This window comes from Manihot esculenta, chromosome 8, assembly GCF_001659605.2.
Source record: "Manihot esculenta cultivar AM560-2 chromosome 8, M.esculenta_v8, whole genome shotgun sequence".
NCBI lineage: Eukaryota > Viridiplantae > Streptophyta > Magnoliopsida > Malpighiales > Euphorbiaceae > Manihot > Manihot esculenta.
In genome coordinates this window covers 36,798,077-36,920,223 of record NC_035168.2, presented here as the reverse complement: position 1 = coordinate 36,920,223, position 122,147 = coordinate 36,798,077, and the positions used below count along the sequence as shown (strand labels likewise).

Genomic DNA, 122,147 nt, shown 5'->3' with positions numbered 1-122,147 from the left:
GTTGATCGAGTAAGATGGCAGAGTCACTTTTTACTCTATGGAGAATTTTGTAATTCATAGAAATGTTATCAATAAAATTATAATGTATTTTCAAGCCTTTTATTGTTTAAATTAGAATTATTAGAAACGACTGATTGATGAAAGCATGGGGATAAGAAAAATCACCACGAGGCGGGCATCCGCCAGGCGAGCTACAAGGTGGGCAACCGCCAGGCACTTAACTAGGTGTTAGTCCTACTAATAAAATTATTGAAGGCATTTTATATCAAAACTACGAGGCGGGTATCCACTAGGTACAATGACTGGGTATTAGTCCCATTTTTATAAGGCATTTTATGCTCAGGCCACAAGGCGGCTCAATGATCGGGTGTTAGTCTCATTTTATGAATATTTTTCTAAGGCATTTTATGCTTAGGCGGGTATCCTCTAGACTTACAATCGAGTGTCAATTCCGATTAATAAAATCTTTAAGTCATTATTATGACCGGGTATTAAGTCCCGTTAACAAGTCTATTTAAGTTATTTTATTACAAAAGGCAGAACCAATCCATACGTTTCACGTACCTAAGATCATAAAGATAACTGTAATCTTCGAATCTAAAGAATTGAAGACCATCAAAGGAACTTATGATATAATATAAGAATCGCTTAAAGCAAGTCATAAGCTGTCACTATAAGACGGAGCCACGTGATAAGAGTCTGATAAGCTGATATACAGTCCTATCCATGGAAAGGAAGATCCGGACACCATAGTCCTCGATTCTTCGCCAAGACTCGCACTCTCTTCGGCAAGACGAGACTTAATGGAAAGTTACCGTTAGATGACACAATCTAGCAGGTCCCTGTTAGACTTATAATCGTGGAATCTCATATCTACTAGTCGGTATTAGTCGGATTCCCAGGAGATTTGATAACCAACTCCATCTTCCTACGATATAAAAGTTGATGAATGCAGAAATCAAGATATGTATTATTACACAACTGCTCTTGAGTTCAAAATAGTTCATTCTATTCACCTTTTTCTTCAAATTACTTGCTTGAATGTCAAAATAGTTGCCATAAGCGCCAGTCACCTCGCTTTGTTTTGTACAGATTGACTAATCGCAATATAATTTTATTTCAGTCACATAAAATATTATTTTTTTATAAATATAAAGGATTAAATTATGTATTCAATTCTTTTACATGATAATTTATATCTTATTTATGTTATATATTTAATATACACTAAATCATAATAATGTTTTAAATAATTTATACATTGATGATTTTGATTTAGTCCGTTATTAAAAAAGGCGTAAAACTCACTTGATGAATTCAGAATATCTCGTGTTCCAATCCCTTATTGACAAAAAAAAAAAGCGTTTTTATTAATATTACGATAAAGCAAACTCAATAATGAATAATTCAAGTCGGTTATTGTGACACGTCATATGATCATACATTGATCATTAAAAATTTTCCTTATGTCAAATAATGATTTTCTTATTTTAAAATAGAATTAATAATTATAGATTAATAATTTAAATATTATTCAATTAAAAAGCTGAATACAAGTTTGATTTTAATTTTTAAGTTCAGCTGAATACAAGTTTTTGTTAAGAAATACGTTAAAAATACACATAATAAGGGCCACATGGGTGGCTTGCATGTTGTGGTCGTTTTACATGTTATATTCATTAAAGATGTATTAGGATATATTAATATTTAATAAAATAAACATAAGTAAGATTATATACAAAATTTATTACAATATCACCTAAAAATAATTTTTTAAAAAATATTTTTTTTATATAAAATCAACAAATTAAAAATTGAATTTAAAAATTCTCGTACTCATAGACATAATTTGATAGTAAATGTATTAGAGTGAACTTGAAAAATCTCATGTTTCAATCTTTTTTCAATCTTTTATTTTAAGGTGAGCGATATTCAGTTTAAATTAAAAAAATTGATCGTGACGACCGTCGGGCTTCCTCTACTCTGGGTGAGGCCAGGCCCAAGAGGAGAACAATGACCCAAAACCCATCAAGCCCTCCTTAAGCAAGACCGATCCAGCCTCTCAAGCCTCGATCCGGTTGCGCAGGGTAGGCTGGGATCACTATGAGGCCGGGTCCACCATGAGCCCGGGTTTAATGAGAAGAAATCCAGCCCAGTGAGATGATGTGAGAAAGAATAGCCAGCCCAGTCACTTTGCAACCAGGTCTGCGTGCGTGTCAGGGGTAGGTAAAAAGGACAGGGGATCTTCTTCCCTGGGGGCTCTCTCTTCTTCCTGCTCCATCCTAGACACCATTTTTATTTTTCTCTCTGCAACTCTTGCCTAAATATACTACTCTAATTCATAAAATCTGACTTGAACATTGAAGGGTCTCCACCGGGGCATCCCCGGTAGACCCCTGACCGTTTTTCCTTATTTTGCAGGTCCTTTCATCGAATAGAACATTGAGAGACCCATTTGATGGACCCATATGATGGACCAAAAAGAAATCAGATCCATATAATATGGGGTGAGAGAAAGCCAGATCTATCAAATATGGAGCATGGGGAGATTTAGATTTATCAATTGGCGCCGTCTGTGGGAATCGAAAGAGATTTTACTATCTCTAAAGTTTCCAGATCCACCCATTGAGATCCACATAAGGTATGAAAGTTTGAGCGAATAACCCAGCTAAAAAGAAAGGTTCATTGTGTTAAAGAATATTTTGATAGTATTTCATATAGTTTGCTTTAATATTTATTAGATTTTATTACGGCTGATTTTTTCTTTGAAACCTGGTGAAGCAAAATTTTAGATTAGAGTACTTGTCTATTAGTATAAATTTTAATATTTTCTGTAAAAGGAAAAAACAATGAGTAATATATATATTTGTTGAATCTGTGAGGTCGGCCATATATATATTGTAAAGGTTAAAAAAAACAAAAAAAAAAGAGCAATAGTGGAAAGAGCTCGAGCTGCCAAAGACGCGCCGACTTGATGAGGAAGTCGCTGGTCTGGTCGAGCTCCAACAAGTGAGGTCGGCGCGACACTGAAATGGGCCAGATAGGAAGACATGATGGAGCCAACACCACATCTACAAATGAAGAAACCACAACCTTCAAGAATTAAAGCAGACACCACCAGATGATAAACTTTTGAGTGAGAAGGCTCCAGCAGATCAAGCTCAACAGGTCGGAAGAAGTAGTCGGTCTCGCATTTCTAGTCGAATGGCCAGACAGCCCTCAAGATTCGAATACATACACCTCCTCTTCCTCTTCTTCGATGTTCCCTCTGAAGCACGTGACCAAATCAAACTTTGATTCCGCACTCTCCGAGCTGAAAAACCATGTCGGTGCTGCCGATTTCGTCGCCATCGATCTTGAGATGACCGATGTCACCAGCGCTCCATGGCTTGAGTCCTCCGAATTCGACCGATTCGATGTCCAGTACCTCAAGGCCAAAGACCCCGTCGAGAAGTTCGCCATCATTCGGTTCGGCGTCTGTCCTTTCCGCTGGGATGACCACCGCCACTCCTTCATTGCTCATCCGCACAATTTCTTCATATTTCCTTGCCGAGATCTAGCAGCTTGTTCGCAACACCTAGTCGTATATATGGACTCCAAGAATGATAGGGAGTTACTTATGAAAGAAGGGAAGGATAATTACCTTAAAGAGGCAGAGATGAAAATCAGAGCTGCAATTGGGTTTCGCCATGTCATTGACCTTCTTTCTTCTGCACAAAAGTTGATTGTGGGTCACAATTGCTTTTTGGATATTCCAATAACATGCGCCTTCCAAGGATGAAGAAATCAAGCACATCACTCTCTTCAATGTTTTCTTCACTCTGTCCGCAAATTGCTGTGAATTCCAATAAGAATTATGATTTGACACTTCGTCCGTGTATGAGTATGGAGGTTCAAGTGGATGATACAAGTCTCCTTTTCTGTTCCGTTTATTCCTTCTGTCCCTTCATTGAGTGAGTTGGGGAAAACAGGTCAGTCGGCCGGTCGGAATAGCGAGACTGAAAGGAGCTCGGTCCTGGTGGCCAGCTTGAAAGTGAGTGCAAGTCTCAAGCTTGGGTTTAGTGGAGCACGACGGCCGATTGAGCAGGTTGGCCAAATTGACAGTTAGCAAATCTGGGAACAACTCTATCTCGACAAACAGTCTTAAGCTTGCTGAGGATCAACGTTAGGGTGGACGCTGAGTTCTGATGTTGTCCACAAGACATGCAAGGTTACATGTCAAACTTAATGACCGCAAGAAAGGGTATCACAAGGAGCTGGCGACACGAGTTATTTTAATGCATACAAAGTCTGCTAAATGGGTCTCGGCCATTGGAAGGTAAGCCTCCGTACTCTTCAAATAGTAATAATAATGATAATGTTGATAATAATAACAATAACTGTCGCATCAGTATTATCCTGAATGCCCTCTCATCAATGCTTGAGTTTCCTATTATTAAGGAAAACTGAATTACTATTTTAGTTTTTAAATTAATAATGTTTAGTTAAAAATAAAATAAGATAAATGAAAAATAATTAATACATTACTGGGTAAATAAATAAATAAAATTAACTAGCCCATATTTTAAGTAACAGTTATACACTCAATTAAGTTATATATTTTTTATAATTAGCAAGCGTCAGATGTTATCAGTAACGTCAGGCTTCTAATTATTATTATTATTTTAAATACAAATATCTTAGAATATCATGTCTAATTATAAAGTTTAAATCTTAGAATAAAATTTTCATGAGTACACAAGTATATGCCCAATAGCATACTAGCTCAGTGGGAAAGTTTTCGCTGCTAGTTAAGAGTAGCATGAATATTCTAATGAAAGGGATTATGTATTTAAACATATTACTTTTGTAAAGTAAAATTTTGAGAAATTTACACATGCAAATATTATTTATTGAATCTCTAAATTGCATGAGCTAATATTGTTAGTTAGAGCTAATATTTACATTCATCCGAAATATGAAACTAAGTGACATGTGCGACATATTATTGATTGATGAATATTATTGAATTAACAACGAGCATCCTCGTTATATACGCTCTATGCAAGTTCTTATTTTGCAGAAAAATCATGAATCTTGCGCAAAACCTCAGGAAGATACAAGACCTCCCGGCGCCATAAAGCCGAATTGAGATGACAAGGCCCTAGAAAGCCAGAAGACCGGGATCCCCAAGATCTCCCAGCACCAGAAGACCGGGATCCCCAAGATCTCCCGGCACCAGAAGACCGGGATCCCCAAGATCTCCCGGCACCAGAAGACCGGGATCCCCAAGATCTCCCGGCACCACAAGACCGGGATCCCCAAGATCTCCCGGCACCACAAGACCGGGATCCCCAAGATCTCCCGGCACCACAAGACCGGGATCCCCAAGATCTCCCGGCACCAGAAGATCGGGATCCCCAAGATCTCCCGGCACCAAAAAACCGAGCTGAGAAGACAAAGGCAACGTAAAGCCAAAGGTGCCGACCTGAGACACGCAAATATAAGCCTGGAAAAGCAAGCAAGAAAAGGGCCGAGCTCAGAAAGCTCAAGGGCAAACCGAAGCTATAGGCTCACACAAAAGGTTGGGGCACTGGACCATAAACGAAAAGCTAAACTCCGACCTCCCAAAGGAGCTTGGGTCATAAGGTAAAGAGATTCCGATCTCACACAACAGCCAAAGCGCCATGCTGACCTCAAGAGGGTGCTGAAACAGAAATAGAAAGTCTAAATTCGAACTCGGATTACAGACTAATAAGACCTCGATCTCGCAAAATAGCCAGCATATAACGAAATTAAACTAAGGCATTCCAACGCTTGTATCATGTAGCAATATGACCCACTAAAGGTCAATGCAAGGCTCACGGCGACGAAGCGCCAAAGCACGATGCCGATCTCAAGAAAATGAGCTCAGTACTGGTAAATCCAATAAGCAGACTAAAATAAGGTGAGGCGAATCCTAAGCAAAATGCATACCAAGATAGAGAACCAAACAAAGAATCAGAGGTAATCATAAGGGGCACCAACCTCGAGAATTAACTGCTGGCACTAAACCAGCTCAGCTGGCCTAGAGAGAGGTCTAGGCAGCAAAGAGCCCACAAAATGCTCGAGAGCAGACAGCCCATAAAACACTCAGGGGCAAGAGGAAGCCCTGACTCATTAGGATACAAAAGAATCGAACCGCAGTATGGTCAAGTCCAAAACAGATAGTCCGACCTCTTCAATCCAAGGTCGATCTCCCCAGAAGCTTGGAGGGGCTCTATGTCTGCACCGACAAGGCTATAAGCCTATAAAAGAAAAAGTTAAAGCCGAACAAACAAGCAGTCAGACTGAAACACAGCCCGTATAAGGCTCGACAAGAAAACAAGAAATAAAGTCTGACTTCACAAAAGAGCTCGGGGCACCAAAGTGCGGAAGGCCAAATTCCGAACTCCTGAGCCCGTAGCACAGGCAGCATCACAAGTTATAGGCGTAAAAGCCTAAGCAAAGAACAAAAATCCGAGCTCCTTAATCCGCAGTATGGATGGACTCACGACAAGTAAACAGCCAAGCTGAATAAAGCTGAGTATAGAAGACATACCAGAGAGCCGAGCTCCCTACATGAAAAGGCCTGCAAATGCAGAAAAATACAAAAGGATAAACGAAAGCGAGAGACCCTACTCACAGCTCGGATTAACTCACAGTAAACAAACACTTAGCAAAGATGACCCTGGGAGAGGAAAATGACAAAAGGCCGAGCTCCCTATCCCAGTGGAGCACATAGCTCAGACCGCACCGACTGCCAGAAGGTCACATCAAGAGGGACCAGATATATGAGCTCATAACAAGAACGAGAGTTAAAATCGTCTAATACGGGTCACTCTTGCAAATAAGATATTTCTATAGGTATTATACATCCAAGCTCGCAGTACTGACAAGGTCATGAGCCAAAGACAGAAATGTCCTCATAAAAATAAGAAAAACTCTTAAGTCAGAAGCTTAGCTAGACGCCGAGCTCTTAGCTCGGGTCAGTTCGACTGGCAAATCTCAGTAGAGACAGCCTGGTCCATCAATTAAGTAAAATCGACAACATAGCAAGGCAGTCCGAGTAAAAAATAATAATGAGGTACAGGCCGAGGTGAAATATCATTCATCATTAAATACACCTCTCCAGATCGCCATATATTCAAACATCAAAGCAAGAAGACAAAGAAATAAAAAGGCAAGAAAATGACATTTTTTACAAGAGCAATTCTCGGGCCGCGTGGTCACAAATAAAGTCTAGGAATTTACCCCCTCACCACTCATGTAATAAATGCTGAGGAGGTAAAGGGGCAATTGATGACCGTCGGGCTTCCTCTACTCTGGGCGAGGCCAGGCCCAAGAGGAGAACCATGACCCAAAACCCATCAAGCCCTCCTTAAGCAAGACCGATCCAGCCTCTCAAGTCTCGATCTGGATGTGCAGGGTAGGCTGGGATCACTATGAGGCCGGATCCACCATGAGCCTGGGTTCAATGAGAAGAAATCTAGCCCAGTGAAATGATGTGAGAAATAATAGCCGGCCTAGTCACTTTGCAACGGGTCCGCGTGCGTGTCAGGGGTAGGTAAAAAGGACAGGGGATCTTCTTCCTAGGGGCTCTCTCTTCTTCCTGCTCCATCCTAGACACCATTTTTATTTTTCTCTCTGCAACTCTTGCCTAAATATACTACTCTAATTCATAAAATCTGACTTGAACATCGGAGGGTCTCCACCGGGGCATCCCCGGTAGATCCCTGACCGTTTTTCCTTATTTTGCAGGTCCTTTCATCGAATAAAACATTGAGAGACCCATTTGATGGATCCATATGATGGACCAAAAAGAAATCAGATCCATATAATATGGGGCGAGAGAAAGCCAGATCTATCAAATATGAAGCATGGGGAGATTTAGATTTATCTGATCGAATCAAATTAATTTGAAAATTTGGTTTAGTTTTTTATTTATTTTGATTCGATTCGGTTTTTAATTTTAAAATTTTAATTATTTCGATTTGGTTCGATTTTGATAAAAAAATCAAAAAAATCAAAGCGAACCGATTAGTGATAATAGTATATTATTTTCAATAATATAAATAAATTAGATCATATTAAAATTAAAATATTTTAATTAAATTTAATTAAATTCACTTGCTGCAAAGCTATTTTTATGAAGGCAAATAAATGAATTTCATTAAAAAGAAAAAAAAAAAGAAAAAGAAAAAAGCTTTCCAAAAAAACCTTTAAATTCTATTAAAAAGTGGATAAATTATAAAATGAGAACGTTTTATATTTATTTTCATTTTTATTAAGATAAAACTCTTCCTATGTCAATAAAAATGTATAACCAATGACTAAAAATAAATAAAAGACTTAATTTACTCTTAATTATTTAATGGGTGAAAAATAATAAATTTTATTTTTTATCTAAATTTATTTTTAAATAATAAAATCAAATAAAACAATCGATTGTCAAGGTATTATATTGCGATTATATTATATTTAGTTTATTTAATTTTATTTTTAATGGTAATTTAGAAATATATTTAAATAAAAAGTAAAATTTGTTATTTTTAAATTTAACTTTTCTATGAAAAAAATTATCCTTATCAATAAAGGCGGAGGAAATCCAGCAGCCAATGAAATTAAACTTGAGTTCAAATAAAACTTAATTTATTTAAACCATAGAAAAAAATAGTAAATTTGAAAATAAAATACACGAACTAAAAACAGAAAACCGTTATTTTGCATTTATTCGTTTTGGTTTGTATTTTATCTCATTCCGTATATAGGGCAGGGTACTAATTTAAACAGTTTCATGCGCGTGTTTAACACGCTTCAAGAAAATATAAACCATGTAAATTTTTTAATTTTTTAATTATAATTTAATTTATATTAAAACAGTACTCGTAATATTTTTCATTAATAAATAGTAAATTTTTTTTAACACTATTAGAAAGATTAATATAAAAAATTATATAAAAAATATTAATTTGGTATTAATTGAAATATACATTTTAAAATAAAAAATTAAAATTATATAATATTTTTTATAATTAATAATTATATTTTATTTATAATTACATGTGAATTTCTGATATTTGGACTGAGATCGAATCTTAAAAAAAGTCTCCAAAATTTAATAAATTTCATTGAGCATGACGATTTATTATCGCGCCATTCAATTCGTGATTAAAGCAGGCCGGATTGACTCTAAACTTCAATTCATTAGCGACTCTATCAGTATGTACACCGAAAATAAATTAAATAGCTGCCTGATAAAGATGAATACATTGATACATATATATGAGTATGTGTGAAAAGAGTATGGATAAAAAAAGAGAATAAAGAAAAATACATTTTAAAAATAAAATTTACATACATTCTTATAAATTTTATTTTTTTTATATTAAAATACCAATTTATTATATTATTATATTTTAACTGTATTAAAAAATTATTATTATTTATTAATAGTATAATATTATAAATATTATTTTAATATAAATTAATGAATAAAATTAGAAGATTTTTTATTTTTTACTTTTCTCTTAAAATTTCCACAGCAAACTTTAAATGAACTTGCATTCCGAGACTTAGCCTGGTAGAAAGTGCATCCTTGTAACCTTGTGAAGTCTAAGATTTGACTCCTCCAACTCCCTATTTCAAAAAAAAAAAAAAAAAAAACTTTAAATGAACTTAATTACTAAAATGCATTGCGTTAAAATTTATTTATTAAATTATGTTATTTTTTAATTAGTTATAATTTAAATTTACATTTAAAATGTGCTTTTATTCACAGATCTGCGAATGATGTCGCTTATATTCTAGCAATATCGGCTTATTCTGAGTCAGGTCAAGGAGTTTGGATTCATGTTCCTCCTCCTCATATAATTTTCTTGATCGCTTTGAATTAATAATATTTCTTTTATTTTCAAAAAAAAAACTATGTTTTATTAAAAAATAGAATTATAATTAAAATTAAATATTTTTAATAAATCAGTGCAATACAGATATAAAAAGTGGATATCAAAAAACAAAGCAATAACACTGAATTTTTTACTGAATTATCTGCGAAAAGATTATTAAATAATTTCATGAGTAAATTTATATTGGACACGCTAAATTTATTTATTAAAATTTTTATCTAATAAATCAGTAAAAAATAATTTAATTTAAATTATTATTTATATTAAAATAATTTAATAAATTATTTTAAATTATATATTTAATTTTTTTAATTAACTGCAGTTTACTGGCAATTTTTTTTGAAAGCAAGTTTAATCGCAATTTGATTTATTTTTTTTAATAGAAAAAAATATTAGATACAATTCTTAATTTTGACTGATTTTTTTTTTGAAGTGGAGATTAATTTTGACCGACTTAAAAGCATTATATTTTGAAAAATAAATTTCAATTCACCACTTTTTGATAATTAAGTTTTCTAATTAAATAATTTAAAATTACTAATTCTGTAAAATTTAAAATGGAAAATATTTTTTTAAAACTCAATTTAATTAATAAATAATCGCCATTAAATACTAAATAGCCGTTTTACCTACACATTTTGTGCAGATTCTTTTTTTTTCTTAAATAATATTACAAAAATTTATTAGTAAAAAATTTTAATAGATTATAATTGTATTTAAGAATTATTTTTATAAATTTCAAAAGTAATTAATATAAAATTTTAATTGAATAAATTGATTAATTAAATATTTTATATTATTTAAATTCATCTATATTTCTATCATCATTCATCCATTTCTATTATCTCCCATCACTAATGCTAAATATAAAAAATAATTTAAAAGATGGTATGATTAATATTCCTCGTTGTAGAAATAGGAAACCCTTATATTTTTTTATGTAAATTCAAAATTCAATTTCAAAAGAAAATATATTCCAACAAAAACTAATTATTGAAATTGTGAAATATTTGTTAGATTTATTGATTTTGATTTTCATGCTTGAGATGAGAATATTCAGACAAATATTGATGATGATTTTTATTTTTGTTTTTTCATTTTTAAATTGTGTTTCATTTATGCTATTATTATGTTTTCTTTTTAAGAAAAATCAAATAGATTTTGGGATCAGAAAAAAAGAATAGAGAGATAAAGAGCGTAAACAGAGAATGATTATTATGTATTTTTTTTTTATAAACTTTAGTAAATTAAATAATATTAAATGTTACAAAAATTCAAATTTTATTTTTGCACTAATTAATCCATTTTTGTTTGTTATAAACTTTCTTGAATGATTTGATTCTTGAAAATCTGATTGTGTACCAGAACTGCTGAGCCTCTTGATTTGTCTTGTTTTAGAATTAATAACTCATTTGTAAAAAATTACCAGATAATGATGTCATAATTATCCAACTGTGATCTCTTCTGTCAAAAATCATTGCTTTAGGCAATTAGATAATTAATTGCCAAATTGGGCAATTTGCAGAATTTAGTGCTCAACCTGCTTGTCATCCTTGTCTTAGGATAATGATAATTATAATTGATTAGGACACCATCTTAGCTGGAAAATCATATGGTCTGAAACGCCATTTTTGTCCTGATTGGGATTATCACATTAGCAAATGGCCAAGAAAGCGAGGTGGAACTTGAAGTGAGTGTTCTCTATTGATTAATCTCAAAGACATGACTGAACACTCCCTAGTTGTAGATGCATGGATACGAGAAGCACAAGAAGTCTCGGTGTTGGTGGAGGACATAGAAAACAGGATCAAGAACAAGGACCTTGCACAAGGACACAGGCTTAGAGACAATGCTCAATCCAAACTTTTGGAGGTTGGAGTCAAGCTTGATCGCCTTGAATCACTCCTCCATAACCCTCCTTCAAAGCCCATCTTGTATGTTCTTTATCTCACTTCCTGCTCTTCTGGGTTTTGCTTGTTTGTTAGAATGCCGCAGTGAGATTCAAATATGTGATGGGATAGGAAGGAATTAGTTTGCTTAATTTCGTCTCATTTTTTTCTGGGTTCTGATTTGTCTGTTTGTTCTGTTCTTTTATTATTATTATTATTATCTTCCGTTCCCTTCTCAACGTTCAATGAATTGTGTTGTTTGATGAGTAGATCATGAATTTTCGCTTCAATTAGATTGGGGAATTTCAGTTTTTCTTTGCACCCAAACATGGTTAAGATGGGTTGGTACTTGGATGATGTTATGTTTGTGCAGGCAGTAAAAACTGCCTGAATCAAACCAAGATAAAGAAAAAGGAGATCAGCAAATCAATTGTAGATTAAGCTTTAGAAATTTTGCCCTGCATAATTTGTTATTATCTGAAATGTCAAGAAGTTATAATAGTAAAGAAGAGAACTCAGTTAGCTTGCATAAGTAATATTTAGCTGCAGAATATTTGCAGAACCAAAGACGATATGAAATTCCGATGGGAAATGCTAGCAGACTTCCGGCTAAGAACAAGAGTGCTGGTCGTCAGTCTTTACACATCACCATCTTCAAAGAGGTATGGCTGTTCTTTTGTTCTTGTTACTTTTGAATGTTAGCTTAACCACCAGTTTTCAATTCTAAGTGTGGTGGAATTAGAAAAACAGGCTTTTTGTAGTGGACTTGGATGTTGTGGTTAGAAATCTAAATTGTAAGATCATACAGAAAAGGCAAAGTAATGTAATGGGAGGTGAGGTCTCAAAACCTGTATGTACTCCTTCAATAACCTTCCTCCCAAACGAAGTGATTATTTTGAAAACTATAACTTACGCCCAAAACCTCCTTCCAAACACAGTATAAATTGCAATAATAGAAATGGATGTTTACTGATAATTCCTTCAAATATAATTGGGTTTAATTCTTGATCATGTTTGATTGGATGATCTTTTGGTTAGTACCAATTTTGTGCTTGCATCTCTTACTCCTCTACAGGGCAGGAAGGGTAACTGTTTCAAATGCCAAAGAGACCTGTAAACTCACTGAAAGCGGACACCAAGGTACAATTCCATACATTTAGGTTATAGCACACAAGTATCCTATTGATTGATGATGATACTTTAGTTAGAATCATCTTACGAGAAAGGGGGCAGGGCAGTGGAATGTTTAGAGTCAAGTCATTGCTTTGTTAGTAAGCACATGATCACCAATGCATTGTAGTGATTGGCCAACCTCTTCACTTTCTTTTCTATTCAGAGAATAGTTGATTGGTGTAATGTAAGAGTAGAAATGAATTAGAGTGGCAACTCCTACTGGATACAGAGGGAAAAATAGGTAAAGATTATACTGGATCTCACCTATCTAGTGGCTATCAAGACCCCTTAAACTTACTCTTGCAAATATTTAATTAGGCTAATGTGGATTTGGTGTCAAACTGAGTTGAATGGTGACAAAGTATCCATATAACTGGCCCCAGCTAGTTTGGGATTTAATCTTAGTTGTAATCGTTGTATATATTTATGAAGCCTTTGATCAAATCTGTGTATGTGATATAATATGCAAAATCATGATAAGGCAACTAAGATAAACCAATGGTCAACGGGCAAATCATTCAAGCAAAATCATTACTTTTCCTTCTTCAGTAACATTCAATCTTGGACAACATTATCTCTACAAACATGAACTTGGCAATATTCTGGTCCTTGGAATAGCCGACTTTGATGTTTCAAGATACAGTCCATACTCTTGCTTAACTCTTCTTTATATTATGATGCAGATCATATGATGCCCTTCTTATCCGAAGATGACCCAGAGATGCTCAAACCTCTTATTGTACATATCATTTCTTCATGCATACTCTAGTTCTTAATCTTCTACATCTTACCTTCTGACAATAGTTTCTGCTTCTTCATGCAGTCAGAGGATGCATCCCAAAGTCATATGCAGGTACATTCTTTGAATAAGAAAGCTCTTATTTTTCATTTTATTTTATTAATTCTCCTTTATTTTCCAAATTAAATGCTGAATATTTTTGTTGATAAGTAGATGAAGCGTTCTGGTTCTTGCATTCCAATGAGTCTACTCAAGAAGGTGTGTTGGATCATCTGCTTGATTATTGGAGCAGCTGCACTTCTTTTCTTGCTGTTTATCTTCTGTGCAGCTATATAATGTGTAGTCCACCTAGATTTTCCAAGTGGGGTTATATTAGGATCGCTTCTTCGCGAATTCAGAGGTGTGCTGTTCCTGTTTACTCAGAAAAGTAGCTAATGTTTTACTGGTTTTCTATAAATTCGTTAAACTTGCTTCATGATCAATGGGGCAGCAATATCTTCATTCAAGTTCTCAAGGACTGGACTTCACCTTCCTATTTGTTGAGTATTGAGACCTGCAGAAAATCTTGGAATAAGTTGGCAATAGCTGTTAGTTTTCTAAAATTTGAATTCAGCTGTAACAGTTCATTTTTTAAGCAAAAGTTTGTGAGAAATTCTGTATATATAAATATACAATTCATTTTATGACAATTTCCTTTTCATATTTTTGCATAATTAATTAATAAATTTATTTCATTACATGATTAATAATTTATTTCACATGCATATTTCCTTTGAATGCCAGAGAGAGGTAATAATTGCCCAGGAAGAGGAGGCAGCCGAGAAATCTTCAATAACATTTTAGGAGATATAGCATCAGTAATAATTTTCTAATATTTTACAAAATCGATGTATTTATAGAATCGATTTCGATAATAGTTACTCTTTTATTTCGATAATTATTGATTATCTGGGCATGGTTCCGTGGTTAAAACTGGTCATGGATTAATTTTGATTAGCTTTTGGAGTTGAATTTTTGTGTGATGATCAAATGTTTTAAGGAAACTTGAAATTGATTTCTAAGGGTTTTCTAATTTTCAGTGCAGAGAGGAAAATTTAGAAAGAAAATAAAAACATTTTCCCAACTATTGTGTTTGGATTGAAGGAAACATAAAGGTAGAAAATAATAAATTAAAATTACTCTTTATAAATAGAAAATGAATGTAATTATTTTTTTTTATTTCTATAATAATTTATTTTTATTACAACTATAAAAAGATAAAATAGTTATTTTATTATTTAAAAAGTTACTTTCTTTCGTATTTTTTTTTTCTTAACATCTACACGAAAGGAGATTGGAGGAAAGTAAGTTTTATTTTACTTCCTTAATTTATACTCTCTATTTTCCTTTTTATTCCTAGAAAGTTAAATTGATTTTAATTAAATCTATTTTTATTTTTATTATTTTTAAGGAATTCAATATTAGTTTTAACCAATCCAATTTTAGATTTAATTTACGACGTAGCTTTTCTACATTCTAATGTATGTGAAAAAAAAGAAAAAGAAAAAAGTTCATGAAAAGAGAGTGTACGTGGTCCATTTCCTTCCTATGGAGAAAAAATGGAGAAGATAAGGCGCACTTTCTGTTAAACACGACATCGAAGTGAGTTTGTGACGACACCCCATTTTCATCAAACGACATCAAAGGCTCGATCCAAAACAAAGGCTCTGTTTTTCTCTAATTCTGTTGCTCTATTATAATATTATCGTTGTTAGTGGCAGAGCCACCCAACCCATCAAGGTGAAACACTCCTTGCAAACCGCAATAGCCTCCAAAAAACACCACCCAGAGAATCTTCAAAAATACCAAACAGCTCGTCTTAGTTACCTGACAAATTTCTCATACCGTAGCATCTTCTCTACTCGATTTCTAAAGATACCCTCTTCTTATCTCTCTATGAATCTTTGTCTGTTATGTGCCTAGAACTTCTTGCGAAAGTGGATCGTTTTAAAATTGAAACTTTATTGGTACAAGGCAGGGAGGAGTCCAATTTTCTTGTTTTCTACTTCCCATCTCTTCCTCTGTTGGAAGTATCTGTGGTCTAACTATTACACGCAGAGAGCTAGAGACAGTGGAGAGAAGAAGAGGGAACTGAAAATTTTGTTGATTTTAGTTTTGAACTTATGGCTTCTTCTATTCTTTTTCCGGCAAATTCTGTTACTGGAACCAGAAGCAAGACTCCTGGGTTCGTGCTCTCTGGGGGTGGCCGGTCGGTGGCCCAGATGGTGAGGACTCCAAGGTTGTCCTTTGTTCGGTCTTCTTTGGATTCTTTGGAGACAAACGTGTCTGATATGAGTGTTAATGGTAATTCACTTGTATTTTATTTGCTTTAATCGTGTTCTTTCTTCTACCAAGCGTTATTATTGTGCATATCTGATTTCGGGATGTTCTTTAGTTTTTGATCATGGAGTGGAGATAGTGCTGTTTCTAGATAGTATTGATGGATGAAATATTTAATTGTGGTGAATTTGAGGCTTTTACATTTCATTATGAGTTTGTTTTTTGAGAGGGAGTTAGTGGGTGAGAAGGTGTGTATATTTGCTATTAAGTTTTGCTAGATATTAACAGCAAATGAGCTTTTGGGATGTCGGCAATTCACTTGATCTTTAGTGGCAATGTGCTTAATAAGGTAGCTATTGGGATTAATTTTCCCTTGTGAAACAAGCAGAAAGAAATCGCTATAAATGGATTCTTATAGTGTGCCAATTCATAAAACTCAAATGTTAGCGACATTTAGTTGATGCGATTCCTGATATGAGTTTTTAGCTCCAATCTCATAGTTTTGAATTTGATATGAGAATATCAATAAGATTTCTTTATGTTCGCCATTTATTTTGTAAAGTATGCTAGTGTGGATTATTCTTCCTTCTTACCATACAATGGTATGCATGCCAGCTCCAAAGGGGTTGTTTCCGCCAGAACCTGAACGTTATAGAGGACCGAAGCTGAAGGTGGCTATTATTGGGTCTGGGCTTGCAGGGATGTCAACTGCAGTGGAGTTATTGGATCAAGGTCATGAGGTGTTGCTATTCTTACTCCTACTGATGCTACGGATGATCTTTTAAATGTTTTCTGCAACAAATTTTCTTTCTATACCATTTTGTTTACGTTATTTATATCCAAAAGAAATGAGATTAAATCACAGATCTACCAAACTACATACCATGTCTTTTGATATTTCTCAGTTCTCAAAAGCAAACATTTTTCTCTATTTGTACAAGTCCGTTCCGTTTAAGTTGGTCAATTTCATTGATTGAACATGAATTTATTATATTTTATTTTTCAGGTCGATATATATGAATCAAGAACTTTCATTGGTGGTAAAGTGGGCTCTTTTGTTGATAGAGGTGGAAATCACATTGAAATGGGACTTCATGTTTTCTTTGGTTGCTATAACAATCTTTTCCGTTTGATGAAGAAGGTGAGGCATGTTTAACTGCACTATGATATGTCATAATTAATTTCTTTATCCACACTAGTCAACAAATTCAAACCTGAAGCTAAGTTTATTGACTTTGCATGCTGTTGTTTCTCCTGATGACAGCTGATGTTAGTGCCCTTTTATCATGAAGTAAAGTCAGTTCTTTTAAGTATTTAAAATAAGAAGTCCATGGCTTTATTATCTGCATTGGCTGGCTAAGACTAGAAATAAAGGCAGTTATTAGATTCCCAATGGTGCTCATTGACCTCTTCATGAAGTATTGTGTTATAAATAATGTGTAATGCGATAACTCCTTGCTGCATGAATACATGCAATCATGAATCTAATAATACTTCATGGACATTGTCATGCTTGAGTATTTTGTGTGAATGATAATGTTTCAAAGACCACTGAATAACTGCTGTCCCCCTTTTTTCTAAAAAAAAAAAAGCAAAAAATCTGTTCAATTTTTGTGGCATATGGTCTATTTATTCTTCTCTGTTGACAAAGTGCTTATTTCTGTCTATAAACGGTTGATGTGCTGAATCAGGATTGGGCTCTGTTATCTCCTCATCATATTCTCTTAAAGTGTACAATGTCAATGATCTCTTTTACTTTCCTCAACTCTCTGCTTGGACGTAGGTAGGTGCAGATAAGAATCTACTTGTGAAGGATCATACTCACACATTTGTAAACAAGGGGGGTGAAATTGGTGGTACGCTTTAATGCTCAATCTTCTATTATCAAATGTTAAATTAGTATAGTTATATGTCATGGTTCAATATTACCTTACTGGTCAAAGCGTTCTTCTTCTTCTTCTTTTAATTCTTTTTTTTTATGATGGGGTGGGGTGTGAAGCGAGGGTTGTACTCTGTCTTGTGTGTGGTATCATTATATCTCTTGATAAGTTTGACTTGGATTATGGATTGCAGAGCTTGATTTTCGGTTTCCAATTGGAGCTCCCTTACATGGGATTCGTGCTTTTCTGTCAACAAATCAGCTTGAGGTAATAGTTACTAGTGTTAGGTTCATTCTGAATTTTATCTGTATGTCTATTTCTTAGTGTGACACCAACTGGATTGGGATTGATGGTGAATTGTTGATTATCCATTTCTTAGTGTGGTTATATTAATGCTCTATATGATGCCATGTGGCACTAAACTTCAGCTCCGATATTACTGAATAAAAGTACCAACTTATATCACATGGGCATAAACATCAACTTGTTGACTAGTAGCAGCAAAATGACTGCTCATTTGGAAGAATTGGTTTTACAAATCTATTGCTCTACATTAACTTCACCATTTTTTATGTCACTTCTTGCTTCCATTGGCAACCATGCCGCTGTAGCTTTCTGATTTTAAGTGATATGCTCACACAAAACTTTGAAGCGTCAAGTCATAATTTTGATATTCAACTTTGCATCAATAGGGGAAAGTTCAGAAGAGAACTTTAGGAGTTTATTTGTCTTCTAATTATAGGCTTCAACTAATGCCTGATTTCTTGCTTTATGGCATTTCTAATGATGCATTTTCTCCTGAATGTTGTTCAACTGCAGACATATGATAAAGCAAGAAATGCTTTGGCCCTTGCCTTAAGTCCAGTCGTGAAGGCCCTTGTTGATCCAGATGGAGCAATGAAGGACATAAGAAATTTAGATAGTGTAGGCAATATATACTGTTCTATTCAAGTTTTGATTAGTTATCTCTTAACAATGGTCTTTACTTGAGAGTGCATTTTCTTATTCCAGATCAGCTTCTCTGATTGGTTTTTGTCTAAAGGAGGCACACGCATGAGCATCCAAAGAATGTGGGATCCTGTTGCCTATGCCCTTGGGTTTATTGACTGTGATAACATCAGTGCCCGTTGTATGCTCACTATATTCTCATTGTTTGCCACTAAGACGGAGGCTTCCTTACTACGTATGCTCAAGGGTTCTCCAGATGTTTACTTGAGTGGTCCCATTAGAAAGTATATTGAAGATAAAGGGGGCAGGTATAAGTTAGTACCTGTTGGATTGTGATTCTTTTTTTTTTCCCTCTCGTTTCAATGGCCCTATGAAATTTGTTTTTCTTCTTGGGCAGGTTCCATTTAAGGTGGGGGTGCAGACAGATAATGTATGATAAGTCTACTGAAGGAGAAACATATGTCACAGGACTTGCCATGACAAGAGTAAATGGCTTCTCAATGTTACTTTTCTTTACAAGATCCTATATAAATTGATGCAGTGTTGATTTAGTTTGTGTATTACTTGTTTGAAGTTCCTTCAAAAGCACTCAGATTGCTCTGATTTAAAAATAAAAAATTAGTTGTGTGCCAGTTTTATATCCAGGGAGATTCTGTGGTCGAACTTCTTTTTGCCAATGTTTATACAAGTTTTTAATGGTGAAAAGTTTCATTTTATTGCAGGCTACTAACAAGAAAGTTGTGAAAGCTGATGCTTATGTAGCAGGTTATTCAAATACTCACCCATTCCCTTTTCTTTTATGATATGGTCATGCTCTTTCTTTTCATTTTAGTGGGATATTTTGTGCTTATTTACTGTTCTATTTGATGGCAGCATGTGATGTTCCTGGAATTAAAAAATTACTTCCATCCCAGTGGAGGGAATCAAAATTTTTCGATAATATCTATGAGCTAGTTGGAGTCCCTGTTGTAACCGTGCAACTTAGATATAATGGTTGGGTCACAGAGTTGCAGGATCTTGAACGATCAAGGTGAATCTCTCTTTTACACTGATATTCCTTTGTTTGGAAGGCTTTTAAGGACCAAGTCTATTATATACTTTTGTTTTATTTCTTGAGATTCTTGGATAAATAGTCCTTGAATTCCTTCATGAGCCCGTATTCTTTTGATTGGTAGGCAATTGAGGCAAGCTGTTGGTTTAGATAACCTTCTGTACACTCCAGATGCTGATTTTTCTTGTTTTGCGGACCTAGCACTCACTTCTCCTGAAGATTACTATATTGAAGGACAAGGGTCATTGCTCCAGTAAGGAGAAAAATGTTAATGTTGGCAATTATTACTTTCTGCTTTACCCTCTGTGGCGAAGAAATCTATTTTGTATATCACCAGTGGCTGAATAGTTGAAATGTTCATGGTCACTGCTGCAGCGTTCTATTTGTGAATGATTCAATACTATATGCTTGTCCATTTTTAGTTCTTATCCTTCTAGGAATATAGCTTTTTTATGGCACTAGAAATTTAATTCGTTAGAAGCTGAGATGTACACATAGATGTGAAGTAACCTGTGATACTTCAGATAAATCAAATTTTCCCCTACAATTAAAATGAACGAGGGTAGAAATTAGCGTTCGAAAAATAATAAGGAAGTATCCATTCATTGAAGAGTAAACCAGCATGCATTACATTACTATGCTTCAAGCCCAATCATTTGGTTGTTGGTTTGTGTGCCATGTGCTGATCTTTATCTAATTGATGCAGTTGATATTTTGTTGTGCTAAATAACCATGCTACTGTTTTACTATTTGATTGGCTTGGTTTAGAATTGAAGTAATAGTGAGGACCTTCTATTTTGTGGTGAAGCTTTATTAATATAGTCCTTGAACATGACATACTTAGGGGGTCCAATTTTTTCTTTTTCCCAGCATTGTGAATGTATGGAATCCAAATGAGTAGTTTTTTCTTTTACCTTTTCTTGTTTTTCCGGGGGTCCCCATAGGCTCCAAACTACAAGGTTATGATGTTTTACATTCACCTCTGAGCTTATTTTTATATTCTCATGCAAATACTCCTGTTCTTTCTTTATATTTAGATATCATATACAGTCATATTTGCTAAAACTGTTTTCTTTTTCTTTTTTTTTTTCCCAGGTGTGTTCTTACACCAGGTGATCCGTACATGCCTTTGCCAAATGATGAAATCATAAAGAGAGTCTCAAAGCAGGTTGGTAGCTTCTATAACACCCCATGTTACTGTGTATCAGGGTCGTTTTTCTCCCTTAAATCTAAGCTTCATTACATGCTAGAAAGTTATAAATAGCATTGAAACTCCGAGGCCCTCGATTTTTGGTTTGGTTTGGTTTGGTTTTGTTGTGTTGAACTTTACATGGCCCTTAATTTTTCTTCTCTTGCCTTTGTGGGGCAAGTCACATGTTGAGACCTGGTTGGTATTGCATTGGGTGGTTCATCTACTTGAGTCTGGCATCTTCTGGCTCTGCCCTTTGGATCTAGCATGCTGGGCTAGCCCATGGATCCACCGAGTGTATCTTGTTTAGCTCAGCTCATGGGTTTGGCTGGCTGCAGCTTGGATCCTGTATCTATAATTCTATGGTTGGGTCTCACTGTGCAAATAAATGTTGAAATTATTGGCCCCGGAGAGTTGGATCATAAAACAGGCATACCGCTGGAATTGGGCAGAACTTGGACACCTCCACCAAGTTTTATATGGACACTTAAGATCTGCCAATTTTATGTTTGACATGGTGGATGCATTGTCTACCTGATTATGTGTGGAAAAAAAAATTCTCTGTTTTCGATCTATTAACATAGAGATCTGCTGGTTTCCCAGAATTCGGAAACGATTTTTGATGCAATTTGTGGCAGTCACTGCTTTGACACAAGTCTTTCATCTATAATTGCCAACCTGTAATTGCCCTTCTGCTTGATGTGAGCTCTTGGAAGTTGGTAGTCCAAATTTCAAAACCAAGTTGGAGCTGGGGGGGTACGTCACAGTTGTTAAAGGCACACCAGAGGCACAAGGCGCAGGGGGTGCACAGCCCAGTGACTCACCCAGGCGCCCTTATTTAAAGGGTCTACTTAAGCTCTAAAATTTATTTGTGGTGAATTCATTATAAAGCATGATGAAGAAATTTCTGTTGTTATTACCTTTTGACAGTGATGATGGTCACTTTGTTTCTAACATGTGTATCAGATCACAATGTTGCCCAATCATGATTCTGCATTATTGTAATTATCTTTTTTTCCCCAACAAATCAGGTTTTGACTTTATTTCCATCATCCCAAGGCTTAGAAGTTATCTGGTCATCTGTAGTAAAATTTGGGCAATCCTTATATCGTGAGGGACCTGGCAAAGATCCCTTCAGACCAGATCAAAAGACACCTGTGAAGAACTTCTTCCTTGCTGGCTCTTATACAAAACAGGTAACTTTGCATTTTCCAAAGTAGTAGCATGTTTGCCATCGAAATTTTTTGGGAAAGGCTCATCAGAGAGTGAATGCAAAAGGCATAATAATCAGAAGTTGAAGTTAGGGTAAATTACAGAAGCTGTATAATTAGTCTTATAATTATACATTTTGTAGATTTATGCTTCACTTTGGAACATAATTTGGGCAAAGCTAGAATCGTTCTCCTTTCAAAATCTTAAAGCCTCCATTGAAATGATTCATTTTGTAAGAAAAGACTTCAAATGATTTTTTGCAAAATCATACATGAAAATTTTTTAAGTCGAAAAAGAAATGAACTTTTTCCATTCTAAACAAGAATTTGATTGAAAAAAAATGAATTGAATTGAATTATTGTGAAATCTTTGATTTCAAATAAGGGGAAAAGCCCTATTTACATAGCCAATGAAACATTTTACATACTGCAAGAAACAGGGTTCCTATTGTCCACACCACTGGGTACTTTTTTACAGTAAGTGTGGGAATAAGGAGTTGTGATTCTATGTTGAACAGGACTACATAGACAGCATGGAAGGAGCAACTTTATCTGGCAGACAAGCTTCAGCATATATATGTGAAGCTGGTGAAGAGTTGTTAGCATTGAGGAAGAAGCTCACTGCCACTGAATCTCCAGAAACCACAGAGTCTGCTCCTGTTACTGATGAGCTAAGTCTTGTATGATATATTGGTGACTCAAAGTCTTTTTTCTTATTTATGTAATTCAAATGAAATTATATTACCAATATAAAAGGCTCATTTCATCCTATGAGGCAGTCCTTTTTCATTGTTCCACTTTTCTAATAGATGGGTGTGATAAAAAAAAAAAAGATAATTGGATTAAATTAAGAATTATTTTACTACGATCTAAATGATTTAATTATTTTATTAATTGATATGCACCTGTAAACCTGATGGTAAGTATATATGAGTAAATTTAAAAAATTTTAAATTCTACTCTCTCAATTTTCATTTGAAAAAAAAAAAAAAATTCTTAAATCACATGTAAAAGGAGTTATATATCCCCTCATTTACTAGAGATTTCAGCATTTCCTAGAATTGAAATTCCCAATCTCATGGTGGCTTAAATAGGGAAATCATATTTACAATTAAACTATATATAAAAAAAATTAAACATGAAATAAATAGTTAAATTATTTTATTTAATCAACCCACATGTCTGATACTTTAAGCTTAAATCTATAGCTTACGTCATTAAATCCCTAGAATCTCGGGGTTTTAAGTATATTTCTTTAGATTAATTATTAGATTATTAATTTATTATCATTTTAATTTTCATATCTTTTTTAAAATGTGATATTTATTAAGATATGAAATTTAACGATATATTATGAATTGAGGATTATTTTATATTTTTATATTTATTTTAAAAATTCAAAGAGATATAAAAAAATTTTAGTCACTATAAATATAGCGAAATTAGTTAATCATGTATTAATTTTTTTTAGTATTTATTTTTTTTGAATGGTGTAATTTATTTATTAATAAGCTTATAGTTTATTTATAATTTTTTTTATTTAGTGATTCAATAATAAATGCAAGTTTCTTTTAATAAATGTTAGGATTTATTGTGCTTTCATAAGATAATTCAAGTTTAATATTAAGATAATATATTATTAAGATGGATAATTGTGAATCCTAAAAATATTAATCTTTTATATATTATAAAATAAATATAAAAAGATAATTTCTAAAAAAAAACAAATTTTGATAGAAGTAAATGTAAGGTACTAACATGGCTCTATTTGATAATTTTAATTATTTTAACAATTAATTATTTTAATAGTAAATAATTAATTTGATAATAGTTAATTAAAATAAATAATTTTTTATATTAATATTAAACATTAATATTTTAATAAAATTAAAATATGAAATATTACTTTCAAAAGTATTGATTAAAATAATAATTTATTTGTATAGTTTTATTGCATGAATAAAATATCATGAAATAAATTAAAAAATTGATCACAAGTTACCAAAGATTAAAGTTTGATTAAAATATAATACATGTCTTAATCTCAAATATTATTAATGTTATTATTATTTACCATGAAAAATATGCTTTTATTTTTTTTTTCTTTGTATATTTTTGACCTTAATCGAAGCTAGCCGTACAGAATCAACTACAACTAGTCAAAGGAGAAAATTATTGTGGACTCATTATTATTTTTAAATATTTAAATAAGTCAAACCAGGAAAATCGAGTATTCTTTGTTCCTCTTCTGCCCATCATTCATAAAAACTTTAATTTCCATATATAATAATGGTTAAAAATTGATTAACCAATTTCAACGCAATCATCATCTTTATTTTTCTAGAAAAAAAGAATAAAGGTTTTCACTTTCGTGTATGCTTATTTAATTTTTTTAAAAATAAATTAATGAAATTTAGTAATGCCAAAGCAGTTTGCAAAAAGAGTATATAACTAAATAAATTAGTGATATTCCAATACGTAACGTACCTTAAAAGGAAATTAAGGAGGAAAAATCAAATATATGAGTCTCGATAATGATGAGATCCGATGAGGCGTGCAAATGAGGATACTTAGGTAGATGTTTAATTCGCTGAATTTATCATTGTTCTGTAATCGATCCGTTAAATTTCTCTATACTTACTTTAAGAAATGTGATCTATAAAATGAAGAAGACAGTCAGGGGTCTACTGGAAAAGTTTTCGGTGGAGACCCTTTAATGCTCAAGTCAGATCTGAGAATGATAATGGTGAGATTCGACGAGCCGTCCAGATGAGGACACTTAGATAGAGAACTGAAACAGTCAGGGGACCACCGGGGAAGTTCCCAATAGAGATCTTCCGACGATCAAGTTAGATTTGAAAACTTCATGAAATTAATGGAAGTAAAATAGAGAAGAGAAGAGAAGATGATAGTGGTTCTGGATTCTCCCTGTGTGACCGCTAGAGAGATCTCTTTTTTTTAGGGTTAGTCTGGTGCATAAATACATTTGAATAAAACCAATAGAGATCTTTCGACGCTCAAGTTAGATTTGAAAACTTCATGAAATTAAGGGAAGTAAAATAGAGAAGAGAAGAGAAGAGAAGAGAAGAGGATAGTGGTTCTGGATTCTCCCTGTGTGACCGCTAGAGAGATCTCTTTTTTTTAGGGTTAGTCCGGTGCATAAATACATTTGAATAAAACCAATAGAGATCTTCCGACGCTCAAGTTAGATTTGAAAACTTCATGAAATTAAGGGAAGTAAAATAGAGAAGAGAAGAGAAGAGAAGAGGATAGTGGTTCTGGATTCTCCCTGTGTGACCGCTAGAGAGATCTCTTTTTTTTAGGGTTAGTCCGGTGCATTAATACATTTGAATAAAATTGATTCGTATCCTCTACATGTGCACTTATGATCTTTGTGCTTAACTAAGAAGGCGATCAGCTCATAGGAGGTCGGCATCTTTACCCTGACTTCAACAGGTCATGTCGGGCTCATCCGACCTACATAGAAATGAGCTCCTTCCGATTACTGAGGTCGGCCACATCGGCGTTCAAAGTCTTGTTATAGTACGGGTCTTTGAGGAGATCAATTTGTTCGTTCCGAGCTTGGATAAACTCAAGAGTGTTACTGGTGTGATTCTTTATACTCAATAGGTCAGGCTTCTTACTGTCCGGTCCAAACAGATGGAAGGATTTTGGATTCACCTATACATGTGTCACAATCTTGAGGGATCCTATTATTTATACGTTATTAGTTGCCCTTTCACTTCTCCAATGGTTATTTATGATCGTTGAAGAAGGAAATTTGTCCTGTTAATTCGATGCCACATGTTCATTTGGTTGACGCTGATAAATTTTGAAGGGAAGTGCGATCAATGAAATTAGTTAACTTAACATAGATCAAACTGAGAGAGTAAATTTTATCCCTTTGGGAGATTTGATCTTGGTGGTCTTTTTTATGGAAAGTCATTTTGGTAATTTTTTTCTTTTGGAAGGTCCGACTTGAGTGCTCTGCCCTTCTAACCTTGCCTTTCCAACTTGACATTAATGGTCTGCCCCTTTTGGGTCTTCTTCTGAGCATTTTACTCTGAGGCGTCTTTCGGGCTTTAAGTCCTGGATCTTTTAATAGGCGTTTCAGTTTATTGATTTTATGAACGATTTGGCTCTTTGCTAGACTCTCTAGCCCTGAACATTCATCCAAACTCTTTGGTTTTCTATATCATTCTAGATTCTTTAGTTCTAACTATTTTTACGAGTATTTTAGCTCTTCTCTGAGCTCTTTAGCCTTAATTTTTCGCCCGACTTTAGTTTTTTAGCACTAAGTCTTTCTTTTGAGCTCTTTGGCTCTTTATAATTTCTAGACATTTTTTTCTCTCAAACGCTTTCTAGGCTATTTTCACCTCACTTTCTGTGCTATTTGCTCTCAAGTTTTTTCCGAGCGTTTTTTCTCCTCCGGCTATCTGCCCTTAAGCATTTTTCGGCTCAAAGTTCTGATTCTCCATTCCGAGTTCCTTGCTCGTTGCGTTCTTTATCTAAACCCTTTTGTTCTTTCGGCCTCTTAACCTTGACTCCTTTCTTTGAGCCTTTCGCTTTTTTGTGTCTTCTACATACTCAGTCCTAAATACGTTTTCGGGCTTTTTTGCCCTTAGTCCTCTTATGAGCATTTCTATTTTTTTTGCATATTTCGTGCTCATATCCTTAATTTTTCTATTCGAGCTCTTCTTACTTTTGTCGCGTTCCGAGCTCTTCCAGTCCTAGACCATAATTCGAGCACTTTTGCTCTATATTCTCTTTTGGGTTTTCAGCCCGAGTCTTCGTCCAAGCTGTTTAGCTTTTAGTCCTTTCGGACTCTTTACCACTGACTCGTTATCCGAGCACTTTTACTTTGTCATCTTTTAGGCTCTCTGCCCTTAAATACTTTTCGGGTCATTTGCCCTCAGGCGTCTTCTAAGCGTTTTAGCTCTTTGATGCTCCTGGTGCTAGGGGTGAGCAGTATTCAAACCGAAAAAACCGACCGAACCGAACCGATTTAAAATTTTGGTTCGGTTTTTTATACATTTCGGTTCGGTTCAGTTTTTAATTTCAGAAATTTCGATTATTTCGGTTCAGTTCGGTTTTGATCAGAAAAAACCGAAAAAACCGAACCGAACCGATTAGTGATAATAATATATTTTTTCAATAATATAGAGAAATTAAATCATATTAAGATTAAAATATTTTAATTAAATTTTAAAATATTAAAAATAAAGTGTAAAAAATAAAAAAATTATTAAAAATCGAAACCGATCAAACCGAACCGAATCAAACCGAATCAGACCGGTTCAGTTCGATTCGGTTTCTGACCAAAATCGATTCGGTTCGATTTTCATAAACACTAAAATTTCGATTTTCGGTTTATTCAGTTCGGTTCGGTTTTGAACCGAACCGACCAAATGCTCACCCCTACCTGGTGCCATGCTCCCTTCTGATGGGACAAAGATACTTTTGTGTAGGTGTGTCAGACAGTACATTAATGATGGACTATAGGATAATAAATGCAGAAATAGCCGGTTCATACTCTCTACATGTAGCTTATGATCCTTGTGTTGAACCAAGGAGGCGACCAGCTCATAGGAGGTCGACATCTTTATCCTGACTTCATCAAGTCATCTCGGACTCATCCAACTTATATAAAAATGAGCTTCTTCTGATTACCGAGATAGATCACGTCGACGTTCAAACCTTTATTGTAGTATGGATTTTTGAGGAGATCAGTCTATCCATTCCGGACTTGGATAAATTCATAAGTGTTGCTAGTCTGATTCTTTATACTCAATAAGTTAGATTTCTTACTGTTCGGTCCGACCATATGGAAAGACTTTCGATTCACTGTACACGTGCCATAATCTTCGATCTAGTTTTTATAGGTTATGAAATCTCAAATAGCATACTTGATATTACTTTTTGGGCTTTTTTTATAAAAAAAAGTATTATTTTCAAATATTTATTTAGAAGCATTAAAATAATTTAAAATATTAAATTAATAAATATTTATCATTACAACACTAAAACAACTTAATAATGTTTTTTTTATTTTTTCAACTTCATTTAAAATATTTTGTTTTAAAAAAAAAGAGTTTAATCATTAAACCACAATTCAACATAAATACAAATACTTCTTGAGGATCCATTTGATGCATCGTAATAGAAAATAAACCAACTAAAATTTTTATCGAAATTTAATAAAAAATTATAATTATATTAATTTGCAATACGATATAGTAAAGATAAAATAAAACCATAGGAATAAAAATTCTCCTGAGAGATGAAACTACTTAGCAAGTTTAATGAATGTCGCAGTTCGCAGGGCTTGCACTCGTTGATGGGCGGAGTGCCGCTGATAATCAAACTGATCGCCTGCCTACCTGTAGAAGGTTCTCCAAGAAAAGGGGATTTTCTAGGTCATGATTCTCATGAGTGGGATAAAGCGTTGATAGGGCTTTGCCCTTAGTTGAAAATACTTAGTCATTATCTTATTTAGAATGAAGTTATTCAAATTTTTTTATTTAAAAAATTTTCAAGAATTTATTTAGATTTTTTCTTATAAAATCAATACGTTAAGTACATGGCAAGTTGTTCATGTACCCACGCAAACAACTCTTCCACAAAATGTCTTAAAAGTGTTGAGCTTTAGATTAAGACCAAACAGCATCGGGAGATTTGTGCATGTGAGTTCAAACCCATGGTGTCATCACTGTGCCCTAACCTCCACACTTGACACGTGGCTGATACTGAAACTGCTGGTTTGTAGAGTTTTACATTCGAACCGCTTTTGGTTTGGAATGACTTGGATATAAAAAAGTTTTGGTTCTAGTTTAAAATTTTTCGAAACCGCAACAAGACTAATATTTTATATATTAGAGTATATGAAATCATAAGATTTATATTTATAATACATTATTTATTTAATTTATAAAAGTAAATAAATTAAAGTGACATAAATTTATTTTTAAAAAATTCAATTGCACCTATTTCAATTTAAATTAAATAATTTTAGACTATAATTTTGATTTTAATTCAAGTGAAGAAGACTCATAATCAGCCTTTGATAAATTGTCTAATCACGGTTCTTATCTGATTAATGATTTTAATCAAGCCGATCGAATTAATAGCTTTAATCGAGCCGTGACTATGCATAGCTATGGGAACAAGTTCACAATTTTTGGTCTATCCTAAGCTTTTTAATATTCTTTGTACAATTCAAAACAACAACCTCAAGCAAATAGGTCCATTCATTTGAAGCTATTAAGCCTTTATTGAAAAAACTATTTAAAAAGAAAATTGAATTCTCATATAGTGATATATAATTTTTATTTTTTAAATGAGAATTTAAACTTTTGATTTCAAATATGAGAATAATAAAAATATAATTAAATTTAATTTTACTGTTGTGAACTTTTTTTTAAGAAGCCTATAAATTTAATTTTGAGATAAAAATAAATAAAAATTGTACTATTTTTTCCCATATACATTTTCTTCATTTTACATAGATGGGTATCTAAGAGGTTGATTGAAAATTAATATAGCTTACCATATTAGGTTAATAATTATTTATAAAATATTCAATTATATAATTATTAGTTAATTCATTTTCCTTTTTTAGCTAAAAATCAAATGTATCCAATCCACGGTGTGAAATGTTGAATTTGACCAATTCCATAACTCCAAAACTTTTTTCTTTTTTTTTTATTTACTATATTTCCATGAACTGGACTCTACATATATGATGGAATTTATTTTATTTATATTAGAAATTAGGCTAATTGAAGTGATTGTGACAATCAACCCATCTGCTGCCATTAGTGTAATTTAAAACGGTGTTAATATATATAAAACTCAATTTGATAAATACTTAATGATCTGACATAAAAAAGGTAAGGTTAGGTTATATGTTTAAATTTGGTATGAAGGGTTCACACTTTTTTTTTTAATTTTTTTTTCTTAGCACGTGTAACCGCCACTCTATTATAATACTACATGTCTGTTATTATGCAGAACCGTATGTATGGACATATTGCAACTTTCTCCATCGTCAAGCAGGTATTTAATTTCTTTCGGTGTCCGTGCTAAAATAGTTCTCGATGTAGAGATATATGTTTCCCTACTAATTCATCAAGTCAGGTGAGCTGAATTTTTCTTTGTTGAGTCTGAATTCTATTCTTTCTGATCTGTTCGAGTGTGGTTTGGATTGCAGTTAGAGAATAGCCTTGCGTGTTGGGTTGGGTTCTGATGGAGTTACGGCCTAACTTTTCTATGTGAGTTTTGGCTGCTGCTCATGTAGCAGACAGGCTTGTGTATTGGGTTCTAATGAAGTTACGGCCTAACTTTCCTACATAGGTTTTATATGCAGCTCGAGTAGTAAACATACTTGCGTATTGAACTTTTATAAAGTTACTGTCTAACTTTTTTATGTGGATTTCGACTGCGGTTTGAGTAGTTGAGACTTAACGGTTACTAAATACTAAATTTAAATTATGATACATTGAATAATTTAATTTTATGTGTAAAAAATTAATTTTAGATGTCAATTTTAAATAATTAAGTTAAAATTACATTCAGTTGAAACTATTGGAACAACAAATTCAAAATCATAGAAATACAAAAGCATGTAGAACTTTAATCTTATGTCCAATTTACCTAATAATTAATATTTTGAAGAAAAAAAAAAAAGGGATTTCATAATTTTGAAGCTAAATGAAGTTTCTACAACTTTACCATATAAGTCCTATTTCCTTGTCTATATCATTACCTACCTCAAGAAGTCTTTGATTTTTGTGAAAAAATGTATATAAAAAAAATAATATAGAAAATATAAAGACAATAAATTAAATGCTTAATTTTCTAGATACACCCATTTAGTATGCAATCTATGAGGGTAAAGGGTTTCCATGTTTGCTTAAATATGGATATACCAGCATTATTTGAGTCTCAATTTTAAAAAAATAATTAGGTATTAAAATAAATTATCAAAATATTTTTCTAAAAAAATAATTTGGAATAATTTGCTGCATTACTTTTTGTAGAAAAAAAATATTTTACTTTTTTAACTTTATTTTCATAATATTTTACTCTTTTAATTTTTAAAATAAGAACAATTTAATTCATATAATATTATAGTATAAAAGAGAATACATGTTATTCTTTTTATTTTTAATTGTGGTATAATGTAATCGTAGTAGCTGAATATGACGTGTTAATAGTAAAAAATAAGTTATTTTATAGTTTAAAAATTGAATAAGAAAATTGAATGAATACAAAATTGAAAAATCAAAGTGACTTTTTATATATAAAAAAAAGGAGTAAATTATAAATTCTACTTGCTTATTTTTATTGAATTTTATATCGGTTTGAAATAGAATATTGTGTTTCTTATAAAAGTTATAGATATTCTTTTTTTAAGTTACCTTAAACTAGTTTTTAGAGTAAATTAGATCTGATATAAATTTAATATGGTGATGATCGTCGGGCCTCTGCTACTCAAGCCACAACCGAATCTACGTAGGAGAGTCAAGTCGTAATCTATCAGAGTCTAATACGCAAATCTGTCCTCTGACACGCAGCCTAAACCATGCTCAAGCAGGCTGGATAGAACGGGGTTCGATCTCAACAGAGAATGATCCAACTTACCTGACTTGATGGGTCAGTGGGGGAGCAGATCCCTCCACATTTAAAATCATGTCAGTACGGACGGTATCAAAAAGAATTAAATAGCCGTCTGACAATGGAGAAAGGTACATTCATATGTATAGTTCTGTATAATAGCGACATGTGACATTATAATAAAACAGTGGTTATAAATCACTAAAGAACAAAAAGAAAAAAGAGAATAAAGAAAAAAGAGAATAAAGGAAAATGGCATAAACCATTCAGATTAAATTTACACACATATATCTAAAATCTTATAATTTTTTAGATCTCAAATCATTGCATGGTATCAGAAAGTTTTATAAATACGTGGGTGTGTTGGATTTCACACGACTTAAAATAGGAATATTGTGGAATTAATTTTCATATGACTTTTTGTGCACTCCACATTTTAAGGCATCATTTGTTCAATGGAACATGAAAAGAGTTTTAGCATTTTAGCATATTAGAAGATTGAAAAGCAATGCCCTATGATTAAGCTTTTGAAATTTTGAAACTTAAATCTTTCAATAGATGGGAATGAGAGATCCATCTCTATCCTATTATAAATTATAATTTTTATTTTTAAAGTCATATCATAAATATATTTACATTTTTAATAAATAATTTTAATCTTGATTTATACCTCTAATTGAATTAAAGAAATTAATTTAATATAAAACATCAAATAATTTTAATAATTTCTTAATATAAATAAATAAATAAGAAGAATTAAATTCAAGAATATAAAAGAATTCACCAACCTCATGGAAGAAAAATTACTCACACCAAACTGATTCCTGTTCTGTTTCTACCTAACATAGATTTTATAATTTTTATTTTATATATATTAAAAAATAAAATTTTTTAATTAATTTTATAATTATATTTATCTTAAATATATGCGAATATGTAAAAGTTTCCAAGAATTCTTTTCATGCATTAGAATTTAATGAACAGTAACTGTTATTTATTATTAATAATAAAAAATATGATCCATATTCCATTTACGTTTGAGCATCAAACTGGAGTGGGTCCTAGTTTGTGAATTAGCTTTTGTATTTTGAAGAAAATTGCAGGCCTTCTTCAAAGGCTTGTTACAGGAGAGGAGAGGAAATGGCCCACCGCCCTCTTGAGTCTCAGAATTTGTCATCTTCCTTCATGGGGTGGGTGGCTCTGCCTGAGGATTCTCTCTTAAAATGTGGCAAACTGATGCAAAACTTTGTCCTATAACGTACACATACACTATCTCTTCTCTTCTCTTTCAGAAAGAAGGCCGTAGAGACGTTTTTTTTTACAAAGAAATCGTCTTTTTGTTGCATTTCTTACTCTGACTCTTAGAAAGGAGAGAAATTGTACAAGGGGGAATCTAAATTTGTTATAAAAGAAGGAAGCTGCCACCCAATATACACAAAAAGCTTTGGAGAATGAATGGTCTCTCACATCTTGAGCCTGATTATTCTGAGTTTGTTGAAGTTGATCCAACTGGAAGATATGGAAGGGTATAAAATTCACCTCTCTCTCTGTTTCTCTTTTCTTGAGCTTTGAGTTGATTTTGGAGTGTCAATTTTTTCTTTTTGCAGTATAATGAAATTCTTGGCAAAGGAGCTTCAAAGACAGTGTATGCTTCCAAATTCTTCTCTTTCATTTAATTGCTTGGATTCCATTTCAGATTCTTCCTCCCTTTTTTGTTTTTCCCTTCCTTTTTTTTTGTTGGTTCTCTTTTTTGAATTTGACGCATGCCCTTTTGATATTTTTGCAAGATTTGGCCTTTTTCGGATCTTTATATGAGTTTTGACAAATGGTTTAGTCATTGATTGCAAGTTATTTGATGCTGGATTGATGCAGTTATAGAGCATTTGATGAGTTTGAAGGGATTGAAGTTGCTTGGAATCAGGTCAAGCTCTATGATTTCCTGCAAAGCCCTGAAGATCTTGAAAGACTCTACTGTGAGATTCATCTTCTTAAGACATTGAAGCATAAGAACATCATGAAATTTTATACTTCTTGGGTTGATACGGCAAATAGGAACATCAACTTTGTGACTGAAATGTTCACTTCTGGGACTTTAAGACAGTAAGTATTGTCAAAAATCTAATGTTTCCTTTTGTTTTTGCTCTTCTAATCATTTTAGTTTATGGGTGTTCTCTTGCTTTTGTGGCCTTCCACAGGTACCGGTTAAAGCACAAGAGAGTTAACATTAGAGCAGTGAAGCATTGGTGTAGGCAGATCTTGAGAGGGCTTCTCTATCTCCATAGCCATGACCCTCCTGTGATCCATAGAGATCTGAAATGTGATAACATTTTTGTCAACGGAAACCAAGGGGAAGTGAAGATTGGAGATCTTGGCCTCGCCGCGATTCTTCGAAAATCTCATGCTGCTCACTGTGTTGGTATGCTTAATTGATTCAAGTCCTGTGATAGCTGAAAGAAGAGAACATCTGTTCTCAAGTAATATTTACGTTATTCATTTTTTTTTCTTCTCTTTTATGAGCCTTTTCTTTCTTCAGGGACACCAGAGTTTATGGCCCCGGAAGTGTATGCAGAGGCATATAATGAATTGGTGGATATTTATTCTTTTGGGATGTGCATTTTGGAAATGGTCACTTTTGAATATCCATACAGTGAATGCACTCATCCAGCTCAAATCTATAAGAAAGTTATATCTGTAAGACCTCTTTCTCTCTCTCTCCCCTTTTTCAAAAATGATAGATTTGATTCACCTACTTTGTCATTTTAGGGCAGAAAACCTGATGCTTTTTATAAAGTGAAAGATCCAGAAGTAAGACAATTTGTGGAAAAATGCTTGGCAACTGTGTCACTTAGGCTCTCAGCTAGGGAATTGTTGAATGACCCATTTCTCCAAATTGATGACTGTGAATCTGATTTTAGACCTGAAGATTATGGGCCGGAAATCGGTGACATGGGTCCTCTCATGAGGCAACCTTACCTTGAATTTCATGACAATACTTATCATTGCAGTAATGGATATTCAAATGGCTACAGTTATGATGCTCAAAATGAATTGGAATATCATCCAGTTGAATTTGAGCAGAGTGGAATTGAACTTTTTGAGTATCATGATGATGAACATTCTGCCAATGTTGACATAAGTATAAAGGGGAAGAGGCGAGATGACGGTGGAATCTTTTTAAGGCTTCGAATTACAGATAAAGATGGTTAGTGAGCTTCCTATCTTCTTTTCTCCTGTTATTCTTGTAAATTATAAACTTTCCTGCCTTCATTTGGTGAATGTTCAACCTGATACTTTATTATCTCCTTGCAGGTCACATTAGAAACATATATTTCCCATTTGATGTTGAAATGGATACAGCCTTAAGTGTTGCTACTGAAATGGTTGCAGAACTTGATATTATGGATCAAGATGTGACCAAAATTGCAAATATGATTGATGGGGAGATTGCTTCCTTGGTTCCAGGATGGAGGCCAGGGCCAGGAATAGAGGAATCATTTGACTTTGCAGATCAAGCTTTCTGTCACAATTGTGCTTCCAATCGTACATCTAATGGTTCACTTATAGATTTTATATCAAATAATTCATGTTGTAGGAATGGATGTGCTTCCACACATGGCCGATTTGAAGAGATAACATTCCAGGCTGATGAAACTGAGCATCATTTGACAGAAGGTGCTCCAAATGTACTCAGCCATTCGGACCGCTTACACCATCGAGAAACTTGGGGTCAACATGAAAGCCGTGAACTTACTCCGGTGGGCTCTGGAAGAAGCCATTCAGATGAAGAATATGAAAATCTTGATCAGTCAATCTCAAGGAAGGATGATAACAATGTAAAGATGGAAAATGAAATTCATTTGGGTGAAGGGAAGTCAATTCTTCACTTGAGAAGTTTTGATACTCTTAGCAGACTTTCTTCGTTGTACAGTGATCTCTCGGACAGTAAAGAGGGCAAAATCCAGCAAGAATTAAGATGGCTTAAAGCAAAATACCAAATTGAACTGGGAAAACTTAGAGATCAACAGTTAGGAATTGGATCAAAAGCTTCAACTTCTAGCAGTAGAGATTGCAATGCAACTAATGGGGTTTTGTCATCTGCAGCAATGAATTCATTTCAAGAAAGTACAAATGGAGATCTCTTCAAATCTTTAGATCATGAGAAGCTTTATGGTCCCAGTTTAAGTACTGATCTCAAAAAAAGCTGCCCCAATTCGGATACTCGAGGGGCTCGAAATTGCAGGTTGATGAATGAACCCCCAAGAACAGGTGACATGGTCACTGCCAAGAGTTTCTACAGCAGGCCATTGCTTCCACATTCACTTCACAGGACAACATCCCTCCCAGTTGATGCTGTTGATGCATAACACATCTGAGCCACTTTTATTCTTCTGTTTATTCTTTACAAGTTCCTCACTATAGAGGCTCTATTTTGATCCAATCCACCCTCAATGTGCTCATGTCCAACTAGTCAGCTGCCAGCCTATCATGGACTTGTTTGTGGTGACATGGCATATGTAATTATGATGAGAGATGCAAAGTTCTGACCATGTAGAATCTCAAAATTGAGATATGATTTTATGTATATTATCCATTTGCCCCCAAAAAGTAAAATAGTCCACACAAGGTGATGTTGGAATTGAAGAGTGTAGAAGAAATATGATTTTGAGGCTTGTATAACATCTTCAGATAAAGTGCATTGGTTGTGCATTACCAACTAGATTTTTTTTTGAACTGCCATCAATCATTGAAGCTCTCCAGGTGCAATGACTCAGCTGAACTGGAGTCCCAATGTGCAATTTTATTCATTCATCTTAAATCTCTCAAGACCAGAGAACCCATTGCCTTTTTTTAATTTTTATGGACCGAAACTACTAAATTTAAGTTAAAATTATCTCTACTGATGAGAGTCTGATGGTATATAAGTTTACATACAATCATTCACAATTAATATAGAATTGCGAAGAATTTCAATCCAAAATTCATACCACAATACACACATATGATTCGAGTTAAAATATATTCGAATCGCGATCATTAAATTCAAATCAAAACTACAATAATTTTGACAAGATTCATCGGGGATATATAAGTAACTCATTCTTTTATTGTTAAGTGAATGACTTGGAATGCAGGTTGCAGCTGACCAATAAGAGGTATTCTTGAGGACTTGTGCTGTTTCTGGTAGAGCCCACACAAAGGCAACCATAGAGAGAAACTTGCAGGTGAATGTGGCCCACAAAAGCATTACATTATATGCAAGCTGATCTACTCACATCATGGGTTGCCCACATGACCAGTATGGCTCCTTTTAATAAATGGGTGGTCCTCAAACTGGCCGACTTTGATGTTGACATGAAATAATAGTAAACACTCCATGCATAATCCGTCGCCGTATTATATTGGTGGTACAAAATTGTACCCTAGTACTGGTGTACGTGGTCAAAGCTATAGTTAATGTTGATAACAAAGTCATGGCCTCATGGGTTGATTAAATGGTCAACTCTGCATCAAGAAACTTGTGTTCTTAGGTGAGCTTGCGAGGAAATGAAGTATTAGTTAAAATCATAATAGATTTTTTAATTAAATTTAAATGAATAAAAATGGCCAATCATGTGGGAGAAGATGGATGAACAATGAAAGATTAGCTGTTGCTGTTGCCGTTTCAAAGTTTGAACGTAGAAGATGGGAGTTTTTAGTATTGAAGAGTCAAAACCAACCACAAATATTAAATTCAAGTAATTGGAGAAATGAGCACATTCTTGAAAACTGAAGCTAACACGAAACCATGATGTGAGCCCATTTGACAAGCTCACAAGAAACAAGCAAAAACGAAATAACCAAACACAAGACAAGCATGCTTCTTGCTTCTTGCTTCTTGATTAAATACGTGAGAATTGAAGCCAGTTATGTCGTAAGAGATAAGCATTACTATTAAGTAATATGGCATCTAGAAGCTGCTTTTCTCTGCAGTTTAAGATCAGTTTATTTCGAATCAAAATTTCTGAGTTTTTGTTCTGTTGTTGTCTTAAAGAGTTTGGTATTTGAGGCGATGTTAGGTTTTCTGGCTTGTGCTGGTGTTTTTAAAAAATCTCATTGATTCTACATCCTTCCAAACGTTACCGAACATTTGAAGTTTCCTTTTTAGTTAAGCTTTTCTCTGAATTTATTTTAAATAATCTCTGATTTTTTCCTTCCTTTTTTTCAAAGAAAAGAAGAAGTTAGTGGCTTCTAATGATACTTGTAATATGGAATGCAATTTAAATGGCTAATGGGTGAATGAAGAGTTGGTTTAGAGAGAGAGAGAGAAAGAGATGTTAAATGATTGAGAAACTTTCCTTGTGTATTGCTTTCTAATATCAATGATGTGATGATGATGAGGATTGAGAAATTATGAATTTTATATATATTTTTTTCATAATTTTTGTGAATACAACCAAAGCAACGTACACTTAGTGGAACAATATGGATCTTAGAAAGGTGATTTCCCTTTAATAAAGTGGTGATTTTATGTAGATAAAGATAAGCACATTCCCCATCAGCAACTACCTTTTTTGTAAAGAGGATGGTTTGAAAGATCACCATTCCCATGTTAAATTCAAGACTTTAAAAAACCCAGAAAGCAAAAAAGAAAGAGAAATTCTACTGCCATAGATAAATGATAATACCATTCTTTAACATTTATATATCTATGGGTAAACCCTATTCCTCCTTTTTTCTTAAATTTGCTTAAATTTGTTTGTGGTTTGTTCTTCCAGCAAAGTCCTCTGCAGTTTGGACGATAAAAGATTAATACTTCATCCTGTTCTTTGTTAGCTATTCTAGATTTTAAAGTATGTGAAAAATAAGGATGCCTGGTTTGATTCAAAACCCCAAAACCCCAAGAATCGCACATGTGAAAAATAAGGGTACACAAAAATAAATAATGGAAGAAAGCAAAAAGCTTGCTATGGAGTTGGTGTTCAACATCTAAGCATGTTGAGAAGCAGCATGGATCATAAAAAAAAACAGAGTTAATCTTCAGTATGTCATTTAGTAGTGGTGTTTTTAAAAAAGATGTAGGTATCTACAGTTCAAACCTACTATTTCTGCTTCCAAGAAACTCTTAATGCAAACAAAAACTTTTAGGAGACCTTGCTACTGCTAATGGCAATTCCACTCAGAATCAAACAAAAAAAAATAATTAACATTACTGATTGCAATGGGATTTACCGTCATCCAAGAAAGTGATAATGTTAGGCCTAAGTCCATTATTAGGTGATAATGACAACACTTCAAAAGTTGGAAGTCAACCCCTTATCACTTTCTTGTCATATTCCCAACTACATGTATCCACCAGGCCACTCCATTGGCAAAAATGGCAGAAGCTGTCCTATACAGTCCAGGACAGGAATATATTTATAATATGTAAGATTTGATAAAGATAACTATGGTCCCAAAATGCTTACGCATCTTCTAGAATATGAAAAATTGAAAACCTACCAAATAGGAGTTGAAAAGCTAGCTAGATACCTTCCACATGGATTTCAAGAATCAATGTATGTTTAATGGATACTGTGAACGAATTTGATTTGGATAAGGATAGCGAACAATCTAGAGAAATGAGCACTAACTAGAATATTGGGAATGTTAGAAGATGGAACCAAACAGTAATCTTACTCCATACTCAAGAAACAGGATCACAATTTCCCTTATTGTTGTGACCGGTAGAATCAGGCAAAAACTTCACTGTTCCAGTATGAATTAAGTTCTAAACTCTCTTTCCTGACAGAAGAAAGGAAACAACTTCAGAATTAAAACCTTGAGATTAAAGTGGAAAGCACATATAAGAATAACAAGGAAATATAATTAAGGAATTTTCTAATTTTTTTAATACATTATACATTGTCTCATAAATTGATGAATTAATCAATCACTGCTGCCACAAAAAGAGAAACTATCTAGAACCCCCCCCCATAAAAGTTGTGGAATGAAGAGCCCTTGTATAGACATGGCTTATATTCTATTCAAGAGATAGGTATGCTTCTGATCCCATGGATAACCTTATTCTATACAAATGCCCCTTGCAATTTTTCATATCAGGACATCCAAGTTGATGCTATACAGTTCTTATAGAGGCCTCAAAAGTGGATAATCTTCCAGTAGTTCCTGCTCTGTTAGTGTATCATTTTCGTTTTGAGGGGTCCATAACACCTCAACTGCCTGCATGATAATCAAAATAGATTCAAGTCACTGGATCTATATATTGTACAAGTCACCATTCAGATAATATTGCAACACTTACAAGTATTTTGCTGGTGGGAATGGAACCTAGTTTTTGCAATGCTGCCTTCAAGTCTCCACTACCATTGATGGTTGGCAGTTTGTGCACTCCTTCAGCAGCCACCAAGATTGTTATCTGAACAAAACATGAGTGATGTAACATTAACGGATGACTTAATAAACCTCCACATTTGATGCAGCAGACATCTAAGAACATCAGTAAATTTTCTCATGGGAGCATGATAATTTACAGCAACAAATCTCATGACAATGAAGAAATGGGCTTTGAGTACAAATCTGGATTTCCAGTCTTCATAACAGATTGTTCGCGTTCCACAGTTGATGCTGCTAATAGATCAAATAAGAAGGCCACATAGTTTTCCATTCATTGTTCACACATCATTTATTAGTATACTAATATAGCAGAAGCATAGTCCAAAAAGATTCCATCACAAGTCATGACCCACAGGAAGAATATCCTGAACTTTCATTGGCTTCATTCATTCTTTTTTTTCATATATCTACTTGTTATCAAGAGGAAAATGACCATTTGTAAGTTGTAACATTAACATGGAGTTAGCAGCAAACTGTAGTACCACAATGATAGGCTTCAAAACAAGGGATAACCAGCAGCTGAGGGCAAATGAATTTTTTTCCAAAGGATCTAGCTGCCCCTTGCATTTAGAAATCAAAGAAAGTAAGAAACAAATCCAAGTTTTCATAAATGGCAGCATCTTTAACTATCAAAAAACACGGAAGTTTTTCAAATACAGTAATATCTCTTTTGGATGCCATTCAGATTATATATTGGTTTTCAAAGCTCAGATATATCCAAATCCAAGTCCAGAAGCTCAAGAATGAAACATATAAACTACTACATCGTGCTACAAAACGTCTTTCACTCCATTATTGGATGTTAACTCTAGGACAATGGCAACTTCAGAGATGAAACCTGACCACTATATATTCATTGTTAAATCCATTAGCTCTTTGGCTTGTTGTGCTTTGCTTTTTTACGCTGTTCACATTAACCAGGGTTTCTTCATCAAATTTCCCCCTTTCTTCAATAGATAGTTGATTAAAACGTTTTTCACCATCCTCAATGCTTTGCTTCACATCCGCCTGAAATACACATGCAAACCTATAGTATTTAGAGAGCGCACTTAAGTCCCAATTTGGACAAATGTATTCCAGGAGAAAGCTGTTGGCTTACGTATGAATAGCCAGAGATGCAATAATCAGGATACCGAAGCAAAGCTAGTGACGTCTCTGCAACCAAAACAAATGCAGTACGAACTATTATTTGATAAACAATAAAAGAATTTCTTCATTTATTCTTTAACATAACCATTATCATTCTCTGTATGAATTACACTTTAGCAAATCATGTTTCATGCAAAATTGCTATGAGAATGACACAATAAAATCATGCAGTATCTGAGAAAAAAAGGCATCTTTTAGCAATGTTCATTAAGTGCGATCATTTAATTGGGTTCTGAGATGGGAAGATTGAAATCAACTTGGCAGAATACTAATTTACACGCAGTTTTCAGTTAAGACCAAAGACCAAACTGAACTAAGCTAATCCTGTTTCTCAGTTTAATTTTTTTGTTTTATCAGTCGGTTATTACTATTAAGGAAAATCGACTTTTCGATTCCGTTAATTTAGTCTAAATAACCGAACCGATCAAATCTACCTTCTTCTTCTTCTTCTTCATGCTGCTGCAATGTACTGCAGCCATCCCTTCACAAATACATCACTTCCCTTCAAATCTCATTTGCACCCAATCTCTCTACTCTGCAATCGTCAAACCAGCAGAAAAAGAATCAAGAAGCTCATACCCATGTGGATCACTATTCACTGACTGGTGCTCGATCACAGCAAACAAATCCAGACCCATGCCATGTTATCAGCATTGTAGCTGTTGCCATGCTTTCTTTGCTGTCCATATAAGGGGGATGGGTTTACTTTTCCTTTGATTTTAAGGGCATATGGTATAGGAATTTCTATTTTCAGCAAAATAGTTCATGGGCATGCCAGGTTTGGTGAATTGAATCTATGTTTCTTTCCGAATTGGATTGAATTGTTTCTGATGTTGTGAATGGAATTGTTTGATGGAATTGGTTTGGTGAAGCTTGAATTGTTATTGTCAATGAATAGCAAATTGGTTTAGGGAGGGGGACTAGTGAATGGGGAAGAAAGCAGCGACCTTGCAGTATCATTTAATTGATAAAGAAAGAGTCTTGGGCATTACACAAAACTGATGTTTCAAGCCGAACTAAACTAATTCAGTTCAGTTCAATTTAGTTTCTCTCTTCATTCATTTCAACTAACATTTTACATGAACTTTGATTTTTTGCTTTTTGGTTTTGGAGCTCTCCCCTAATTTTCAACTTATGGTCCTTAGATGAAACCATCCTTGGCTTTGGAAAGGCTCGAGAAGCCTTAAGGATCAGCCATTATGGTGGCTATAACAGTATAACTCCAAGCACATGCTGATACCAACTGTGTAAGTGAAAAGTTTCAAACATAAATTTAATGCTCTTGCTCTAAATATTTTATTTAAGAAAAGATAGAAATAACCAGCAATCAGCAAAAGTGAACCTGATCCAGAATAATTACCAGTTAAAACACTGTAGAAGTCCAATAAAAGAGGAATATCCAAGAAGGCACTTGAGGAATGAGTCTGACAGTAGATTTCATCCCATTAGGAGAAAGACAGGACCCAAGCAATCATTCTTTCTTTTAGTTATTGAATCTTACTTTGATTGATTGACATTTGATGTAAACAAACTTCTAAAGAAGTCTACTTTAGTCTGCTAGTAAGATGCCTCTAACCCATCAAAAGGACACCATTCTATTCCTGCAAACCATTTTTCAAGCCAGACCACAACCCCCCCCCCCCCCCAAATCAGTGAATGAATTTCTCATGTTAAAATTACAACAAACTCAGCCAACTTAAATCACCTAGCTAAATAAGAAATAAGATACTACTTTTCCCTCACCCATCAACAGAAATTTATATCACCCTCAAACACTTCTTAGAGGCAACCTAGCCTCACCAAACCAAATTGTCACCCCAAATCAAATCCAAATTTAGGACCATGAATAACACTGTACGGCTTTCAAGAACTTACAATAGCCAGGTTGTGCTGATATAGTGTTTTTCCAACTTAAAAGGAGATGATGGTTAAAGAAGCATGCTATAACAAAAAAGGTTCCTCGGAGTTAGAGGCTTCTCTAATGCATTATTAATCTGTTTTAGTCTCTATTCTCTTTTAATTTTTCACATTGTCTTTCTTCCTAAGATTCTTTCCAAACATGTTTTTCCAAAAAACAAAAAAAAACCTTTCCAAACTTGCTATATGATTCCTCTAGTCACTTATAATTTTTCACATTGTATTTCTTTCTAAGATCCTTCCAAACTTTTTCTTTTTCAAAAGAACTTACTGTATGCTTGCTTTAATAGTTTTAGGATGTAAGCCTTCCTCATAGGAATTGCTAACAAACTCAGCACAGCATAGAAGAGACCAACATTAAGATAACTAGAAATACATTTACTAAGGGTAAAAATATATCATATTTTTCATTGTATTCTTATAATCCATTCACATGCAAAAGACATTCCACCATTGCTGCATTTTTAGAGTAAGGTAAAAAGTAGTTACAATACTTTTTTAAAAATAAAGAAAAGAACAAAAGGGAGAGAGTGGAAAATAAGAAATTAACATTGAATAAGACAGTAGTAAAATAAATAAATAAATAAAGGAAGCTATACCTGTCAATACGTAGCTCAGACCGTCCGATGAAGAAGTATCTGCAATTTCTGCAATTCGATTGAGATCCCTCTGAAGAGACCTCCCCATGCCCAACAACCCAACCTAAGAAAAGGAAACAGTAATGGAATTTATCATTAACCTTTCTTAACACTGTGTTTCAAGGGAGTGAAGGGAGATTTTATAAAGTAAGGTAATGGGGTAAAATATCAAAACATCCTAACCTACCAATTTGATAGATTGAAAAAGTGAAGTTTTTGCATGTTCTGAAATTGAAACCTCCAAAAACCTTATCTTGATTAAAAAAAAAAAAAAACTCCCGTCAAAACATAAACATTACTCTAAACACCTCTTTACCTCTAAAACCTATCTCCCAAGCGTAAATGACTAAGAATCATTGGGACCCCAAGGCCTAAGCATAAAATCAACAAATGATAAAAAAAATAAGCTTTCTTGCAATCACAAACTACAATTTGTAGCAAAATTGATAACAATCCACTGCAAACAGGTATGCATCTAGAGCAAAACGTATATTGCTTTTCACCTCAGTTATCAATGTATTTTTTTCTTAGGGCTCATATCTAATAATGATCCACCTAGATTGCACCCCTACAAATTCTTCAATCAAAGTGGTAATACTACAAATGCAGTCACCATGATCAGAATATTGTACACAGATAAAAGAGATAAAACCCGTTAGTCCCGCACCTCAGCCATCAAAATCATAAAAGAACAAGATGCTTCATCCAGTCACAAATAACCTTGCATAATTTGCCATAAACGAATTTGAAATTTCAATGTTCTACTGAAAAAGCAAGATGCAACGATCGCAAATTTAATTTATAATACTTTAAGTATATGGCACAACTATGCATGCACAACTTAATCACTGCATAAACTAAATTAAGAATCTCTGGAACCTTACAAAAAAGAAAATCAACAGGCAGTACCTGAAGCTTAAGAACACTATTCTTCTCTGTAGCAGTGAGCACTCCATCCCCATTCCTATCGGAAAGGAACCCTGAAACCAACATAAACGCCGTGAAACCTGCCAATATAAAAAATAAAGTAGACCCAGCATCCACACCGAATCCCACTGCGGAACCAACGTAAATGCCGCCACCACCGCCACCGAATGGCGACGGCGCGTGGTAGGGCACGGAGTATGATAACCCCGGACTGGACGTTGGAGGAACTGAATAGCTACTAGACGATGATGAAGATGACCGGGAAAAAGACCTCCCACCCATTCTGCCACCGGAGGCAGCAAATGCAGAACTATTGTCACAAAGCAATAAAAGCCCCACTAGAATCAGTGCAATTGCAGGTTTTTTGAGCGCTTCAAGAGATTTTATGATCGTATTATAAATGATCCCAAAAGGGTTAGTTGATACAGATCTGCCAAGGGATGTAGGATTTGAATTCGAAGTCGAACTTGGTGCATTATTATCCGAGTTCGTTAAGTGTTTATCCATGCAAGAGCACTTAACTATCAATTTAGCAAAGCTGTGACCTTTAATTCTCAAATTATTGCCCAATTTAGCAGGTATGAGATGGAGGGGATAAGGGGCAGGGGGAAGAGGACGAGACGGGCATAACCGGACCGGGAGGCTCCGCGGCCATTTCAATTGGCTCGATTCGAGCAAAGAAGCGGTTGCCATGAAATTGAAGACAGATTAAATGGAGTCCTTTGTTAAGGCTTAAAGCTGGAATTTTTGAGGAATTATGCAGAAATTGCGAGAAACTGTACAAGGGGATGATGAAAAGTCGGTGTTTTCCTGAACAAATCAACGAGGCGTCAAGACGTGGCTTTCAATGCGAACCTTGGTCATGCAAAGCAAAAAATATGTTATTATTTTATACGTAAGGTAAATTTTTATTGAATTAAATTTTATAAATTTAAGTAAATTAATAGTTATTCTTATAAAATATTTATTTTATAAAAATTTTATTAAATTAATAAAAAATTTAAATATATAAATATTTTCTTTAATGGAATTGAAGATCTAAGATATATATATTTTGAAAGTGATAACAAAAATAATATTGCACTCCCAGACTTAGCCTGATGGTAAGTGCATCCGGTTAAACCTGATAGATCTCAAGTTCGAATCCTCCATCCCCCATTTTAAAAAAAAAAACAAAAATAATATTGAATTATTAATATTATTATTAATTTAAAATAGTATTATACTCTATTATTTATATAAATATATTATTATCTTCATATTTTAAAAGTGTTAATAGTTTTTATAAGTTTATAAAAGAACATAAACATTATATATTTTTATTTTTTTTAAAGAAATTATGTTTATATATCTTTCATATTATTATAATTTTTGCTAGTATAATATATTTTTATAGTATGATTTATTATGAAAAATATTTTATTTAATAATATTTTATCTATAGTGGGAGACAATGCTTTACGCTTAGCAGCATACTGCTTTTAAACGGATATGAAACCGGATCAACTCCTCCATTCGGGTTTTTTCCATTATGGAGGGAGAAATTCCAGTTTCCAAGGCACATGATTAAATCCGTATATATGGGCCTACGTAGCCCATTCTAATTGGCCCAATAAAGGGTGAATCTCTCTAGGCATCGTCCATTTGAGAAAGAATAAAAGTCAAATCAGCTCCGACTCTTTCACCAAAGTTCAACAATGCCCATTTCAATCTTTTGTTCTTCAAATCCAAACTCTACTCTTTTTTTTTTTTTTTTTTTTCAAATCTAAATAAATAATTAATATTATTTTTAATAATATTTTAATATAAAATAATTTATTAATAAACTTTTACAATATCATATTATTTTTTGTAATTTTAAATATTAGAATCATTTATTATTTTTATTCTTATATATTTTTAATTAAATATAATAAAAAACCATTTATGTATTTTAAAATTTTAAAAAATGATATCTTATTATTAAAAAGTAATATTTTTATTAGACCAGCATTTATTTGAACGTGCTGACAAAATTTAGTTTTATTTGATTAAATGGTCGAACTGGATTTAGTTGAACTCTGGTGAAAAACTGAGGGAGTGATTTGAACTTTTTACCAGAAAACCCTAAATTAAATATAAAAGCTAGGGTTTTGCCTCTTCATCTCTTCCTGAGCTGCTGCCGTGTCCGCTGCTTTCTTTTCCGCAGAGATATCACTGCTAGGGTTTTGTTATCTTCTTTCCCTAAAGCAATGGCGGACAAGGCAGTCACTATCCGTACCAGGAAGTTCATGACTAACCGGCTCCTTTCCAGAAAGCAATTCGTAAGCTCGCTCTCTCTGTTTTTCTTTTTCTCATACGTTTTTTTAGTTTAAGTTCCTTCACTTTCTTAGTGGCCAAACGTCCTGTTTGCAAAACTAATCAGTTTTATGGTTCTGTTGTTATACGGATTCTAAACTAATAATGAATGGAGAAAATGTTTGTATATTTTTGTATTTTATGAATATTAATTTATTGCATATTTTGCTGTTGTTTTTGCATTTGCTCTTTTTCTTGATAGTGAAAGATTGCTTATTGGTGTTAAAGCTCAGCTGTGTGTCACATCTTAGGTGGGACTTCAAACGATGATAATGTACAATAGTGATACATTCATTTTCTCTGCAAATACACTATTTCTGATATGGTGATTTTAGTGGGGCTCAGTTCTGTATTTTGTTTGTTTCTGTTTGTGGCATTAGATGTTCTTTTTTGATGTGAGAAAATATTTGCTACACTTGATGGGTTTTATGGAACCCGCATGATGATTCCTATCCACCAAGATCTCTGAGGCAACCTTTTAATTTTTATTCCATAATTAGTTAATCAGTGACTTTGTTTAACTTTTATTCTTGGTGTTCATTCTATGCACACTGTTAGATATAAATATTGACTTTTGATCAATTGAGCTTTAGAGCCCTGGCAGTGGCATTATGTTATTTTTTGGATGATGATAGTTCAGTTTATGAGAACTCCGATGCTTGTGAGTTTTCAGATAGAGGATTCTGATGACATCATCTTCTTTTTTTTTTTTATATATAAATCTTTTTTTTTTTCAATTGATTTATGCAGATTATTGATGTTCTTCATCCTGGAAGACCCAATGTTTCCAAGGTATATATTTATGATTTAGACTTTTCCATCCGTGTTGTCCATTTATTTTAGTAGAGTAATTAAATTAGAAACCAATTTAGAATATCTTATTTTATCATTAATTTTCCTGACTAAGTGTGAAGTTTTGAAGCAACTAACCATTACTAGTCAGATGGTTATGCTATATATATGAATAGAGAATTAAATCCTAACTTCTTATTGAAATTTCTAAGTAGAGCATCTCTTTATTAATTGACATGTTTTTAGTTTTATCTGTTCAAATCCTTATTCACCTGGTTTTGTTGTTTTGTTTACATTCTTCCTGTTACGAAGGCGGAACTGAAGGAGAAGCTAGCAAGCTTGTATGAGGTGAAGGACCCAAATGCAATTTTTGTGTTTAAATTCAGGACTCATTTTGGAGGTGGGAAATCCTCTGGGTTTGGGCTGATTTATGATTCAGTTGAGAATGCAAAGAAATATGAGCCCAAGTACAGACTCATCAGGGTAGGTTTTCCACATTTGTCTTCAGAATAGAAGCTTGCATTATTTGTCTTACATTTTGTTTGGTTGACTCTTATTTTTTTTTCCCTTCTTTATGTTATTGTATTTTACAATAGCACAAGGTGAGAAAAAGCTATATGGCTGAATCATTAACTAATGTATTCGATATTGGCGTTAACTCCAAGTGACGCTAAAATTTCTGTCCTAGCTGCATTTGGAGTCTTGGCTTTCGTTCACCTCACTGCTAAACTAGCTCCTTTTTTTCTGTCTTAAAGCTTTGTAGATTACGGTGGTATTTACATTCATATGATGCCATTAGCTGATTGGCGCTGCTGTTTGCCTTATCTTTTGTTTTTTAAATAAAAAATTTAATTTTTGAGTGATATGCAAGGTTGTGTAAATGTGTGTAACATTCATAATAGAAATAATCATTCAATTTGGGCTATGGTCATTTGTGCAATTGATGGTTGTAAGACATTATGTTGATATGTGGTGTCTTGATAAAATTTTGTATTAAGTTCTATAATCTTCCAATATATCTAATGCATATCTGTTGTTGTGTCGTAATAAAATTGTGTATTAAGTTCTATAATCTTCCAATATATCTAATGCATATCTGATGGTTAGTGACTTAATAATCCTTCTTGTCAATCTATGCCTAGTGAATACATGCTTTCTTATTTATATTGGGTTGTGATTGGTCTCTAGGATGTCATGTTCTTTGCCTCAATTTTTTTCCTCTTTTTTGTTTTTTTGCAGAATGGACTTGACACTAAAGTAGAGAAGTCAAGGAAGCAAATGAAAGAGAGAAAGAACAGGACCAAGAAGGTCCGTGGCATAAAGAAGGTAAGATCATTGGATTCATTTGTGTTGGTTTGTTGATGTTGGCCTACTAGCTTCCATGCTCTTCTTAAAATTTCCAGTTGGAAGTCATTGCTTAACATTAATCTTTCTTATGCAGACAAAGGCTAGTGATGCTGCCAAGGCAGGAAAGAAGAAGTGATTTTTCAAGGATTGTACTATTATCTATATAATTGCTCATATCCATCAATTTGAATTTTTTAACAGTACTGTAGCTTTTAGGTAACTTTGAGTGGAACCTTTTGTTGTCGATGAGGATGTTGATATCATCTGATATACAATTTTGAGCACTTTGCAGAGGACAAATTTTGAAATATCTATTTGCTGCTATTTTCATTCACTAACCTGTTTAGAAATAATGCTTTTGCTGTTTTCTTCAATTCATAACTAGGTTTCAATTTCCTAAAATTTTGACAAGGGATATCTTGTTTTCTAGGGAAATGATGGTTGATGAGAGAAAAATGTTTAAAGGACTAAATTCTATAGGTCTCATTCTATCTTCTGCAATCATATTTGATACAAGGGTGTCTATTTTACAAGATTCTAAGGATAGGCTAGCAAGATATAACTGTGCTTAGCGGTTTCCCTGTTCAAGCTCAACATATTGATGTTCGTCAAAGTAAAATTTTAAATAAAATAAAATTAATATCCTCTTAGTTTAAGGTATATTTTTGCATTTATATGTTAATTTTGTTATTTATAAAATAAATTTTATTTTCTGATAAATATTACTGGTTGAATTGTTAACAATGTAAGTTAAAATAGTAAATATAAAATAATGAAATTAGTTTTAGTAATAATTTTGACAACATTTACTTTTAATTCAAAATCAATTCTCATAAAAATTTAAGAGAATTGAATTCGTGTATAGTATTAATTTTACTCAATATAAAAAATTGAGAAAAAAAAATAATTTCTTTTGAATTATTTTAAAATTTAACATTCCAAAGAAGAGTTTAAAAAAATAGTAAAACTGATTGTATAAAATATTATCAAATTAAAATTTTAGTCTATTCAAATAATTTATATAAAAATAAATAAACATTATTTAAAAAATAAAATAATATTTATTCTAAATTAAGTATTAGAGACTTTGAACAATTAGCTTATTAAATGTATTATATTAATGATTATGATAATTTTAATATTTTATTTTTTAAAAAATATAACATTCATGTCTATTTGCTTTTAAAAAAAAAGAACATTCATGTCTATTATATATAACCATATAACAGCCACGAGCACTAACGATCAAATTATTAAATTTAAATTATTATAATTTATTATACTAATAATTAGAATAATTTTAATTTATTCGTTCTCTATAAAAATATAATTTTTATATATTCATTATATATAAAAAATTCATCTGCACAATTTTCACAATTATTTTGAAATGATTCATATTTTAAATTTTTTTAATTATTTTCTCGACATGTAATATAGAATGCATAACTACACGACTCCTGTCACAAGTTGAATCAAAATTTTAAAACTCTTTAAATCAAATGGTTATTTAATCAATAATTTTTATATTATTTTAAATTTTAAAAAAATAAAAAATTTAAAATTAAAAATCTACAGATAAAAAAAATATTTTGCTCCTCTTATAGTAAATTTATATAAAAAATATATAATTTTATAAAATAATTTTATATAATTTTACAAAATAATATTACATTATTTTATATAATAATAATAATATAAAATATTTTAATATCCACAAAATATTCAGAAAAACGACTAATTATTGATAACTCTTAGAATGAGTCTTACATCAACCCATACACGTGTTTAATAAAATGTAGGTCCTTAATTCTAATATTTTGGAGAGAATGATAATATTATTTTATAATTTTAAATATTCTTATCATAACTTTTTTATTATCGATATTTATAATATTTTTATATATTAAAAATAATAAAATATAATAATTATATATTAATATACTTATAACTGATAGTATTTTTAATTATAATGTTATAATTTTAATATATTAAAATATTTATTATTTTAAAATATTTATTAAATTAATATAATATAAATATATTATTTAAAAATGGCAAAAGTCCCATAATAATAATAATATGGAAAGCAATATCTCTGAAAATATTTGCATAAATGAAATCCCAAGGAAGATTCGGCAGTATTGAATCCAAAACCAAAAGCAAATTGGAATTTGGAAAAAAAACAAAAACTAATAAATCAAACTTCAAGCCTTTCAAAAACTAAAGCATTCACTTTTATCTCTCACCTTCACATCCTCTTTCCTTTTCATTCTCTCTCTCTCTCTCTCTCTCTCCCCATTAAATACTTTGAATAGGTGGCATTGATTATCTTCTCCACTTTCACAACCTCTTTTTTCCTCCTTTTTCCACCCTATCTCTTTGAAATCTTCTTCTCTTTGACCATGGAAGATGCCAAGGGTCAGTTGCTTTGCGTTGATGGCGCCTTATGATTTTAATTTTCAGATTTGACAGACCATTTTCTTGATTATTTCTTGTCTTGTCTTTGTTAGATTCAGATGATAATTGCATGGTTTTATGAGTTTTTCTGCTCTTTTTCTTTTTGGCTTGTGATGTTGAACTGCTCAAACAGCCCATAAAAACATCTACTAATTGCTAGATCTAATAAATTTTATCTATTTAAAGCCCATCCTTGACCATCACATTCTTTATGGTGCTAAATTTTGATGGCTTGGTTAATGTGGTGTTGTATTTTAAAAGCTCCAGAAGAAACATAGCTTTGTTTAAATCTCTCATAAAACTGAAACTGCAACTGTATTTGGTATTGGAAGAACTGAATCTTGGCGTCTTCCTTCTGATTAGTTGATTTAGTCCGTCTTCTGTTTACAACTGAATTCTTATTTTATTTTTGTTCTCTAACAGTGGCGGAAGTTAAAGAAGGAACTATCTCTCTGGCATCTGCATTTGCTGGTCATCAAGAAGGTAAAAAATGCCAGCCAGTTTAGTTATTTACTATAAATTTCTGTTTATGGATTTTAGTAGTGTTGTTGAACAATGATACCTGTTGATCGTCGAAGCAGCTGTTCAGGATAGAGATCACAAATTCTTAACAAAAGCAGTAGAAGAAGCATACAAAGGTGTTGAATGTGGACATGGAGGACCATTCGGTGCTGTTGTTGTTAGAAATGATGAAATAGTTGTAAGCTGCCACAACATGGTTCTGCAGAGCAACGACCCAACTGCTCATGCTGAAGTTACAGCTGTTAGAGAGGTCTAAGTTTCTGTAAAGCTATGCAAATTTTTTGGCACCCATTGAGGATCTTCTTCTTTTCTATATCTTAAAATGAATTTTTCCCCCAGGCATGCAAGAAGCTTAACCGAATCGAGCTCTCAGATTGTGAAATATATGCTTCCTGTGAGCCATGTCCGATGTGCTTTGGTGCTATCCATCTTTCAAGAATTAAGGTATGAGAATTTTTATGTTGGTCAGATTTCTTTTTAGGTTTCTAATGTTTTAGGGTTTTGCTATTTTTGCAACAGAGGCTGGTTTATGGAGCCAAAGCTGAAGCAGCTATAGCAATTGGATTTGATGATTTCATTGCTGATGCTATAAGAGGTACTGGGTATTATCAGAAGGCTCATCTGGAGATAAAGAAAGCTGATGGAAGTGGTGCTGCTATTGCAGAACAGGTATTTGAGAAGACCAAGTCCAAGTTTACCATGTACTGACTCTTGATTGTATGGAAATTCAACAATGTATTTACCAATTTGGTCATCTCCTTTATCACAAAATGCCAACAAGTGTGCATCAGTCCCTACCTTCTATCAAATATTCGACAATTTCTTGGGTTTCAGTTACCATAAAGAGATGGAAAACCAAAGATTGGAAATTCGTGGAAGGTGAAACGAAAGTTGAGCTAGCGATTGAGCAGGGCATCATCTGGGAAATGCCAAACATGCTTAAGAGTGTTTTTCTATATAATTCAGCCTGTTCTGCATGCCAAGAACATAAGCTAATTAACTGGAGGGAACAGTGAAAAAGGACATTTCTTTTTTACCTAATTGGAGAACGTAGAACAACTTCACTCATGTTAAAGATTAACAGAAATATAAAGCTGGGGTTAAATCATTTAGGACAACATGAAGCTGTTCTTAATCCATCCTATGGAGTTCCATTCAAATTGCTAAGCTAATATACACATTAAACTAAATGCGTATAAAATTACAACAAATATCATTTTACCTTTTATTCCCCTCATTGTGGGGAGTCTCAAGTGATTTTCTCCCTCAAACCCCTGGTATAGATACCATATCAACAAGTATAGCCAACAAGGAAACAAGGTCGTCCGGTGTACAAATTCTTACAGTAGTATGAAAGCAAGAGAAGAGAAAAAAAAAAAATGCAAGTGAGGATGAGGAAGAGAAACAATAAAGCAAAGAGCAAAGAAGAGTCGGACATTGAAAGCTTTGTATCTTATTACACCATTTAACGCTGTGCACATAGAATGATATTAACAAACTCTCTTGGCAAAATTTGTTCTCTACAAATAAATACTGGGTGTTGCTGTCTCCAGAGATCATATTCAAGCATAGAACTCTTTGTTCTTTCTTTCTTTTTTTTTTTTTTTAAATCCAGTTCTGTCATAGCCAGAAGCCACTCAAAACTTGTAGACTCGGCTGAAGCAGCACAAAAAATTACGAAGACATTTTCATTTGAATTTGCCGATGGACATGCACCAGAAACTCAACATAAGAAAGACCACCAGTTGGAACTTTGTCCTCGATCAAATATGAGAAGAATAACAATCCTGAATACAGAAGTGACAGCCAAACTTCATCAATTCAATCAACATCACACCCTTGATGAGAATTATGTACATACTATGAAAAGCAGTATGATTCAGCATAATGTTCTCGTGATATAAAATTTTTCAAGCTTACTTTAACTACTTTAACTACATTAACTACATTAACTACATGTTAGAATTAAATATGTGAAGGTATTTTCCCTTTTTTTATTGGTGGTAGTGATGTGGTTAGGTTGTTGCCAAATCATTTTTCTGATTTGCACGTTTGTGCACAGGTATTCCAACGTGACCAGTTGGAGGAAAAGAAGCCAACTTCAGTTCAAGACTATTATCGTATTCACAGATAAAGTATGTTAAAATGCGATGGCCCAATGAAGCCTCTTCCTCACGGACAATAATTCTTTTTAAACGACATCAACATAAATAAGAAATGCATAAAACAGCTGGTTGTACTTGTATCTGAAATAATAGTGTGGAAGGTCCAACAGTGAAAGCCACAGCTTATTAAATGGATGTTCAGTTACTTTGGCTAGGCTACTTGACAATGCAAATAATGTAATAAATAATTCCCTTTTTTTGAGATGTATTGATGTAATAATGTGGACGAGGGAAAGAATGAAAATGATTATGTTAGTCATGTGAAGGGGAATGATCTGATTTATTTTGGTTCATTCTAACATTAGACAATTGTCTACTCTAGCATAATAATCATTCCCTAATGTATTCAAGGGTAGTTCCAAGAAACTTACCTGATGGATCTCCTTTCTTGCACAATTTTAAGCTGCAGGAGAACAATTAATTAAATCAAGCATGATATATCTAACAAGTATTAATAAAAAATGATATGATAATATATTTCTCAAAGAAGAGATATTAAAATATCTGTCATACCGCAGGTAAGAACATCTTCTGCGTCGTATCTCATTTATGACATCATTCAACTTCTTTGATAATGGATTGTCATATTGCTGCAGGACAAACTGGAGAAATAAAAAGAAAAAGAAGGAAAGAAAGAAAGAAAGCTTAGTAGCAAAATAAAGAAAGAAAAAAATTGAATGGAAGCTATCTTGAACAAACTGCTTACTGCTAACAGGGCCCTGTAAATGGAAACTCATACTAGAATACATCCACAGTTAAATATATTTGGCAGTATCACTATGCATCTTGTAACACATAATAGAAGCTAAATCCCTAAAGTAATACTGCACTAATCAAGCATTACGTATGAAGCATGGATACAGCACTTTCCAACATACAACTAACAATAATAACTTCAAAAAGGACAAATTAGATTACTTGAGTCTGGATTTCATCAATGGAGGAAATGCCAAATAGCTGTTGCAAGATACTTGAATCCACAGAGCTCCCAATGTATATTAAACCTTCTTGACCATTCTCAAGGAGAAAAATTCCATCATCACTCACGTGTTCACTGGAAAGCGGGATTGCAGGGGGAAGAGATTCATTTCCCTCCTGTCAGGCAGTAGAAAGACACCATCTGATTTAGGGCCAAATTTAATGTAGTATTCACAAAGCAAAATAAGATAAATCATGCCTGTGTATCAAGGTCATGGATAGAAATCATCCTTGGGTGCACTAGTGGAATTGCCAAAGGGGTAGAAGCTGAGGAAACATAACCAATCCAAAAGGACCTATCATCTATTCTCCCATCAATTCGCAGTCCAGTGCTTTTAACCAGTGCTGAAAAAAAAGGAAACAATTTTATTAACAGCAAAAAACCAGCCACCAAAATGATAAAATACAAAATAGCTTCAAAATTTAATTATAACAGCCTTAACTGAAAACTGGAAATATAATAAATAGTAGTAGTAATTTCTCCAAACAAATTTAGTTGGCCAAAATGCCTCCGTTTTGAACATATGATTTCTATTTGATTTTTTAAACTTGCATATTTATCTTAAAAGTACATAAACTTTTTGCCCATACACCATATTAAACAGATGAAACAGTTACACAGCATGAAAGAGCAAGTGCATAATAAATATCTGTAGGTAAGTATTTACCAAGGGTGTATAGAGGTAGAAGTTTAAGTGCTTCCGGAAGAATAAGCTGTCCAGATGATGATACTGTCGCACAAAATTTACGATATGAAAGCAGAATGTTTATACAAAAGTTCGTAATATGCTCTCGGACATTCATAGGCGGGGTAGAAGGAATTTCACTTGCCGCTACAAATGAATTGCATGAAAGAAAAGTCAGTCTTCTTCAAATAAAAGAAATAAGAACAGTGATAACATTAACTCTAAAGACTTTGAGATAAAGAACAGCACAACTATAATGGAGATAGCCATAATAACATAAAAATGCAGAAGGCCAGCCTGTGATTGAAAGCATATCCTATTCGCATTTATATGCATTTAGATGTGAATGAGATAAATGATTGGAGAAACTCAGTGATTGAAAAATATGCAAAACAGAACCACTAGCGGTGAAACCAAGACAAATAAAAATAAGTGTTACATACCTTGCTTCAAGAAGCATACAAATTGAGTGTCCAAGTCAGCCATGCGGAACAAATTACTTAAATTATTTGTGCACGGCAATGATAAAGTTGTGACGCGAATTCTTCTCTGGCCATACACCGTGGTGTAAAGAAGTGCACACTGAGCAATGAAACAAACAGTATAAACAGAAGGTTACAAGGATTTATCTTCTCTACAATATATTATAGGACAAATCACATCATCATCCCCCCCCCCAAAAATTTCATAATTGTAGCAGAACTTTGATATTCTAATTGCAACAATTAAAAACTTAATCTTGCATTTGCAATGCAATGTTGGTTGACTGTCAATTGATGCTTAATTGAGTGGGACAAAAATCATGTGAACAGCATAACATTGCAACCATTGCAATTAGAGAATCAGTGTTCTAGTTTGACAAAAGAGGGTCAATGAGTAAACAGGCCATACAAGGATTAAAATCATATCAGATACAAGAAGTATGATAAACCTGAAAGGCACACTCTGCACCATCCTGCAATTTATCATCATGTTTCAACGTCACCATTATAGTTTTATCACAATCAATCTGCAAGAAAGAAAGGATTATTTACAGGCAGAACAAATTAGAAAGTATTCACTAGAGGAGGCCCACAAGAGAAAAACAACAATAGAACTATGGTAAAATAGCATATATGCAACTAATCAGCTTCCAAGAGATCAGCAAAAAAATGTGTCCAAAATTATTCTTCATTCACCCAATAGATTGCACAGAGAAGAAGTTTCTGGCCACTTTTCAGGTTTAAGAACATTCCGTTGTGAATAAGATTTTAATTGTAGTTTGAATCCCCAAATTTAAAGTACAAAGCAATTATGAGATCTCAACAGATTATTAATTAAGAAAGCTTTACAACTCAATACTATCAAGTTAAACATCAATTAGTAACACAATAAAATCATTTATTTTGTGAAATGGAAATATAATACAAACCCCAGGTAGATCAACATCTGTTGGAATGCGCTTACAAAAGTTTCCATAGTATTGTTGAACTTGAATACCCTGTAGGAAAAGAAACCTAATCAACTCCAGAGTATCATGCAATTTTTTACAATTATAAACCCAAAAATTCTGGAAGAAATCATATATTATGGGAACGAAAAAGGATTACCTGACTGCATCTTACACGCATCACTGCCTCAAAACCTTGAGGCCTTGTGACATTCCATCTAAGATCATTGTAAAGCTTTGCGGGATCAGAAAGGGCTGAGAAGGGATAATAATAATAAACCTGGAAGAGTATAAGACATTTAAAGTTTGAACTTCAAATAAACCAACAGCCCAAAGAAAAAAACTATAACCTGCATGGCAAAAAGGACGCAATCATTAAGTCCAAATTTAATATGTCATATTTTAAGCAATTATACATCAACGAGAAAGATAAACTAGTAATGTTATTTATAAATATGCAACTAGTAATAAAGCTCTATCTTGAGAAACTAGCAAAAAGGATTTGCATTGTGACTATCATTCAGATGTCTGAAGCATCAGGCACTCGAGGTTGCAAAATTAAGAACAATATGTTTTAAAGTTCCTGGCTGCTATTGATTGACAACCTGCAACCTTTTTAATATCCCAAATGTTAGTTTTTCAACTTTACACATCCAGAAGCAACTCAGCACAATTGGCACTTATCCCCAAAGTGCTTGCCACTTCTAATGAGGATAGCAAAAAGATACTCTAATTCCCATTTTATTTTCATTGCAGAGGTTACTTTTCAGGGCTATTAAGATATAGGAATGGCACTTGGGGGAGGGGGGGCTAATGGTGGACCAATTCCCAGTGAACACTTAAAAGTCAAATATTTAATTACCTGTCCTCCAGTTGTCTTTGGGATGACAGAGATAGATGCAATGTCCACATATGTCTGGGTAGTGATAAATAAATCAACACAGACCTGGAACACATACCACAAAGAGCTAGAAAGTAAGGCTCAAATAAATCAGGCAAACAAGCTATAATGCCTTTCATATGTCTGCTAATCATGGTTTCAAATCGCAGTTGCGGCTACAAATAACGGAAACAAGCCTGTAATGGTCATATCGTAACCGCAGCGAACGCAAACTTTTTTAAAAAATTTGCAAAGTTGATGACATTAGCAAATATTTAAAGATATTATCAAAAGTAATTTATACAATTTAATAATAAGTACCAATATATCTAATAAGCACAAAACCTATAGTTTTTAAACATCGTACATAATAACTAACCTCAATTACCCCTAGAATGAGGGTTTAGTATTTACATTGTGCAAAATAATTTAAAATATTTGAAGGAACTACATTTTAATTTGAAGTCAAGTTCTTTTTTATACTTACTTCCTACTTTTCATAAATTTTTAATCTTGTAAATTTTATATTTATATTTTATACTTAATACTTAGTTATCATTTGTTATAACTTATAAGAGTATAAAACTCATTTAATAATTAGTATTAATGATATTAGATTATAATTCTAAACTTCTATATTTCTAATCTAACATTCTATCTTCTAATTAATTTTAGTTAAGCATTCACTAAAAAATTATTAAAAATATCTAAAAACTTGTTGGAAAAATAATAAAAACTTATGTTATGAATTTCTTACATAAATTATCTACCATTCTAATTTCTAATTGTTTTTATTTATGAAATCACTAAAAATGATTTAAAATATCTAATAAAAAAATTGTTGAGAAATAATAAGAACTAACTTTTTGCTCAATAGCACTTCAAAACCACTTAGTATCTTGGATGATTTGTGCTCTTCAACACAAGAATTTCTAGAGAAGTTGACTAATAGCACTTGAAGATTCTTAAAGTTGAAAATTTTTTTTGAGAAACTTGAGAGATAAAAAAAAGGTAAATTTTGGCTTGGGAGGAAGTGGAAAGCTTCAAATGTGAAGAAAAAAGTGTCTTCTACCTTAAATAATTCATACACTACATTAAGTGGTCTTTTACAGCAATTCTAAAGATTTCTACCCATCAAATGAAGGTAATAGCCTTTGTGGCCATTATATAACAGCCGTAACGGCCATTACCAACACAATTTTTTATCACCGTGAAAAAATAGCCTTAACGGTAATAATTCCTTGGAAAACCTTGAAATAACGACCGTTACGTAACATAACGGCCGTTATTTAAAACCATGCTACTGATCTAGATTATGATCACTAAAAAGAGGGAAAATTAATTAATGCGGTCACCTGATACTCAGCAAATTCAATTGCCATTTCCTTCAAAGTTTTGTCAGCTGGTTGAAGCAATTTGTGGGCCTCCTAAACAACAAAACAGTTGATGCCAATACTATAAGATTAGTCTTCCATTGAGATTCCTTCTTCAATAATCCAGTTCACATTTGGGAAAATATAAATAACAAATAAACCTAAAGAACTTGGAAATTCATAGTAATCACATATGGAATGTTATTGAAGGGAATATTTTGAGAGTTGGATAAATTTTCGTTATCTAACTCCTTCACATGCACAAAGAAGATAGTATATATTAGCTCTCATCTGAAAAATGCTATCTCAATTTGGACTACTAGAACACAAGATCTTTCATAACCAAGAGCAGAATGCAGATTATATATTTCACACCTTCTCCCCAGCAGAACTGTTACTTCTTCCCTCCGCCTCTCTAGCAGAAAGAGCTCCAATGCCAACTGATGGCAACACTGAAGAGAAAGCAAACTCATCAGCATGCTATGCTAGATTCACTCCCATTTCCAGCGGTTATATAGGTTTCAAAGTAAAATTAGAGAACCACAAACGGTAATACCAAGCAAAATGTTCAAATTGCTATCATGGGGGAAAAAAAAAACAATTCATACAGGACAAAAGATGCACAAAATGAATACTTGCAATTTTCAGACATGATTAAAGTTAGATGTTTATAATTTTTTTACTTCGCATCTTTCATCCTGATATCTTTGACCTAACCCTGAGCATTGCTTATGGGCAGTAAGGAAAGAACCAACAAGCAACAGTCAGGTTGTTTGCAATAACCACAAATAGAATTCAGTTTTGATGTTCACATAACATGCCACTATTTCTTGTATACATCCAAGTAACCAAACTTACAAGTATAAAACAAAACGTAAAAGCATCAGAAGGATCATAAATCAAGTAAAAAAGCATTGTTGTCTTTAAATTTGGAATTTTGGAAATATATACATATATGTATATATACACATAATAATAGAGTGCCTACAAAGCAATGATATATGATTGTTATACATTCCAATATGAACAAGCCAAGCAAAAATCATACATTTAAATAGGCCAACGCCAAATTAGAAATGAGTTCTTCAAATTACCTGATTGAAATACCAAAAGCTTCCCTCCAGAGCTCTTCATTGCCAAAAAAACTGCCTGGATAGTGAATAACAATTGCATAAGCAGACATTTGAATTTTTAGAAGTCGATTTCCATGAAGGAGGGTACAAATATGACATTGTGAAATGCACAAAACTAGAATTCCCCAGGCTAACATCTATACACCAGAACAGCAGTGTAAGAACACAGAGGAGGTGCATCCACTTCACCAAGCCTTTGCTTTTTCAATAGAGCTTCATATGCAAAATGTCATGTACCTTATATAGTTGTCACTTTGATTCATTCATGTTTTTACTCCCAAAGCAGAAACATATCAAAAATCACATCCTCAAATACATCAATATAGTACATGAACTGTTGACAAACAAATTTATCTCAACAATCATCAGTTTACCCTTTCACTTATCAGAATATGTAGCAACATATAAAAATTTACATGAATGTGTGAGCAAATATGCATGGCATGATAACAGCCTATTCTGAAAGGACATCAGATCAGAATGATTCTTTGTTCTCACTTTAAGACTCTACTCCAAGAATGAGACAATTCACAGAGATCCATGCTCAGTCTTTTCTACACAAGCCATGCTAATGCCACACATTAATTAAAAAAATCTCCGAGATTTGTCTTTCAGATTATGAGCATCTTTGCATTCAGTTCCAAGTTAAGCATTGAGAAAATATGATCACTAAATATTCAAGGCCTTATTTATACTTCATGGAAGAAGAAGATAATTTATTAGATTGAACAAACATTTCCAATTAATATAACTTTTTCTTTAATTAAAATATGTATTTTGCTTTCCTTTTCTACCTTTTCCCTTTACTCAGCCATAAGCTATTAAACTAATCCAAATTCAAAAAAATGAGGGTAACCTAATGGACCACAAACTAGATTAAAACCATCATCACCATGTGACTGCATGCATGTGTGTGCTGTGTGCATGCATTACACAAACTTCACATGAAAGGTCAAGTATAGAAACAAAATTTCAAACCTATTATTTGGAAGAGAAGAGTTATGGTTTCCTTCTGCTAAGCATAAGAGAAACATAAAATATCATGATCCAAAGGCAAAGCTGAGGTCCAGCAGGCATATCTTTCTGTACTTGACATTCCATGTGCCTTTATTACTTTGACAATCCACTTGCTTTTAACTTTAAAATAGTGCATCATGTGTAGCGTTTACGTTTTATAAAAAGAGCATACCTTTATTGCAGCACCAAATGCAGATTCAGCTGTTTTACTATTCTGGAACATGCTTGGAATACTTTCTAGTAATAGCTCTAAATGTTGACGACACTATAGCCACATAAAAACAACGATCATTTGTTAAAAAATTGTGCAGTCCTCACAACCTTTTAATCTATAACTCCCACCAACACTGAAAGATTTATTATAAAAATGAGACAACTAACCTCTGAAAGCGGAACAATAACATCAGTTTGCAGAGGAGTATAGACATCTTGTATATCAGGAACAATAAGCATCAATGGCTGTAAAAATGCGCCAAAAGTCAAATTAACTTCAATTTTTTCCTAGTTCATCACTGAAAGATTTTTAGTTCTTGCATTTATACGAATATAAATGTGTACATGTGCGTGTACGTATGCACATAAACAAAAAAATCTAGCAAGAGGAGAAGCATTCACAGTGTAACCACATTAGGAACAGAACATGTCAACAACTCACTTTCAAGATATTGGCATAATGGTTGCATGATAATCAACATCCAACTCTATGGAAATGTTATCTCCATATGAATGGTAATTATGACTACTTTTTTATGTAGCAATTGTCATGGACACTAGATGGCAATTTGAACATTACGACAAATTCATCTATAAGTTGTTTGAGGCATCATGATTCATGAAAAAACAGTATATAAGATGGACTTCCATAATTCTCCTTGATTATTACTTTACAGACATGCACATATACACAATAACAAAATAAAAATGACATTGATCAACCAACTGATATAAAATTCTGAAATCTGAAGAAGGAAGAATACCTGCTGTAATGCACGTTTCAAATTGTAAAAATGAATTGTAGAATCAAATGTACCAATTCCCACCATTGTCCTGGGTCCTTCCTGCAAACACAAATTCATTGATAATCAATATATAAAACAGTCTTCTGCTTTCTAAGTCTATATAAACCTATAAATAGGAGCAAAATTAGATGCAACCAATTAGCCCATCAAAAAAATGCCAGGAAAAACAGTCCAATAGACAGTTCTGAATTACACGCTACAAAATAAAATAAAAATGGACATAAAACTCACTGGAAGATCAGCAATAACTTGATTGATTGAACTGCAAGCTGCAGCAGTAGCACCAGTTTGTATTGCATTCATGGATACATCAATAAGGAAGAAATACACAGCTGGCATGGGATCACGCACCTTGGATAAGATAAATGTAGGAAAGAAGCATAAGCACAGTAAACCATACAAGAAAATAATATGAGAATAAGCAACATAAACTGGAATTCCTCATAGAATCCAATTAAGACATAGAGAGATAAAGATACATTAATCGAAAAAAATGTCCTTTTATAACACAACATATTTTTGTATGAGGTAACAGACCATGTACTCTTTAGTGGCAACAAATTCAACTGTTCCCCTGCATAGCTCAGGTCTTTCATCAGCATCTCTGCGTCTACCATCAGGTCCCAGATTGCAGTGATAATCACGGGGAGTCTCATCAGTAAATCCTGAAAAAATAAAAGGAAAAAGCTGTCAAGTCACTTTTCTTGCTAACATAATTTGGGAATGTAGTACAATAAACTGGCAATCCTTGCATATGTGCCAAGAAGCAACATATGTCATCAGAAGATCAAGATCTATAACAGAAGATTTATGTCAATTTGTCAAACCATAGCATAGATGAAGTGTGGAGCAACACTCTTCAAAAGTCTGTTTAACTAGGAAACCTAACTGTAAAACATATAATATGCAACTATTTTTATGATATCACGCAATGAAGCAAAGGGCCACAAAGGTGACAAGCCTAATAGTTTACTGCACCTTATTCCATCCAATTATAATTATCCAGAACTGCAAGTGAAATTCAAATGAACACAATAATAAACTATAATCCATGCTCACCGCACAAATTACAGATGAACCGCCTTCCTTGATCAATGAACTTCATGAAAGGATTTATGTAGCCTTTGCAACGAGAACAGCGAACAGGACCACTTTCTCCAAAATCCACAAGCTACAACCACAAAATCATAATCAGAATCTCTTAATTGCAAGAGCACTCAAAAAGCAAATGCAGTTACTTGGGTTTTTCCTGAAGTAATCAAGTAATGGTTCAAAAACTAAATGGAAAAGTTTCCAATTGACAATCATATAGGAAATGTGATCCAAAAATTGTGAAAAGATGGGATAGTTAATTATTTTGCGGAGAGATGAAGCTTCAAATCAATTAGAAATAAACCAACCCCCTGCCCCCACTCTTCAAGGCACACGCAGGCTCACACTCAAACACACAGACACTAGTTAAACAACAAAACTTGAATTACCTGAATAGGCTCTTCAGATGGATGAGGAAGGGCCAAAGGTTGGACCAACAAAGCCAGTTGCATGCTGGAAGTTGTCAGAAGATCAACAGTACATGGGATCTGAAAATTTGGCGAAGAAATTGATCAATACTTAAAATTTATATAAAAAAATAAATTAAAAAATTCTCTTATGTGGGAAAACATCTAATAGTTTATAATTAACCGCAAAAGCTGCTGACAATCTAGGCAATTTAAATGTTTGCTGCAACCTGATTGATTGTGCACCTCATGTAGCGTGGACTGCAATTCCCAGTGTCTCTAACAATGTAATCACTTGTAGCAGGCTTTACACACAAACATTTAAAAAGGGAAATGATAAATAATTATTCAGATAAATAACTTTGCAGCAATATGTAAAACTGCAAGTGAATTTGAGGAAGAAAAGACAACAACCAATCACGCAGAGTTAAATACCGGAGGCGGGTTAGCTTGGTTTCCCTGACGAGTATCATGCAGGACGACAGAGGAACCTGGCACAGGTCGGGGAATTTGATTGGGATCAATCTTAGATGATCCTGCCAATGAACCTCCTGATTGTCCAACAACAGGAGATATAGCTGTCATTTGATTTGGTAGTAGCGGCGGTGGTGGCATTCCAAACATTGGAGGAGATTGTGCAGAACCAGGAATTGGAGGTGGGGCCACCTAAAGGAATCCAAAATTTTAGAATCTAGAATCTTCATTTGGAAAGAGAAGAAATACATATCATGCAAGAATTATTTAGAAATATTCATATGAGATTAACAACTTTTCTACTATTGGTCCAAAGCAAAGAGCAGCCTTATGTTGCATCTGAATTAATATAATCTCCATAAAAGATCACACTCTCATTCCATGCATTGATTTCAATCTACCATATCCCAAAAGAAACCTTTTATTCAAACATTCAAGCAAGTAGAAAACAATAAAATATCAAACTAGCTTCAAACAGGTTACAGAACATAATTTCAATCCATGCGAAACTTACTTGCTGGGTTTGCATCTGTTGTCCAAAAGGAAAACCAACTGGTGGTGACGTCCCTTGAGGTGGTGCAGAGAATGATGGCATCCCTTGCGGTGGTGCAGAGAATGATGGCATCCCTTGCGATGGTGCAGAGAATGATGGCATCCCTTGCGGTGGTGCAGAGAATGATGGCATCCCTTGCGGTGGTGCTGAAGATGATGGTGGCCCTTGAGGTGCCGCTGAAAATGGAGATCGTTGTTGAGCACTGATCCCAGAACTCCCCATTAAGGGACGCATGCTTGAAGCTTGAGGAGGCACCCGAGCTGCCCCAATTGGAGGACCCACCAGTGGTTGTTGTGGTGCATTGCCAGATGGAGGAAACCTTGGCCCTCCAAGGAAAGGTGGCCCATTACTGACTAAACCACCCGATGAGACTGAAGGGGGTACTGAAGAAGGTGCAGTGGAAGAAGGAATAGGACTTGGGTGAGCACCAAGCCGTGGTGCAAGTGATCCATGAGATGGTGCCCCAGAGGAAGGGCCCATAACCAAACCACTGCCTGCAGAAGGCAATGACGCAGGAGGTGGTCTGGACCCAAAAGGTGAAGGCTGACTAAAAGGCGGTCCAGCGGATCTGGCTGGACCCACATTTGGTGGCAATGTAGGAGGTGGGGACCCAGAGGGAGGCACTGAGGGTCCAGGGAATGCACCGGGAGGCGGTGGGCCTGGGCGGGACAATGGTGGAGAAGGAGCTGAGGAATGAGACGATGGGGGTTGAAATGGTGATGGTCTAGGAGCTGAATTGGGCATCGAAGGGGGCCGATTAAGGTTCAGATTTTGCAAATTATCAGATAATGGATTGGGATTCTGCTGATAACTAGGATTATAATTAGGTGGTTGTTGCCTAGGTGCCCCTGGAGGCACAGGAGCTGCCATTTTTCAATTAACCAAGCCAACCAAGATCTCAACTCACTTAATCTCCAGTAATCAAGCCCAGAATATATATTTCTTGAAAAAAATCCGATGAACAGGATCAACTCTAAATCTAGACATCAATAAACAACAAGTACGTTAAATTGAAAGCAATTAAACCGAAATTCACATACTCGCAAAATGTACATGTCCAACCCGAATTACGAGATAGATGAACCAATCAACAAAAATCCTGCACAGAGGGAAGAAGAAGCAGTACCAGGGATCAGAAAAGACTGGATCTCTGAGCGAGTGTTTGACCGCGGAACTGGATCTAAGAGAACTTTGATAAGGGTTTTAGAGATAGAATTAAGAGTGATTACAAATGAGGGTTTGGGATCAGAGTAAAGATACAAGGAGGGTCTGAGAGAGAGAGCGAGAGAGAGTTGGGAAGAAGGCGGGTCTTTTAACTCCGATCTGTGAAAATTTTCTTTTAATTCGGCAAAATTGCGTATTTTTTTATATAACGAGGGGTTTGCTCTGCGTAGTTACGGTGGATGTCCGACTATAATATAAATAGCCACATCAGCATTTCTGGAGAGGTAGTGTTGTCTTTTCCATTCAGAATTTGCCAGCTCAGCATTTCTAAACACGTCAACACTATTTTTTATGAAAAATTTGATAAACTTATATTCAATTTTGATACATAAATAATTAATTTTAATTTTATTTATATAATGTTATAAATTCATATTTTAATAATATTATTAATAAATTTAAAATTTGAATACTTTTATATAATATTTAATTATTTGTAATTTTTAATAAATATTTATGTTATTACATATCTATTTATATTAATATTAATTTCAATTGTAAAGATGTAAATAGAATAAAATGATGAATGTTACAATTTAATCAAGTATAATTACCTATTTTTCCAAATCTATTTTCAATTTTGTGTTTATCTAACGTTATATGTATAAACGTTAAATATTATTTATTAATTATTATAAAATTTATTATAATAAATTATTGTAATATATTTATTATATATTTAATAAATGTATCATAAAATTTTTTTTGCATAAAACTGTTGCGGGTATTATTCTACTCGCATAAAATCGAAGTGTGAGAATCATTTATCTGAACAGTTTGGTAGATAAAACTGTCATTATTAATCATAATTTTGTTTTTTTTTTTTTTTTTCTGAAACCTTTTCCGATCAATTAGTATGTAATTGATTATTCATCTGAGTCAGATAAGATAATAAATTAAAACAATTTAATTAATTTAAAAGAGGAGCTGGACGAAATCCAAGCCCAAGACCGTAGCCCGAGCCCATTAGCCCATTAACATAGTTGATATTGTAAAATTGGCGCCTCCCCCACCTTATCCACCTCCCTCTCAAAACAGCAAATGTCCTTTCATGGATGATGGATTCCAATCATTTCTCCTCCACCCAGAAGCTCATCACCACAAACAGCTGCTATAGCTCATAAAAAGAAGCCATTAAATACTAACCCCACTGATGGCTTCTGCAACTACAAGACCCACTTTCTCCTTCCACCTTTACCAAGTCTCTCCTCCAAAACCCACTGCTCATTTCTGCAAATTATCATTCATCTCTCTCTGTAAACCCCAAAGGACCTGTTTTATTATTCGCTCAGTTGATGTTTCTAAAGAAGACAAACCTCCCACTTCAAATCAACCAAGTAATCCACCAGCATCAGCACCAGCACCATCAGCAGCAGAATCATCTTCTCCTGCAGAATCACCCCCTCAAGAGTTGGAACAAAAATTTGACCAGCGGAGGTTGGAAGAGAAGTTTGCTGTGTTGAATACTGGGATCTATGAGTGTAGGTCTTGTGGGTACAAATATGATGAGGCTGTTGGTGACCCATCATACCCAATTCCACCAGGATTGCAGTTTGACAAGTTGCCTGAGGACTGGAGGTGTCCTACTTGTGGGGCTGCAAAGAGTTTCTTTGAGAGCAAGAGTGTGGAGATCGCTGGTTTTGCACAGAACCAGCAATTTGGACTTGGAGGCAACTCACTCACTTCTGGGCAAAAGGCTATTTTGATATATGGGAGCCTATTGTTGTTTTTTGTTTTGTTCTTGTCAGGGTACTTCCTGCAATGATGGATGGCAATTGAGAAGATACTTTTGGTTTTATGTTTATGCATGTGTGTGGTTTACTTGTGATACTTGCAGAGTAATATTTATTAGAAATGGATGAATGGGGCTATAGAATACTATTTTGTTAATAGATCTCTTCAATTTAGATGATGATTTATTAATTATTTTGATGACGCATGTTGGACAAATACTTGAGGCATGCTTCACAGCGCGAAACCAGCCTTTGCTTCCCTAACCCTAGCGTGAAGAACTTAATAGTTTAACTCTTCACATAGTTTGCATCTGAAACAAATCCTTACCTTGAAAACAGAATAATCATATCACTGAAGCAATCTGGAGTGTAAATACATCATATCCAAGACTAATACGCCGTTTCCTCCCTACACCCTATTGGAGGTAATAATTCCTATGACCCAAAACCCAATTACAACAATCGTGTTTTTGTCGTACAACCCAGCAAATATACAAGAAAATCTAAACAATGAACGCTGCAAGGAAATCCTCATAATTGGTATGCTAGCTCTCCTGACTCCAAAGTTTTCTCACAGAGCTGTTCCTGCCCCAGATATGCACATTTCCATGCCTAAAAAAAATCCGACAATGCAAGGCCAGGTCACCATATGCACTGCAGGGGTAGCTTTTCTATTGGTACCTCCAGCTGGTGTGTTTTAAAATGCCTTCGCGGTTGAATGGAGAGATCTCTTCTCCTATACAGGGACAATGCTGAAGGATACCGTTAGAGGTTCAACCACATTCACAATGTTATTGCAGATTCAAGTCGGCTATTTCTTGAGCAACAGGATTTGATGTTTCCTGAGCTGCCCGACTCTTGACCTGATAAACCTGCTTCATCTGCTTCTCAACTGCACCCCTTTCTTGTCTAAAATACATCTCGGTATCTCCTGCTGCCTTGAGAATCCAATTGGTAGGCGGTGAAGGAAGTGGACCTATGTTCTGCTCAACCTGGTGACGCATATTTGAATTATTCCCTGTATTTGGCATGCGCTGCAGCATTACTACAGGTGGTCTGGTTCTGACATTTTCTTCTACAGTCAAAGCAGATACCCCAGTTCTTATGTCATGGTACTGCTCAGGGTATTGTACTCTGTCCTGAGTCTTAAAGTTGTGCCGATTGGCTGGCATGCCATTTGATATTGGAGGAAATCCGGGATTACTGGTGGCTTGCTGATTATTGTAGTGCCCATAATAGTAGTTTGGGTCCTCATTGTAGCCCCTTTCATGACCAGAGGGTCCAGCTGGCCTGGGTCTATTGACCGTAGGATTACCTGAGATATTACGATATGGAGTTTGCTCAAAATATCTAGAAGATGACCCATTTGGTCTGATATTAAGCGTGTTCTTGACAAGTCGGTGAGCAGCTTCACCCAATAAAGTGCCCGCTATCCCTCTAGGTACTTGTGGCCTGGAAAAAATATATCCATGCATTTAAGAAGATTCAAAAGCTAAGCTTCAAATTACAACTACTCATGAACCACTTGAACTGAACTCATAACTTATTTACATTCAACTCTACTTTAAGAGAAAAAAACCAGGTAGAGCTGTGCAATATCATATGCTTGAGTCAAGCAACTTCTGTGCCTTTATAAATATCTACCTTTTCATGTAATATATTATACATGTAAATAATACTTCGTGATTTTCGTCATTTTACCCCAAGTACATAATAAGAAAACCATAAATAAACAAATAAAAGTTTATTGAAGTTCTTTCAAAATCAATAAAAAAAAATCTTCAAAATGATCAAGTAGCTCAGATATCACAAATATTCTATCAACTCTGCGAAAAATATAATCTTGATCAATTTCAGACAGGGCCTTGAGAAAAGTCCACATCAGCCGGTGACATTTACTTGATTCAATTTTAGTAACTCTAATACCACTGATTCCTCCAATGAGGGAAATTTCTCTTATAAATGGGGGAAGAAAGGAAAGCAAGGGGAAGTAAATATACACAAAAGCTATAATTGAAAAAATAAGGTAACACACATTCTTACCTTTCTCTGCCTTGCTGGCGCCGACCATTATCTTCATGCCATAGTGTGGGGAATGGTTTAATATCAATAGGTTTTAAAATCTGCAAATGACACATCACAAAGAAAAACATGAACATTTGCTAAATTCACACTGAAAAATTTTAAAGGCAAGAAGACCATTATGAAAACAACACGAGAACACCCTTGCACTTCCTTATGGTACTTGTACCCCATATGCAGCGAGTAAGGAGAACTCTTGAACACAAAGCTTAATTCCAACGCCATTTTAGAAGAATGCAGTTACAGCTTAACAAGATTGTTTTAACATGGAACATTGTTATTAAATCTTTCAGGGATGAACATTAGGAACATCCCCACTTTAATCTCTACTGAAATTTCTAGCACATCCAACTTCCAAGACTATCAATTTGAAAGCACGTTCATAACCTTGACTTTTCTGCTCTACATAATAACTGACAAATTAGCATTCATGCTCACAAACCTTCTCAGGCATGACCACACCAATTGGAGGTTCAGGGACGTGTCTATGATTTATAGGATTAAGATACGTAATATTTCTGCAAAGAAAAATTGCCCAGCATGACAAAATGGATCCATCGAATTCACAAAGCAGCACAGCAAAGGGGAACTTACAAGACTTGGTTGTGCTTTATGTCCGGCAACCCATTGACAGGGGAAATGACTGTACTTTTCCAGACATTCCTCTCAGTTAACCAAAGATAGCCATTCATCCCAGCACTGCAACATGTCATCAAGTGATGAGATAGTAAAACCAGAGCTTTTACCATGAAAGTTATCTATGACATTTTAACTCAATGAACAATTTTTACAGAGATCCACTAACCTAGCATTTGTGTCTATTGAACAACAAACTCTTCTGTATGGAGGTAATGAAATGGCAACTTCACAATATGAGATGATTTGTGCAGCCATAGGATGAGCATGACAAACATACAGCAAATCTAGCATTACACTATTTCGCACCCGTTCTTCCTCCTGCAACTTACCCAAACAAAATTTAGTGCTATTGGGACCAAATCATGGTGACAACTATCACACTGACAACTAGATTTTGCAGCACCTGATGGACCAACATATCATCATGACATGCTTGCCATCATCTTGAAATTTCATGGTGCTCATAAATCAACAATTAACAAAACCATAGTCAAAAGGGATAATCCTATTGTCCTACATCACCACAGTTCAGTTATGAAATTCAAAACATAAATTTTAGCACAAAATTGTTACTCACCTGAGTCTATGTTCATCAATAAAGAAGTTTTTAAAAAGAAACAGTAGTAGTCACAGCTTTCACAGCAATGTAATGACACCCCCTCAGTCCATGGTTTTAAAGAACGGTAATTATATTTCCATTATTTACATCCTTTTTGCCCTTCTGTTTCCATGACACACAGTATTTAAAGGCAAGTAAAATTTATTGCTTTAACAGCTGTTACCATTGAGTATTAGTTAAAATCTATAGTCTCACTCGTTATTTTAAGCCAGATGGGGCAACAGCTCATCCTCATTCTTTTTATCTTGCACGAGGAGTTTTAAAGTGTTGCATCTCACTTTCCCTCTCAAATTTTCATCAAAACTTCTTTCTTTCTACAAGCATTTCAATTATCCTCTCTTGAGCTAATATCATCAACTACTTTTCTAGTACATCTATACCTTGCAAACAGTAAGTTATTATTATTAGTATTTACTTTTTTGTCGAAGATATTGTGTTTGATGCTAGGCTGTTTTGTCAAATTTATATTATGAAGCATTATTCTTAGATACCATTTGCATTAATCAATTTAAAGTTAAAATACTGTACAGAATATAGTTAGTAAAGAAACCAAATAGAATATAGATAGTAAAGAATGATGGATTCAATGTCTTTATTTGATATATCTACACTTATTATTTAATTGTGTACCTTAGTTTTATTTATACCTTTAAATATCCATTCATTTTACAAACTCTAAATTTTTTTTAAAAAAAAAAATTGTGTAGCAACAAAACATAACAGTTACATTATGGATATTTAAGCTTGTTTCCGCAACTTAAATCCATGCCTCAAATCTCAATCTAGATGTTGTTAGCTGTATGGATCAGTTACCCCTTCTACTGCCCAGGGCTACATTTTCATTAAAACTTACCTCAACCAAAGCTACATCTGATCTAGCTGAGACTTGTACTCAGCAGTCAGCTTTATAAAACCTTTTCCCCCAAACACCTCTTATTAAAGTGAGATGAAAAATACGGAGGTAGAAGGGCAAGACTCAGATGGATTATGCATTTATAAAAGAAATTTGAACTAAGCTTTTTACCATGTTAAAAAGGATAAATTGGAAGGTGGCAATGAAATTATAGTACATTAAATTCCTAAAAGCACTGTAGGATACATGGTTGATAAATAGAATAGCAGAATCAGATAAAACCAATAAAAAATAGTTCTGAACAATGAATAACAAACCGTTAAAGTGCTTTCAAGTTTCTTTGTTTGAGCAAGCAATTTCCTCTCATCAATGAATGGCAATTTGGCTATACCCTGGCTTCCAACAAAGAAATTTGTTAGCTGGTAATTTATAATAATGATAATATCCATAATGCAGCCGGGAGAAGGTAGAGAAGAATTAACCTGCCAGGCAAAGCGTTTACCATTCATGTCAATCTCAAAATCTGTCCATAAGAAGAGACCCAACTAATCTGGCAGAAATAATGAAGATTTCCAAAAGTTAAATTGACCATATCAGTACATCGTTTTACCTGGGGGAAAGAATTTATGTATTGGTGATGATGCGTCAGTCATCAATTTCCTGTATTCTTCAGGCAACGCATTAGAGCTGCAATTTTCCACATGACCAGTCAGCCAAAAACAACAGATAGAATATTCATTTTAATAATATTTACAAGGAAAAAAAAATAGAGAAATAGCAGGGGGGAGAGGGGAAAGGGGAAGAGGGACCTTGCAGCAGGTAGGGTTCCCATTAGCTGATCAAAGGGTTTGAATGGCTCCCCCAAAAAAAAGGTTATTTCCAAGTCTGCAAGATCCTTGAGATCAGAGGCAAATGGAGCATAATGGTATGGATAAAACCTGAAACAAATAGAAGATAAATGCAACTTTAACTACGTTAGAATAGTATCATAGTGTTTGAGATCTGATTCAGGAACTTCATGCACATTTGAGTTCATACTCCAAATCAAGAAAGGCACATAAGAATTTTTGGTCCAAAAGCACATAAAAAAGAAAAAGGACCATAGTCCTCAAAGTAAAATCTAGCCTTATGTCTTCTCTAATCTATCAATATTTTGTTTTCTTGCACCAACATTCCATATATATAGAACTTATATGCGCATTGTTGTATGTATACAGGTGTGTGTCGGCATGCACACATGCAATTACTTGGACATCAATACAGGAACTCTATTTGGCAAGATGTGAAATAGAAGGCAAAAAGAAGGAGCTTCTAGTCCAAGCCAAAGTACAACTGACCATTGCCAAGAGCAAACACCTTGGTAGTAATACCGGCAGACCCAACATAAACCTTCCACATACTTCAGAACCTGCATAAACAATCAAAAAATATTCCTTATGTTGCCTGGCAGTTAATTCATCATACAAAAACCCAATAAGAAAAGCAAATAACAAATGTACCATTTGTAGAATTACAAAACATTTAGCACTCCAGAAGTCACTATTCACCCGAGAAAGATGTAAAATCCCCAAGGATCAATTGGAATACAGCAAGGCAGAAAAAACAATGAAGAAAACAAAATGACTGTGATGTATATGCTTCTAAACAAAAAACTGTATGCCTTGACCGTTGGGCAAAATTGGGAAGCAAGTAGTTACTAATTGCTAATGCTTGTGCTTCATTACTAAAGTTACCAAACTGGGAATAAATATTTCAAAACTTTGAGTTAGAAGGTGGAAGACAACATACCAGTAAGGAGCATGTTAAACTAGCAATTTCACTAAAAAGGGGCAAAAATTGCATCAACAAAAATGAAAGTACTTAAGAGGCAACAATGGAGGATAACACGTTGATATTAGCCAATCTCAAAAGCCATCCTGATGTGGACTTTTCAGTTTCTTGGGTAGATTCAACATCAGAGATCAGACAGTGTGCAGTCAACAGAATCCTCTACATGAATATATTATCAGGCCAGATAATGATATTATTTACTCCCTGAACATATAACTTCCTTATTTATGCCCTAGGCATATCAACTGCATATAATAATTTATGCATCAGAAACTATACAAACTAGTTTTTTGGGTGCGTGTCTTTGGGGAGGAATTGGTTTGTCAAAGCAAATGAGCATTGCCAATAGAAGCTGCAGACAACTAAGAGGAAAGAGTTTCATGTTAGAGAAGAAATCTAACTTACTACATCTTTTCTCAATTCCTCAATTTCATCGGGATTAGATAAACCAAATTTTTCAGCATAATATCTTTCTTTGTAACCAGGCTCCCCCAGTTTAACCTGAAAAACAAGATAATTACAGTAACTTAAAAATAGTAAAACAATAAAAATGGCAAAATGATACCTTCCAAAAAAGGCTGGCCTTTCATATGGGGTAATCCCTTGACTGGCCCACCTTTTTCAGGCTCATGGATTAGAGCAAAGCCCATAAATACAGATATCAAAATGCAAATGGCAGTTATGCAGAAAAACTCCAAATTTGAGTCAACCAACATAGAAAATCTAGATACATAACATAGGTGGTGTATAGAGATTAGAGAGCAGTGTAGATTTGCAACTAAACCAGTATAATCTAAATAGAAATAAATATTACCTTTATATTAAAAAATGCTACAGTCCTAAACAAAAGACAAGGACATAGTAAAATTTTGAAGCAGTTGAAGAGTTTAAGAAGAAAACTAAAATTTCAAAAACTTGATGATGACCAATAAAAATATAGGATTTGAATGAGATTTTCCAACTGTCAGTTTATAACTGCACAGAGTGGAATATAGAAACACACAAGGTACAAATACAATGGCCTCAGTCAGTTTTAGAATAATCCTTGAGGGGACTGTTAAGAGGTTAATATGTATACATAAAAAGCTGCTGCTAGCGAAGATGTTTTTCATTTAGATTACAAAAAATTAACTTTAATCTTGAAAAGAATGAAACTTGTAAGATTATCGAACTTCATCATGTTACCTTAAAAAGGGACCCAAAGACTTCCAAGTTAATCAGTTACAAAACTATTCACATATTTTTAATAGACATTAACCTATTGAGAAAAAGAACATGCCAGGGTCATAACCAACTTATGTGTGTAGATGGAAGCCAAACAAGATTATGGACCAAGCTTGCTGTATAGAACCCTATTTAATTCAATCTACTCAAAAATCAGAATTTAACCGTTCACTTCATTTTAATCATGCATAATCTAGTACAAAAGTTATTATTACCACAAACCTTGTCTACAGACAGTGCCTGTGACTCTTCAGAGTACTCTTTTCTTGCTTTGAGTCTCATCTCTTCATTATTCTCGAAAGCCTGAAAATGAACAGCCAGTCAAACAATAAGAAAATATATTTATTTGAAAACAAGCATGCAAATAGCTAGAAAAAATAGTATACATACATGAATAAAGAAATACAGAGCTGAGTTTAATGCAAGTATAAAAATTTGAAAATACAGCTTAGACATCCATGTATCAAATAAAGATAACAGTGATCACTCCTCAAACAAGTAAATTAAATCAAAACATGACCAAATGGAAGCACCTGTTGTATACGAGTCCTTTTCTGAAAGATCTGCTCTTCATAAACCGCTACCGACTGGATAAAGTGTTCTACTCTGTCAAGATTCACCTGCATGTGTAAAGTAAGTGGCCTTAGTATATCCATTTGAATATTCTACTGTTTCCAACTAAAATAATAATATAATATGCTCTTCAAACTATGCACAAAGTGAAATTATTAAGAACAAAAGGAGGATTCCAAAAAAACTTCAATTAAAACACTGTACCTACTTTTGAACAAATTTCAATTGGAAAAGAAAAAAAAAATGTTTCCACAGAAATCATAAGCAGCATATACAGATTTCATGAACAACAAATAAATAAAAAGGATTACCTCACCCGCATCAGTAAGATAACCATTCATCACAGCAAACTCCTTTCTGTACACATGCATCAATAAATTTATAGAACCCTGAAACATAAGAATATTCTACAATAAGCACTGTAAACATAAACTAAAAGAAAAGGAGGAAATAAATGACATAGAAAGCACAGGAAATGATTATGGAATGCGTACGAAACAAACACCCTAAATATAAGGTAAGCAATGTTATGGCACCATAAGAAGGAACATGATCAGAAGCCAAAACTTATTGAGATAGAGTAACGATTCCCGACTGCTAACATACCTCCCTAATTTCCAATGTTGGCATATGTGGAAGAAAGTCATTGCCAACAAAGAAACATAGAAATACAAAATCATCCACGATTCGTTCAAAGTTGATTTCAAATGGAGCGTTCGGAATATCCAATTCATACTGCAAATATTCTCGCAACACCCAGATGTTGAGGAACTGTCCAAACAACAATACAGGTTAAAAATATCACATAAAGTCGAAGATGGAAAAGAGTTGAAACTCTAGGCATCTGTATTTCCAACCTGATATTTCTTCTTGTGAATTGGAGTATCATCTACCACATTCCAATCTAGCGCATTATCTCCTGGCTTCCCACGACACTCAGCTGCAAGATGGCCAGCCTGACGACAGAGAAAACACTTTTCCTGTTGCCCGGGAAGTGTAACCATCTGTATAGTGATGAAAACAAACTTTTAAGATCAACCAAAAGGAATATGCAATATGGAACCCAAAAGAACATTTATAGATGTGAGACCTCTCTCAATATTGAGAAGTGAATTTCATGCGTCGCTAATGACAGCATAATCAAGTCAGCATCCTGATCATGACAAAACCAAACGTTTTAATTAGGACTAATCAATTTAAAGAAAGACTAAATAACAGGCAGGAGCATTAAAGGCTAAAAAAACCCACCAGACCATATAGACAATGCCGTGTGTTTGGATTGAAACCAGGAATGTTACGTTGTAACCTTATGTATGACATGATTTTGTGCTCTCCCTCACCAGGGACATTTGCATCAGAAAGGATAACCTTCACAGAATCACCCAAAGCAGCCTCATAAATAAATTTAGAGACAAAAAGTATCCTGAAAGCCAGGTGTTTATAAAAAAATACAGAAGGAATTACTCCACACACAAGGAACCATCCAATCTTAGAAGGGACTCAGTGTAAAGAACAACTCCAATCACACCTTTACACGCCGCCAGCCCGGGTTGTGATTCAGCCTCGTCTGGATATAGTATTGAAGTGCAACTGAAAGCACAGCCATAAATTGGGTCCCAGGAGTGATGACATTAGAGTCGGATGTTTCAGGCTTTTCTTTAGGAGACAAGAGCTTCCCCTCAGCCTCAAATTCTTTTCTCAATCTTTCTTCCTCAGCTTCCTGGGACATCAGAGATGAAGGATCAGTATAGCAAATTTGCTGTGTTCAAAGAAGAAGCCACTAGAATACCAAGAAAGATATATTACAGCTTCAGCAGCATCTTTTGCAACTCTAAAGCGTCGAGATCGTTGCTGATTCATTTTAGCTCTAGGAGCAACCCCATCTACAGGACTGAAAAGTGATTTTGCTGCCGGCGGAATGGAAAAAAATGAGGAGAAACTCAATGCAAAGCTTACCAATTGCCATATATAGAAGCTTCCTTGGTCGAACCAATGAGAAAAGATGGTCAATGTAGTCAAATATTGATTTGAAAACATCATCATAAGTAGGAGGTGCAGGCTGTAAGAATAAAGAGTAATATACTATCATCTTTCTCCCAACGAAATAATAATGTGGAAAGATGGATTGTGCGGATTACAGAATAAATATCTCAGTTATTCAAACCCCAATACAGGCACAAAAAAAAAAACTTCTAGAAAAATGCACTAGATCATGATGCTGTCTTAATGCCAAAAAGAAATTCATTAAGACCACAAATGCAGCAGAAAGTGCATGTTTTCTTCAAAATGAAATTACAATTACTCCTTAAAAACAGCTTTCTTACATGTAGTACCCGATATTGACAACCACAGGAGAAGATGCTTTGATACAGAAAACACACTTGAATATCAAATTCCCTTTAACCCCGGGGGAGGTCAACAATTCACTATCATTAATTTCTAATTAAGGGATGATCATATGAGTTGGGCGAATAGCAGTTGTCCTATGAATTAGAGGTGACAACTCCAAAAGCTATAATCAATTTCTCAAAGTTACATCTACGCCACTCCAATAATCCCTTAAGTACAGCAAGTTGAATTATTATAACTAAATAATTTTGCAGGTCACAACGTGTAAACTCAATACCCTGAATCAGTTAAAAAAATTCATCACTGTCTCCCTATTCGAATATAGATCAATTTTCAATTATTAAACCCTCTCCAAAGTGAAATCAAGCAAACAAAGTCAGTACAATGCATTAGTCGAACTATACTTGATTAAGTTTAAAAATGTAATTACTAATCTCAAATTAAAGTTCGAATCTCACAGGGGTTCAAGCTTAAATTCATAAATGATCATTAAAATACCAAAATATAACTACATTTTAAACAGTATAAAGAAACAAACAGACCGACTCTCTGAGACACCCGAGTCAAAAAATATGATGCTCGGACTCTGCTTTAACTCATTCTGCGAGTTCAAGCTTGACTCAACCATAACGAGCCAAGTTTAAATAGGTCACGAGTCTCACAACTCATTCTACACGCATATCTACCATGATTGAAAAACTAAATTGAATTAAATATAAACCTTTTGCTACAAGGAAATTAACGAACGTGAATATACAGCAAACTTCAGCTACATACCTTCCCTTCTGGATGGAAACAAGGATGAATTATACCATTCATATCCAAGTACAAGTTATCAAACTCCACGCCGTTAGGGTTACGTTTTGAAACGTCGACAGGGTTGAAGACGCCATTGCTGTCCTCTTTAGGTTCTTCTTCAATTACATCTACAATTGCCAGTGGGTAACGGTCTGCAAGCCACCTGTAAAACGCGGGCACGCCCATGGCTGATGTTGGCTCGGTCCAGGTCTAGCCCCGGCTCGATCGAGAACGATTGTTGAAGTCAAAGGGAGACGAGATGGAACGGGAAAGAGGAGGAGGAGGTTTCGGTTGAGAGACGATTCGAGATCTGCGTGAAGCGGCGTCCGTACGTGAAAAATATATATGGACAATAATGCCCTTTCTGCGCGTGAGTAGTGTGGAATTCATTTTGCGGATGGTCGTTGGCCGATGGAATAAGACTCTTGGCAAATGGAAATAGCCAATAGGTCTCTGGCATTTTTGCTAGCCTTTCAAATAATTATTTAAGGACTTAATAGTAAAAATAAAAATCTCAAACTTTATAGTTTTTTTTTACTTTCTCAAATTTTTTATTTTTTAATTTAACTCAAAAGAAATTACAAAGTGTAATTACTTTTTTACTCTATAATTATTTACTTTTTTCCGACTACAAAGAGTAAATTAGTTATTTCACTATTTAAAAAAATTACTATTTTTATTTTTTTTTAAATTATCTAAACAAATGTTTATCGTGTTAGGGTTTTAAAATTTTAGAGGGATTAAAATATAATTTTTCCAACATGAGATTTTTGAGAAACAAGATGGATAGAAATTAAGATAAAATAGTAGTATCAAAAGTGTTATATCAATTTCTTATAATTCATTTTTATGTATTTATTAAGGGGTGTCACCTCAGACATATTGATATCTTTCCTGTCACAGCTCAACTTGTCCTTAAGACTCTTTAGGGGGAGTGACTAATTGGCCACCAGTGAGGACTGAACCCAGCTGGCCACCGTAGGTCTATCGAGTCCCTGTATTGTGCCTCTACCCTTGTAGGCGTTCTCCTGTCTATAATTGGTGTGAGGATCTTTGTGTTAAATTGTGTACCGAATGCTTTGCCCCTGAAATGAAATGAGTAGCCCTTTTATCAAAATATCTGTGCCTACATGTGATACTTTGGTTGCTTATACCTTTGTGCTTGTTGGATGTGGATATATGTTCGATATGTATTTATCTTACTCGCTTTAATAGCATTCTAGCCTCTTGACTAATCAACATGTTTCGTTGTGCAGATTAACGTGTAGACCGTTCAGCTACTTATTTTGATAGTGTTCAATAAGTGTCTTATGGTCCCTACTGAGTGCCAAAGCCCGGGTCCATGACACATCGTCAATGTTAATTCACTATCACAAATTAATTAATATATCAATAATTAATTTTAATATGTGGATAATAAGACTTGTGACAACAGATGACAGTGTAAATTGCTACACCATAAAGTTTTATTTATATATTTGTTTATGTTGCAGTAAAAGTCAAGTTGCACAAATAAGTTTCTTATTCAATTGATGGTTTTGAGTTCCCTTTCCTTTTAGGTTAGTTTCTATTGCTGACTCTATGTGCAAATGTTAGTACTTTCAAGATGAGAGGCTTCATCTGTAAAAAGAGTTTTTCATGGTGTGGATTTGGAGCCTCTGCTTGGTGTGAGAGTTTAGTATTCATCGACGCCACCCTTGAAATTTTTTAAATTAATTTTTCTTAAACTTCAAATAAATTACAGAAAAATTATTATTAATTTATCTTTATTTAAAAATTATACTATTAGTTTATATTAAATATTTATATTTTTAATTCATATAATTTTAAATATATATATTATTTAGTATTTATAAATTTAAATACTCATACTATTTAATTTTTTTACTGAGTCTAAATAAATTTATTAATAATTTTTAATAAATCACTAAATAACTTAATTTTATAAGATATAGAGCTATTTCTATTGGTGTAATTTTAATATAATCGTGAACTAGTAAATTTTAAAAACTTTAAAAATTTAATAGTTATTTTCTCATAAATAAAATCATTATGCTAAATATTATTTTTATAACAATATTGTTTCATATTTCAACTTAAGTATACTAATATTTTTTTAAAATAATATTTATAAATTAAGTTATTCATATTTATTTTTTATTATCACTTTTTAATAATAGTTAATAATCATTATTTTTATTTATAATTATTTATACGATTAAAATTATATATTAGATTATTTAAATTTATAAAAAATAAATTTTAAATTTTTAGAAAAAAATAATACTATGAGTAATTGTTAGATTATTTAATATTTTATAAATTATTTAGATATAAAAATAAATAAATATAGAAAAAAATAAACTTAATAAGCTATGAGTTGGATTAATTTTATTTAAAAAATAAATTATAAATATAGATAAAATTAAATAGTGTTTATGTGGGTAATGGATTAAACTAATCAAACTAAAATAAATGGAAAAATTCATTCGATTTATTTTATTTATGTAAATTTTTTTAAATTATTTTGATTCCCAACTTAAAAACTTTGTATTTACTATTTGTATTAATAAAAAAATATAAAAATAAATAAATTTAAAGATTTTGCTAAGAAAATAAAATTAAACTCAATTTAAAGATTTTACTAAGAAAACAAAATTAGACCCTAATTTAAATTTCTGAAGCTTTATAATCGCAATATACAATCCCAGGAGTCTTTTTCTAATGGTAAAAGGAGAGATAGCAATAGCTAAGGTTTAGTAGAAAATTGATGCTTAATTACCCAGATTGAATTGGGTTGATATGTATAGATTTATCAGCTTGATTGTCGATTTTGTTTATGCATGCGTTATTAGGAGTGAGCATTATTCAATTCAAATTGAAAAAATCGATCGAATTGAATTAATTTTAAAATTCAATTCGATTTTTTATTCAATTCAGAAATTTCAGTTATTTTAATTCGGTTCGATTTTAATAAAAAAATCTAATAAATTGAATCGAACCGATTAGTGATAATAACATATTATTTTTAATAATATATAAAAATTAAATTATATTAAAATTAAAATATTTTAATTAAATTTTAAAAAATTAAAAATAAAGTGTAAAAAATAAAAAAATTATTTAAAATTAATCAAATTGAATTGAATCGAACCGAATCAGATCAGTTCAATTTAATTTAATTTATGATAAAATTAATTTGATTCAATTTTTATAAATACTAAAATTTTAATTTTTAATTTATTTAATTTAATTTAATTTTAAATTAAATCGAGTGAATGCTGAGTCATGTGCTTGATAACTCTAGCCGGAGTTGTAATTTGGCAGCAATAAATTATCTAATGGTGTGAACAAAGTTCAAAAAACAAAAAAAAAAAAAAAAAAAAGAAGAGACAGTTGATTATGTATATACCAAGAAAAATGGATAGATTCATTCATACTGGAGCCATCTTAACCGAGAGATTTGAAATTCACTACTTGATCAAAAGTTCATTTATTAAGATAACAAGCGTCTATTTTACGTTAATTTTTTAAAAAATAAAAATTAAGATAATAAAATCTAAAATTTCTCCTATTATTATTAAGCTAAGATAGAGTGTAATTTAAAATCAAATTAATTTAAATAAATTATAAATTAAAATTAAAATATTTAAAAATAAATAATTTAATAGAATTAATTTAATTGATTTTTTTATATTTATATATTATTTTTAATATATTAAAATTTAGTTAAAATTTTAATATTAATTAAAATGACTGTAAATTCGATTATAATAATTTTTTTAATTAAAAGTGAAGTAAATTGAAAATAATTATTTTTAAATAAAATTATATTAAATTAAAATGATTATAAAATTAAATTAAAAATTTAAATTAATTTATATAATAATTATTTTAATTTAAATTAAATATTATTGGCTATTAAAAAATATGTTTATTAAATTAAATATTGTCAACAATTATTAATATTATAAATGGGCTCCTCGTCTCTTCCGCCCATCAAAGGCCGCACTCGCATTAGCCTACTACAGCCAAACGCCACCACCAACAAGAATAGAGTGATACTTAGATTATATATATATTATTGTTAAATGCAATTTTAATTATTCATTTAATTGATTTAAAAAGAATTCATTTAACAAATACTATACATAAAATAAGATTTATTTTGTAAAAATAAAATTAATAAATCTGAATTTTAGTAAAAAATCTTAAATTTTGAACATATCCCATAACACATATAAATTGTTTTATGAAATTAGAATAATTTCACAATTAATAGGTAGTATGGTTTTTTTTAAAGCATTTAAATCTAATAATATTTTTTAATATAAAAAATATAAAATAAATTTAAAATTTAAAATTTATATATTCTCTTATATTATTATTATTATGTTATTGATATTAGAGTTAGAGCTAACTATTTTATCGGTTCAGTTTAAAATCGAATCGAACTAAATAAATTAAAAATTAAAATTTTAATATTTATAAAAATCGAATAGAATCAATTTTAAATTAAATCAGTCTGATTTGGTTCGATTCGATTTAATTTAATTAATTTTAATTTTTAATAATTTTTTTTTATTTTTACACTTTATTTTTAATATTTTAAATTTAAATTTTAATATGATATAATTTCTTTATATAATTAAAAATAATATATTATTATTACTAATAAGTTGGATTTGATTTTTCAATTTTTTTTATTAAAATTAAATTAAATTAAAATAATTAAAATTTTTAAAATTAAAAATTAAAAATTAAATTAAACTAAAATAAATAAAAAATTAAACTGAATTTTAAATTAATTCAATTCTATTAATTTATTCACGTTAAACTAAATTTTTTTAAATTAAATAAATCATCAAGTGAAGCTATGAATGCGTGTCACCCTTCGATATCAACTTCCAAAAGAAAAATCTTCAGAATGAAACAAAGATGCCACCGTTGTTATTAACTTGTACACAAAAAACTTTGACATCATCACTACAATAGAGGACCCACAATCTTTCTCAATCATAAACTAACTTTCCTCTAATAACATTTGTGTTATTTATAATATAATTATTAATTTTTTTAATTTTAAATAATTTAATTTTAAATTTTAATTTTAATTAATAAAATATTTTCTATTGTAATTAATGGAGATATACAGAATGAATGCTAGCCATAAACATTTAATTTTCTCAATAGCCTCATTTTATATATAAAAAAACTAGAAAAATTTTAAAAAATATATTAAAATAATATAATTTTTAAAAAAGTTTATTAATTTCTGGTAATTTTAATCGTAAATTTCCTAATTTTGTAAGACTTTTAAGCCGGTATTTATTTTTTCTCTTTTCATAAAGCCGGCAGATGAGTATCCTCAATTTATTGATTGTATAAAATTACAGAGGACTATAAAAGAGAAATACAGGAAGAGATTTAATTGGATATCTTGCGATTATTACTGTTTCTGCCTGAACTGATAATAGTTATAGGATAAGGTTGTCTCTGCCTCTGGTAGGTGTTTTTCTCAGTTTATCATCTCCTTATCAACTTTCTTTTGTATTTTCCCTCTCTTCTGCTTCAAGAATTTCAATGTCGATTGAATTTTTTTTTTCTATCATTTTACCTTTTTGTTTTCTTTCAATGCAGGTTTATGCTTGCTTATTATAAACTTTTGATTCATTAATTAATGAGTTTAAGAATAGTTGGTTTAATCTACGTGTTCTTTTTTCATTTCATTTTCTTTTATCTGTATGACTTTATTATAGCGATATCTTTTCTTGGAAAAACGGTGCCTTTAAAGCGGTACTTATGCTATGTCTGGTTTAAATATCGAGTAATCTTATTGGAAACTTGAGTTCCTCGAAAATTTTCAAGGTTTTATCCAATGGGTTTTGGTAAATTCTTCCAATGCTTGCAATATCTGGGGATTTTTTCATTTGCTGATCACCTGGCGTTTTGCGATGCTTATGCAGTGATCTGACGAAGAATGGCGGAGGAGAAGATCGCGATTGCCAAAGATGTGACTGAGGTAAGTTCTCAACACTGCAATATTGCTTTTTGTTTTAGAGTTTTAATATGAAATTTAAGCTATGGCTTACGCAGCCTTTTACTTTTGACTTGAATAGCTGATTGGTAAAACACCACTGGTATATCTCAACCGTATTGTGGATGGCTGTGTGGCTCGCATTGCTGCCAAGCTAGAGATGATGGAACCTTGTTCAAGTGTTAAAGATAGGTACTAGTTACTTTGCTCTTGTTATTTGTAGAAGAATTCATTATCTCATTGTATCTTTCGGATTACTTAAATATTAAACAGTATGTTGTTGGTTTGTTAAATTGTTTGTTCTGTAAATCTGAATTTTTTGCTTGCATGGAAATTTATGCTGTTTATGGGTTATATATGAATGGGAAAAGTGCAAAAAAATACTGGCAGTTTCATCGGTTTTTTAATTCGGAGTATGTAGTACACAAAAGTATTTTGATACAAAATTGAACCAAATATCCTCGAGTAAACCATAGAACCCAAGGTGAAAAACCAATGAAATCATATAGTACTTTTTTGTATTTTTTCCAATGTGAATTGCAAAATTTGAGTTTCATTGTAGGAATTGGATCTCCATTTGATGTTACAAAATGATGCCCTTGAAACATCTTGAATAATGGGATCTTTCTTCGATTCTTCTACTTTTTGTAGGATTGGATATAGCATGATTGCAGATGCAGAGGAGAAAGGTCTCATCGAGCCGGGTGTGGTTAGTACTATCAAGATCTTCCACCTTTTGAATAAACTTTTCCAAGCCCTTCTATATAATTCAACTTCCAGGTCAATGGCAATGCCAACTGAACTCATGAATAGTTTACAATAACTCTTGATAGCTCCAACAAAGCTTTTGTTGATTTTGGAGAAATAAGATGGAAGGAGAGATTTTGTTATTGACATAGTTTTCTTCCTTCATGTTGTAGAGTGTACTTATTGAGCCCACAAGCGGCAATACTGGCATAGGTCTAGCATTCATGGCAGCTGCTAAGGGCTACAAGCTCATAATTACAATGCCTGCTTCAATGAGTTTGGAAAGACGGATGGTTCTCCGTGCTTTCGGAGCCGAGCTGGTTCTTACTGATCCAGCGAGAGGCATGAAGGGGGCTGTTCAGAAGGCAGAAGAAATATTAGCCAAGACACCCAATGCTTATATCCTGCAGCAATTTGAAAATCCTGCCAACCCAAAGGTATCATTTTGATATCATCGTCTTTAAGTTGAGGACAAGAACAATGAGATTTGTGTTTCATTGCAGATCCACTATGAGACCACTGGACCAGAGATCTGGAAAGGCTCAGGTGGGAAAGTTGATGCTTTTGTTTCTGGGATTGGAACTGGAGGTACAGTGACAGGTGCAGGGCAGTATCTTAAGGAGCAAAACCCTGATATAAAGGTTAGACCCTTTGTATTTATTAGATTTACTCACAAGGACCACGCCCTGTTGATAATTGTTTGCTTAATGGTTTTTTTATCATCCCTTTTCTCTTTTATGTTCAGCTTTATGGTGTAGAGCCAGTTGAAAGTGCAGTGTTGTCCGGAGGGAAACCTGGTGAGTCGTGATTCCTTGCTATGGTTTGTGTTTTCTACTTTCTATAATTCTGTGATTCCATCGTTCTGCAATTATGAGTAAACTCAAGCTAAACTCGGCAACATTTACGTTTTAGTTTTCTTTCCTTTCATTTTAAGATTCCATTATCTAGGTTAGTTCAGCTGTCATTGGCTTTTGTTGACCTTTAACCTGTCATGTTGCTTGTTTCTTAATTAATTAATCTTTTTAAATATAACCTAACTAATATGATTGTTGGGTGTCTTTTTGATTGATGTGACATTTTTATACATGAGTTGAAACTTGCAACCAAAATATCTCTCTCCCTCCACCCACCCACCCCCGGTGTGTGTATATATATATAATTTTCTCGAATTTAATTCAGAATGTAATTGTTTCAGAATGCAAAATTTCCTTGATATTGGTGAGGGTGCACTTGGATATGTGGTTCGAGAAATAGTTGAACTGATCAGACTGTTCAAAACATTATACAATCTTTGTTCATTGATCGCATGAAATAAGCAAAGAAAAATACTAGAACTTGTAACTGTTGCTAATATCTGAACCTGTACAAATATAGTCATATCTCTAAACTTCTTTTCTGCATGTTCCTGCTATTCAGTTTGCATGCCATTTATCGTCTTTGGATTAGCACTTAATGAATCTCTGTCTGGTTGAAGAAAATGGTTATATTGTTTCCTGTCTAACCTTACTGACTGTGTGCTGTTTAAATACCTTAGGCCCACATAAGATCCAAGGAATTGGTGCTGGCTTTATTCCTGGAGTTTTGGATGTTGGTGTACTTGATGAAGTTGTTCAAGTAAGTGTCTGTCATTTTAATTAGGATCATTCGGATGTGAAAATCTGATGTTGTTTAGGCAACAACTTTTTCATTTAATTTTTATGCACGGAAGTAACTGAGATGCAATAGTTTTATTTACATGAAACATTTATATGACATGGCAGGTATCAAGTGAAGAAGCAATTGAAACTGCTAAGCTTCTTGCCCTGAAAGAAGGTTTACTGGTAAGCTTGCAATTACTTAGTATTTGCTCCAGCAATGAATGATCATTTGCGAGCGCTGTTCTTCTTTAATTATTCAATATGTTGGAACATGCAATTTTATTGAGATCTCTGTAATGGGATCATATATGTTGCAGGTGGGGATATCTTCTGGTGCCGCTGCAGCTGCCGCAGTTAAGATAGCAAAGAGGCCTGAAAATGCTGGAAAACTCATTGTTGTAAGTTTGATTTGTTCTTTCTCTCGACGTGCTTCAATATATCATTGGATAACAATCAAGTTTAGTAAACATTTATCCACTTAAAGATGCCTGACTTAAATACTCTTGAATGATGAAAACTGAGAGAGAAGGTAAAGAAATTCTGATACTGATTCAATTAGATGTAGCAATTCCCCTTGATTGATATTTCATATCTTACCATTTTTAAATGTTAAACAGGTGGTCTTCCCCAGCTTTGGAGAACGTTACCTATCATCTGTGCTTTTCGAATCAGTGAAGCGCGAGGCGGAGAACATGGTTTTTGAGACTTGAGGCAGAGAAGATGGGATAAGAGGAGCAATACTGGCTATGGCTTCAGTAATCTACTTGTTCTCAGTTTCCTTATCAGAATAGCATAGGTTCTCTTTTGTATTGCAGTCAGGAAAGCTCGTGGGTTGACTTGAAACTGTTGTGATAACTAATAGCTTTTTGGCCACAATGTTAAGAAACAAGTGATTTTCTATGCTAAAAAATTTTAATTGCCTAAATAATGTTATTTGATCAAGGGAAATTCTTAGGTATTTCCCTTGATCAAATAACATAATGATCAAGTCCATTAAAGCTTGAATAAGTTGAAGATTGAAGCGGTTTCTAGCACCAGAAAGCACAAACGCTACAGATTCCACTTGACTAGAAAGGGCAATGGATGTTAAGTATAAAAAAGTAGTTTATGATTTTATTAATTTTTCATTTCAAGATCTGCCGTTCAATTTGTGTCAAATTAGTATACATGATATTGTATTTCAATTTGTGTCAAGTTAATCTACATGATATTGTGTTTCATATTGATCTGAAAATTATATCATGTGGTACTAATTTGATACAAATTGAATCACGTACTCGAGCGAAAGCATAAGTTATTTTATACTTTTCTCTTTTAATTTTCTCCTTTAATTAACTATTAGACTATAAAGCGAAAATGAGTAAATCCACATGTCATTTTTTTATACTTTTCTATTATAATTAACGATTATATTTTATTTATTCTATCAGTGTTTTTTTTTATGGTGTATGAAAATTACCGTTATTTTTTAATATTTTGATATAATACTTTAATGCAAATTAAATTCTATGCATTAAATTCTATACTGTAAAATGAAAATGAGAAAAATCATATTATATTTTTTATATTATTTTCTAAAATATATGTCCTCCAACAGAAAATATGTAAAGTTTAGTATTTTAAGAGGAAAACTATTTACTAGTTTTTTCTTTTGTTCTTCCGGAGTTCACTTTTCTTGTTATTAGGTTTTACATAATTATTTAAATTTTATTGAATCATCAAGGAGAAAAGGGAAAGAAACATGAGAGAGATGGAAATAAATTTTATAATATTATTTCTATTTAATTAATTTTTTATAACAAATTTAAGAATATAAAGTATATATTTTTTTAATTAATAAGTATTAAATGATTCTTTAATTTTAACTAATAATATTTGGTTAAAATAAAATTTAAAAAATAAAAAATTAAATTTTTTTATTAAATTCTTAAAAATTGATAAGTGTCTAATTTTTTATTAAATTCTTGAAAATTGATAAGTGTCTGGATCAATCGAGAAAAGAGATATTTAGAATAAAATAAATTTAATATAAAAAATAATAAAAATATAAAATTCACTCGTAAATTATTAATTTTAAATTTTATGACAGACTTATAGAACTCGTCACACGAAAATAATACGTCTTAAAATTTTTCACACAAAAAATAATGTGTCTTAAATTTTTTTTAAAAAAAATTATTATAAATTTTCAGTGAATATCAAGTAAAAATTAAATTAAAATTTTAAAATTTAAAATTAATTACTCCACATTAAAATCAAATATTAAAAGTCTTAAAAAGAGTTTTGTGTTACTCAAAATAGATATAAATATATATTATAAATTAAAATTCAAGTATCATAAAAATCTCTAAATTGAGGTATCCTTAAAATAATCAATGAAGAGTGATAATACTAACATTCTAAAAGAAAATAAAAAAAAATTCTTTTTTTTTTGTTTTTATAAACTATTTAATATTCAAAACACCTCGTTTGGACAGACCTATTAAAAGTCAAAGTGCTCATTTGCTGCTAACCATATTATATTATTGTTAAAAAAAACAATTGCTGACACATTATTGATACAAAGGGATTTCTTTAATTAAAAAAAAAAGAAAAAAAAGATTATTGGTTATAAAAAAACAATTGCTGACATCCTGTATTGGTAATACCGCACTACTTCGGTATTTGTGATTGCTAATGTTCTTGTTTGTTCGTTCTCGTTGTCAGCTTCTTACTGGGTCTTCGATACTTTGAGGATTGGTCTCTGTTTTTATTGCCCTGTTTTGTTGTTTTCTTAAAAGGCAAAAAATGAGAGAAAACAAAATGTGAATAGATCACATGAGAGAGAAAGAGAACAGTGAATTCGGATTTGTAGTTCAGGCAAGAACAGTAAAATAATCCTGGTACCCAGGTTTGAGTTGAGTCCAGTAAAAGCTGTGTGTGATGAAGTGTCCATTTTTGTGGGTAACTTCAGTTTTCCATGATCAACCCATCAATGGAACCGTAAAGAAACTCCAAATGATTCCTCCCATTACTTATCTTAGAGTTTGCAATTGATTGTAATCTTGCTACCCTTTTCTTGTCTCAAATCTAAAATAATTTCTCTGATTTTATCTGCTTGAAGAACTACTACAAGTCCATGGAGAAAAATGATGAAATCAAGAAAGATGTTACTGAAGTATTTTCTCCTCATTTTCCCATCTTCTCTGCTGTTTTTGATTTTTCAATAACAATAACTTTGTCTCTGCATCTTCTTCTTCTTCTTCTTCTTGATATATGCAGTTAATAGGCAACACTCCTATGATTTATCTCAACAATATCGTGGATGGTTGTGTAGCCAGAATTGCTGCCAAGCTCGAAATGATGGAACCTACCTCTAGTGTTAAAGATAGGTATGCATTTTCCATCTGTTTGCATATTTTCTTTATGCACAGCTATGGAGGTAATACAATTATTTTAATTTTTGTAAATGCAGAATTGCTTACAGCATGATCAAAGATGCAGAAGATAAGGGCTTGATCACACCAGGGAAGGTTAGTCATTTGCTTCCTCCATTTCATCGTTCCTCAACTCTCCAGTCCATTTTAAAATACTAACAATTTCAGTTTAATTTGTGGATGTTATTCAAACATACTGGCTTAAAGACAGTCCTCATTGAACCTACAAGCGGTAATACTGGGATTGGATTGGCTGCAATTGCTGCAATAAGGGGTTACAAAGTTATACTCGCCATGCCTGCTTCAATGAGTCTTGAAAGAAGAGTTGTGCTTCGGGCTCTTGGAGCTGAGATTCACCTTACTGACCCAGCCAAGGCCTTTGAGGGCGGACTTAAAAAAGCACAGGAGATTTTAAGTAAAACACCTGATGGGTATATGCTTAAGCAATTTGAAAATCCTGCCAATCCAAATGTATTCACTTTCTTCTTCTATTGCAGTGTGCATTGGTGAAAAGGACTTACACTTACACATCAGTTTTGTTGTTATTTTATAGATTCATTATGAAACCACTGGCCCTGAAATATGGAGAGACTCAGGAGGGAAAGTTGATGCCCTGGTAGCCGGGATCGGTACTGGTGGCACTGCAACCGGAGCCGGAAGATTTCTCAAGGAGAAAAACAAAGAGATTAAGGTTTGTTCTGTGTGTCTGTATTTTGAGCAAGAGAAAACACTATTAGTTTCTTAAAAACTAGTCTCGGATATGAAACTTTGAGTATTCAGAGATGCTTGCCTTTATTCCCAATTATATGGCCCTGTTACAGATGGCTTCTTGAGACACAGAGAATGAGAAGTTAAGGTTATACAAGTTAATGGAGTGCTTTCTTTTGTCTATGCTTCAGGTGTATGGTATAGAACCAGCTGAAAGTGCAGTCTTGAGTGGAGGAAAACATGGTGAGTAATAATTTTTTTTTTAAAAGTCTAAAGTATTTTTCATCTAATTGCTTTTAAGATGGACAGTGTTGTGATTATTGACTGTTCCTTTATGGGAATATTGCTTGCTATCTGTCCCCAAGGCCCACATCAGATCCAAGGAATTGGAGCTGGTATCATCCCTAGTGTTTTGGAAGTTGACATGCTTGATGAAGTTTTTCAAGTAAGTCTACTATGAAGTTGCAGCACTAGGGAAAAAAAAAAATAATTGTGAAGAATTTGTATTGGGTTTGGAACTCATATCATTATTTTCAATCTTCTCAATCACACAGAAGGATACATAATAACAAGCCAATTATTATCTGTGCACATAGAACATCAAATTATTACTTTTGATGTTTTTAGGTATCAAGTGAAGAAGCTATTGAAACTACTAAGTTGCTTGCCTTGAAGGAAGGCTTATTGGTATGAACATGTCACTCTCCTGCTAGGTATCAAGAATTAATTCTTGTAAAACTTTTTATTACAAAAAGAGAGCATAAAAAGCCCTCTTTCCCTTGTATTTCCCTTCTTTTTTCTCTGCAGGTTGGGATATCTTCAGGAGCTGCAGCAGCAGTTGCAATCAAATTGGCAAAAAGGCCTGAAAATGCTGAGAAACTCATTGTTGTAAGCTTCATTACCTTCTAATTGGTATTCAAACTGCTTTGAATATGCTTGTTCTTTTGTCTAAATGAAAGGAATTCTGTTATCTGTTTTAGTAAGTTGATTTGCTGATAACTTTGATATCCAACTCCATTAATCATGCAACTTTTTTCACTTGCTGTGCAGGTGATATTCCCTAGTTCTGGAGAACGCTACTTATCTTCCAAGCTTTTTGATTCTATTAGGAATGAAGTGGACAACATGGCTTACTAGTTCTTGGTTTTAATCAAGAAGAACTTCATGAAATTCTTTTTTAACTTATAATTTTACCACCCTTTTGTAAAAATTTTGTAAAGAGAAATTATTAATTAGTCTTTTCATTTTAAAGTTAGATTTAAAGAAAAAATTTATTAATTAATCTCTTAAATTTATAAAAATATCTACTAATTAGTTTTTATATTAAAAATATTTTAAATTTTTCTATAATTAATTAACAAACCTTTTAAAATGTAATCTATAATTTAATATATTTTTTAAAATTAGTACTCAAAAATTAAATAATAATTTTTCGTTTTGTAAACGTCTTTGCTTTAACATAATGCCTAAATAGGCAGCAGAGCAGTTAAATTCTCCTCTTGCTTGAGGACCTGAACTAAAAAGAGTCAAATTTGCCTGCTGAATTATAAAATAGCCAATTGAAAAGAAAAGGCATTATTTTTTAGATAATTGACAATTACATACATAAAATTTTAATTTCAGATCACATATCAGTAGCATCAAGCTCATTTTGTCATTCACAATAAAACCCATCAATTATAGAGAGGAGAGGCAAAAGAGAAATGTATCCATATGAACATTATCTTTTCAGTCATCTGATTATATCGGAAAATATATAAATCGGTGAAAGTATTTCTTTTTTTTTTTTTTTTTTTAAGGACAGTTGGGATGTGGTTGAAAAATTAAAACATGCGGATATAATTGCAGCTTCTTGGTCCAACCAATTCACTGACTTTATGGTGAACGGTAGCCTCAAACTTTGATACTAAGAGCACGAACGGAAAATTCACAGTATGAAAACCAATTTTTTATTAAAAATATTGGGTTTACTTTACTTCTTCTATTATCATCATGAATACAAGTTATAGAGGAAAGAGGAGAGAGAAAATAGAGGTAAAGAATGACCTAAACAAAGAGAAGCATGTTGCCAAATGACTTGTCTTTTTCAGTTTCCATTTTAATATCTATTAATGGAATATGGAGAGAGATTATATTTGGAATATAGAGAGAGATTATATTCTCTGCTCAGCTTTGTAGCTCATGTTCTCTGTCTTTCTGTCTCTACTGTAAGGGCAGGAACTTGATACAGGTAACAGAAAATTATTGCTGTTCTTGTTAAAAATAGCTGCTACTGATATTGGGTACTGTGATTTATCTGTACTGACGCTGTACTTGTGCTTCGTTTTGATTCTTGATGATGATGTCTGTTGAAGTTTTGGGTGTCTGATATTGTTTTCCCCCTTCTCTGGTGTTTCTCTGATCTGTTTTTGTAGAAAGAATAATTGAGAGTAGTAGTCAGTTTTATTTTTACTTGTTTAGATGCGAAGTTCAGTCAACGATGTCCCATCCTAGTTCTGCTTCTAATTTGTGGTGGGTAACTTTAATCTGATTTGATGAGTTCATCCATGGAGTTGGATATCTGCCATAGGAAACGTATTCAAAAGCTCTCTTCTATTCGTGGTTGTCTTAATTCCTTTGCATTTGCATGGGATTGTAATCTCTCTCTCTAATTCATCCTACTTCTTTACCTGCTTCTTCTGTATCTGCTTGCAGAATTGCTAGGAAGATATGGAGGACAACTGTGAAATCAAGAAAGATATTACTGAAGTATAGTTTCTGTCCTTTTCATTTCGACAGTGGACATATGTAACAAAAATTTTACTTTATAGCTTGTGGGTCTTCTTCTTCATCATCCCTTTTCTCTGGTGCTCATGCAGTTGATAGGTAACACTCCTATGGTGTATCTCAATCATGTTGTGGGTGGTTGTGTAGCCCGCATTGTTGCCAAGCTTGAAACGATGGAACCTACATCAAGTGTTAAAGACAGGTATAGTTTTCCACCTCTTATGCATATTTTCTTTATGTCAATGCTGAAAATTTTTTGTTTTGGAATTAAAACAATGGATTTTTCATTTTGTTTCTGCAGAATTGCATACAGCATGATCAAAGATGCAGAAGATAGAGGCTTGATTACTCCAGGAAAGGTTAGTCTTACGCTAAGTGCTTTTCATTCAACGAAAGAAATTTAGAGAAAGATTAACAAGTTCCTGTTTTTGTGGATGTTCAAACATAATGGCAAATTAAGACCATCCTCGTTGAACCTACGAGTGGTAACACTGGCATTGGATTGGCTGCAATTGCTGCAGTGAAGGGCTACAAGGTTATACTCATCATGCCTGCGTCATATAGTCTTGAGAGAAGAATTGTGCTGCTGGCTCTTGGAGCTGAGATTCACCTTACTGATCCAGCCAAGGGCATCAATGGTGTACTTCAAAAGACTGATGAGATACTAAGTGAAACGCCTAATTCGCATATGCTTGGGCAATTTCTGAATCCTGCCAATCCAAAGGTATCCTTTTTATTGGTCTATTATAATGTGGATTGGTGGTCCAAAGATTTATGGATCAGTTTGTGTGTGTGTGTAGATTCATTACGAAACCACTGGCCCAGAAATATGGAGAGACACTGGAGGAAAAGTTGATGCTCTGGTTGCAGGGATTGGAACTGGTGGAACTGTGTCTGGAGCTGGGAAATTCCTCAAGGAGAAAAACTCAGAGATTAAGGTTTGCTCTTGTTATAACAAACACACAATACTAGGAATACACGCACAATAATAGAGGAAGAGATACAAGTTCGACTGTAAGTTCTACATACACAGGCAAGAGGTTAGATAAAGTTTTTCTATGATAAGAAAAAGAGTAATACAATCTCACAGCCCTCCCAAAACTCTAATCTCAATGTGTTTTCGGAAATCTCACATAATACAAGGAAAAAGTACAATTATTTATATCCCTCCATACTACAAGGTTTTTGCCTGCTGCATTCCATGTGGAATCAGCCTTGGTCTATGGGCTCGGCCTCACCCTCCGCTCCCAACACAGATTTCTATTTTTTATCCAATTTGAATGGCAACGCGGATCTTTTTGGGTTGCTCGCAAGAAAATATACCCAAAATTCAAGCCATATAAATAATAGTTTTTTTTGTCGATGTTTAATATTGGTAGAGAGAGACAGAACTATTATAAACTGTCTTATTGATGTGTTTCCTTTTGTGCATGCACAGGTGTACGGCATAGAACCAACTGAAAGTGCAGTTCTGAGTGGAGGAAATCCTGGTGAGTAATGAAGCAGTTCAAGTTACAGCATCAGAAATCTAGTAAATTAAATAATTATAAGAAGCAAAGTCATCTGTTTCATTTCTGAATCAGATGCCTGATTAAGATGGGTGATGGTGTAATATTGATTGTTACACTTATGAATGTTTGCTTTCTGGTACTGTCAAAGGTCCACATCTGATCCAAGGAATTGGTGCTGGTATGATCCCTGATGTTTTGGATGTTGACTTGCTGGATGAAGTATTTCAAGTAAGTTTAAAGCTTCTTTTCCCATTACAGTCTTTGAACAGACATGAGCTTATCTGTTAACAGTTGCAATTCCATTAACAATTCAAGTAAAATATGCAAGAATAAAGAATCACAACGTTTTCATTTTCAATTTTCTCATTGATCTAAGGTTCCAGTCATTTTTAAAATTTACATTGGAAAATATTTCATATGGAAATCCCAATTAGTTTATGCAGCAACGAATCTAAGGTGAGGCGGGCAAGGGTCGTTGCCCCCTGAAATTTTAACTTTTAAATGCGAGTAGATTAAATGTGAGTTTATTTTTAATATACTCTTACGTTTAGCCATTCATTCTTTTAAAAAAAAGTTTAAGTTGGTTTTGTTTATTGGTCTAACAAAATAAAAACTTAAATGAGTTTAAATTTAACGAATTAGAATTATAGTTTTACAAAATGTTTAGCATAATTATATTAAATTTAAACTTGTTAAATGTGTACTTTGTCTCTTCAAAGTGTAAATAATGTGTTAGAAGCAGCATGCATTATCATCTCTTTCGTTCTGATTGTGATGTAACTTTTTAGATATCAAGCGAGGAAGCCATTGAAACTACAAAGCAGCTTGCCCTCAAAGAAGGTTTATTGGTATGTGTTAATGATAAGTTCTGTTAAGATAGTATTAGCTGTAAATATCTTATTTAAGTGTGTTTGTATTTTGTATTCCCTTAGTTATAGGAACAGAACCGTATATATAAGCTACTGTATACTCTTGAATAAATGTGTAGAAATACATTCTTTATCTCTTCTCTTATGGTATCAGAGCCTTCTATCCTATAATGACAACATCTCTCCAATCAACTGATTCCAGTGCTCCTGTACTTTCTTCTTCACCGTCTTCTTCTATTTCCCTTCAAACCTCAAGCCTATTCTCCACACCACCACATGCTCAGCTTTCATTTTCTTTAAAATTGAAGGAAACCAATTACCTAGCTTGGAAAACCCAATTTCTCCCAATTATCAAGTGTTATAATCTTAATCGGCACATTGATGGATCATCTGTACCAGCTCCTATCACAACAAATCAAACAACTAATCAAGCTGAGCCAAATCCCGATTATCTCAAGTGGATGCACGAAGATCATCTACTATTAAGTTGGATCTGTTCTTCTTTGACAGAGGAAGTCATGCCTTATGTTACGGGAATTGAAACAGCTTATGAAGCCTGGCTTTCGCTCTCAGAGGCGTTTGGGACCAGCAACAGCGCTAAGCGCGTTCAGTTACATATTGCATTGCAAAATCTGCAATTTGGTAATAAATCAATTTCTCAATTTTTGCGAGAGGCTAAGGTGATTGCTGATGAACTTTCTGCAGCCGGAACCCCTATATCCACTGATGAGTTCAATGCTACGATCTTTCGACTCTTACCTTCTGAGTATCATCCGGTAATTGCTACGCTTTCCGCCAGCAAAATGAAGGTCACTTTCTCTGAACTTTCTGGCCAGTTAATGGCCCATGAAATTCTTATACAGGGTTCCAGCCGCTCTGTTTCTATTCAGGCGAATCTTGCTAGGCAAACCAACAATGGGTCACGTCAATCTCAGTCACAACGTGGTTCTAATCGTAACTTTGGCAACTCTGGTTCTAATAGATCTTCTGGTGGTTCTAAACGCTGGTATCCTAATCCGTGTCAAATTTGCGGATTAAATAATCATCAAGCAAAATGGTGTAGGAAACGATATGACCAGGATACAGCAAAGATTACTGCAAATACTGCCACTACTCATGTTTCTCAAGACTCTAACACCTGGTTTGCAGATACAGCTGCGTCTCATCATATGACACCAGACTTGGCCGCGCTTGATATTTCAGATGAGTATACGGGACCGGACAAGGTTACTGTAGGTAATGGTTCTGGTTTGTCTATTAAGCATATTGGGAATCGTTTTGTTTCTACTCCTCATGCTCAACTTAAATTGAATAACATTCTACATGTTCCTTCTATGCAAAATCAGTTGCTGTCTGTTAATCAGTTTGCTATTGATAATCATTGTTCTTTTAAATTTGACTCTGCTGGGTTTGTTGTGAAGCACAAGCCAAGTAAACAAGTATTGTTTAGAGGGCCAGCTGAAGATGGGGTATACAAGTTTTCGTTACCACTAGTTTCACAGAGAAGGGCTTTCCATTCCATTCGCAGTACTCCACCAGATTGGCACTCACGTTTGGGTCATCCTCAGCACTCAACTGTTTCTTTTATTATTTCTCAATTTCGTTTGTCTAGTTCTTCAATAAAGCAAACATCTCAACTTTGTGAGGCTTGTTGCTTAGGAAAACATACACAATTGTCTTTATCACCCACTGGTTCTGTTGCAACTAAGCCTTTTGAACTTGTACATGGGGATGTCTGGGGCCCAGCTCCTGAGTTCTCCTTTACTGGAGATCGCTATTTTGCATTATTTGTTGATGAATTTTCCCGCTTTTGTTGGCTGTTTCCAGTTAAAAGGAAGAGTGATGTCTATTCTGTGTTTTGTTGGCTTTTGAACTTTGTGTTTGTTACGTTTCACACACTGGTAGAGCGCCAATTTGATACTAAAATGCAAAGCTTCCAATCTGATTGGGGTGGGGAGTTCCGTTCTATTAATAAGTATCTTACTGATCATGGTATCCATCATCGGATTACCTGTCCACATACTCATCAGCAAAATGGCACTGTTGAACGGAAGATACGTCATGTTGTTGATACCTGTTTGGCTTTACTTGCCCACTCTTCAGTTCCATTTCGGTTTTGGAATTTTGCAATGACTACCGCTGCTTATTTGGTTAATCGATTGCCTTCTCCAGTACTTGACAAGAATTCTCCGTTTCAGAAATTATTTGGTAAACCACCAGATTATAATTTTCTACGAGTCTTTGGGTGCACTATGTATCCTTTACTCCGGCCTTTCAACCAACACAAATTTTCTTTTCGGACAGCAGCTTGTGTTTTTCTTGGGTATTCTAGTGATCATTATGGCTATATATGTTTTAATCCATCTGATCAAAGAATTTATCTTAGCAGGCATGTTCGGGTTGATGAGCATCGTTTTTTGTACAAAGAAGCTAATGTTGCTAAATCTTCAATACTTGGCAAACCTGGATGTCATTTTGATCCTTCACCATGGCTTACTGTGACTGCTTCACTTCCTTCTCCGGTACCAAGTTCTGGTGATGTTAGCTCACAGCCTTTGCCTGTTCGTAATACTGAACTTATGGTTCCAAATACACCAATACCGGCAGCCTTAGTTTGTGAATCTCCCACCACTTCTGCTGCTAATAGTCATTCTGTTAGTAAGGATACTCCTGCTGCTGTTGCAATTATTTCCACCCCAGCTTCAACTCCACCTCCGCCTCCACCTCCACCTCCGCCTCGCAGAACTCATACAATGATGCTTCGGGTAAATCCCAAGAAACGCAATTTTGCTTTTCATACTGCTGTGGAGCAGAATCAATGTGAGTTGACTGAACCCACTTGTCATTCTAAAGCTATCAACATTCCGGTTTGGCGTGATGCGATGAGTAAGGAGATTTCGGCATTAATTCAGCATAAGACATGGGAACTTGTTCCAAAACCACCTCATACCAACATTGTGGGTTGCAAATGGGTGTTTAAAGTTAAGAAGAATCCTGATGGTTCTGTTGAGCGATGCAAAGCTCGTTTGGTGGCGAAGGGTTATAATCAGGTTGAAGGTATTGACTATGCTGCTACCTTCAGTCCTGTTATTAAACCTACAACAATTCGCATTGTTCTTTCTCTGGCCGTTTCACTAGGTTGGTCTATTCGTCAATTAGACATATCCAATGCATTTCTTAATGGCTATTTGGAGGAAACTGTTTACATGTCACAGCCTCCTGGGTTTTCTGATTCTCGTTGCCCTCAATTTGTGTGTAAACTGAATAAATCAATTTATGGACTCAAGCAGGCCCCACGAGCATGGTTTCAACGTTTGAGTTCATTTTTGTTTACTATTGGATTTACAGGTTCTCATACAGATTCTTCTCTGTTTATCCGGGAACAAGGGGGTAACGTTCTTTATATTCTACTTTATGTAGATGATATTATCATCACTGGGAGCACTGATTTGGTAGTACAGGAGTGTATTTCTTTAATTGCTGCAGAATTCCAGCTTCGTGATCTTGGAATACTTCATTATTTTTTGGGCATTGAAGTTCACCATCTTCCCAACGGGATACTTCTTTCCCAACATAAGTATCTTCACGATCTTCTTCTAGCCACAAAAATGGACAAAGCTACTTCAGTCAAATCTCCTATGGCTACTACTTGTCAATTGCAGATAAATGATGGAGAACCAATGGCAGATCCTAATCTTTATCGGCGAACGGTTGGTGCGTTGCAATACGCTTGTCTTACACGACCTGATCTTGCTTTTGCTGTGAACAAGCTTTGTCAATTTCTTTCAGCACCAACGAATACTCATTGGGCAGCCTGTAAACGAGTGCTCCGTTATGTCAACGATACTATTCATCATGGCTTATATATCACTCCATCCAGTGATAAACGATTACAAGCCTTTTGTGATGCCGATTGGGCTGGCAGTGCACATGATCGTCGTTCTACTGGAGGATTTGCTCTTTATTTGGGACCGAATCTTATTTCTTGGTCAGCCAAGAAACAACCGACTGTGGCTCGTTCTTCAACTGAAGCTGAGTACCGCGCTGTTGCCAATACAACTGCTGAAATTATTTGGATTCGGTCTTTACTCAAAGAATTGAAGCAACCCACTCCAAATCCCACTATTATTTGGTGTGATAATATAGGGGCTTCTTATTTAGCTGTGAATCCTTGTTTCAAAGCACGAACAAAGCACATTGAGGTTGACTTTCACTTTGTGAGAGAGCAAGTCAAGGCTGGTAACATTGCTGTTCAATATATTTCTTCTCTTGATCAGCTTGCTGATATTTTTACAAAACCATTATCCACTTCTCGGTTTCTTCAGCATAAAACCAAGCTTCGAATTCTACAACGGAATTCATAGCTTGCGAGGGGGTGTTAATGATAAGTTCTGTTAAGATAGTATTAGCTGTAAATATCTTATTTAAGTGTGTTTGTATTTTGTATTCCCTTAGTTATAGGAACAGAACCGTATATATAAGCTACTGTATACTCTTGAATAAATGTGTAGAAATACATTCTTTATCTCTTCTCTTAGTATGAAATATTGGTCTCCTATGGTAGAATAAATTGATTTGCAAATTAGTCTGGATGCATTGGCTATTTAGCGATTAAGTATGATAAGAATGTATTAATGTGCAAGTGATAAGTATGTGTGCTTCATCATGTGTGTGGTTATTTATGATAAGAGATGAAAGGTCATTTAGGATTGATATATATATATATATATATATATAATTTTTAAATATATTTATAAGAGGTGAGCATCTCCATCCTTATTATAGGAGTGGAGTAGCTTCAATTGTATAAATTTATGTTGTAAATCTCCCTCTTCTATCCCTTTGTGTTTTTATTGTTTTACTTATTGTCTTCTTTGTCATAGAGGGATTAAAGCCGACCGCGTTTTTCCAACAAGTAGTATCAGAGTTGAGTTCAAAAAGATTAGAGTTAGGGATAAAAAACACAAAGCAAGGTTCACAATCGAGGTCGGCTAGTGCAAAAGACAATCTCCATCAAAGATATCTTTGAGTTAGTGTATTCGTGGAAAATGCTATTTTGAAAAGTTTAGTAATTCTCTAGGTTAAAGAGTAACTTATTGAAAGGTGAGTGATCCTCCAGGTTTGAATAAAAAACTTGTTGAGAAGGTGCGAGTCATGTGGGACATAAGGAAGTCCTTAGTTTGAGAAAAAGGAGGTTGTGAAAAAAAACTTCACAAGTGTTTTCAATAGCCTAGTTGTGTGAAGAGATGAAGAACGAAATGCACATAGTTGTGACTATTCCTATAAGTTAATTTTAAGAGAATTACTTGAGAAATTACATTTGTAACCTGCAATTTATGACTGTGAAAAGAGTGAGCCAGATCATCAATCGACTTTTATTGCAAAAGTCATCTTTGAAGACTCACTTGGGGAACATGTATAAAGTGAATTTAAGGCATATACAAGAAAGGATGCTAGAATGAAGCAATATTAAGGGTGATAAGACATCTGAAAAGTTTTTATGATGTGATAATTGAATATGTGAATCAGCGTGAATTATATTACTTTGAGAAATGATTTTGAAGATTTGAATCAAGTCTATAAAGGTCTTAGAAGAAGCTATGATGAAGTCATTATTAAATTAAATAAATTAAAAGCTAGGATGGAGAAACGAGAGTCACAATCAAGAATCAAGTGGCCAATTTGATCAAAACAACAAAGCAATCTTAGAATTAAGCACAATTGCATGAATATTGAATAAACCAAAAGCAAACACTTTATGTTCAGGTCTCACAACCCTTTAAACAACTTTAGTTTCAACCAAACTTCAACTAGAATTAAGGGTTTCAGCCACTCATGGCTGAACCAAAACAGAAAAATAAAAGAGAAGAACAAAAGATGAAGAACCAAAGGTGGAGGAAGAAAGAGGTGGTGCGGCTGCCCTTGCTTGGTGATGTGTGTATCAAAATCTGCCTCTTCATGTCTTCTTGAAGCCTTTAAATAAGTCTTGGGAGGCTGCCTAGGGTTTCTTAGATGCCCATGCATTCTTTTAGAGATTGCCCAAAGTGCCCTTGGTCTTGTATGTGCCTTGTGTGGAGTTGAAAGGACTTTTTGGTCTTTGTTGTTGCCCAAGGTGTATCCAAGAAGCCTTCTTCACATTATTCATGCACTAAAGAGGAAGGTGGAGCCTTGATTTGAATTTTGAATGTGCATGGCATAAAGTGGGAAACATGTGATCTTCAAAATTTGGCTTATTGAAAAAGGAGGAGGCTGTTCTCAGGGACTTTCAGCCACCTAAGTCTAGTTTCGGGGGCTGGACTTTCGGCTCTGGAGTGAAGGTTCGGCTGCCGAAGGAGCTGCCGTTCCTCTAGGTTATGGTCCAAATCAAGGTTGAAGTTTGAAAAATTAAAGTGAAGCAAGAATTTGCAAATTAGGAGGGAGTGTTAGAATAAATTAATTTGCAAATTAGTCTAGATATATTAGCTACTCAGTGATTAAGATTAAGTATGATAAGAATTTACTAATGTATAAGTGATAAAGTATGTATGCTTCATTATGTGTATGGTTATTTACGATAAAGGGTGAAAGGCTATTTAGGATTACGTGTAATTTCTAAATAGGTTTGTAAGAAGTGAGCATCTCCATACTCATTATAGGAGTAGAGTAGTTTCAATTATATATAATTTGTATTGTAAATTTTTCACTTTCATCCTTTTGTATTTTTGTTGTTTTCCTTATTGTCTTATCAAAGAGCGATTAAAGCCCGTCGCAATTTTTTCAACATCCTGCTTGTGTCACTACTTGATTTCTATATCTCTCTCTATCAGAAGCCCTTGCTGTTTTGCACTTGTGGACTGTGCAAGTAATTTGCATTTTTGTTTTTCCTTCACAGGTTGGTATATCTTCTGGCGCTGCAGTAGCAGCTGCTATTACTTTGGCAAAGAGACCTGAAAATGCTGGGAAACTCATTGCAGTAAGTTTCATATTGCCTTCTTCGAATCGAAAATTTGCTATACTCATTAAGAAGAATGTGCTTTAGCTTGTTGGAAACTTGCCTGAATCAGGTTCTGTCTGGTTCATCATTACATAATTCAATTCAAATCCTGGAATAATTTTTTTTTTGGTGGTTGGCTTGCAGGTTATATTGCCTAGTTTTGGTGAGCGTTACCTATCTACAAAGCTCTTTGATTCGGTTAGGCATGAGGTTGAAAACATGACTATTGATTTTTGATTGACATGTGAAGTTTCTACTTATTATCTGTAATAGCTTTATTACCACATGGATTGGAACTCCTGTAAAAATCCCAGATACTTCAAAGCTGGACATGTTGGCTTCAAGGAGTTAAAATTATTCTCTTTTCATACAAATTATATATTTAATGATTATTATTAACACATCTATATCTTACAAAAAATGATTTAAGTTAGACTATTTACATTAAAATTACTTAATTAGCTTTTGAAAACTTTTTTTTTATCTATTTTTTTAATTAATAATTATTCTTTAAAAATTATTTTAATTTAATATTAACGATTAATATTTAATATATATATATATAATTAATATTAAAAAATTTATATATTATTTTTTTTAATTTTAAAAAATAACCTTTATATTTCTAATGGTAAAAAAATATGTAAAATTCAGATTTTAAATGTTATAAAAATATTAATAATAATTTTTCAATGAATGTGATAAAAACTATTTTTATTTATAAGAATAAATATTTATGTTTAGTTTAAAAATAATAAAAATGATGAAAATTAAATCAATTGAAAATTAAATTTTATTATATTTAAATTAATTCTAAATAAATAATTTTTTTAAATATAAATAAATTAAATTCTATTAATAGAATTTAATTCTTTTCTTTAACATAATTGCATACAAAACGCTGAATGAATTCACTTACATTTATTGCACAATCAGTTGAAGGATTTCATTGAGTGAAAAGTTAGAAGAATCTTCTTACATTTTTTACTAGATTTTGGTCAATATAATAATAATAATAATTTTCATTTAAAAATTAAAAAAAATATGATTTATTTTATTTTATTTTATTTATTTTTTTAATATATGAGATTTGCATTATAATGATATAAAGAGTAACTAAAAAAAGTGTATAAAAAAGGATAATCACAGAAGTCAAAAAAAAAAATCAAATCATTAAATATAAACCGCTTAAAATCAAACTATAGAAGCCACTCAAACCGAAAAATAAACATAAATAAATCGAACCCGATACAGCATCACTCCATCCACCATTAAAATTTAATCACCGCCTAAAACACCAAAATCAAGTAAAACAGACACAATAGCCGAGCTAAACTAAAACTGATAATAGAGAAAACAAATCAGAAGCTAGAAATAGAAGAAAAGAAGGATAAAATAAACAAAACACTGTAAGAAAACTAACAAGAACATGCAAATCACAAACATGCAAAATAAAAAATAAATAAAAACATCGTTAGCGAAAAAATTAAAACTAACGATTGAACATTATTAATAGAAAAGAAATCACAAATGAAAAAAAGAATTAATTACTTTCTCATTACTAGAAGAGGTTTTATATACAAAGAGTTGATACTCCACTTACACCGGCAAAAGAAATAAAAAGAAAAGAAATTGAGTTAGAAAAAAAAAAAGTTGAGTTACGATTATCGCCTATTAGCTATTTTAATCAATAGGATAAATACATTTGGAGTATTAAGTATTATAAGTTAATTATTTTTTCTCTTTTATTTTATAACAATCGTTTAGAAAAAATTTAAAATCGTTGATAAATAGTGATGTTATTTTAAAACGTCAATGTTATACTCGAATATATTTTTTGAAAATAGAATAAATTCTATAATAAATTTAAATTAAATTTTTAGAATGATTTATTTTTAAAAAAAAGTTATTTTTATAAAATTATGTATCATTTTAATTTGTGAAATTGAAAATTTTTAAATTAAAAAGAATTAATTTTTGCATTCCAAACACTCCATAAACAGTGTTAGTTTTGCAAACATATATTTTTTAAAAAAACTATAAATCGAAGGCAAATGTGTACTTTTAAAATCTTTAAATAACTTTAGAACAATTTTTTCGGAGAATCCAATTTAAATATATTTAATTATATGAATAAAAAAAACAAGATATAACCCACATATTGTAACCAATAATAATAATAATAATAATAATAATAATAATAATAAAAGTCCTGTCACTTCTCACACTATGTAATACAATTAATATTTTTGTTTAATAAATAAAAAGGCAAACAAAAATGAGAATATTACATTTTTGCCCTTAAACAAAATTTTTTTTCCCATAGGTGAGTGGCAAACCATGAGAAATTTCTTTGTAGGAGAGAAGCAACTTGTTGTGCAGCTCTCTTCTATCAGGCCTTTGGCTCTTTCGATACCGGACTGTTAAGACCTTTTGATATCGGAATGGTAAGACCCTTCATCGTCCCTTTCTCTAACCCCGCTGAATTCACATTTCAATATAAAAAAAATTACCCATTATTATTGCTCTGATAAATAAATAAATAAATAATTTTATATTATATTTAATAAAAAATAATTAAATTATATTATATTAAGATATACTAAACATATGAAAGTTTATAGATATACCAAGTCTGCCGAATGAACATTTTCTCATACACATGATCTTGCATCCAATTTTTGAGTCGCTATTGCATTTGACTTTACAGTCAGAGATACAGCTAGATTCAGCCATGGGCAATTGTGCAATTTCTGTGATCAAAATAAATAAAATTAAATATATAATAAATTTTTTGTCCATAGCTGATCTTGTTTTTCTTTTTTTTGGGTTAATTTTTTCTAAAGAGATTAGAGAATAAGTGGGCACCAATCTTCCAAAATGACCTTGAGATTAATATACTAGCCAAGCTATGCTATATTTGGCAAACTCAACAACCACAGAACTTGTGATTCTCCAGCATTCGTATATATTTAGAAAAATCCTCTCTAACCTTTTTCTCCTCTTTTTACCTTTAATTTCATAACTGACTCCTTTTCCTTTTTTAGAAAATCGTTGCACCTCATGCGGACTTTTTTTTTTTATAAGGATTCATATGCTTTATTTTTTTATTAATTACTTTTGACTTTCTCTAATTTTAAAATCCAATGGTTTATTCTATATAATTTTCTCTTAGCATTTAATTCAAGATAAAAACCAAAAAACTCTTTGAGTTAACAAAGATTTACAATTTTTTATAATTTACCTAAATTCTGACCCATTTTTATAATATCCCCAATAATGTTAGTATCAAATTCTACATACACATTTGTGAGATGATTATTCTAATCCAAAGAAGAGACTCTCTAAAAGCAAAGGTTTCTGCAAGTTTGATGATAAGGATAGACCCATAAAAATAGGTCCGACCCACAAGAAAAGAGCCTCTAGCATTCCTAATAACTGCAGGATAAGTTGAATAACCACTATGATTATGTATACTAGCAAACATTATATTTTAGTGTGTCTTGCATAGGAGGATCCCAGTAATAATAACCCTATTAGCATGCGATACTGATTTTTGAGAGTGCACATTTTCTAATCACCTAAAATTCGAAGATCCGACGATACAACCTCATCTGCACTAGAGGTTTTATTACGCCATAGTAACTAATTTTGTCGAGACCAAATACTCTAAAAAGTCGCACAAATTTTTTCCATTAGAAGGGATCAACAGATTGCCGGAGAGTGTGCAAATAAGCATTTCCATTATCATATCTACTTCGACTAACTGGTAACTCTAAAATATTCCAACATCTATGTGCATGGGAGCAATAAGGAAAATATGCGCTGAACTCTCATTTTCTGAATAATAAAGGCAAGAGGCAGATATATGGACAGATTTCTATTGCAATTTGAGCTTTGTGGGTAGGATATCTCTAAGGAGTCTTCATATGAAAATTTTAAATTTTGGAGGCATGTGTAACTTCCAAAACTTGCTCCAATCCCTAGGTATGGCATGGCAAGCAATCAAATTATTAGAATGTACAATAATATGATAACCAGATTTAACACTATACTTCTCAAAACTTGTAAAGTGCCAAATTAATCTATCATGATGAGTAAAGACACCTAACGGAGTCTTACCAATTTGGCAACATCACTAGGGACGAAAAGTTCTTTTATAAGGTTAAAATTGCATTTCCACCCATCCTCCATAATCAAACTAGACACTGTGAGATCTTTTATGCGTTCAATATATATGGAGTTTCTAAATAAAAGTGTTGATCATCAATCAACCATGGGTCTTTCCAAACTCTTATATTATGGCGGTTCCCTACTCTCAAACTTAACCCTTTACTTAGCAAATTTGCACTTGCAATAAGATTTTCCAAACAAAATTAGGATTAGTCCCTTTTTCTGCATGTAGAAAATTCTCCTTTGAAAAATATTTAGCTTTAAAAATTATACTAAGAAAAGCATGTAGATCGGAGATAAGTCTCCAACCCTACCTGCCAAGCAATGCAAGATTAAAGTGGTGTAGATTTTCAATCCCATTCCTCCGTATTATTTCCCAAGACCCATAGATTCCCATAATAACCAATGTATATGCCTTTTGCTAGCTTCCTTTGTCCCCCACTAGAAGGAATTTATCATTCTTTAAAGCTTATCACTTATCAAAACAGGGATGGCAAACACACTCTTGCGGTATAAAGGGATAACCTGTGCCACTAATTTTACAAGAATCTCTTTACCTACACTAGATAGAAATTATTTAATCATCTTCAAAACCTTTCCTTGAGGAGAGAAAAAAACCTGCTTTTTGTTTCGTCCTATAAGAGATGTGAGCCCCAAATATTTGCCATGATTGAGGGGGAACGTGGCCCCTAACTCATCTTGAATCATAACTTTGACCTCATGAGTGACGTTGGGACTAAAGAAGATTCCAGATTTATGGAAGTTAATGGCTTAATCAGATGTGTCATCGCAAAGAGTAAGTGAGAAGCACTTGGAGCTTGCCTACAAATTTTTGCTCCATGCACATCACCTCTCAATTTAGCCTATTGAAAATGAGCCGAGAGTCCTTTAGCACATAAGATAAACAAATAAGGTAAAAGAAGATCTCCTTACTTTAGGCCCCTATTAGGAATTATGAGACCAAAAATAACTCCATTCAAAGAAATAGAGTATTAAATGGTGGCAATACACATCATGATGAGATCCACAAATTTATCAGCGAAGCCCATTTTTAACAAAAGAAGACACAGAAAGGTCAAATCCATATGATTATAAGCTTTACTGATATCAATTTTCATAGAAAATTCACCTTTTTTACCACGAGTTTTCTTTTTCATGTGATGAATAATCTCAAAAGCCACCATGACATTATCAGTGATAAGACGACTCGAGACAAAAGCTGATTAAGTAGGTGAGAATAATAGAATCTAGCAAGGGTTTAAGCAGATTAGATATATAAGTCGAAGATCCAACAAAGTTAAAGGCTTGAGAATAATGGTACAATCATTGAGATTAGCAGGGAAAACACTGTTTTGGAACCACTATTGACAACTAGTCACTACTGCATTTCCAATAGTACCCCAAAATTATTTGATAAAAAACAAATTCATTCCATTAGGTCCTAGAGCTTTATCCGGATGCATTTGAAATACTACTCGTCGAACCTCATTTGCGCTAACAGGAGCCAACAATTTCTCATTATCCAAAGAGAAAATTCTAGCTTGAATCCGATTAACAACTGGATCATAAGTGCCATTGGACAAAGAAAATAAATCAGTGAGATAATCAATACACATTGTGCCTAACCAGTCTATATCACTGAACCATTCTCCATCTGAATTTTGAAGAGCAGCTATAGAATTTGACCGTTTTTGTACAGTCTGAGCATGAAAAAACCGAGAGTTAGAATTCCTTTCCTTAAGCCAGAACAACATGGCATGTTGTTTCCAATAAGTTTCCTCTTCTTCTAAAAGTCTATTCATATCTAACTTAAGCCCATTATCGACATAAACAAAAACATCATCATCTTTATCCTGCAATAAAGATAATTCCCTACTAATCTTTGCAATTTCCTTTTTAAAATTGATTATAAGAGAATTACTCCAATGTTGCAAATCCAAGCTACAGAGTCCAGTCCTAGTTAACAACAGAGGTTGATCCCCAAAAGCATGAAAGCCATAAATTTTTTAAACCTAAATATCCACACAGTTAGACCCTGTTGAGTTCCCTCCATCTCAACAAGAACGGGTAAATGATTTGACACTGGAGTAGGAATACACGAAAACCTACAATCAGGGAATAAATCAAATTTAATACTTATTTCCCTAGATTTCTCAAATATAAATAGTTTAATCCATATACTCTAACATTATAAAACTACAAAAAAAAATTATTTTGATGGAGGAACCTTCAATTTGACGAAGTCAAAATATAAGAACTAAATTATTGAATTTTAAAAATACAGAGACACATATATTAATTTTAATATATCTTAGTAGGGATGTAAAATTAATTTTTTTATTAAAAAAAAAGATCAAGCAAATCTATGCTCAAATCTATCATGGAAAGTGAAATACTTTTGAGCATTAGGCTAGACATCTAGATATTAATTTTTTGAAGTCCATATACTTGTACTTTGAGCTTCTAATAACAAAGAAGATAAATGAGAATTTACCAACAAAGAGATCCAACAACTAGATACAATGATATGATTAAATCTTAATTAATAAAAATAATTTTCCAAAAAATTAGCAAAAATAGAAATTAATTAGTCATTGCAAATCCATCCTTCCTGGCTCTAAATTCTGCCAATTTTAGCAGCTTTCCTTTGCATCCAACACAATTTCACTATACAGTCAATCTATAAGATACAATTCTACATAACCTATGCTTCAAAAAATTCTTAATTGCGTCATTAAAACAATGATGAATCCAATCCTTCTTTAGCTTTTAAACTAGCTAATAGAGACTCATTAGCTTATTCTAATTCTTAGATAACCATAAGAGACGCTCCTAAAATTTAACCCGATTACAACAATAAGAATTAAAAGGACCTGATTCTAACTAATAAATATGAGACACCCATTTCATTTAAGTTAAATTATATTATTCCTTAAGAAGGTCTTACGAAATCTATTTCACTACTTATTTTAATTTAACTAAATAAATACATATTTAATTAACCTGAATTGAAACATATTATTCTATCAATTGAGCAATAACGCCTTAATGTAACAACCAACAACATAATAATAAGCAATAGTTCTAAACTAATTAAAAATGAGAGATGAGAGATGGGGATGACTCTGTACATCAGAATGTCCTATATTTTTATAGTAGTAAGAGTCATAATTCAACCTAAATACAAGTAGTTAAAATCAAAGTCGAGTACATTTTGGTAGATAAGAGTTATCTGTTTGTTTCTCAAATTTGGAACTGGACTCTGATCTCTGTCGTCAAATATGTTATGTCCATAATATAACCCATAACATAGTAATCTGGGAGTTAGAGTTTAGGCATAACTTTGCTTTTTCTTATCATTTTGTGAACTTGGTTACACTCATGATTCTTTTAATTTTAAAATATAGAGTCCAAATTGGATTTTTCTCTTATTATTTTCTAATCCTTATTTAATCTAACAAGATATCAAAATTTAAACGAATGTTTTAAATAAAATCAAACCCAATATTTAAGTGTATTAAAATATTAAAACTATATAGATGTGCATATTATCAAGAACCAATGAATGAACTTATTTTCTATAATTAAGGTGTTTCCCATGGTTCTTTAAATGGTAGATTGTTGCATGAGTAAAACAACAAAAGTGTTTCCGATTGGTTTCAGAGTATAGCAGGAGATAGAAAGAGAAATTTTTTTTTATTATTGTACATTTGTTAAAGCTATTTAATTTTTGGTAGACAGAGGGTTTGAGATTAGACATATCTTTAGAGAGGCTTACAAAGCTGTGTGGACTAGAACTAGCTCGTTTAGCACAAGAATCTTTCTCTGGCGTTCATATTCTAAATGATCTGCCCGCCAGCATATTTCACGAGTTGATTTCTGATGAAAGTGGCATTAATTTGAACCTGTTAGTTTTTGTTTAAGCGGTTTCTCTCCTCATTAAAAGAAAAAGCTATTTAATTTCTTCCTTTATTTATTTTGAAATAAATGGAGAAACAAGGAAAGAAAGAATGTGATTTCTAAAATTTTTTAAATAGCAAATAAATAAAAAATAAATAAATAAATTTTATTTTGTATTCTCTTTAATTTTTTTTTTAGTTTCACTATTTAATCAAGATGAATGCGGCCATTTAAGTGTAAATATTGCGTTAATAAATATTTTATTTTTTTAAATGTAAATTTTGCATTGATTTTTCATAAATATAAATATTGCATTCATTATGGTTTGAATGAATATAAAAAATAAATAAAAATTTTATTGTATTTTAATTTTAAATCAATATTACAAAAATTAATACAGAGCAATTTCATATTAAACTATTAACTATATATATTACATGAATCCCTCTAACTTAAAAGAAAAAAGCAAAAACATTATATTTATTCTAAGAGATTAATAGATGCAACACTGATCGTAAAAATTTTATAATACAATTGTTATATGTACAATGATTGTTTTATAATCATTAATTATGGTGAATTTTTAAATAGATTTCATTATGTGGTCCCTCTGTGGTTCGATACTCTCGCCTCTTCCTCTTCCTTAAACCTAACTTCTTCTTTTCCTTTCCCCATGAAAGACGATCTGCGTCAATTGACTATCGAAACGGCTCATCCCGTCAAAGGTCAGGATAGCCGAAAGTAATGATCGTCCCATGTTGGAACTGCATCGGACAGGGCAATCCTCGGACAGTTAATGCATTGAAGGATTTGGTTACTAGTTACAAGCTGGAAATTTTATTTTTGATGGAAACAAAAACGCTTAGTTCTCGTATGGAATTTTTTCATAGTTTTTTATATTTTGATGGTTGCTTCCCAGTCAATAGACAATGATTGGGAGGAGACCTTTCGTTAATGTGGAAGAGTCATGTGTCTGTTTCTGTGGTTGGCTTTTCTTCAAATTTTATTGATTCGGTTGTTTCAAAAGGTAATGTTCAATGGAAGTTTACTGGTTATTATGAATTTTCGGAATCACAACGACGACATCAGTCTTGGAACCTTATTCGAGCTTTATCTCGTAGAAGCTCTCTTTCGTGGCTTTGTTTGGGAGACTTTAATGATTTATGCTCGAGAGATGAGAAAGAATGAGGAGCAATTTTGCTAAATTATCTTATGCAGGGGTTTAGATAGGCACTTGAGGACAGTAATCTTGTCCAAATACTCACTGTTGGCTCGTTCTTCACATGGGAGAAGGGCAGGGAGTCGAATAATCTGGTTAGAGAGAAGCTTGACAGAGCCCTTGTAACGATTTGGAAACCGGACCGCTACTGGCGCTAGGATTCAGATTGACTTAAGGTCGTCGGAACCCGTAGCAAGCCTAACATACAACCTGTCATACCTGATAGAATCCCATACATAATCACACATTTACATAAAAACTTAAACTTTTCATATACCAAGCTTGACCTGTGCATGCATCATAACTGTAAACATAAAGACCCCATACTAGAGCCCTCATCAAATGCTCTAGTAGGGTCAACATCTCATACATCAAGCTTGGTTCAACACATCTCATCATTAAAAATATTTACATAAAGATCATGTACAAAAGGGATTACAATCTATCAATAGGGCCAAGCATAATACTATCCACAATACATTACATGTCCACTACTAATCTATTACATCATGCTATACCAAAACTCTGATGACTCTCCCACAGCTACATGTGCTCCTGCAAACCTGGGGGTTAGGGAAAAGGGGTGAGCTATTAAAGCCCAGTGAGCAGAACAGTAAAAAACATGATAATAAATATATGCTTTCATGAAATACATCACAACACAGACAATTCACATCAAGGATGGACTTGTCACTAGTAACCCTCTACATAATCCAATTGTGCCAGGGGCGTAGTGCAGGCCACACCTGGTCTTTCTCTTACATATTGCCAGGGGCATAGTGCAGGCCACACCTGGACTTACATATCATATCATAGCATATCATATCGAGGGCTAGTGGGTCATCCAATATCCATCCACATCAACAGCAAATTATGCAATACATCATATTCGTGAATTCTAATGCAATAACCTATAAACAGGACAATCGTGATGCATGAACATGCTCAAAATTTTAGTTACTTTTAAAAATAAAGAGTAGTTCTGTTCTACTCACCTCTGGCTGGTACTCAACTGACTCTGAAGCAGCTATCTCACTGCTGGTCTCCTCGGTTCCTCAGGTTCGATCCTACACAGGTGGACTCAAATGAGGGACCAAACATACTCTATCAAGACTCTAAACAACTCCCCCAAAACCCCCCTAAAACATCACAAAACAGGCAAAGGAAGGCTGGGCAGGGGACTTTCTGGGCAGGGGACTTTCGGCGGCAGGTTCGGTGGCCGAAGGTCCTTACAGATCTGAAAGTCAGGCACTTTCGGGGGCAAGATTTGGCGGCCGAAAGCCTTCACAGACCTGAAAGTCACCCACCTTCGGGGGCAGGTTCGGCAGCCGAGCTCTAGAGCCGAAAGTCCAACTTTCGGGGGCGAGTTTAGGCGGCCAAAACTGCCTCCTCTGGCAGGTTCGGCGGCCGAACCTTGTTTCGGCTGCCGAACCTGGGCCCTCCTGGGTGGCAGAACCCGATTCTGCCATTATGCCCCAAGCCACCAAAACTTCCACAATATGCATCCAACTATTCTAAAACATGCATAAACACATTTTCAAGCACATAAGGGCATAAAACTAACCTAAACCCCAACAAACATCAACATAGCATCAGATTTATCATTAAACTAACATAAACCCTAAAATTTTAGATCTAATCAAAACATTCATCAATACCCCTTAACCCTTCATAAAACTTACTTAAAAACATAAGAGAAGATGAGGATCTACACTTACCTCTTGAAGACCAAGGGTAGATGCGACCCAAACTTGGAGATGAGGAGGAAACGAGTTCCGGAGGTCTCTAAGCTTTAAAACTTTGGATTAAGTTTAAAATCTTCAAAAACAAGATAGAAACTCATAAAAATCATGAGAGACTTGAAGAAAAAGCACAAGATTGACAAGGGGTGGCAGAGACTCACCTTACCCGAAAATGGAGAGAGAAAACTCGCCCATTTTCGGACAGGGGGCCTTTTATAGGTGGCTGGCCAGACCACCTTCGGGGGCCAAAGGTGCCTCCGCATCCGCCCCATGTTCGGCGGCCGAATATGAGGTTCGGCGGCCGAACCTGGGCCCTTCCCTCAATCTCTTTTCTTTTCTTCTTTAAAACTTTAACTCAAAACTAACCATTAAAATCATGAAAAACATTTTGTAAAAATATGTTTTATCCTTCTAGAGGTCCCGGCATTCGAGATTCCAGATTCCAACGGAGATTCCATTGAAAAGTTGGAATTCTGACGCCGGAGTCTAGCCGGGTATTACAGCCCTTACTACTAAGGACTGGACTCATAAATTCACTAATGTTTTCTACTCGGTTGTTCATGTTCCTAGATTAGATCACAAACCGTTGGTGATTAATACAGCTCCTAAGGATAATAGGGGAGATAGAAGGAGATTTCGGTTTGATAATGCATGGTTAAGTGATAAGGGTCTGGCTGAGGTTGTTAAAGGAGCTTGGGTTAATTCTATATTACGCAACCTTTTGAAGAAACATGATGATTTATTTTCTGCTCTTTCATTGTGGGATAGGAGTAGAAATAGAGAATTTTGGCAAAAGAAGAAGACTATACAAAGATTATTGGATAATGGGCCCAGTACTGTTTCTCACGCCTCTTTAAAGGAAGATTGGAATCATCTCCTTGAGCAGGAAGAAGCTAGACTTAAATAGCAAGTAAAGTGCTTTTGGCTTAAAAATGGGGACTGGAATACAAAATTTTTTCATGCACAAATTAATGGTAGACGAAGAATGAACCGTATTACCAAATTAAAGGAGTCGTCGGGTACCTGGATTGAGGATGAGCAGAAAATTAAAAATCATGTTCTGCATTATTTTCAGTCTATTTTTTATGGTGGTTTTGTGGATTGTGAACGGGTTCTTGAGTTAGTGCCGCCCTTGATTAGTGATGCCGATAATGCTGATCTTTGTGCTCCATTTTTGAATGAGGAATTTAGAGATACTCTTTTTCAGATGCATCCAGACAAGACACCTGGGCCGGATGGGTTAAATCCTGCATTTTACCAGAGATTTTGGCATTTGACTGGCAATGATATTTCCGATGGTTGTCGCCTATGGCTTCAACAAGGTATTTTTCCTTCTTCTCTTACTGAAACATTGGTTGTTTTGATCCCTAAAGTGGATAGCCCTGAAACAGTTAAAGACTTTCGTCCAATTGCGTTATGTAATATGTTATATAAGATTGTGGCTAAAGCTTTGGCGAACAGATTTAAAAGGGTCCTTCCTATGATTATCTTTGAGAATCAATTTGCCTTTATCCCTCATCGGTTGATTACCGATAATGTTATGGTTGCATTTGAAATGATTCACAATATGAAAATTAATAAGGGCAAAAATGATGGTAATTGTGCACTTAAAATTGATATTTCTAAGGCTTATGATATGGTAGAGTGGGAGTTTCTAAAAGGCATGCTGGAACGATTTGGTTTTTCTACTCAATGGATTCGGTGGTTGACTATGTGCTTTTTGAAAGTGTCTTACAATATCAATTTTAATGGTGATTGGATTGGTCCTATTGTGCCTGGTAGAGGTCTTCGACAGAGGGATCCTATTTCTCCGTATCTCTATTTGGTATGTGCAGAAGGCTTATCATTACTACTTAAAGATGCTGAATCTAGGGGCTGGTTGCAGGGCTGTAGGGCAGGTGCTAGATGCCCAAAGATCTCACATTTATTTTTTGCAGATGATTCTCTGCTATTTTTTAATGTTAGACTGGAGGAAGCAGATAGTATTAAATCTATTCTCAATACCTATGCGGCTGCTTCTGGACAAGTGGTGAACTTCAATAAATCTGGCATTTTCTTCAGTCCCAATGTGGTCTCCTCTATAAGGTCTAATATCAGTAATATCCTGGACGTTCATTCACCATTGAATCACATTGCCTATCTGGGGTTACCTTCTCTTATTGGGAGGAACAAAAAAGCAATTTTTGGTTTTCTGAAAGAAAGAATGTGGAAGAGGATTAATTCATGGAGTAACATATTCCTATCTAGAGCAGGCAGGGAGGTTCTCATAAAATCTGTGTTGCAGGCTAAACCTGTATATTGTATGAATATTGATGAGTTGCAAAATTCACATTTTTTTTCCTCATTTAATTTCTTGATTTTACTGTAATTTTGATATAAATATTTAAATTTTAATTTGAATTTGATTTTTAACAGGTTAGTGAGCAGAAGTTGAGAAAATGAAGATAAAAAGGCTGAAAATTAAAGGATTTTTATACTGGGAAGCTACAATCGATGGGAAGATAAAGATAGATTTTGCCACCTAAACAATGATAAGATCATATTCAAATGGGTCAAGTTGAAACAAACTCAATCAGATGAGAATAGAGATAAGATGATGATAGAGATAAGATAAGAATAATATATTTTATTTTAATTATTAAGTTTTATCTTTTTGTGCCTATATAAAGGCCCCTAACATTCAATTTAGGGGAGATTCTACTTCTCACTCTCATTTCCTCTCTTGCTGTTCTCCCACCTTCTTCTCCATCTTCTTTTCTTCTTCTTTTACTTAATTGTTATAATTTTATTATGGCCATGGGTGGCTAGACAATTATTTTTCAGTTGAAGGTTAATTTAATTTGAGGTTTGTTTAAGTTGTGAGGTTATGTGCTTTAATTCTCTTCATCTTATTTTCTATTTTCTATTAATTTCTGAATTCGAGGAACACTACCTCCATTGTTATTTTCTTGAGAATTCAAGGGGCCCATTGAATCTCTTGGGAAGACAACATATTGCTAATTAATCTAATTAAATCCGTAATTGTTTAATTGGGTTAATAATAAGTAGCAATTAATATATTAGTTTATATTAAGAAATTAGTGGATTTGATTTAAATAAAACGCGTGTTTTTATTGATCAAGTTTGGGTTCTTCTCTCTTAATGCAGTTGACTAATTAAATCTACACGCGTGTTGGGATTGTTAGTTAACTAGGAATTAATTTAAGCGCGAAGCAGATTAATTTATTCATAAGGAAGAATTGGTGGGATTCGCGTGTTTGACCACTATAACCAAACAATAGATAATAATATGAAATATTTTGTTTCTAACCAATGATCAACTGCAAATACCTCAATTTGATTACCTTCAGCTGAAAGTTTTTATTAATTAGTTGTTTCTAAATTTTCAATTACATTATTCATTTATTTATTTTTCTTTTATTTTTATTGGCTTGCCCAAGGTACAACCATTTTCATAGAAAAGAAAAAACTCTTCTTCTCACTTTTTCATTAAACCATTTCTCTATTTCAATTTGGTCATTTAAATTAAACAGTTTTAAGGTCTCTGTGGGATCGATACTCACTCACCCTATCTTCAAGTTCTTAACAATCAAGAGAAGGAAAGTAAATTTAAATTGACGGATTCGGCACCCGTCAAATTTTGGCGCCGTTGCCGGGGACCTCTAACAATTTGTTTTTTGTTTTTATGACCAGATCTGAGAATAGCAGAATTCAGTTTGATCTAGAAATCGAGAAGACTGCAAAAAGGTTGAGAAAAGCAACCTTTTTCTCAAAAACAGGCCAATTCGGGAGCCTCTCAACCATCTGCCCGATCTCCTTTGCGCACCGAAGAGACCTCATCTTCAACACCAACTGAGCCTCCAATTGACACAAACCAAAGAAACAATATGGCTGCAGCTGCTGCTGCTGAAGAGCAACCTCTTTGCATCACATACCCAATACTAAATGCACCATTGGAATTGAGAACAAGTATGATTCATATGTTACCAAAATTCCAAGGCTTAGAGAATGAAGACCCTCATCGTCATCTAAAGGAGTTTTATGTGGTCTGTTCAAGTATGAGACCACAAGGTATAACTGATGAACAAATAAGGTTGGTAGCTTTCCCTTTCACTTTAATTGAATCTGCTAAGGATTGGCTCTACTATTTGCCCCCAGGTTCAATCACCACTTGGGCGCAAATTAGAGACTTATTCTTAGAAAGATTTTTTCCAGCGACCAAAGCATCATCAATAAGAAAGGAAATAAGTGGAATTAAACAAAGAAAAAATGAAATTTTACATGAATATTGGGAAAGGTATAAGAAATTAATTGCAAGTTGTCCAAAACATGGAATCACTCCAAAACAACTTAATCTTCACTTTTACGAAGGACTTTTGCCATTAGAACGAAGAATAATAGATGCTGCTAGTGGAGGAGCCATTGCAGAAATGGAACCTGAAGAAGGTAAAACTTTAATCTCCAAATTAGCTGCCAACTCTAGACAGTATGGCCAAGAAGAGGACATTTCAAGAAATGCCAATGAAGTAAGTATTGCATCTTTAGATTCTAAAATTTCACAACTAACAGCTGCAATTCAACAATTGGCTACAGGGAATAATGCACGAACTTGTGGCATTTGCAAACAAGCCAACCATTCCACAGATATGTGTCCTATCCTTCAGGAAGGAGAGCAACAGGTAAATGCTATTGGAGGGTTCAATGAACAACAAAGGAAGTATGACTCGTTTTCAAGCACTTACAACTCGGGGTGGAGAGATCATCCAAACCTCAGCTATGGGAATAGACAGCAGAACTACCAACCAAGAACCAACTATCAAGCTACAAAATCAGGTATGTCTCTAGAAGACATTGTTAAATCCCTTGCTAATAGCACTCTTGCTTTTCAACAGGAAACAAAGTCAAGCATCCAAAATTTGGAGAATCAAATGAGCCAACTTGCTACGTCTGTGAGCAAACTAGAATCTCAAGGGAAACTACCCTCCCAAACCATACCAAATCCAAAACAGAACGTAAGTGCAATTACACTGTGAAGTGGGAAGGAGTTAGAATCTGCCAGCCCAAAGAAGCTTGCCCAAGGCAGTAAGGCAGACCAGAAGATAGAAGCAGAAATAGAGATTCTAAAAGAGAAACAACCCCAGAAATCTGAGGAAGAACAATCCCCAATGCAGGTAATACGTCCACCTTTTCCTGAAAGATTTGCTCAATCAAAAAGAGAAAAGGAAGAAAAAGAGATCTTGGAGATTTTTCGCAAAGTCCAGGTAAACATACCCCTTCTTGAAACCATAAAGCAAATACCCAGGTACGCAAGATTTTTAAAAGACCTTTGCACTAATAAAAGAAAATTGTATGGGTACGAAAAGATTAAAGTAGGGGAGAATGTATCAGCTGTACTCCAAAGAAAAATTGCACAAAAATGTAAAGACAAAGGCATGTTTGCGATATCATGTAAAGTTGGAAACCTTGAAATCAAGAAGCCAATGTATGATTTAGGAGCTTCCATAAATGTTATGCCTCTATCAGTTTATTTGTCTTTGGATCCAGGTCCTTTGAAACAAACAGGAGTTATACTCCAACTCGCCGATAGATCAATAGTTTATCCAAAGGGCGTGTTGGAAGATGTTTTGGTCCAAGTGGGAAGATTAATTTTCCCAGCTGATTTTTTTGTCTTGGATATGGAAGATAACAATTCATCCAACTCTACAAATTTATTGCTAGGAAGACCATTCCTCAGCACAGCTAGAACGAAGATCGATGTGCACGAAGGCACACTTTCAATGGAGTTTGATGGAGAAGAGGTAAAGTTTAATGTTTATGATACAATGAAGCATTCTGATGATAATTTTTCTCTTTGCAGCATAGATGTAGTTGATCCTCTCGCTCAAGAAGCCTTTGAACTAAGCAAGAAAAACAAGTTGGAGGTAGTTTTAGCCGAAAACTTGACAATGGGCTGTCTTGACAATAGCACATCGCAATTTAGTGAAGAAATCATAGAAATAATCCACTCATTGGATACTTTGAATCATAAGGCACTAGAACTTGAGTTAAAATTACTTCCAGCTCATTTGAAATATATATTTTTGGAAAGTAATAACACATTTTCAATCATAATCTCCTCCAAGTTGAATCCTTTAAAAGCAATGAAGTTAATTTGGGTGTTGAATGAATATGAAGAGGAAAGTGGATGAAACATAACATGCCACTGTCCAGCCTAGGACAATAAACAAGGGCGCTGCTTGGGAGGCAACCCAAGGTTACAGGCTTGCCCAAGCCTGTAGAGTCACAAGTAAGTTTTCATTTAGTTTTTAATTTTAAATTAATTTATTTGTTATTTTTGGAGCAGATTGGATTTTCTAGGCAATTTGAGACTTTAGGGAATTTATTTGGAGATGGCCTCCGTCGCCTCCTCCAGCGCCGCCTCCGCCGCCATCCACTTCCTTGCCAGATGCAACCCACCACCAGTTTGAGTTCTATGGACTTACTCCTCAGGGAAGTTTTTTTTTTTAACTTACTTTTATTTTATTTTGTGGATTTCCCCATTTGATTGAATTTTTTTTCCACATTGAGGACAATATGAGGAGTAAGTGTGGGGGAGATGTGGTATGGAAATAGAAGTTTTTTTTGTGATTGATGAGATTGATTGATGATTGATGAACATTCTGAAATTTTTGGGAATTTTTATTCTTTTTCTGTCATTTTTCTTTTGAGTTTTTGGTGTTTGATTCTGTTTTTATGATTCTCAGCAGTTTCTCAGCACTTGCACTTTAAATTGTTTCTCATATTTAATTTTTTATGATTTTCAGTATTTGCATCATTTAAAAAAATAAAAAATAAAAAAATAAAAAATATTTTTTATACCGCTCCTTACTTACCATAAGAAATTGATATATCCTTTATTGTAGAATACAAGTTATTATGCCATTTGTATGCTAGCTTAA

The 122,147-nt window shown here is 33.5% G+C and overlaps 12 protein-coding genes and 1 non-coding gene across 25 annotated transcripts; 10 read left to right on the top strand and 3 right to left on the bottom strand.

Annotated features, from left to right (window-relative positions):
- Positions 1–11,405: 11,405 nt before the first annotated feature.
- On the top strand, positions 11,406–14,406 carry LOC110620430. Its single transcript, XM_021764160.2, has 6 exons — positions 11,406–11,839; positions 12,355–12,456; positions 12,870–12,934; positions 13,651–13,706; positions 13,791–13,820; positions 13,920–14,406. Exons 1-6 carry the CDS (start codon positions 11,628–11,630, stop codon positions 14,040–14,042), a joined length of 588 nt encoding a protein of 195 aa, XP_021619852.1. The 5' UTR covers positions 11,406–11,627; the 3' UTR covers positions 14,043–14,406.
- An 849-nt stretch (positions 14,407–15,255) lies between these two features.
- LOC110620945 (zeta-carotene desaturase, chloroplastic/chromoplastic) lies at positions 15,256–23,075 on the top strand. 2 transcript variants are annotated; one of them, XM_021764899.2, is made up of 14 exons: positions 15,264–16,049; positions 16,641–16,765; positions 17,032–17,166; positions 17,809–17,881; positions 18,099–18,172; positions 18,725–18,829; positions 18,917–19,161; positions 19,251–19,338; positions 19,576–19,618; positions 19,727–19,883; positions 20,029–20,157; positions 21,000–21,072; positions 22,125–22,289; positions 22,823–23,075. In XM_021764899.2, exons 1-14 carry the CDS (start codon positions 15,869–15,871, stop codon positions 22,988–22,990), a joined length of 1,761 nt encoding a protein of 586 aa, XP_021620591.1. In that variant the 5' UTR covers positions 15,264–15,868; the 3' UTR covers positions 22,991–23,075. The 2 variants fall into 2 exon arrangements, with proteins under 2 accessions (XP_043815084.1, XP_021620591.1); XM_043959149.1 differs by lacking the exon at positions 20,029–20,157 and having other exon boundaries at positions 15,256–16,049.
- A 9,947-nt stretch (positions 23,076–33,022) lies between these two features.
- LOC110620796 (probable serine/threonine-protein kinase WNK9) lies at positions 33,023–36,814 on the top strand. Its single transcript, XM_021764667.2, has 7 exons — positions 33,023–33,445; positions 33,527–33,564; positions 33,792–34,019; positions 34,115–34,335; positions 34,453–34,610; positions 34,683–35,121; positions 35,229–36,814. Exons 1-7 carry the CDS (start codon positions 33,371–33,373, stop codon positions 36,281–36,283), a joined length of 2,214 nt encoding a protein of 737 aa, XP_021620359.1. The 5' UTR covers positions 33,023–33,370; the 3' UTR covers positions 36,284–36,814.
- A 2,928-nt stretch (positions 36,815–39,742) lies between these two features.
- LOC110620797 lies at positions 39,743–45,798 on the bottom strand. Of its 2 annotated transcripts, XM_021764668.2 has the most exons (6): positions 44,906–45,798; positions 43,958–44,060; positions 41,392–41,447; positions 41,136–41,300; positions 40,201–40,314; positions 39,743–40,118 (listed from the first exon to the last, which is right to left on the bottom strand). In XM_021764668.2, the coding sequence occupies exons 1-6, from the start codon at positions 45,614–45,616 to the stop codon at positions 40,026–40,028; spliced, it is 1,242 nt and encodes a 413-aa protein (XP_021620360.1). In that variant the 5' UTR covers positions 45,617–45,798; the 3' UTR covers positions 39,743–40,025. The 2 variants fall into 2 exon arrangements, 1 of the variants encoding a protein (XP_021620360.1); XR_006351589.1 differs by lacking the exon at positions 39,743–40,118 and having other exon boundaries at positions 40,430–41,300.
- A 1,259-nt stretch (positions 45,799–47,057) lies between these two features.
- On the top strand, positions 47,058–49,733 carry LOC110620316 (40S ribosomal protein S24-1). Its single transcript, XM_021764004.2, has 5 exons — positions 47,058–47,226; positions 48,011–48,052; positions 48,365–48,535; positions 49,292–49,378; positions 49,494–49,733. Exons 1-5 carry the CDS (start codon positions 47,155–47,157, stop codon positions 49,533–49,535), a joined length of 414 nt encoding a protein of 137 aa, XP_021619696.1. The 5' UTR covers positions 47,058–47,154; the 3' UTR covers positions 49,536–49,733.
- Positions 47,644–47,733, top strand: LOC122724480. Its single transcript, XR_006351853.1, has one exon. It is a non-coding gene; the product is annotated as a small nucleolar RNA SNORD24 (small nucleolar RNA).
- A 1,919-nt stretch (positions 49,734–51,652) lies between the features above and the next one.
- LOC110621754 (guanosine deaminase) lies at positions 51,653–53,171 on the top strand. Of its 2 annotated transcripts, none has more exons than XM_021766038.2 (5): positions 51,653–51,820; positions 52,283–52,342; positions 52,441–52,631; positions 52,721–52,825; positions 52,901–53,171. In XM_021766038.2, exons 1-5 carry the CDS (start codon positions 51,805–51,807, stop codon positions 53,087–53,089), a joined length of 561 nt encoding a protein of 186 aa, XP_021621730.1. In that variant the 5' UTR covers positions 51,653–51,804; the 3' UTR covers positions 53,090–53,171. The 2 variants fall into 2 exon arrangements, with proteins under 2 accessions (XP_021621730.1, XP_043814723.1); XM_043958788.1 differs by lacking the exon at positions 51,653–51,820 and adding an exon at positions 51,834–52,181.
- Positions 53,172–53,814: 643 nt separating this feature from the next.
- Positions 53,815–66,946, bottom strand: LOC110621753 (protein transport protein Sec24-like At4g32640). Its single transcript, XM_021766037.2, has 25 exons — positions 66,714–66,946; positions 65,549–66,566; positions 64,996–65,226; positions 64,791–64,865; positions 64,543–64,641; positions 64,121–64,232; positions 63,599–63,726; positions 63,293–63,412; positions 63,020–63,100; positions 62,424–62,501; positions 62,215–62,307; positions 60,987–61,041; positions 60,268–60,344; positions 59,875–59,946; positions 58,502–58,585; positions 57,800–57,919; positions 57,622–57,690; positions 57,142–57,219; positions 56,654–56,792; positions 56,193–56,357; positions 55,724–55,869; positions 55,465–55,641; positions 55,060–55,148; positions 54,918–54,949; positions 53,815–54,168 (listed from the first exon to the last, which is right to left on the bottom strand). The coding sequence occupies exons 2-25, from the start codon at positions 66,455–66,457 to the stop codon at positions 54,056–54,058; spliced, it is 3,342 nt and encodes a 1,113-aa protein (XP_021621729.1). The 5' UTR covers positions 66,458–66,566; positions 66,714–66,946; the 3' UTR covers positions 53,815–54,055.
- An 872-nt stretch (positions 66,947–67,818) lies between these two features.
- On the top strand, positions 67,819–68,701 carry LOC110621413 (rubredoxin). The gene has a single exon (XM_021765693.2). The coding sequence runs from the start codon at positions 67,965–67,967 to the stop codon at positions 68,574–68,576; it is 612 nt and encodes a 203-aa protein (XP_021621385.1). The 5' UTR covers positions 67,819–67,964; the 3' UTR covers positions 68,577–68,701.
- A 167-nt stretch (positions 68,702–68,868) lies between these two features.
- On the bottom strand, positions 68,869–79,890 carry LOC110621412 (5'-3' exoribonuclease 4). Of its 2 annotated transcripts, XM_021765692.2 has the most exons (22): positions 79,491–79,890; positions 78,321–78,423; positions 78,171–78,247; positions 77,893–78,084; positions 77,613–77,732; positions 77,455–77,517; positions 77,222–77,368; positions 76,971–77,135; positions 76,676–76,753; positions 76,325–76,411; positions 76,014–76,094; positions 74,973–75,068; positions 74,075–74,145; positions 73,547–73,675; positions 73,348–73,424; positions 73,220–73,260; positions 73,055–73,129; positions 71,432–71,583; positions 71,221–71,325; positions 71,069–71,144; positions 70,588–70,667; positions 68,869–69,996 (listed from the first exon to the last, which is right to left on the bottom strand). In XM_021765692.2, the coding sequence occupies exons 1-22, from the start codon at positions 79,695–79,697 to the stop codon at positions 69,336–69,338; spliced, it is 2,883 nt and encodes a 960-aa protein (XP_021621384.1). In that variant the 5' UTR covers positions 79,698–79,890; the 3' UTR covers positions 68,869–69,335. The 2 variants fall into 2 exon arrangements, with proteins under 2 accessions (XP_021621384.1, XP_043814711.1); XM_043958776.1 differs by lacking the exon at positions 78,321–78,423 and having other exon boundaries at positions 78,171–78,271; positions 79,491–79,615.
- A 4,976-nt stretch (positions 79,891–84,866) lies between these two features.
- Positions 84,867–89,046, top strand: LOC110620958 (cysteine synthase). 5 transcript variants are annotated; one of them, XM_021764910.2, is made up of 11 exons: positions 84,867–85,016; positions 85,478–85,533; positions 85,631–85,740; positions 86,200–86,257; positions 86,469–86,732; positions 86,799–86,936; positions 87,041–87,092; positions 87,830–87,909; positions 88,056–88,115; positions 88,250–88,330; positions 88,550–89,046. In XM_021764910.2, exons 2-11 carry the CDS (start codon positions 85,492–85,494, stop codon positions 88,640–88,642), a joined length of 978 nt encoding a protein of 325 aa, XP_021620602.1. In that variant the 5' UTR covers positions 84,867–85,016; positions 85,478–85,491; the 3' UTR covers positions 88,643–89,046. The 5 variants fall into 5 exon arrangements, 4 of the variants coding, with proteins under 4 accessions (XP_021620602.1, XP_021620605.1, XP_021620603.1 ...); XM_021764913.2 differs by lacking the exon at positions 84,867–85,016 and adding an exon at positions 85,020–85,061; XM_021764911.2 differs by lacking the exon at positions 84,867–85,016 and adding an exon at positions 85,064–85,379.
- A 1,552-nt stretch (positions 89,047–90,598) lies between these two features.
- Positions 90,599–93,300, top strand: LOC110620959 (cysteine synthase). Of its 5 annotated transcripts, none has more exons than XR_006351732.1 (10): positions 90,649–91,089; positions 91,194–91,303; positions 91,387–91,444; positions 91,556–91,819; positions 91,902–92,039; positions 92,248–92,299; positions 92,422–92,501; positions 92,684–92,769; positions 92,864–92,944; positions 93,107–93,154. XR_006351732.1 is itself a non-coding variant. In XM_021764915.2 (10 exons), exons 1-10 carry the CDS (start codon positions 91,051–91,053, stop codon positions 93,191–93,193), a joined length of 969 nt encoding a protein of 322 aa, XP_021620607.1. In that variant the 5' UTR covers positions 90,654–91,050; the 3' UTR covers positions 93,194–93,300. The 5 variants fall into 5 exon arrangements, 4 of the variants coding, with proteins under 4 accessions (XP_021620609.1, XP_021620607.1, XP_043815079.1 ...); XM_021764915.2 differs by having other exon boundaries at positions 90,654–91,089; positions 92,684–92,743; positions 93,107–93,300; XM_021764917.2 differs by lacking the exon at positions 91,556–91,819 and having other exon boundaries at positions 90,599–91,089; positions 92,684–92,743; positions 93,107–93,300.
- Positions 93,301–93,943: 643 nt separating this feature from the next.
- LOC110621309 (bifunctional L-3-cyanoalanine synthase/cysteine synthase D1) lies at positions 93,944–104,576 on the top strand. Its single transcript, XM_021765542.2, has 11 exons — positions 93,944–94,286; positions 94,751–94,804; positions 94,915–95,024; positions 95,124–95,181; positions 95,283–95,546; positions 95,623–95,760; positions 96,261–96,312; positions 96,482–96,561; positions 97,122–97,181; positions 104,074–104,154; positions 104,320–104,576. The coding sequence occupies exons 2-11, from the start codon at positions 94,766–94,768 to the stop codon at positions 104,410–104,412; spliced, it is 975 nt and encodes a 324-aa protein (XP_021621234.1). The 5' UTR covers positions 93,944–94,286; positions 94,751–94,765; the 3' UTR covers positions 104,413–104,576.
- Positions 104,577–122,147: the final 17,571 nt, after the last annotated feature.

Excerpts from the sequence above, each read along its gene's own strand:
- LOC110620430 (XM_021764160.2), top strand. The coding sequence starts at position 11,628 with ATGACTGAACACTCCCTAGTTGTAGATGCATGGATACGAGAAGCACAA. Across the intron at positions 12,457-12,869 it reads ACATCACCATCTTCAAAGAG|GGCAGGAAGGGTAACTGTTT; the intron begins GTATGGCTGTTC and ends ACTCCTCTACAG. Across the intron at positions 13,821-13,919 it reads CATCCCAAAGTCATATGCAG|ATGAAGCGTTCTGGTTCTTG; the intron begins GTACATTCTTTG and ends GTTGATAAGTAG.
- LOC110620945 (XM_021764899.2), top strand. The coding sequence starts at position 15,869 with ATGGCTTCTTCTATTCTTTTTCCGGCAAATTCTGTTACTGGAACCAGA. Across the intron at positions 16,766-17,031 it reads TATTGGATCAAGGTCATGAG|GTCGATATATATGAATCAAG; the intron begins GTGTTGCTATTC and ends TTTATTTTTCAG. Across the intron at positions 17,167-17,808 it reads TTTTCCGTTTGATGAAGAAG|GTAGGTGCAGATAAGAATCT; the intron begins GTGAGGCATGTT and ends GCTTGGACGTAG.
- LOC110620796 (XM_021764667.2), top strand. The coding sequence starts at position 33,371 with ATGAATGGTCTCTCACATCTTGAGCCTGATTATTCTGAGTTTGTTGAA. Across the intron at positions 33,446-33,526 it reads CAACTGGAAGATATGGAAGG|TATAATGAAATTCTTGGCAA; the intron begins GTATAAAATTCA and ends TTCTTTTTGCAG. Across the intron at positions 35,122-35,228 it reads TCGAATTACAGATAAAGATG|GTCACATTAGAAACATATAT; the intron begins GTTAGTGAGCTT and ends ATCTCCTTGCAG.
- LOC110620797 (XM_021764668.2), bottom strand. The coding sequence starts at position 45,616 with ATGGCAACCGCTTCTTTGCTCGAATCGAGCCAATTGAAATGGCCGCGG. Across the intron at positions 41,448-43,957 it reads TCTGAGCTACGTATTGACAG|AGACGTCACTAGCTTTGCTT; the intron begins GTATAGCTTCCT and ends TTTTGGTTGCAG. Across the intron at positions 40,315-41,135 it reads TTAACAATGAATATATAGTG|ATAACAATCTTGGTGGCTGC; the intron begins GTCAGGTTTCAT and ends TGTTTTGTTCAG.
- LOC110620316 (XM_021764004.2), top strand. The coding sequence starts at position 47,155 with ATGGCGGACAAGGCAGTCACTATCCGTACCAGGAAGTTCATGACTAAC. Across the intron at positions 47,227-48,010 it reads TCCTTTCCAGAAAGCAATTC|ATTATTGATGTTCTTCATCC; the intron begins GTAAGCTCGCTC and ends TGATTTATGCAG. Across the intron at positions 49,379-49,493 it reads AGGTCCGTGGCATAAAGAAG|ACAAAGGCTAGTGATGCTGC; the intron begins GTAAGATCATTG and ends TTTCTTATGCAG.
- LOC110621754 (XM_021766038.2), top strand. Across the intron at positions 52,632-52,720 it reads AAGTTACAGCTGTTAGAGAG|GCATGCAAGAAGCTTAACCG; the intron begins GTCTAAGTTTCT and ends TTTTTCCCCCAG. Across the intron at positions 52,826-52,900 it reads TCCATCTTTCAAGAATTAAG|AGGCTGGTTTATGGAGCCAA; the intron begins GTATGAGAATTT and ends TTTTTGCAACAG.
- LOC110621753 (XM_021766037.2), bottom strand. The coding sequence starts at position 66,457 with ATGGCAGCTCCTGTGCCTCCAGGGGCACCTAGGCAACAACCACCTAAT. Across the intron at positions 62,502-63,019 it reads TGAAACGTGCATTACAGCAG|CCATTGATGCTTATTGTTCC; the intron begins GTATTCTTCCTT and ends GCATTTTTACAG. Across the intron at positions 58,586-59,874 it reads TTGAATTTGCTGAGTATCAG|GTCTGTGTTGATTTATTTAT; the intron begins GTGACCGCATTA and ends TATGTGTTCCAG.
- LOC110621413 (XM_021765693.2), top strand. The coding sequence starts at position 67,965 with ATGGCTTCTGCAACTACAAGACCCACTTTCTCCTTCCACCTTTACCAA.
- LOC110621412 (XM_021765692.2), bottom strand. The coding sequence starts at position 79,697 with ATGGGCGTGCCCGCGTTTTACAGGTGGCTTGCAGACCGTTACCCACTG. Across the intron at positions 75,069-76,013 it reads AGGCACTGTCTGTAGACAAG|GTTAAACTGGGGGAGCCTGG; the intron begins GTTTGTGGTAAT and ends CTTGTTTTTCAG. Across the intron at positions 70,668-71,068 it reads GTGTGGTCATGCCTGAGAAG|ATTTTAAAACCTATTGATAT; the intron begins GTTTGTGAGCAT and ends TGTCATTTGCAG.
- LOC110620958 (XM_021764910.2), top strand. The coding sequence starts at position 85,492 with ATGGCGGAGGAGAAGATCGCGATTGCCAAAGATGTGACTGAG. Across the intron at positions 86,258-86,468 it reads GTCTCATCGAGCCGGGTGTG|AGTGTACTTATTGAGCCCAC; the intron begins GTTAGTACTATC and ends TTCATGTTGTAG. Across the intron at positions 88,116-88,249 it reads CCCTGAAAGAAGGTTTACTG|GTGGGGATATCTTCTGGTGC; the intron begins GTAAGCTTGCAA and ends TATATGTTGCAG.
- LOC110620959 (XM_021764915.2), top strand. The coding sequence starts at position 91,051 with ATGGAGAAAAATGATGAAATCAAGAAAGATGTTACTGAA. Across the intron at positions 91,304-91,386 it reads ACCTCTAGTGTTAAAGATAG|AATTGCTTACAGCATGATCA; the intron begins GTATGCATTTTC and ends TTGTAAATGCAG. Across the intron at positions 92,502-92,683 it reads TGCTTGATGAAGTTTTTCAA|GTATCAAGTGAAGAAGCTAT; the intron begins GTAAGTCTACTA and ends TGATGTTTTTAG.
- LOC110621309 (XM_021765542.2), top strand. The coding sequence starts at position 94,766 with ATGGAGGACAACTGTGAAATCAAGAAAGATATTACTGAA. Across the intron at positions 95,547-95,622 it reads TGAATCCTGCCAATCCAAAG|ATTCATTACGAAACCACTGG; the intron begins GTATCCTTTTTA and ends GTGTGTGTGTAG. Across the intron at positions 97,182-104,073 it reads CCCTCAAAGAAGGTTTATTG|GTTGGTATATCTTCTGGCGC; the intron begins GTATGTGTTAAT and ends TTTCCTTCACAG.